The sequence below is a fragment of the Lissotriton helveticus genome, chromosome 7, assembly GCF_964261635.1.
Source record: "Lissotriton helveticus chromosome 7, aLisHel1.1, whole genome shotgun sequence".
NCBI lineage: Eukaryota > Metazoa > Chordata > Amphibia > Caudata > Salamandridae > Lissotriton > Lissotriton helveticus.
In genome coordinates, this window is record NC_136068.1 from 1,875,062,666 (window position 1) to 1,875,206,844 (window position 144,179).

The 144,179-nt window shown below is 43.2% G+C and overlaps 1 protein-coding gene across 1 annotated transcript; it reads left to right on the plus strand.

Annotated features, from left to right (window-relative positions):
* The first annotated feature begins 76,125 nt into the window (after window positions 1-76,125).
* Window positions 76,126-77,064, plus strand: LOC144769832 (olfactory receptor 5V1-like). The gene has a single exon (XM_078654017.1). The coding sequence runs from the start codon at window positions 76,126-76,128 to the stop codon at window positions 77,062-77,064; it is 939 nt and encodes a 312-aa protein (XP_078510143.1).
* The last annotated feature ends 67,115 nt before the right edge of the window (window positions 77,065-144,179 follow it).

Sequence of the window (144,179 nt, forward strand, 5' to 3'; positions counted from 1 at the left end):
GCAGTTCCTGTTCCGCCGAGGGACAGTCCAGGTCATTTTATGTATCAGAAACATGGCATAAGCGCCATATTGTATCTAGATTTATGGGTAGATTATACCAAACAGTTAGAAGAAAAGTATAGATGGCCCGTATCGGGTACATGGGATGCCGAATGTATCATGCGAGTAGAAGAAGCATTATGGAAAAAGAAAGCCAGACAGTCACAGAAGGATGCCATCGAGTTATGGCGTAAAGAAGCGCATAGAAGAACCGAAAAGGAAGTCAGAAAGTCAGAGTTAAGTAGAGAATCCCAAGAACGAGCCCAAGAAAGAGAATTAATCGAGATAGGTGAACAAGTCAAAGCCGAACAGTCAGACAGACAGAGGCATGCCCTCATTAAGGGTATGTATCCTCTTCTTGCCGAGGGCTTGCCAAAAGCGACCCCAGAGGCATCCAGTAATTTCCCGCCACCATTAGTTCCGACCAAGCTACGTCACAAACAGACCGCAGCTGATATTTTTATTTCGTCCTATTTGGACGACACAGTCCCAGAATATACAAATCCTGTTCGCGCTCCGCCAGTCCCTGTAAATCAGGCACTTCCCGCTCCTCCAGACACCGGAGTACCTGTTACGGTACCCCCGGTCCAGCCCGCCATACAAGTCCAGCCTACATTTCCATTTCCCACTCTGCCAGGACGTAGAGCCTCAGTAGAGGACTCCAGTTTAGGGGCCGCAGGAGGAGGTCCTCCTCAAACCCCGCCGCCACACAAGCGTTTAACGTTAGCCGAATTACATGCACAAGCGTCACAGCGTACGCCTAGACATCAGACTGTAGCAGAAATAAGAAAATCCCTTGCCGAATGTGTCTATGATCCAGTCCCAGGCGAGGATAATATGGTTTTATATTCGTTCCGAGTAAGAAAGGTGGCCGAGTATCTAGTCACCTTACCGAATATGAAAGAAGATCTAGACAGAATATATCGTTTCATCCGTACAGGGGATGATCCAGAAAGTATTCACGAAGCCATGTCTCAAAGGAAAGCCGAGATCCAGCTCATGATATTAAAGTTTCTGATTAATTGTCTAATAAGAGAACAAGATTACCCGTCTAAAGATTCTGCCGAAATGAGAATCCTGACAAGGTGGAGTGATAATATAGCCGAGGGTAAGCACAAGACCGTCGGTGCCATGGAAAGTATGTACAAGAAAATCCGTAAAGAAATAATAAAGATACACGAACAGCGTAAAGCAGCACAAGTAAGCGAGAAAGAAAGTATCTCCGATCCTGAAGAGGAAGACGACGAGAATACTGCCAGAATAGCGTACGTAGGAAAATCTAGATTTCCAGATCGCCATTTACGTCTAGAACCCAAGTCTATTTTCCATCATTCAGTACCAGAACAAGGTTCTCTAGAACAAGTGTTCCAAGCTACCGATCACATTCTGAAATCACGAATCGGTTACAGTGAATTAGGTACTATGCATGAACAAGAACTAGCCCGATCAGCAGTCCGATGGATTACTGATTCTACCACTTTTCCAGACGAAATAGTGGCACAAATGTTTCTGAAAATGCCCCCAGCCGAACAACGACTGGTGGGTATGTATATGATTCAGCACCTCATTACTCTGTATGAGGGTCAGCACTCTGATCCAGGCCCGTTACATGATGTCCTGAACGAGTTACTCCAGTACAAATGGAGAGGTCTAGGTACCGATTTAATTAGTGTCATTCTAGAACAGCGTCACAAATATAGAACGTTCTTGAACCCGCATTTTGTTCATGTCTCACCCCCAGAAAGAAAATCATTCTACATAGACAGACAGAATCCGTTACGAGAAGTCCACCCAGTTAAAGGAACGGGTGGCGAAATGCAACGAGTGTTTGTATACACTCCAATCACAAAGATGGAACTCCTCGAGATGAAGAAATTAATTCCCTGTCATGACAAAGATCCAGCAGGGTTCCATAGAGAATTAAAAGACATGCTCCGTATGGGAGAATACACTTACCCAGATATCATTAAAATGTTAAAGGTTCTGTTGCCCGCAGGGGTGTATGAAAAGCTAAAGGAAAAAGAATGGGAGGTGGGAGAGAAAAAGATCGATTGGACAGTTCTAGAAGCTGAAGACAAGGCACGAGTACCAGGTACCGGTCTTGGAGATAAATGTAAAGAATTACCAGAATTATTGATTCAGGTTTTACCCAGATTATTGACAACCAGAAAGGAAGACTGGGATGCAATCTCAGCCTGTAAACAGAAGCAAGATGAAGATATTAGTGATTTTTATTCTAGATTTGAAAAATGTTTCAGTATCAACAGTGGTCTCAAGACAAGTAGTGAGTCATACCCTCACCTTTTTGTTACTAAATTAGTCGAGAATTCAAGCCCACAAATTAAAAATCGAGTTTTGAAAGTCGAAAGCACCTGGCAAGCTAATACTCCGTCCCAGATGCTCCAGATGCTTCAGTATCACCAGAATAGAATCAGGGAAGAGCAAGAACACGAGAGAAAACGTATGAAAGACACGAAAATGAAAGTACTAGTTGCACAATCTGTTCCTCAAGACAGTCAGAAGAGGGGTCCGAATCAAGCCAGTCAGCCTGCAGATCCCGTTAAAGGGAACTGCAATTATTGTAAACAGCCAGGTCATTTTATAAATGAGTGTGCAGTTCTGAAACACAACATAGCTACTGGTAAGACTAAAGAAAGACCACGTCCGCCTAGACAAGAACAAGTTTCACAGATTCCTCAGCCACAGAATGCACAACAGACAGTTACAGCACCGCAGCCTATTGCTGCAACACAGCATGTCACATCACAGATGTACCAGTATGCACAGTCCGAGTATCCAGAGTACCAGCCATATTCATGAAACAGCCTAGAGAGGGAGGTAGGCTTGCCTCTCATCGAGATACCTGTAGATCAAGAAGGTCCCTATGTTCACAGTCAAGTATTAGGGAAAGACAGAAAGTTTTTGATCGATACAGGGGCAAGTAGGACCACAATTAGTCACGCCGAAGTTCCAGGGGCTCCGCTCTCAGGCTCAAGAAATGTTTCCCTTGGATTTTCAGGAAAGCCTATCGTTAACGAGATATCAAAGCCAGTTACTCTAGAAGTAGGTCCATTGTCCCGTACTACTGATCTGTTACTTACTAAGTCATGTCCAGAAAACCTATTAGGCATTAAGACACTGAAAGAATTAGGTGCAGTTATATGCTGTTCCCCAGAGGGAATACGTCTGTTCCTACGTGACTTTAAGGGTCACTATGTATTACGAGATTTTGATTCAAGACTGTCTAAAGTTCCGCAGCACTTATGGGCGCAAGGTCCAACTGATGTAGGTTACATGCAAATCACACCCTATCGTGTGACTCTCAAACCTGGTGTAGTGTTACCCCGAATCAGACAGTACAGATTGCCACCCGAGGCTGTAGCAGCCTTATCCAAAATTATTGACGAGCTCATGGCACAAGGAGTAGTTGTAGAAACTGACTCCAATGTATGTAATTCTCCGATCATTCCAGTCATGAAACGTACTGATCCAAATGCACCCCCAGTATATCGATTAGTGATTGATTTACGAGAGCTTAACAAATGTATTATTCCGCAGTACCCAGTTGTCCCAGACATCTCTTCCCTATTGACAGCCATTGATTCTGAAGCTATGTTCTTCACTGTCATAGACCTCAAGAATGCATTTTTTAGTGTTCCCATTCATCCAGACAGCCAGTTTCTTTTTGGATTTTGTTTAAATGGAAGGAGCTATATGTTCACACGCGCTCCTCAAGGTTTCACAGAAAGCCCTAGTATTTACAGTCAAGCACTTAAGAGACAACTAGATAATATTCACATGCCAACTGACACTGCCCTGCTCCAGTATGTCGATGATTTACTGATCACAGCCCGTTCTGAACGTGATTGCGAGCGAGCGTCACTGACGGTTCTGTATTTCCTAGCCGAGATGGGGCACAAGGTGTCACCTTCGAAGCTTCAATTCTGTGTCCAGCAAGTGGTCTACTTAGGACACTTACTGTCCAAGAGGGGTAGGCAGTTGACACCCGACCGTATCCAGTTGATAGTGAGTCTTCCCCAGCCCAGAACCCAGAAGGAGGTACGTGCCTTTATCGGCCTTACTTCTTATTGTAGACAATGGATTCCCCAGTATGCATTTTTAGCCAAGCCACTGATACAGTTAACGACACAGGAGGCAGCCGTATCGACTGTCCTCCCTTGGACATCCGAACATACACTTAGTTTCAACGAGTTAAAGAAAGCCCTATGCCAAGCTCCAGTTCTAGCTACACCGAACTACAGTAAGCCTTTTACACTTTTTGTCACAGAACGTGAAGGTACAGCATTATCTGTTCTCACACAAGATCAAGCAGGTCAATACAAGCCCTGTGCTTATTTTTCGAGCACATTAGATCCAGTCGCCCAGGCATTGCCTGTGTGCCTCAAGTCAGTTGCAGCCACAGCACTAGCTATCAGACAAAGTGATTCCATAGTTTTAGGACACTCCCTGACAGTACAAGTTCCACACTCCGTAGAAGTTCTTTTAAACCGAACACAAACTCAGCACTTGACAATTGCACGTTTAACAGGTTATGAATTGACACTGTTCCAGCCACACATAGAAATTAGACGCTGCAACGTCCTGAATCCTGCTACATTGTTACCATCAGTTAATTCAAATTCTGTCACACATGACTGTGTGGAAGTAGTTAACATTACGACAAAGCCAAGACAAGACCTGACAGACATTCCGTTACCAGATCCTGACCTGACACTTTATGTGGATGGTTCATGTATGAGAACTAGTACAGGAGAACTAGTCGCCGCGTATGCAGTGACTACTGACACCGAAGTTATTGAAACACACCGTATTGATACCCTGTCCGCTCAAGCAGCAGAGCTAGTTGCTCTGACACAAGCCTGCATACACGCCAAGAACCTGAAAGTTAATGTTTACACAGATTCACGTTACGCATTTGGAGTTGTACACGACTTCGGAGTGCTCTGGCAGGAGAGAGGTTTCATGACTTCTCATGGAACCAAGATTCAGCATGGTCTCCTTATTCAAGCTCTGTTAGATGCAATACATTTACCGACATCTATCGCTATTATGAAGTGCAAAGCACATACGAAAGTTACTGACATTATTTCCCAGGGTAATGATCTAGCAGACCGCACAGCCAAGCTTACAGCACAGACTCCAGACATTCCAGTTAACCTGACACATACTCCAGATCCGGCTACATGTATGACAGTTAAGGACCCTACACAAGATGTCATAGACATCCAGTTACATGCTACTCCCGATGAAATCAAGAAATGGTCCGAACAAGGAGGGGTCCAGACAGATCAAGGATGGTTAACGAAGGGTAGAGCCACATGGTTTCTCCCCGACTCTATGGTTCAAGTCATTATTAATACCGCACATAGTCCAGCACATTTAGGAGAAAAAGCTATGTTAGACAGTATCCAGAACATTTGGTTCAACAAGCATTTACGAGCTGCAGCCAAGCAGAAAGTCCGTACCTGTATGATATGTTGTCAGTTTAATCCAGGTAAAAGTGTCCCGGTGGAACAAGGTGGTTTCCAGCCTCCTGACCACCCTTTTGAAGTCCTCCAGATGGATTATATTCAGATGGAGCGATGTCGAGGTTTCAAGTATGTCCTTGTAGTTGTATGCGCTTTGTCCAGATGGACAGAAGCATATCCAGTCCCAGATTACACAGCCGCGACCACTGCCAAGCAGTTGGTTCGTGAATTCTTCCCTCGATACGGACTCCCTAGAGTCGTATATTCTGATAACGGTCAGCCATTCTCATCTGAACTCATGAAGCACGTTTCCCTTTTGTTAGGGTACCAGTGGAAGTTCCATTGTGTACGCCATCCCGAAGCAGCCGGTCTAGTCGAGAGACATAATCAGACCCTGAAAATCCGCATCGCCAAAGTTTGTAAAGATAAGGGTGTGGACTGGCTAGTAGCTCTGCCAGTCGCTTTATTTTATATGCGCATGGTCGCACATTCCAGATCAGGTCTGTCCCCGTATGAGGTCGTTTTCGGCCGCCCCCCTAACATGTGGGGTACTCCTAGACCCCGAAGTATTACCGATGTTTCATGTAATATGCTGACAGATTACCTAGCTTCCTTGATGTCTGCCCTCAACTCATGTCGTTCACAGGTTGCCGCCGCATTTCCAGACAATACCGAGGTGGCACCGCATGAAATCGTTCCAGGTTCGCTGGTGATGATCCGGAACTTTGACAGATCAAGTCCGCTGGAACCTCGTTGGAAGGAACCCCGTCAGGTCCTCCTCACCACCCGTACAGCCGTGAAGTTGGAAGGCCGGAAAGGATGGATACATCTTTCTCATGTAAAACTTTTCAATGGATTAAAACCCGTTTCTAAAAACATTTCCAAGGATTCCCAGGATTTTAAGGACTGCCGAAATATTGTTCCTAAGGACTGTCCCGCAAAAGACATTGACACAACCCCTCCCTTGGTAGAGAAAACTCCGCAGCAGGAGTATAAGCAAAAGTTAAGGTCTAGTAAAATAAGTCAGTCAGTTTGATTGTATAAGTCCTCCCCTAGGTGAAACGGTTAGACTGTTTCTGACATGTATAAAATAGACCCCCATAGTGAGAGAGTCAGTCAAAGCTCAATTCAATGTATCGTTTTTCTAAGTTTCATATTATTCATCAGCATAATGATTTCTTGCATCAGCTATGCATTTTTCCTGTATTTTTCAGTTCCTCATGTAAATAAGTCTGCTAATGTTACAGTAGAGCACACGTTTAGTGATCTGCCTCCTCACGAATATGCTTACCGCCTCGCTATGCGTAACAATTCATTTATCCGTATGTTACATTACTCACACCAGACCAGCAATGCCACTAATTGCTGGGTGTGTGGTCGACTCCCCCCTTTCCAGACGCCGAAGGGAGTTCTGCCACTCTTTCCTTATCCATTTTCACATAATGGTTCATGTGGAGCATGGTCCACGTTAACGTCCTCCTCAACAGATATGTCTTTTCTTAACAGCACATGTTTTCCAGACAAGCAAGGTCTTCCCCACAGAACAGGGTTAGATCTAGAAAATGAAGTATATAATTTAGGTAATTATTCGTCGAATTTCATGGTCCTGAATGTTCAGTCTGATACTACTCCAGACTCACCTGCTATTTCAGTACTACCAGTCAAAGGCGAATTATGTGTCCGAAATAAGGGTTCTGTACATGTAGGACATAGTGATTGTACTACTATTATCAAGTATAATGACAGTGGGAAATCTAATTTCAAAGCTTCACGTCATTCTTATTTTGTTTGTGGTCAGACCGCATATGTTCGTCTGCCCCTCGATTGGGAGGGAACCTGTTACATTGCCTTCCTACTGCCACCTGTTTTTCTAGCCCCACCTGATTACCATAGGAATTCCTTCCTAGTACACACTAGACACAAGAGATATCTCCCGATTGTCGATTATACTGAAACTGCCGCAGAGCAATTCATTGATATTGATAAAGGTGTGTTCCCTTATTTAGGTACAGTTGTAAACAGTAAGTTAATCCGTAGGTTAACAAGAACCCTTGAAGCTGTAGTAGATGAGACTGCTTCTGCTCTAGGTAACTTAACCGAAGAGCAATCCTTTATGAGAATTGTCGTTTTACAGAATTGTCTCGTCCTTGACGTCATACTGGCCGATAGGGGCGGGGCCTGTAGAGTCCTCGGATCTAGTTGCTGCATTTTCATTCCAAATAACGCGCCGTCTGTTTATTCAGCTATAACCAGACTCCATAAAATTGCCCATCTGTTACACCAAGATCCAGGCACCTGGACATGGTCCGGTTGGTTCTGGAATATAATTTCCGCATGGGGATGGAAAGTCCTGTCCTTTCTAGGTATTGCAGTAGCGATCATATTTAGCTGCTGCCTCTGTATACAATGTGGCCCTGCGATTTGCGGCATTTGTGCTACCTCTTGTATTCCTAGTCCCAAGCCCCGTTCTAAAACCCGTTCCAGGATAATTAGAGACGAGCAAATGATACTATATGAAATGATAGATGGTATCATGAATATTGATGTTTCCTGATGGAAACGTAGTGACAAGGAGGGAATGTGGAAAAGTAAATTTTGCCATGTTCTGTGTCCCTACGCCTCATCCATCATATGTTATGTGTGCATGACCAATATGCATATGTTATTCCCCACGTCCGATTAATGACGCAATTACAGTTGTGTCCACCTCTAGTATGCCAGTTTCCAGACCTCGTGAATACTACGAATATCAGGCCTATGTAAAGTAATGTTGCCACGTTTCTCAGTGTGCACGTTATTCCATTATAAAGTCCCCGTTTCCAGGCCTCAACAGGGCCCGGACACTAGATTCAGCTCCTGTCTCCTGAAGTCCTCGCTGAGGAGCGATACAGCCCCCACCTGTATCCTCGACCTTTCACTTGCTTCCTGCCTCGCAGTGCCCGGTGCAGCCTGGCTCTGCCTCTGAGTCTGCCAAGAGTATGTTATGATTCCAGCTATCAGTTTAGTCCTCCTTCTCTGCATTCCTAAGCTACTGAACTGCATCAATAGTTTCCGTCATTGTCTAGCCTTCACGTCTCCATGTTTAGAGAAATACTGTATTTAATGGTCATTTAATATTCTTCATCACGCACTACATGTAGAATAAATGCATGGTCCAGTCTTAGAATCAAGTTAGCCCTTCCCCTCCTGACTTCTAGTTTATATCAACATGTTCTCTAAACATCAGATACTAGATAGAGTTTAGGTACATGTCGCTCCGACCCTCCAGACTTTAGTCTCTGCTCCTAGCACAAAGTTCATAGCCCCCAGCTTCTCCTAGTAATACGTCATTGCCAGTTTGCGCGCACCACCAGGTTAGAGGTCCCGGCTCCTTAGGTAGCCCCCTCCTATGTTTCCGCCCCATTCATGACATATTCTGTTACGTCTGCACCACATGTCTATGTATACGCCCAGTTACACCTACTTTTACTGTTATCTTTCGCGACTGCTACGCGTCACGCCTTCTGCTCCACCCACTGCTACGCCTACTGCAATGTAATGCTATGTGTTTGCGTTATGTATATATGCTCTTGTATTGTTATTAGAAGTTAGCGCGCTCATCCCAGACCCAGCCCCGGCAGCTGTCGGGCCACTCTAGCCCTGCCGGGCCCCTGTCTATGCAGGTTGTCCTGATCCTGTCCTTATGCTGTAATAAACCTGCAAAACTCCTACTACCTCGAATCTTGACTCTTATTTATTGAGCTATCTGTTATGATATATGCCTAGTCAAAAATAGGGTATTATTTATTTATTTACCACAATTCCATCAATTTGCTTTGTGATTTTGTACGGTCATTTAATAAAAAAAGTTTGAAGCAGAAAATGATGCTGTTGCAAGAATTAGATCCTTGCAGAGTAAGAGAAGTGACAGGTTTGCATGGTCATTCACTGGCTTGTCTTTCCAGGAGAGTATGCCAGAGTGTTTTTCATCATTTCAGGATGCTAGCAGTGCATCATAACAAAGTGAGGAAATTAGTTAGAATGTTGTATTATGCTAAGAGTCCAGCAATTATGCTGAAACAATTATGCGCTGCTCTTTTGCATGGTTCTGAAATAGATGTGAAGAATATATGTGAAGAAATTGAGTTTTGTTACTTTGGAAGTTAAGAGGAGAATGTTGAAATTGAGCAAGAAGAAGAGGGTCATGTGGAAGATAGTGTACAGGTTTCCAGTACAGATAATTTCCAGAGGGAAATTGCGACGTTTGAGGTGAAATCAAGTGAGAGGCCTAATTTCACTTGTGTGTGTTGTCGACGCACTTATTATAAGAATCAGACTAAGTTAGTGGATTTATATGCAAAAAGTGAAAGGGAAAATAATAGTGAATGGAAGGATTTTGCAACATACTTGATGGTAGAAAATTGTTTTGATTTGGGATTGGATCAACGTGTGTGTACTTATTGTTGTTGCAAATTAAATCAAAACCAGATGCCTGCTGGAGCAGTTCATAATAATCTGGAATTGGTTGAGATTCCTTCTGAATTGAAGGATTTAAATACTTATGAATCTATTTTGATTCAAAGTATCCATCCCTTTCAGGCTATTGTAAGAATGGAGCCAAAGACAGGGAAATTGCCTCCATCAGATTTACAGAGAGGATTAAAGGGAAGAGTTGTTTATTTGCCTCTAGATTTGAAGAAAAACATTAACACAATTGGAGTAGAAAAAGTGGAAGAGGAACCTCTGGTTATCTTAGTTAATGGGGTTCCGACAAAGAATAAGAAAATATGGCAAGATTTAGTAGATGTTAGGAAAGTCAAAAAGGCAACATTGTATTTGAAAAAAAATAATAAATACTATAAGAAAGTATATGTTGCAGAAGAGGAAGTAAGTGAGGAAGAGGATAGCGATTTGTGTGCTGGTCAAATTGAGAAAGTAGAACCCTCTACTAGTGAAGAAATATATGAACATTATAGTGTTCATCCTTTGCATTCCAAGGAAGTCATGGGGAATGCTATTGAGTTGTTTCAAATGAAACAAGCCAAAGGGAGTCCCATTAGTGTTTGGGAGGAAAGTTTGGAAGCTCGGTGTTTCCCACAGCTTTTTCCAACAGGTCAGGGAGGAAGATATGATGAGCGACCTCATCAAATTCCTGCTTCTGAATACCGGACTTTGCGATTGTATGCAGGAGATGCTAGGTTTCGACAATGCATTCCTTATTTGTTTCATCTCCTGTTTGAAAGCGATCTGTCTGGACTGTCATATGCAGTGAACCACATCTTGAAAAGTGGTATACACATGCAAAACATCTCGGCAAGTGACTTTATGGATAAAGTCAATGTCCAAGATAGTATTTTGGATTCTCACCTGATTAATCTCATGGCGTGTCAGCGTGGTACTAATGAGTACTGGTACCGTCGTCATGGTGATTTAAAATGTATGCTGAGGAACTTAGGTACTCCCACATGGTTCCTCACTCTGAGCTGTGCCGAGTATGGCTGGGAAGACTTACTTGAATTTCTACGAGAGGCAAATGCTAACGTAGATAAGATCGAATTCAAGACACCCGGAGAACTGTGCTCTTTGGATCCAGTCAATGTATGTAGGTACTTCAATCATAGATTTGAAGCTATGATGTCTTTCATCATGAATAAGAAGAATCCACCTCTTGGAGAGGTGTTGGATTTCTTCTGGAGAAAGGAGTACCAAGCAAGAGGTGCTCCTCATATACATATGTTGCTGTGGATCAAGGATGCACCTAAATTTGGAACGGATCCAGAAGACTCAGTGATGAGTTTCATCCAACAGTATTCTATGTGTGCTGTTCCAAACGCAAAGGAGAAGAAAAGCCTAAGAGAAAAAGTTCTGCGTTTCCAAAGCCATCGATGTGGAAAGTACTGCCGTCGTAAATTCCGAAACAAAGACAAGTTCTACACTAAATGTCGTTTCGGCTTTCCACGACCGGTGATTTCTAAAGGAAGAGTAAACAGTTTGATGTCTTCGCTGCGACACAATGTCATGAAGAAATCACCTAAAAACACTTACAATTTGAAGAGGAACGAAGAGTCCAAGTACATCAACGACTACAACCCGGTGATTTTGTCCATGTGGAATGCTAACATGGATATACAGTTTGTGGCTGATAACTGTATGGCTGTGGCTCGGTATGTGACGTCTTACATCACCAAAAAAGAGAAGACAGAATTGAAGGATATGTGGGAGGACATTTCCCATGAAAAGAGCCTCAGCAAGAAGTTGTACAGTTTCAGTCTGAAGATGTTGTCGCATCGAGAAATCGGAGCGTACGAATGTTCTGACCGGTTGTCTTCAGCAAGTCTCTATGCCAAGTCCAGGAGTATCGTTTGGGCGAGCCTTGGTCTTGCTGCAACGCGTAATCGAGTTCTCAAACCTGTGCGGGAAATTGAGTATTTGGCGGAAAAGGAGCCAAACAGTACCGACATTTTGAAGACAAACATGTTGGATACATATTATCCAAATCGAAGCAGTCACCTCAAGAATGTTTGTCTGTATGAGGTTCTGCAAAATTACATATTCAAGAGGAACATCAAAGAAGATACTGAGAAAGGAGTGTATGCTGTAATAGGAAGTGAGGGATGTCTGGTCAAGCAAAGAAAATGCCACTTGGTAAACCATCGAAAATTGAGTGGCGAATCTCCTGAAAAAAAGGAGTTTTTCTATTTAGCACTTTTGCAACTTTTCAAGCCTTGGCGTGCAGAAGAGGCACTGCTTGGAGATTTCCTCTGTTACGAAGACTCTTTCAATGCCGCCAAGGAGACCATAGAATGTCCTGCTTTTCCCAAATATGTAGAAATGTTGAATGCGGAAATTGAGCAGGAAGCAACGATTGCAGCCGAGATTGCCAGAGACAGTTCTCAGGACAGTCAGAGTTCTGCTTCATTGAGTCAGGATCCACTAGGAGGACCTGTTATCGAAAATGAAGCTGCCACTGCTATGAATGAAGTGGAAAGAGCCATGGCACATGCTCAAGAGGATGCGGTTAACTTAGAAGAGTTGGAAAGACAACTCAACGTTGAGCAGAGGAAAATATATGACGAAGTTACCATGCAAATTGATCATGGATTAAGTCATGATAAGAAAGAGTGCTCATGTACGTCGTTGAAGCCTGTCCGACTGTACGTGAGTGGAGAAGCGGGAACTGGAAAAAGTTTCCTCATTAAAGCAATTTCATGCTATTTGCAGGAAAGGACAGAGTCATCGCTGTCTTGTGTTGTCACTGCTCCAACTGGACTGGCAGCACATAATATTAAAGGGATTACTTTACATCGTTTACTGATGCTGCCAGTGGAGCATGACAACAAATTACAATATCACAAGCTATCTGGAGATGCTTGTTTTGAAGTTTCAAGAATCTTGAGGAAAATGAAACTTCTTATCATTGACGAAGTAAGCATGGTTTCCAATGTCATGCTTGCCTTTGTGCATTTGAGGATGCAAGAAGTTCTCAAAACAGAGTATGATGTGTTATTTGGTGGCAAACACATCATTGTTTTCGGAGATCTTCTGCAGCTGACACCAGTGAAAGGGCAACCTGTGTTCAAAATGCTCACGCATGAAGATACCAGGAAGTGCCTAGGCAGCATTGGCAACGTCAATATATGGTTAAACTTCAATTATGCTGAACTGCATGAAAATATGCGTCAGGCGAAGGATGAAGTTTACAAGACTATTCTACAAGATGTTAGAATTGGAAAAGTGACCGAGCATGGGAAAGAAGCTTTACATGCACGATTACTGTCAAATTTATATCCAGAACAAGATGTTGTGCCTGAGAATATTTTTCAGAAAATTACTGAGAAGAAATCTGGAATATGTTTGATGCCAACTCTTGCAGAATGTGCCAAATTTAACAACAAAATGTTGCATTTAGAAAAGCAAGAGATTGTGAAACTGGAAGCTATTGATAGAGTAGAGCATATGGGATCAACAATTATTTTGTCTGAGAATCTGAAAACAAAATTGGATTCATTAGAGAAGAGTATATCTAAAACTGCAGGTTTTGAAAAGACTCTGAATGTGTGCTTGAACTGCCGTATAATTTTAAGAAGGAATTTACATGTTGAAAGAGGTCTGGTAAATGGATCAATGGGTAATGTTGTTGATTTTGTAAAATACAGAAATAGAGATGGAATTGAATTTTTAAAAATTAAATTTGATGGCATTGAGGAAGTACAGCTAATTGCTCGTTGTTCTGCTAGATTTTTGCTTGTAAAAGACTTATATGTTCGCCGTAAGCAGTTTCCTGTTTGCTTGGCATATGCGGTGACAATCCATAAATCGCAAGGTTTAAGTGTAGACAGTGCATTGGTGAATATTGGCAGTTCTGTGTTCAAGGAGGGTATGGCATATGTGGCATTGTCACGAGTTAGAACTTTATCGGGATTGTACTTGATTGAGTGTGATGTCACAAACATTTGTGCGGATCTAGATTGTGTTAAGGAATACAATAGGTTAAGAAGAGAGTATGCGCCACATTTGCCTCAGTATCCTTTGTTTGAGAAACGTGTGGTAGGCCGGAAACGAAGAAATGAGAACAATACTGGGGAGGTTGTAGCAAAAAGACAAAAAGTCAATGAACCTAAAATTACAAGCAGAAACAAAAAGGATTCTGTTGAAGATGTTGTTGGTTTTCAGTTTGAAAACAGTTCTGGTGTCAACTGCTATGCTAATGTAGTGATTAATGTTTTGTTTTCTCTAAAAAATGTAAAAGAAGAGATTGTGGTCAATTCTGATCAAAGATTTTGCAGTTTGTTAAATTCTGTGTTAGAGAAATGTACCACTGATAGAAGAAACATAGAAAGTGTGTCTGAAATTCGAAATCTGTTAGACAGATGTTCAGGCCAAACACAATTCTCTCAAAATATTCAGCAAGATTGTCAGGAGTTTTTAATGTATATGCTTGATGTATTGCATGCTGAAGGTGTAGATGTAGATCAGCTGTTTGGGCTTTCTTATCAATGGCAGCATGACTGCGAGAACTGTATGGTATCAAGTACTACTAGTGTAGACTCAGAAAGATTTATATATTTAACTTTGCCAGACAGTAAATCAGTCTCCTTTAATAAGCTAGTAAAAGCAGCTGATCACAACATGGAGTGTAGCCAATGTAAATCTGAAATGATGTCCACATTATTTATACGAACATATGGCCAGTACGTCATTTTAATGTTCCAACGATGTAGGCCTGATGGAACAAAATTGACAACTTTAATAAAAAAATTTGTAGCTTCGCAGTTGTCAATATCAGGAAGGACTTTTGTAACTGCAGCAATTATATATCATGACGGCCCTTCAATAACATCAGGACATTACACAGCTTATTTAAAGTCTAGAAATGGCTGGTCATTCTGCAATGATTCTGTTTTAATTTTCAAAAAAAAATTGCCGTATGACCTTAAAAACTCTTACCTGGTGTTTTTAAAACCAAAATTTTAGGGAAAGAATCTCGGGATGTGCTCTGTGGAATTTCAAGAAGTTCTAATGGCTCCTACACAATTTGGCCTTGAGGATAAGTGTAGTTCAGAGACATAAATTCTAACCATAGGACTGGACATTATGGAGAAATACGTGCACTGTGAATGAGTTCAGAAAAACTGTTTCTTTTTATAAACTAATTGAAGCAGCCAATCAAAACATGGAGTAGAGGGAATGTAAGTCTGCAATGCTGTCTACTGTTTTTCATTGCTTTGTGATTAAAAGTGATGTAGAGAATTAAATAATTGTAGTAGTCATAGGGGTAGTGTAAGTCTGCTTGTATCAGTGTCATAGGAAAAGTAGAACATGACTGAGCAAGAAGGGGAAGATATTACTATTCCAGGATTGTGAAAATGATCTTCAACATTTTAATTCTGAAAGTTGCGGAAATGCCAAATGACGGGATTGGCTTACAAGAAATCTAAGAGTTATAAATGGCTCTGACAAGATTTGGCCTTGTGGAAAATTGTGGTAGAGAGCAAGAAGTCATTTATTGCATGTAACGTGTTTTTAAAAACGATGGAGATTTTCTTTCAGAAAGTGGCGGGCTGAAAGTAATAACAGCACAAAAGAGTGTAAGCTGTTCATAGGACATCCTTGGACGTCATGGAAAGTAAGTTAACTTTAAGGAGTTCTGAATTTTGATTTCTGATGTTGTATGGGTTTTTTAAACACAATCATTTTGATTGTGTTTTTTTTCCCCGCTGTTACATGATGAATACCCTCAAGTCACTGTTTTTAGTGAATTTTGATACATTCTGAGAACAGCAAAAATAAACCATTTAACATGTATAATTAATTCTGTACTGTTTGCATTTATGATGTATATGTAGAACTGAGTAGGAGGCATGGAGAAGGTGAGGCTTCTGTAAGTGTCAAAGTTGTTGTATGCAGTGCTGCACTTCTGCGTATTCTTTCATATGCTAGACTACATCTGCACAATGAGATACCTAAGCAAAGGAAACGCAAGTGATGTGATTGAGAAATGAGCAAAATAAATTGCACGTATTTCAATTACATCACCTGTGTTTCCTATCATTACGAATCACATTGTGCAGATCAAGTTTAGGTCTGTCCAGGGAAACATAGGAGGTTTCTACTTTGTTGAAGAGTGCAGTGGACATGACTCACTTCATTGGTAGACTTTCACAGATATTATCTCCTCTGTACACTTCAACAAGTGCAAATCTCATCTTGAACTCTGAGTAGGCCTCACCTCAAACAAACCTCTGGATAGGAGACATGTTATTGGCATCCTGAAGCGACACTTTTCTGAAACAAGAGCAATGCAAAAGATGCACCATGTTTTAAGATAGGCCTCACTTCATCTGTATCAAGATGCTGTTAGTTTAAAATGTATATCTTTAGGACTGTGTAGGGGACCTGGAGAAGCAGAAGCTTCTGTCAGTGTCAAAGTTGTTGAAAAACTATTTGTCCTTCAATCTTTTCCCTTGTCTTTTGTAATTTTTAAATACATGTTTTAATATTTTTCAAATGTTGGTTCTCTCTTTTACAGATTGAAAGTATAAAAATAAAAAGTGAGTAATTTAACGGCAATTATAAGGTAAATAGTTGTACTCTTTTCGTTACATTTCTATCACATTCACCTACTATTAGATCCACTGCTTCACTTCTTTAACCCTCAGTTTCCTGCCTTTGCTACTTTCCTCATTCCTTTCTCTATTACCTACTTACTCAACTCCTTCCACTCTTTTTCTCAGTCCCTCTGTTCTCATAGTTCCTCAGTCTTGTTCACTCACTCCGTCTCTATTACTCTTAGTGTCTGTGAATTACTTTCCCACCTTTTTTTTTGGACCACTTCCCGGGAAGTGGCCCGGTTCGCAAACCAGCAGCGTTACGGGAGTCCACCATTTTGTGTTTCGGTTGAATCAAGATACAAGATGGAGGGCAAATAATGTTCAGAATGGGTAGAAGGGGGCACGGTAGATGTATCTTGACCCCCTTGGTTTTCTGAGGGTGGCTGAGGAGGACCATAGTTCTTCACTCTTGTTCACTCTCTCTGTTTCTATTAATGTCACTGTTTCTGACTGATCAAAATTTTTTTTTTTTTTAAAAGAACAGTAACTATAAGGGAAGGAAACAGACAGTTATGTTAAAAGAAAGACAGCTATAGGGAGTAAACTAAGGATACTGTTACCCGCAATCCACTGCTGATGATGTTACTGACCATGTCATGAATGATGTAATATATGACATCATCAGCAGTGGATTGTAGGTAACAGTATCTCTTGTTTACTCCCTAGAGCTGTCTTTCTTTTCACATAACTGTCTGTTTGCTTACCTTATACTTACTGTTCTTTTTTTAAAAAAAACAATTTTTTGGTTAGCTTCCGGTACGCGTACCGGGTAGCGCTCCGGGGAGCGAACTAAGAGAAATAGAGGTTGGCAGAGTTCCAAATATTCTACCAATTTTTTTATAATGGGGAGGTAGTTGTGAAAAGAACTTTTTTTTTATGTTTTTTTGTTGTTTTATATTTTTTTTAGTATTTTTTGAACATTTTTTTACTTTTTTTGTATTTTCTGAACGTTTTTATATTTTTTTTGGTTTTTTTTGGGGGGGGGGGAAACAAAAACGATCCATTGTAAAGGGCTCAACAGGAGCAACAAAAAAAAAAGAATTTATTTTTTGGGGCGTCGCGGACAAACATTAACATGATTCTGAATAGCTCTCATAATCAAAATGATGCTACTTTCCCTGTAGCAGATGAAATCGCCGCAGTGCACGCACACTTGCTTCACGTGCCCAAACAACATTTGAATGTTTGGGATCATCTCCCTCGCCTCTGGTCCCGACACCTCTGGAACAACTGATCTTCTTGCCATTGGGAGGGGATTTTGTTGCTCATCACGTAGCTGGGCAGCACTATAATTATTTGGGTGCCACCTACTCATATGCCGATGCATAGTGTGATTGCCGTAACTGTATTTTTTTTCAGTTCCCCTTGACAATCTATCACCGCATATACGGCAAAACACGTAGCGTGCATTCACTTTTTTTTGCCCCTCAGGAAATCTATAGAATTGCCAAATGTAATTCTCTTTCCGATTGTACCTCCTGGGCTCCTCTGGCAAAAACCTTGGCTCTTCCTCCTCTTCCTCCTCTTCCTGTTCTTCCTCTTCTTGCAAAATTACTTCAGCAGGTGGTCCTCTCTTCTTTGGATTTGGTGGAGGTGGTGGGTTAGAACCAGCTGAAGCTACTAATGAAGCCATGTCAAAGTGTAAATAAAGGGTCTTTCTCTCACCAAGATGAAAGTCAGAGTGAGGAAAGAAGGAGGGGTTTTCATCATTTGGGAAAAACAAAAGTTCTAAACCAATGAAAAGTGTTCATTTTAGATCACATGACCTAGTATTACATCATTAGGAAACCAAAAGTGAAATGAACCAATGAAAAGTGTTATTACCGAGTCACATGACCTGCTGTGTTTACGTTACGCGGTCGGCGCCGCGCCGCGGATCGCTTCCGGTTCGCGTACCGCTGCGCTTCCGGGTACGCTAACGTAGCACGTCATATGACGTATCACGCGAGAACGCGAAACGTCATGCTGACGCGACGCGTCACGATGTTGTTTTCTAACGCGAGAGGTGCGCAAACGGAACGATTACCGGTTCGCGGACCGGGTCGCGGCTCCGAATTGAGCTAACGGGAAGCTAACCGGTTCGCGTACCGGGAGCGAAATAATAAAAATAATAAAAAAAAATTGTATTAAAAACATGTAAAAAATATTTTTCGATTTAAAGAAGAATACATTGTAAAGGTTTTGATATTTGCTATTAAAAAACCATTGAAATTCACTGAAAAAACCATAGGTTATAGACCATATATAGTTAGGAATTAGCATTTACAAAACCTTGAAAATTCACTGAAAAAACCATAGGTTATAGACCATATATAGTTAGGGATTAGCATTTACAAAACCTTATTTTACTCACACAAAACCATTGAAATTCCATATATAGTTAGTTGTACTAACTATATATCGCGCACCCGCAATCCACTGCTGATCATGTCACATATTACATCATTCATGACATGGTCAGTGACATCACTGATGACATCACTGATGACATCTCAAATGACATCACTGATGACATCACTGATGACATCTCAATGACATGACTGATGACATCACTGATGACATCTCAAATGACATCACTGATGACATCTCATTTGACATTACTGATGACATCACTGATGACATAATTCATGTGATAATACGATGAACTTCTTCAGACTCTAAAATAACCTTAGATACACTCAGTGTAAACAGACACTCACAGACTGTCACTCATCCATGGAGTTACTCACACACCTACTCAGTCATGCAAAGAATCAATTACACCTCCATTTCCTCAACTATACAGTTATACATACCTTACTTATTCAAACATATACTAACACATATTTACTCTCTTTTACAATCCCTGATACAAGTTCACAATGATCAATACAGCCACTCACACATTCACGGACTCTTATGCACAGTTATTTATATATGTCAACTCTCACATGTACTGTGTTTTACATATGTTCTTACTTTGACATGTAGCACTCAGATATCCATTCACTCACCAATGCACTCAGTCAACCGCCCATACACCTGTTTCCACATGCACTTTTGAATCCATATATCTAGTGAATCAACTGCTTACACATCTATGCACAGAGTCATACACCTCCCAGCCACCCACACACACACTCAGTCTCCCATACAAATACTTGGGCAACCAATCAATAACCCATATACTTACTCATATAGCTACTGATCAACACATGCAGCAGTTTACAGAACAACAGACATAATGATGCACAAATTAAGACAGTTTACTGACTAAACCATGCACTCAGTGACACACATTTAATCACTCACTCATACAGTCAGTCACACACCTACTAAATCCTTCATCCAGACACTTATACATCCACTCATTCTTCAATATGTAAGACATTTGAGATGTCATCAGTGATGTCATTTGAGATGTCATCAGTGATGTCATCAGTCATGTCATTGAGATGTCATCAGTGATGTCATCAGTGATGTCATTTGAGATGTCATCAGTGATGTCATCAGTGATGTCACTGACCATGTCATGAATGATGTAATATGTGACATGATCAGCAGTGGATTGCGGGTGCGCGATATATAGTTAGTACAACTAACTATATATGGAATTTCAATGGTTTTGTGTGAGTAAAATAAGGTTTTGTAAATGCTAATCCCTAACTATATATGGTCTATAACCTGTGGAAAAGTAAATTTTGCCATGTTCTGTGTCCCTACGCGTCCTCCATCATATGTTATGTGTGCATGATTAATATGCATATGTATTCCCCATGTTCGATTAAAGACGCAATTATAGTTGTGTCCACCTCTAGTATGCCAGTTTCCAGTTCTCGTGAATAATACGAGTATTAGGCCTATGTAAAGCTACGTTGCCACGTTTCCCAGTGTGCACATTATTTCATTGTAAAGTCCCCGTTTCTAGGCCTCAAAAGGGCCCGGACACCAGATTCAGCTTCTGTCTCCTGAACCCTCGCTGAGGAGCGATGCGGCCCCCACCTGCATTCCTGACCCTTCACTTACTTACTGCCCCACAGTGCCCGGTTCAGCCTGGCTCTGCCTCTGAGTTTGCCAAGAGTATGTTATGATTCTAGTTATCAGTCCAGCCCTCCTTCTCTGCATTCCTAAAGCTACTGAATCGCATCAATAGTTACCGTCATAGTCTAGCCTTTACGTCTCCATGTAAGAGAAATACTGTATTAATGGTCATTTAATATTCTTCATCACGCACTACATGTAGAATAATGCATGCTCCAGTCTTAGAGTCTGTTAGCCTTTCCCCTCCTGATTCTTAGTTTATATCAACATGTTCTCTAAACATCAGATACTAGATAGGGTTTAGGTACATGTCGCTCCGACCCTCCAGACTTCAGTCTCTGCTCCTAGCACAGAGTTCATAGCCCCCAGCTTCTCCTAGTAACACGTCATTGCCAGTTTGCGTGCACCATTAGGTTAGAGGTCCCGGCTCCTTAGGTAGCCCCCTCCATTGTTTCCGCCCCATCCATGACATATTCTGTTACGTTTGCATCACATGTCTATGTATACGCCCTGTTACACCCACTTTCACCCTTATCTTTCGCGACTGCTACGCGTCACGCCTTCTGCTCCACCCACTGCTCCGCCTATCGTATGTACTGTAATGCAACTGTTTTACTATATATGCGTATGTATTGTTATTAAATGTCAGCGCGCTCATCCCAGATCCTGCCCCGGCAGCTGCCCGGCCCTGCCATTCTGTTCCCGTGCAGGTTGTCCTGTTCCTGTCCTTTTATGCTGTATTAAAACCTGCAAAACTCCTACTACCTCGAATCTTGACTCTTATTTATTGAGCTATCTGTTATTGCTATATCCAGACAAACCTAGATCAGGTATTATTTATTTATATACCACATAATGGCGCCCGAATAGGGACTTGCCCTTTCCCCACGCGCCGGTGAAGCCACGCCAGCCCCCTGACCCTCTGCAGCTGTGACGGAACCATACCGTGCACTTGCAGATATTTCTGCTTCAAGTATCCCTCAGGCCCACGGAGGAGACGGAGGAGGCGGTCCAGCATCCAGACGAGGCGGTGGAGGAACGCGGCGAGTCCCGACCAGAGCCCAAGCCGAGAGTCCAAGGTCCGAGGTATCCGGAGGCCCACCCGTAACTGAAGTCCGAAGTTCGTCGTCCGTCGTCGTAACAGTCCAGTCCAGTCAGAGGCCTTCCGTTCTTGCTGCCCGGTGAGTACCGTTGTTGGGGTAGTATCTAGACAGGGTCAATCTAAATTGTCTCTGGTCCGATGGGTCTGGGTACGCAGATCCGAAACAAAGTGTTCACCTAGGTGGATACGGGTCTTGATGCGTCCCTTTATGGGACCGGTATGTTCCGTACTGTTTCAGCAGTGCATCCAGTAACTCTAGTCTGTTCCGTTCTCGAGAAATTCATGTGTTTCTGTTCTCAGTATTCCAGGTAATATTCTGTCCGAACTGTTATGTTATAATGTTGTTCAATGTAATTTCAATGTCGTGGTATGCCTGAATTGTTCTCCCAATTGTTATTGTTCCTCGTGTATTGTATTGTGTTCCGATTCAAGTTTACAATGTCTCTCTTTTCGAGATTACGTCAGGTAAAAACTAGAAAGGGTCTGTTAGAAGAAGCAGTTCCTGTCCCGCCTAGGGACAGTCCAGGTCACTTTATGTATCAGAAGCATGGCATAAGTGCCATATTATATCTAGATTTATGGGTAGAATATACCAAACAGTTGGAAGAAAAGTATAGATGGCCCGTATCAGGTACGTGGGATGCCGAGTGCATCATGAGAGTAGAAGAGGCATTATGGAAAAAGAAAGCCAGACAGTCACAGAAAGATGCCATCGAGTTATGGCGCAAAGAATCTCATAAAAGAACCGAAAAAGAAATCAGAAAGTCAGAACTAAGTAGAGAATCCTTAGAGCGAGCCCAAGAAAAAGAATTAATCGAGATAGGTGAACGAGTTAAAACCGAACAGTCAGACAGACGGAGGAACGCCCTCATTAAGGGTATGTATCCTCTTCTTGCCGAGGGCTTGCCAAAAGCGACCCCGGAGGCATCCAGTCATTTTCCGCCACCATTAGTTCCGACCAAGATACGTCATAAACCGACCGCAGCTGATATTTTCATTTCGTCCTATTTGGACGACACAGTCCCTGAATATGCAAATCCCGCTCCGCCAGTCCCTGTAAATCAGGCAATTCCTGCTCCTCCAGACACCGGGGCACCCCTTGCAGTATCTGCTACGGTACCCCAGATCCAGCCTGCATTTCAAATTCCCACTCAGCCAGCACGAAGAGTATCAGTCGACGATTCTAGTTTAGGGGCCGCAGGAGGAGGTCCTCCTCAGACCCCGCCGCCAAATAGACGTGCAGGAGCAGTCGAGTTACATGAACGTGCGTCACAGCGTACGCCTAAATATCAGTCCATTGCAGAAATCAGGCGAGCTCTTACTGAATGCTGTTATGATCCAGTTCCAGGCGAGGATAGTATGGTTATATTTTCCGTGCGTGTTAGGCAGGTGTCCGAGTATTTGGTTACTTTACCGAATATGAAAGAAGATTTAGACAGAATATACCGTTTCATCCGTACAGGGGATGATCCAGAAAGTATTGGCGAGGCCATGTCTCAAAGGAAAGCCGAGATCCAGCTCATGATATTAAAGTTTCTGATTAATTGTCTAATAAGAGAACAAGATTATCCGACCAAAGATCAAGTCGAAATGAGGACCCTGACAAGGTGGAGTGAGAACATAGCCGAGGGTAAGCACAAGACTATCAGTAGTATAGAGAGTATGTACAAGGAAATTCGTAAAGAAATAATAAGGTTACATGATCAACGTAAGGCAGCACAAGTAAGCGAGAAAGAAAATGACTCTGCGGAAGAGGTAGAGGACGAGAATCCCGCCAGAATAGCGTATGTAGGAAAATCCAGATTTCCAGACCGCCATTTACGCCTAGAACACAAGTCCACTTTCCATCATCCAGCACTAGAACAAGGTTCTCTAGAACAAGTGTTTCAAGCTACCGATCACATTCTGAAATCACGAATCGGTTATAGTGAATTAAGTACCATGCATGAACAGGAACTAGCCCGATCAGCAATCCGATGGACTACTGATTCTACCACTTTTCCAGACGAAATAGTGGCACAAATGTTTCTGAAACTGCCCCCAGCCGAGCAGCGACTGGTGGGTATGTATATGATCCAGCACCTCATTGCTCTGTATGAGGGTCAGCACTCCGATCCAGGTCCGTTACACGATATCCTGAACGAGCTACTCCAGTTTAGATGGAAAGGTCTAGGTACCGATTTGATTAGTGTCATTCTAGAACAGCGCCACAAATATAGAACGTTTTTGAACCCGCATTTTGTTCACGTCTCACCCCCAGAAAGTAAACCATTTTACATGGAGAGACAGAATCCGTTACGAGAAGTCCACCCAGTTAGAGGAGCGGATGGCGAACTAGAACGAGTGTTTGTTTACACCCCGATTACAAAGATGGAACTCCTAGAGATGAAAAAATGAATTCCCTGTCATGATAAAGATCCAGCAGGGTTCCATAGAGAATTAAAAGACATGCTCCGTATGGGAGAATACACGTATCCAGATATAATTAAAATGTTAAAAGTTCTGTTGCCCGCAGGGGTGTATGAAAAGCTCAAGGAAAAAGAATGGGAGGTGGGAGAGAAAAAGATCGATTGGGCAGTTCTAGAAGCCGAAGATAAGGCACGAATACCAGGTACCGGTCTTGGAGCGAAATGTAAAGAATTACCTGAATTATTGATTCAAGTTTTACCCAGATTACTAACAACTAAAAAGGAAGACTGGGATGCCATCTCAGCCTGTAAACAGAAACAAGACGAAGATATTAGTGATTTTTATTCTAGATTTGAGAAATGCTTTAGCATCAACAGTGGCCTCAAGACCAGTAGTGAGTCATACCCTCATCTCTTTGTTACTAAATTAGTCGAGAATTCAAGTCCCCAAATTAAGAATCGAGTTCTGAAAGTCGAAAGTACCTGGCAAGCTAATACCCCGTCCCAGATGTTACAGATGCTCCAATATCACCAGAATAGAATCAGAGAAGAGCAAGAACATGAGAGAAAACGTATGAAAGACACGAAAATGAAAGTATTAGTTGCACAATCTGTTCCACAAGACAGTCAGAAGAGGGGTTCGAATCAAGCCAGTCATCCTGCAGCTCCCGTTAAAGGGACCTGCAACTATTGTAAACAGCAAGGTCATTATATAAACGAGTGTGCAGTTCTGAAACACAACATAGCTACCGGTAAGACTAAAGAAAGACCACGTCCATCTAGACAAGAACAAGTTTCACAGACTCCTCAGCCACAGAATGCACCACAGACAGTTACAGTACCGCAGCCTATTGCTGCAACACAGCATGTTACACAGCAGATGTACCAGTATGCACAGTCTGAGTATCCAGAGTATCAGCCATATTCATGAAACAGCCTAGAGAGGGAGGTAGGCTTGCCTCTCATCGAGATACCTGTAGATCAAGAAGGTCCCTATGTTCACAGTCAAGTATTAGGGAAAGATAGAAAGTTTTTGATTGATACAGGGGCAAGTAGGACCACAATTAGTCACGCCGAAGTTCCAGGGGCTCCGCTCTCAGGCTCTAGAAATGTTTCCCTTGGATTTTCAGGAAAGCCTATCGTAAATGAAATATCAAAGCCAGTTACCCTAGAAGTAGGTCCATTGTCCCGTACTACTGATCTGTTACTTACTAAGTCATGTCCAGAAAATCTATTAGGCATTAAAACACTGAAAGAGTTAGGTGCAGTTATATGCTGTTCCCCAGAGGGAATACGATTGTTCCTACGTGACTTTAAGGGTCACTATGTTTTACGTGATTTTGACCCAAGATTGTCCAATGTTCCACAGCATTTATGGGCGCAAGGTCCAACTGATGTAGGTTACATGCAAATCACACCCCATCGTGTGACTCTCAAGCCAGGTGTAGTGTTACCACGAATCAGACAGTACAGATTGCCACCTGAGGCTGTAGCAGCCTTATCCAAAATTATTGACGAGCTCATCGCTCAAGGAGTAGTTGTAGAAACTGACTCCAATGTATGCAATTCTCCGATCATTCCAGTCATGAAACGTACTGATCCAAATGCACCCCCAGTATATCGATTAGTGATTGATCTCCGAGAACTTAATAAATGTATTATTCCTCAGTACCCAGTTGTCCCAGATATTTCTTCCCTATTAACAGCCATTGATTCCGAAGCCACATTTTTTACGGTCATAGACCTCAAGAACGCGTTTTTCAGTGTTCCAATTCATCCAGACAGCCAGTTTCTTTTCGGATTTTGTTTAAATGGAAGGAGCTATATGTTCACACGCGCTCCTCAAGGTTTCACAGAAAGTCCTAGTATTTACAGTCAAGCACTTAAGAGACAACTTGATAATGTTCACATGCCAACTGACACTGCCCTGCTCCAGTATGTCGATGATCTACTGATCACAGCCCGTTCTGAACGTGACTGCGTGCGAGCGTCACTGACGGTTCTGTGTTTCCTAGCCGAGATGGGGCACAAGGTGTCCCCTTCGAAGCTTCAATTCTGTGTCCAGCAAGTGGTCTACTTAGGACACTTACTGTCCAAGAGGGGTAGGCAGTTGACACCAGACCGTATCCAGTTAATAGCGAGCCTTCCTCAGCCCAAGACCCAGAAGGAGGTACGTGCTTTTATCGGCCTTACTTCTTATTGCAGACAATGGATTCCTCAGTATGCATTTCTAGCCAAGCCACTGATACAGTTAACGACACAGGAGGCAGCCGCACCGACTGTTCTCCCTTGGACATCTGAACATACACTTAGTTTCAATGAGTTAAAGAAAGCTTTATGCCAAGCTCCAGTTCTAGCTACACCGAACTACAGTAAGCCTTTTACACTTTTCGTTACTGAACGTGAAGGTACAGCATTATCTGTTCTCACACAAGATCAAGCAGGACAATACAAGCCCTGTGCTTATTTTTCGAGCACATTAGATCCTGTAGCCCAGGCTCTGCCTGCGTGCCTCAAGTCAGTTGCAGCCACGGCACTAGCTATCAGACAAAGTGATTCCATAGTATTAGGACACTCCCTGACAGTACAAGTTCCACACTCCGTGGAGGTTCTTTTAAATCGAACACAAACTCAGCACTTGACAATTGCACGTTTAACAGGTTATGAATTGACACTGTTTCAGCCACACATAGAAATCAGACGCTGCAACGTTCTCAATCCTGCTACACTGTTACCATCAGCTAATCCAAATCCGGCCACACATGACTGTGTGGAAGTAGTTAACATCATGACGAAACCAAGACAAGATCTGACAGATATTCCGTTACCAGACCCTGACCTGACACTTTATGTGGATGGTTCATGCATGAGAACAAGTACAGGAGAACTAGTCGCCGCGTATGCAGTGACTACTGATACTGAAGTTATTGAGACACACCGTATTGACACCCTGTCTGCTCAAGCAGCAGAGCTAGTTGCTCTGACTCAAGCCTGCATACATGCTAAGAACCTGAAAGTTAATATTTACACAGATTCACGCTACGCATTTGGAGTCGTACACGACTTTGGAGTGCTCTGGCAGGAGAGAGGTTTCATGACTTCTCATGGAACCAAGATTCAGCATGGTCTCCTTATTCAAGCTCTGTTAGATGCAATACATTTACCGACATCCATTGCTATCATGAAATGCAAAGCACATACGAAAGTTACTGACATTATTTCCAAGGGTAACGATCTAGCAGATCGCACAGCCAAGCTCACAGCTCAGACTCCAGACATTCCAGTTAATTCGACACAGACACATACTCCAAATCCGACTACATGTATGACAGTTAAGGATCCTACTCAAGATGTCATAGATATCCAGTTACATGCTACTCCCGAGGAAATCAAGAAATGGTCCGAACAAGGAGGGGTCCAGACAGATCAAGGATGGGTGACGAAGGGAAAAACCACATGGTTTCTCCCCGACTCTATGGTTCAAGTCATTATTAATACCGCACATAGTCCAGCACATTTAGGAGAAAAAGCTATGTTAGACAGTATCCAGAATATTTGGTTCAACAAGCATTTACGAGCTGCAGCCAAGCAGAAAGTCCGTACCTGTATGATATGTTGTCAGTTTAATCCAGGTAAAAGTGTCCCGGTGGAACAAGGTGGATTCCAGCCACCTGACCACCCTTTTGAAGTCCTCCAGATGGATTATATCCAGATGGAGCGATGTCGAGGTTTCAAGTATGTTCTTGTAGTTGTATGCGCTTTGTCCAGATGGACAGAAGCATATCCAGTCCCAGATTATACAGCCGCGACCACTGCCAAGCAGCTGGTTCGTGAATTCTTCCCCCGTTACGGACTCCCTAGGGTCGTATATTCTGATAACGGCCAGCCATTCTCATCCGAGCTAATGAAACACGTTTCCCTTTTGTTAGGGTACCAGTGGAAGTTCCATTGTGTACGCCATCCTGAAGCAGCAGGTCTCGTAGAGAGACATAATCAGACCCTGAAAATTCGCATCGCCAAAGTTTGTCAAGAAAAAGGTGTGGACTGGCTAGTAGCTCTGCCAGTCGCTTTGTTCTATATGCGCATGGTCGCACATTCCAGATCAGGTCTGTCCCCGTACGAGGTCGTATTCGGCCGCCCCCCTAACATGTGGGGTACACCTAGACCCCGAAGTATTACCGATGTTTCAAGTAATATGCTGACAGATTACCTAGCTTCCTTGATGTCTGCCCTCAACTCTTGTCGTTCACAGGTTGCCGCCGCATTTCCAGACAATACCGAGGTGGCACCGCATGAAATCATTCCCGGATCCATGGTCTTAGTGAGGAATTTCGATCGATCAAGTCCGCTGGAGCCTCGCTGGAAGGAGCCACGACAGGTCCTCCTGGCCACCCGTACCGCCGTGAAGTTGGAGGGACGCAAAGGCTGGGTGCATCTTTCGCATATCAAGAAATTTTATGGATTGAAACCACTTTCAAAGAACATTTCCGAGGATTTGAAAGACTGCCAAAGTACTATTCTTAAGGACTGTCCCGCAAAAGACACTGATACTTCACCCTCCCCGTTAGAGAAAACTCCGCAGCAGGAGTATAAATTGAAACTCCGGTCTAGTAAAATAAGTCAGCCAGTTTGATTGTCTAAGTCCTCCCCTAGGTGAAACGGTTAGACTGTTTCTGACATGTATAAAATAGACCCCCATAGTGAGAGAGTTAGTCAAAACTCAATCCGATGTATCGTTTTTCTAAGTTTCGTTTTGTTTCTCAGCATTATGATTTCCTGCACCAGTTATGCATTTTACCTGTATTTTCCAGTTTCTCATGTAAATAAGTCTACTAATGTTACGGTAGAGCACACGTTTAGTGATCTGCCCCCTCATGAACTCTCTTATCGCCTCGCTATGCGTAACAATTCTTTTATCCGTATGTTACATTATTCACACCAGACCAGCAATGCCACTAATTGTTGGGTATGTGGTCGACTCCCCCCTTTTCAGACACCGAAGGGAGTTCTGCCACTCTTTCCTTATCCTTTTTCACATAATGGTTCGTGTGGAGCATGGTCCACGTTAACGTCATCCTCAACAGATATGTCTTTTCTTAACAGTTCATGTTTTCCAGACAAGCAAGGTCTTCCCCACAGAACTGGGTTAGATCTAGAAAATGAAGTTTACAATTTAGGTAATTATTCTCCGAATTTTATGGTCCTGAATGTTCAGTCTGATACTACTCCAGACTTACCTGCTATTTCAGTACTACCAGTCAAAGGAGAATTATGTGTCCGAAATAATGGTTCTGCACATGTAGGACACAGCGATTGTACTACTATTGTCAAGTATAGTGACAGTGGGAAATCTATTTTCAAAGCTTCACGTCATTCATATTTTATTTGTGGTCAGACCGCATATGTTCGCCTGCCCCTCGATTGGGAGGGAACCTGTTACATTGCCTTCCTACTGCCACCAGTTTCTCTAGCCCCATCTGATTATCACAGAAACACACATCTAGTACACATTAGACATAGAAGGGAGATCGAGTCCCCAATTGTCGATTATACTGAAACTGCTCTAGAACAGTATACAGATTTCAATAGAGGTTTCTTCTTCTTTATAGGACCTATCCAGAATAGTAAGCTAATCCGTAGGTTAACCAGAACCCTTGAAGCTGTAGTAAATGAGACTGCCTCTGCCCTAGGTAACTTAACCGAAGAGCAATCTGCTATGAGATTTGTAGTTTTGCAAAATCGTCTCGTCCTTGACGTCATACTGGCCGATAGGGGCGGGGCTTGTAGAGTCATCGGATCTAGTTGCTGCATTTTCATTCCAAATAACGCGCCGTCTGTTTATTCAGCTATAACCAGACTTCATAAAATTGCCCATCTGTTACACCAAAATCCAGGCACCTGGACATGGTCCGGTTGGCTCTGGAGTATAATTTCCGCGTGGGGATGGAAAGTCTTGTCCTTTCTAGGTATTGCAGTAGCGATCATATTCAGCTGCTGCCTCTGTATACAATGTGGCCCTGCGATTTGCGGCATTTGTGCTACATCCTGTATTCCTAGTATAATTCCTAGTCCCAAGTCCCGTTCTAAATCCCGTTCCAAAAGAATTCGAGACGAGCAAATGATACTGTATGAAATGATAGATTTTATCATGAATATTGATGTTTCCTGATGGAAACGTAGTGACCAGGAGGGAATGTGGAAAAGTAAATTTTGCCATGTTCTGTGTCCCTACGCGTCCTCCATCATATGTTATGTGTGCATGATTAATATGCATATGTATTCCCCATGTTCGATTAAAGACGCAATTATAGTTGTGTCCACCTCTAGTATGCCAGTTTCCAGTTCTCGTGAATAATACGAGTATTAGGCCTATGTAAAGCTACGTTGCCACGTTTCCCAGTGTGCACGTTATTTCATTGTAAAGTCCCCGTTTCTAGGCCTCAAAAGGGCCCGGACACCAGATTCAGCTTCTGTCTCCTGAACCCTCGCTGAGGAGCGATGCGGCCCCCACCTGCATTCCTGACCCTTCACTTACTTCCTGCCTCACAGTGCCCGGTTCAGCCTGGCTCTGCCTCTGAGTTTGCCAAGAGTATGTTATGATTCTAGTTATCAGTCCAGCCCTCCTTCTCTGCATTCCTAAAGCTACTGAATCGCATCAATAGTTACCGTCATAGTCTAGCCTTTACGTCTCCATGTAAGAGAAATACTGTATTAATGGTCATTTAATATTCTTCATCACGCACTACATGTAGAATAATGCATGCTCCAGTCTTAGAGTCTGTTAGCCTTTCCCCTCCTGATTCTTAGTTTATATCAACATGTTCTCTAAACATCAGATACTAGATAGGGTTTAGGTACATGTCGCTCCGACCCTCCAGACTTCAGTCTCTGCTCCTAGCACAGAGTTCATAGCCCCCAGCTTCTCCTAGTAACACGTCATTGCCAGTTTGCGTGCACCATTAGGTTAGAGGTCCCGGCTCCTTAGGTAGCCCCCTCCATTGTTTCCGCCCCATCCATGACATATTCTGTTACGTTTGCATCACATGTCTATGTATACGCCCTGTTACACCCACTTTCACCCTTATCTTTCGCGACTGCTACGCGTCACGCCTTCTGCTCCACCCACTGCTCCGCCTATCGTATGTACTGTAATGCAACTGTTTTACTATATATGCGTATGTATTGTTATTAAATGTCAGCGCGCTCATCCCAGATCCTGCCCCGGCAGCTGCCCGGCCCTGCCATTCTGTTCCCGTGCAGGTTGTCCTGTTCCTGTCCTTTTATGCTGTATTAAAACCTGCAAAACTCCTACTACCTCGAATCTTGACTCTTATTTATTGAGCTATCTGTTATTGCTATATCCAGACAAACCTAGATCAGGTATTATTTATTTATATACCACAAACCTATGGTTTTTTCAGTGAATTTTCAAGGTTTTGTAAATGCTAATTCCTAACTATATATGGTCTATAACCTATGGTTTTTTCAGTGAATATATATATATATACATATTACCTACTGGCGGTCGCCAGTAGGTATATATAGTTAGGATTTTTTCTCTATGGGATTTTTGAAAATTCTATGTCTAATAACTTTGGCGTTTGTGGACGGAATTGGCTGAAATTTTCAGGAAAATGGAACATTTTGATTTTGAGCAGCCCCTGAAAATTTGGGGGGGTTTCGTCAAGGGGGGGCCGAGAAAAAAAGGGGGGTCCCAAAACGTGTTTTTAACATTGAGTTTTCCATAGTGCGGTTGGCCTCACTTTTAGCCCGAACGGCTGAATGGATTTGCACTAAACTTGGCAAAATTGTAGGGACTGGTAGCCCGATGGGAATTTTGTAGGTCTCAATATATGTGCTCCAGTGGATTTTGAGAAATTAACGTTCAAAAAAAGATATATATCTGTAACAGCGGACCGGGCAGCGCTCCAGTTCGCGGAGCTTTGTGAAGCGAAGCTGATTGGTTCTCCGGCGTCTGTAAACATTCCAAACAGTCCGTAGCGGCCGCCATCTTGTCTCTCGGTAGGATCGAAAGACAAGAGGAGGCCAAAGCGAAGGGGCAAATGACCATAAGGGGGCATAGTAGATCCTCGCTGACCCCCTAGGTTTGATGTGGAGGTTTTAAAAGGGACCCGCGGGGCAAAAAAAAATAAAAAATCAATAATCGAACGGCTGAATGGATTTGCACGAAACTTGGCAAAATTGTAGGGACTGGTAGCCCGATGTGCCTTTGCTAGGTCTCAATATATGTGCTCCAGTGGATTTTGAGAAATTAACGTTCAAAAAAAGATATATATCTGTAACAGCGCTCCGCTTCGCGTACTTTTCGCGTTACGGAGCTTTGCGAAGCTGATTGGTTCTCCGGCGTCTGTAAACAGTCCGTAGCGGCCGCCATCTTGTCTCTCGGTAGGATCGAGAGACAAGAGGAGGCCAAAGCGAAGGGGCAAATGACCATAAGGGGGCATAGTAGATCCTCCCTGACCTCTTATCTATCTCCACGGGATGAAGTCCCAACCATCTCGGCGTTTAAGCCGAGGGGGACCGGTCGTGTGGGAGAGATAACGGGGCATATTATCAAGGGGGTTTATCTCCGCTTTTTTGGCTTTAAAAGCCAAGAAAGCGGAGATAAAATTATCTCCGTATTACCTAGCTGTCGCTAACACCAGTTAACGACCGCTAGTAGGAGATAGCGACCATCTTGGGCTCCACTTTGCATGTCAGTGATATTTATCACTAATGACATGCAAAGTGGGCATGCCAAGATGTTAGCGACTGGAAACAGTCGCTAACATCGCTATCTCCTATTACCAACTTTTGGAGATATTCGCGCTAAGCGCGAATATCTCCAAAAAGTAACACCTGCTCTGAGCAGTTCTTAGCCATGTTATCCAATGGGAGGTGGATAACATGGCTAAGAGCATTAGCTCGGTAATGCATGAATATCGCTGACTTTTCAGCGATATTAATGCATTGCGGCCGTTTTTTATCGCATTTGCTGTAAAAAAAGGGGTTCACGGACAACCAATAAACAAAGATCCTTAAGTATTGCCCGGCGGTGTCGCCTCTTTAACCCACAAAATATTAATCAATGAAGAGGCAGGCGCTGGAGACTGGAAGGCAGGAAACAAGGGTTTATTCTCTCCGGAGGAGAACACATCAGTTCGGACAGCAAGTATCGTCACGAGGTGCTCTAACCGCATCTCTGAGGCCTGGCCTCTTATACACAGGTTTATGATCTTTATTGCAGGTAACACATTCTTGCAATGTTTTGAAGTATGAAAGGACATCCTCGGAATCTCCCCTTCAGGCCCGTTCCCACACACATTTACAGTTGAAGCCCCCACCCCGGTCACAACAAGTGATGATTATTGCGCAGCTGGACATTCCGCCGATTCACGGAATGTGTGGGGTTGATCGGATCTCATAGGGTGGGGGCTTTGATCTTTTCGAGGGTCCTTTAATGGGGGAGGCTTCCTACTGTACGGGGGGGGCAATAAACAGTATCCGCAGGGCCAGGTGGCGGCCTGGGAACGAGGAAGACAAACGGGCACACAGGAAAAGGGGGTTTGTATCAAAGGACCCGGGACCATGAAAGGAATGAAGGGAGGTGTCGCGCTGGGAACAGGATGGGATTCCGAGGCAGAGCTGCGCTGAGGAGGGGTTTATGACCCAAGGCATGTGAGAGCGGGGGTGGCCAGCGCGGGGGGGGGGCTTGTGAGGGCGAAGAGCTGTGCTGGGGGTCAGTGGCGTGCAGAGGGTGGTTCTGATCGAGGCACCTAAGATGGCGGGTGCGCACGACAAAAAGTGTGGCATCAGGGAAAAAGGCAAGATGGCGCAGATAATGTTTACCAAACCGTACTAATTTTCCACAGTCCTCCCTTTAACATTCCCAAGACATCTTGCTGGCCTATATCCTATCCATGTCTACTGTGGTGGTCATAAGTAAAGAATTAGGAACCCAGGTGAAGGAGCTGTAAACATTACATTTTAAAATCTTTCATCTTAGGAGGCGGGCCCATCGTTAAGTTTGTTGCAGGAAAGTCATAGTAATGCAATATCGGACAAAAACGATTCTGTAGTGAGAGCGTTGGGTACATTTCATAGATGCTTATAGTCATTCGGAATATGAACTGATAGGTTATTACATATGTAAGTTAATTTCGTATTCGGTTGGAGCATAATCAATACAATGGTGGCTGGGAGAGAAATGAGACGTAGTAAAAACGATAATCAGGGGTGTCACTGTTCGAAGGGGAAGTCTTATTGTTGTGGACCATTATTAGTGAGTTCTCAGCATTCTTTGTCGTCTTCTGTTGACACCGTTGGGCACCGGCGGTGGAGCTATGTGTCCAGCTCTATTCTAGGTCCTGCGTTGCAGGGCATGACCTTTTCCTCGCTTTCCTGGTCAAAACGGTCCTTTTTCGCCCTGTGTCCTAACTATTCTTTCATGGGTACCTTAGACAGGGCACCCAAGTTTCATTTTAGTTTGCAACAAAACCCTATTCTATCTGACCGTAGTTTTTCTTTTTCGAGTCGATTGTCAAAGAGTTCAGGTGGAAGAAGGGGGGTGTGTGAGTAGTCCTTAGGGTAGGTCGGAGGAAAAGGGGATGGAGCAGGGCCAGATCGGGAACAGACCAGGGGGACGGAAAATTTCAGGTAGGCGGGCCCATGACCGAGTTCAGAGGGCGGGGACTTTTCGGCACATGTTGATCATCGAGCAGGGGCATCAGATCAGCCCTTTCCTCTCATTTTGTCGAAAACAGTACCTCGTCCTGCGACTTCTTACTGTTGCGGTCTCGCCTTGGCCAATGTCGCAGATGTTCCACGATCTGCAGTCAGGCCGCGTGCTCCCACATCCGGTCTCTCTCTCCTCCGACAGTGGTACCCTTAAATGAGTTTGAAAAGACAGTCTTTAGAGAATTGGCAGAGGAAGGTAATCACATACGTCTATTTCTCTCCCAACTCCAAGCAACTGGGAAACATCCGTTACATTGAGGTTTACAACCAACATATAAATAATTGATGATAGGTTTGCTGGATTTCCTATGACTTTCCTTCGAAACTATTTCTTTGGTGTTTGTTGGTATTACATTCATTGTCGTGGTACGAGATCTGATACCTATTCATTGCATTTGTTTATTACAGTCACGTCAGTTCTTCTGGCAGAGACCCACTTTCCTAGTACGAGCCTTACGAAGCTATACCGTTCTTCAGGGCCTTGTATTTTACGAAAAAGTGCAACGTGCTATCACCATGGTCTGATAGGCATCTTTCGGAGGAATGAACATAGGCTAAACAGTTTTCCATTATATCAATGCATCCTATCTTTCAGCTAAACATTTTACTTTCAACAGGGTTTACTGCAACAATTTCTTCATTTCGGTCTAATCTTAACTTCGCAAACATCCTTCTAATTTCTACATAGTCTCTTACAACCTGACTACTTTATTAAAAACCGGGGGGCTTGCGATAACTATTCGACTCGTCCTTGGGGTGACCGGGGTCTTATGGGAAACAACTAGGAACATAGCAAACTGGGGTGAGGGGCTATCGTCTTGCTTGGTGTCATGAGGGCGTTATCTAGCAGAAGGCCATAGTTCAGTTGGTAAGCGTTCAGTGACATTTCTCGAATTCTAAACTCTGTAGCTTGCTCATCAACAAATCATTTCTAGGAACAATCGGCTGGCCTGTGTTAGTTGTAAGTCAACCCATCTCTTACAACCGGGGGTGAGGGACATTTTTTCGAACTCTCGTCCAGGGCAGCTGATACCAAACTGGGGGCGTTCTGGGAAGACGGGGATGCTTCGATCACCTTTACTGTTTGGGTATTGAGACAATTCGGGACGGGGAAGGTCGCGTTACCTGAGGCATTTTTTTTTATCATAGAAGCCACTGACATGTAGTTCCCTTATCACGGGTCAGATTAGGGAACCTCAGTCGTCTTGCCTGTCCTTTCCTTATTGGCCAATTCTAAGTTCCATCAATATTTAGCAGAAAGGAGAGGTAGTAACATGGCATCGCGGTGATTTTATTTAAGACACATTTGTGCAAATACTTGCGGTATTCGGAGCCAATTGGGTGGTGCACCAGGGGTGGTGGTTTGCCAATTAGGTGCCCGTCGTTAGGAAGAGTGAGAGTGTGGAGGAGAGAGAGAGAGAGAGAGAGAGAGAGAGAGAGAGAGAGAGAGAGAGAGAGAGAGAGAGAGAGAGAGATGTGCTACAATAGGCTAAATAGTACACGTGCGACATGGGGAGTGGCCGTGTATCAAGATAGGCTATTCAGCGCATTACACAACATGAGACATTATGGGTCTGTGTTAGAATTTCGAAAGCATGCAGTTTGGGACGGACGAGCATTAGGCCGGGTACAAAGGGACATGCATTGAGTAAAGGCACCATTGTGTCGCACTTCTCGCACTCTCGGTCCTCTGACTAGTTAAGTCAATGCTTCAGTCGTATAAAAAACATTTTCTCATAGTTTCAGACATACGTGACATGTGCTCATTCACGCAACACGGATTTAGGGGTGATCGTGTTCCATCATATCATCCAACTTATTGGCTCTTTCGTTACAAGAGTAGTTTGTGGGTGTCCTTGGGTGCCACCTTGCAGCGTTAGTCCGCTTCATGTATAATACATGGCGAGGCTTCAGATCTTCACCATACCTCAGTCGTGATTCCAATGTAACCTGTAGAGGGAGGAAAAGAGGGGAAGGGAGGGGGACAACATTCGAGCATATCAAATGTACGGGCACGAAAGTCCTTTACTTACCACATACTCGTCTTATCTCCTCGGGATATAATCCCTGGGGTCTTGGTTTCTGAAACCAGGGGGGCGGGCAGTGTGGCAAGGATGGCGAGCGATAGGTCGTTCATGAGGGAGACGGTCCGAGTGTGGCATTATAGGCCGTGTGTGCGAGGTATCTAGTTTGTAGATGTATCTAGCTATCGGGGTCCTTAAATCTTTTCCAACGCTGTGATGTCCTAAGGCATATCAGCTCTTCGGCCAACCCTGTTCCCTAGTACCTTCGAGTACCATACCTTTATAACATTCTATCATTTACACCGCTTCACTTTACCCGTCCTCAGAAGTCGAGGTCCTTCTCCATGCGTTAGTTCCTGAGCCAGTCGCATATTTGGAGGCAGAGTATCGTGCCTTAGATTCGATCCTCAATCCGGGGCTGAGCAACCGTCTTCTAATAACCTTAAAAAGAGAACAAAGCAGAGCGCACAGAAAAACTCTCCCGCTGATCCCACATTTTACAAAAAGCATGCAATACCTGTTCATAGTTTGGAAAACCTTTATTTGCACAATCGTTCAGCATGTAGATATGAGAGTGCAATCGTATTTGGCCGGACACGGCGGTGGCTGAACCGCGTACAGTAGGGGGGGGGGCTATTTTGCAGCATTAAAAACATTTTAAAAGGGTTTATTTAGTCATTTGCAGGAAACTAAAAACGTCTATCAATAGTTGAGGGATCAAGGGACATTCATTTCATAATTGGAAGCACAGTCAGACTAGTTGCAATCAAATTTCCTAGATGCATACCGTGGGCGTGTGTCACAAGCGATGTTATGTATCAGTTACAATAATATCATAATAAATCGTACATTGAAACCAACATTTTAACGGGATCCTTTTACATGTTCGCCAAGTGAACCCTCCCTTTTTTTCGTCAAGTGTACAAAGGATCATATACATATCTCAGAACATCAAGTCTTATTAGCTAAAAACACCACGAGGTGTTCGTAAGTTCCTATTGACACCGGCGCCATTTTGGGCGAGGCCGGATTAGTCCGGAAGTAGCATCAGGAACAAAATGTTTCCCACAACCGGCGGTTGGACCAGAGTCCCTTTCGGCAGTTCAAAAAGACTTGTGCTAACAGAAGGGGCAGGTAATGCGGACCGTCAATCAAAAAAAAAGGGGGGGGGGTGAGGCAAAATCTCCCCTACCGGGTTACGTTGAGGTTCAGCCGGAACTCGCTCGAATTTGTTAGCCCACAATGTTTCCGGATGGTTCAGATTTGAAGCTGGTGCTGACATGAGAGCACCACCATCTTGTGGCTATGTCGTGGCCATTTCGTTAGCGATCAAGACAGTTGTTCCTCACTGGAAGCCTTCAGGGGCCGAGGGCTCCTGGGACTTTTGTAGAATCTTCAAGGCTGTGGGGATGCTGTCGGAGGTGGGGGCTCGTGCCCCGATGGGCAAGCGTCCGAGTTACATTACTGGTCAAAGTTACTCTAGTGGCCTAGACCCGCCTTCCAGGGGGCCCAGACGCCATTTTGAGACCCCGCAGCAGCCACCCTTCGTCGTGTCTGCAAGAGTGGAAGAGACTTCTTGGGGCGAAAAAAATGGAACACCGTGCCGTAGGAGCAGGACATTCGGCTCGGGGCGCTAGGGTGCAACTGTGGCGCCTCCACCTGGGGAGGCGAGGGAGACTCGTTCGCGCCGCCTCCCTCTCCCAGTGCACCCCACGCCGCCCCTTTTCACGGGTATACATGATGGCCACCCCACATCCCGTGCTCCACAAGTACACTTGAGGGCCATCGTATGTCTTGTGCTGCGCAAGTATGGTTGCTGGCCATTCTATGTCCTGTGCTGCGGAAGTATGGTTGCTGGCCATCCTATGTCCTGTGCTGCGAAAGTATGTCCGTCGCCCGGCTGGAGGATTTCGGCGACGGGCCGGGGCTGGGAAACCTCCTACCCGGGGAGGTGGGAGAGGCTTGTTCGCGCCGCCTCTCCCTCCCAGCCCACCCTGCACCAATTCTTCAGCGGAGGTATTTTTGATGGCCGGACCAGGAGATACGAGGGAGGGGGTCATCTGCATCCGCCCCCTTTCTACTCGTGGCCCGGAGGACGCCGCCCCAGGAAGAAGAGGATGGGAAGGCCATTACATGCCGGGCCCGTGGTGCCTCCTGGACATCCCACTGGCGACCTCTTCGATCGATGGCTGTCAGTAGGCCCCGCCCCACACGTGCTGTGTGTTTCACCTTCTGGATGGGCCTGACCGGTGAGGGTGGGGGGGGGGCAACAGAGAGTAATCAGTCCCATTGCACTCGGAGTTTGAGTTCATTAATGGAATGTATACTAATCCGTCCGAGACTACTCTGTGTGTTGTTTCTGTATGTTATCCGAAAGGGTGGCTTTTGTGTTCGGGAACAGTAGCGGTAGCACGGGGTTCATCACCGGGTAACTTAGAGCTTGACTGGGTTTCCCGTCTTAGCGTTGTTCGATCTATGAGGACTCAAACATGTCGCTGAAATCGGTCTGGCGAAATCTGTGCCATCGGGCGTAATCAAACGTGGTGGTTCTTATCCGGCCTGTCCGTGTCAGTCTGATTCATCTTTGTCTCACGCTTTTTCCCTTTCTGCCGGCCTGTTATTTCTGTCGGCCCTCTGCTCTTACCCGTGTTCAGTAGAGTCGGGCATTGGGCTTTCCAGTGCCCGGAATATTTACAAAAAGCACATTGGTTTCGCCCTAAGTCTGGTCGTCCTGCGCGTAGTGTCGGGGGATTACTTTCGGGTCGTTGTGTCTTGGGGTTGTCCTGTCGGTATATCCCTTTACACCGTTCCCTTCCTGCGTTTACTCCTTGGAACCGTGTTGCCGCTATCCCTTCCTTTTGCCTACCAGATGCTTGGAAGGTTGTCTGTCGCGTTTCTTTACCTACTTCGTCTCTTTTCTTTTGTTGCATTGCTTCTTTGCGCCACATACCGAGACCGTCGAGCATAATAGGCGTTGTCTTACTACTACAAAGGGATATTTCTAACGTTTCTATTTTATCAAGATCGAAGGATCCTATCAGTGGCCACTGTTTCTCTTGATTTTCTTTGGTATACTTGTGCCACAGCTTACTATAGGCTATGGTAACTAATCCATACTTTGTGAACATGTCTTTATTAGGGGTGCCTTCCAGCGGAGCTAGATGGTCCACCTCTAATAAACAGTCCGGGTTGAACCAACTACCAATCAGTGAGGAGAAGATAGGCATGACGGATCACAATGGGGCCAAAAGTCAGCACTACCTACCTTATCACTGCGTGCAAAGACTAGACAGGATATTTCTATTCTACGTTGTTTGCAGGCAGTGAATACCTCATAAACCAATATCGAACAGTCAATGTTCGGTCAATCAAACAATCAGTGGGGAGAATAAGTAGGCCCGCAAAGGTCTGCGTCCTCTACCCTTTCACTATCTGCAAAGAGTAACCTGTTCTTTCCTGTTTGCAGACAGAGAATCTCCAGAAAACAATCCGCGAACAGTAGTTCGGGGTTAAACAATTAATCAGTGTGGGAGAGGGAAATCTCCCTAGAACAATCCACGAACCGTAGTTCGGGTTCAAACAATCAATCAGTGGGGGAGAAAGATAGGCATGACGGCTGCGTTACCTATCCTTCACTGCTTGCAAAGAGAGAGAGCCTGTCGTTTCTCCGTTTGCAGACAGCGAATCTCCAAACAAATCAACAAAGAGCAATACTAGTATTTTCCAAACAATCAAACAATCATTTCGCAATTCGTCGTGTTTATATGACCTTACCCGGAACGTATGGACAGTTTCTTGTCTTCCAAATCCAGCGCCCGATCGTCCTCTTTTCCTCGTATTCCTCGCGGCACTCCTGATGGTTCCCAGTCAGGACCGTAGATCACTCGAGAGAGGTCTGTTCGGAACCAGTGAAGTTCGGATGATCGGCTGCCAGACGAGGGTCTATTGGGCAGGAGCTCTCCCGATCGTTGCAGTCGTTCACTCTGTCGTCAGGACCTCTCCCACTGGATCCACGTGTCGCTGATGGGCCCCACGTTTGGGACGCCAATTGTAAAAAAAGGGGTTCACGGACAACCAATAAACAAAGATCCTTAAGTATTGCCCGGCGGTGTCGCCTCTTTAACCCACAAAATATTAATCAATGAAGAGGCAGGCGCTGGAGACTGGAAGGCAGGAAACAAGGGTTTATTCTCTCCGGAGGAGAACACATCAGTTCGGACAGCAAGTATCGTCACGAGGTGCTCTAACCGCATCTCTGAGGCCTGGCCTCTTATACACAGGTTTATGATCTTTATTGCAGGTAACACATTCTTGCAATGTTTTGAAGTATGAAAGGACATCCTCGGAATCTCCCCTTCAGGCCCGTTCCCACACACATTTACAGTTGAAGCCCCCACCCCGGTCACAACAAGTGATGATTATCGCGCAGCTGGACATTCCGCCGATTCACGGAATGTGTGGGGTTGATCGGATCTCATAGGGTGGGGGCTTTGATCAATTCGAGGGTCCTTTAATGGGGGAGGCTTCCTACTGTACGGGGGGGGGCAATAAACAGTATCCGCAGGGCCAGGTGGCGGCCTGGGAACGAGGAAGACAAACGGGCACACAGGAAAAGGGGGTTTGTATCAAAGGACCCGGGACCATGAAAGGAATGAAGGGAGGTGTCGCGCTGGGAACAGGATGGGATTCCGAGGCAGAGCTGCGCTGAGGAGGGGTTTATGACCCAAGGCATGTGAGAGCGGGGGTGGCCAGTGCGGGGGGGGCTTGTGAGGGCGAAGAGCTGTGCTGGGGGTCAGTGGCGTGCAGAGGGTGGTTCTGATCGAGGCACCTAAGATGGCGGGTGCGCACGACAAAAAGTGTGGCATCAGGGAAAAAGGCAAGATGGCGCAGATAATGTTTACCAAACCGTACTAATTTTCCACATTGCGATAAACCTTGATAATAGCAAGGTTTATCTGCGATAATTTCTGACGATGCTTAGCGGTAAAAAATTCGTTGCTAAGCATCGTTAGGGATAAATATCGCTTAACTTTGGTAATATGCCCCAACGTCTGTTAACGTTCGATTCGAAGGAAATCAGGAAGTGTTGAAAAACATTGTCTGCGCCATCTTGCCTTTTTTCAAATGCCACACTTTTGTCGTGCACGGCAGCCATTTTAGATGCCTTGACCAGACCCACTCTCTGCACGCTGTTGATCCTTAGCATGGCTCCCCACCCTCGCAAGCATCTCCCCCAGGCACTGGTCACCCCCGCTCTCTGTCTTATGCATGGGCAATAAACCTCCCCCCATCTGCGCTGCTCTTCCCTGAGAATCACACCCTGTGCCCGCCCGACACCTCCCTTTCGCCCTATTCACTACCGCACCCTCTGACACTCCTCTTCCTCTGTGTCCGATTGTCCAGGCCGGTCCCAGGCTATCAGCTAGCCCTGCAGATGTAGTTTATGGCCCCAGCTGTAAAGAATCACCCCTCTTCAAAGGAGTTATAGTAGATCAAGGCCCACACCCGATGAGATCCGTCACACCACACGCGTTCCTACTATCTGAAAACCATCCTGTATTGTGATTGGGGAGGGGACCGAGCCTGAAGCGGAAGATTCCAGGGATGCCTCTTTGTACATCAAAGTTTTTACAATTATGTGTCACATTAAAAATATATAGCACTCCAACAAAGTAGTAGGATTATAAAACTTTAATAACTTATAAATATATACAACAAAACAAACAAAAACAGTAAAAACATTTAAACATTTAAAGTGAAAAAGAAGGAATAATGGTCAGTAGCGGTCGGTTGTGCGAATAGTCCCAAGGCAGCACAACGTCCTGATTTCTGGACGGCACCCAGGTGATGCTGCCTGGGTGCCGCACTGATTTCGGTATCCGGCGTGGGTCGTCGCGGGGGGTGGGTCATCAGTACCGGCCTGTTGTGCGAATAGTTCCAAGGCAGCAGAACAATGGCACCAAGGTGATGTCCAGTAAGTTGCCGCCCTCCGAATAACGGCGATGGGCGCCCCGGGGGGGGTGAGGCGGCGTGAACGGGCCTCCCCAGGTGGAGGCTCGTCTGCTGTAGTGGGGCGCCCCTTTACCGTTTCAGTTGCCATTCCGTCCGCTTTTGGTCCACTGTGTCAAAATCCGCCATTCAGCTGAGTTGCGCCCACTCTTGCGGTGCAGCGATAGGCGGCTGCCACAGGACTCTCAAAATGGCGGCAGGCTCTTCAGATTTGGGCGTGGTCCACTGAAATGGCCCTGGAACACCTTGGAAATCCGACGCTAGTCTGCTAGGTCTTAGACCCCATTCTCGAAAGCGTTCCCTCAGCCTTGAGGATTGTACAAAAGTCTTGGGGGCCCCCGACTCCTGCAGGCTTCCGGTGGGGAGCGGCTGCCATGATTGCTCGCGGAATGACCACGACGGAGCCACGAGATGGTGGTGCTTTCATGCTGACGCCAGCTTCAGTCTGAAACATCCAGAAACAAGGTGGGGCTTTCATCGTTTGGGAAAAAAAAAAAGTTTTCATCCAATGAAAAGTGTTATTTTTAGGTCATATGATCAAGCCTTCCATCATTAGGAAACCAAAAGTAAAATGAACCAACGAAAAGTTTTATAAACAAGTCACATGACCTGTTATGCGGCATAGGGTATAAAATGCGTAGAAAATCCGTTGGCACGTGAGGCGGCGTCAGTAGCGGACCGATGTGCGAATAGGCCGAAGGCAGCACAACGCGCCAAGATCCGGATGGCACCGAGGTGGTGTCATAGTTGAGAGTTCTGAGCAGCGGTTGTAACACTGTCTGAAGCTTATTTGCAGCTGCTGCAGCTTCACTACGCGCCAAGATCCGGATGGCACCGAGGTGGTGTCTAGCAAGTTGCCGCACTGGTGTGGCCATCCTATAATGCTGAAAGTCGGCGTGGGGCGCCTCGTTGGCCTGTGAGTTCGGGTCAGTAGCGGACTGATGTGCGAATAGGCCGAAGGCAGCACAACGCGCCAAGATCCGGATGGCACCGAGGTGGTGATCAGCAAGTTGCCGCACTGGTGTGGCCATCCTACAATGCTGAAAGTCGGCGTGGGGCGCCCCGTTGGCCTGTGAGATGGTGGCAGTAGCGGACCGATGTGCGAATGGGGCCAAAGGCAGCGCAACAATATTTTCTGATTAGAAGACACCACAAGGCGCTGAGATGCCAAGATCCGCATGGCACCAAGGTGGTGTCTAGCAAGTTGCCGCACTGGTGTGGTCATCCTACAATGCTGAAAGTCGGCGTGGGGCGCCCCGTTGGCCTGTGAGATGGCGTCAGTAGCGGACCGATGTGCGAATGGGGCCAAAGGCAGCGCAACAATATTTTCTGAATAGAAGACACCACAAGGCGCTGAGATGCCAAGAACCGGATGGCACCGAGGTGGTGTCTAGCAAGTTGCCGCACTGGTGTGGCCATCCTACAATGCTGAAAGTCAGCGTGGGGCGCCCCGTTGGCCTGTGAGATGGCGTCAGTAGCGGACGGATGTGCGAATGGGGCCAAAGGCAGCGCAAAAATATTTTCTGAATAGAAGACACCACAAGGCGCTGAGATGCCAAGATCCGGATGGCACCAAGGTGGTGTCTAGCAAGTTGCCGCACTGGTGTGGTCATCCTACAATGCTGAAAGTCGGCGTGGGGCGCCCCGTTGGCCTGTGAGATGGCGTCAGTAGCGGACCGATGTGCGAATGGGGCCAAAGACAGCGCAACAATATTTCCTGAATAGAGTACACCACAAGGCGCTGAGATTCGGTTAGCACCGAGGTGGTGTCTAGCAAGTTGCCGCACTGGTGTGGCCATCCTACAATCCTGCTCCGAATAACGGTGTGGGGTGCCCGAAGGGGGGGGGGGAGGCGGCGTGAACGGGCCTTCCTAGGTGGAGGCTTGTCTGCTGTAGTGGGGCGCCCCTTTACCGTTTCAGTTGCCATTTAGCTGAGTTTCGGCCGCTGTTGATGCTACAGCGACAGGCGGCTGCAACAGGACTCTCAAAATGGCGGCCTGTTCTTTGGATTTGGGCCTGGTCCACTAAAATGGCCCTGGGACACCTTAGAACTCGGATGCTCAATTTTTTTTTCCTTTCCTCTACATGCAAAAAAAGGTAAATGCCCGGTACGTTACACGCTTCATCTGCCACGATGTACTCTCCAGAGGAACCGAAAAAAAATATAGTTATGGTCACTATACCATGCATCGTCATATGGAGAGGTGGCACCGATTAATTATAGTGCTGTATAAAAGAGAGATTTGGAGGAGAACCCCCGACCTGCCAGTACATTCATCAAACAAGTGGCACTAACAGCATCAGAGGCAAGGGAAACCGGTCCCAAATATTTAGAAGAACTTTGGAAAGATTAAAATGACATGTTTAGATTGTGGCAAATTAATTTTATGTGGACAGATGAGTGTTACTCTAATAAATACAGCATATGAATATCATCATAGTCGATGGTTGGTAGAGACATTTTGACTATATCCTGGACCTGCCCGTCCTCGCCCAAAATGGCGCCGGAATACACGGGACTCGTAACTCCTTGTTGTGTACTGGTTGCACAACCTTGATATCACGAGATACGTATGCAGTTTTGAAGCACATGGCGGGCGGGGACGAGAATAGATTGAATATTTCGACATCCCTATTGATATTAAGTTGTGATGTGTTATTGATTACTGTACTATTGAAAGTTCGAATTAACGTCACCCATGGTACTTGCCAGCAAATGTATATCTAGATAATTTTATTGTAACTGGCCCTGTCGTATTTTAATTATAAAATGTACGTCCACCGATTTCGCAACTGTTAGACACCTTAGTTCTTGCAACCTAATGGCCCGCCCGTTACGTTCCTCTACAGTGTAAATGTCTACTCATCATATACGATTACAGTTTGCTCCGTGTCCGGCCTACGTGGTTATAGGGTCGTATTTGTATAATGACATTTTCACAATAAAGGTTTTTAAAAGAAAACATGGTAGTAGTATATACATTGGTAAAGTTTTTAATAATAGTCACTGTTTTAGAATCAGTAAAAGGCAAGTGAAATAAAGCAGACCAATTACATGAAGGGTAAAAGGTATAATACGCAGGAACGCAGTAAAGATAAATGGTCAAGGGCTGTTGTGTTTTCTACTCCTGCAACATAAAGTGATCGATAAGAATCTCATATTCAGGCGTATCGGCGACTAAGACAGCAGGTCGACCCTCTTTTGCTCAACGGCTCCGTCATGGGACGAAGAAACGCCCTTTTTCTCGAAAAAGGAATATATTTTACTTGCAGGACAGTTGTAAATTTTCCGGGAAAGTACATTAGCCTGGAACATTATAACATATATTTAAGAAAAAATAATGTTCGGAAGTAATAAAAAGCGTAATTTTTAGGTCATATGACCAAGCCTTTCATCATTAGAATAAGAAAAGTAAAATGAACCAATGAAAAGTTTTATTAACAAGTCACATGACCTGTTATGCTTACGTTACGCGCTGCGCGTCGTGCCCCGGATCACTTCCGGATGCGCTAACGCGGCGCGTCATATGACGCATTACGCGACAACGCAGGTCCAGAATATAGTCACAATGTCTCCACCAACCAGCGGTCGGAACACAACCCCTTTCAGCAGGCTAAATAGTTCTGTTAAATGACAACAGAAGGGACAGGCAACAAGAACCATCAGTCAAAGAGGGGAGGGCTAGTTCTTCTCTACCGGGTCACGTTGGGGCGCTACCGGAACTGATCGAATTGGTAGTCTATAGTGTTTCTGGATGTTTCAGACTGAAGCTGGCGTTAGCATGAGAGCACCACCATTTCGTAGCTCCGTCGTGGCCATTCCACGAGCAATAATGCTAGCCGCTCCCCACCAGAAGCCTGCGGGAGTCGGGGGCCCCCAAGACTTTTGTAGAATCTTCAAGGCTGAGGGGACGCTTTCGAGAATGGAGCCCAATCTCTAGCAGACAAGCGTCCGAGTTCCAAGGTGTCGCAGGGCAATTTTAGTGGACCACGCCCAAATCTGAAGAGCCGGCCGCCATTTTGAGAGTCCTGTGGCAGCCGCCTATCGCTGCACCGCAAGAGCGGGAGTAACTCAACTACATGGTGAGCGAGACGCTGTAGTCGAAAGAGCGGGCGGTAAACAGCTGAATAGCGGAAGAGGCACAGTGTAGCAAAAGCGGGCGGAATGGCAACTGAAATGGTAAAGGGGCGCCCCACTACAGGGTGTCTTTAGGTGAAACGGATTGTGGGACAAGGTCAAGAATGGAAGAGTTACCAAAAGGCAAAAAGTTCCGCTTGATCCCGGGAGCCGGCCACCTATGTCGGGGGCGATCTCAGGCCACACCAGGAGAACACGACTTGGGGAGGGGGCCGGAGCCAAGCGCCCCCTCCGAGTCCGCGCCATCACACCGTCCCTCGGGGGCCTCCGTTAAGCGATGAAGCAAGTGCAAATAGGCTTCAGACAGTGTTACAAGCACTCCTCAAAACTTTGAACCATCAGAGTGCATGAGTTTCATGCTCGATCGATTGAGCTAGCCGGATCGGGCAACAAAAAGTTTAAAATAGTTATATAAATAGTTGTTTAATAAAATGTTTTACCCTGTTACTTTGCTGGTGTGTTGTATATATTTTCATAGAGTTTATCGTTATTTTGGGCGGGGTGGGTGGCGGAGCCTAGCTGTCTTGCAGCCATCATGGTGTGGAGTTCAGTTCATCTCACTAGTTTCGTATTTGTCATGAGGGGTTGTTCCTAATGTTTCTATTTTAGCGAGGTCAAAAAGAGATCCCATTAGTGGCCTACTGATTTTGCTCGATTCCTTCTGTTTTTTTACACGATTTTTCGCTATCTGCAAAGACTAAACAGAGTATTGCGACTCTGTGCTTGTTTGTAAATACAGAATGAATCAAAGAGAACCAATTCTAAAACAGTAAATGCTTGGATAACAATCAATCAAATGGAGAGAGAAGCAGGCACGACGGATTACAACGGGGGCAAAGGCCTGCGTTAACTACCCTTTACTATCTGCAAAGAGAGAGTACTCCTAATAGAAATGAGGGGGGTGGGCAGCATTCAAAGCAGATCAGTGTGCATAAACACGAAAATGTTTTTTCTTACCGTGTACTTGACATTAGACAGCTTATGATATTTGCTATTAAAAAACCATTGAAATTCACTGACAAAACCATAGGTTATAGACCATATATAGTTAGGAATTAGCATTTACAAAACCTTGAAAATTCACTGAAAAAACCATAGGTTATAGACCATATATAGTTAGGAATTAGCATTTAAAAAAACTTTTTTACTCACACAAAACCATTGAAATTCCATATATCATTAGTAGTACTAACTATATATCGCGCACCCGCAATCCACTGCTGATCATGTCACATATTACATCATTCATGACATGGTCAGTGACATCACTGATGACATCACTGATGACATCTCAAATGACATCACTGATGACATCACTGATGACATCTCATTTGACATCACTGATGACATCATCCAGTGACTGTGTGTTTCTGTAAAGTTTAAATATGTTTGATTTATTGAAGAATGAGTGGATGTATAAGTGTCTGGATGAAGGATTTAGTAGGTGCGTGACTGACTGTATGAGTGAGTGAATAAATGTGTCGTACTAAATGCATGGGTTAGTGACTAAACTGTCTGAATATGTGCATCAGTATGTCTGTTGTGATTTAAACTGCTGCATGTGTTGATCATTAGCTATACGAAAGGTTATATGTGTTATTGATTGGTTGCCCAAGTATTTGTATGGGAGATTGAGTTTGTGTGGGGGTGGCTGGGAGGTGTGTGACTCTGTGCATAGATGTGTGAGCAGTTGATTCACTAGGTGTATGAGTTCAAGAGTGCATGTGGAAACAGCTACATGGGCGGTTGACTGTGTGCATGAGTGTATTGATGAGTGAATGGATATCTCAATGCTACATGTCATAGTAAGTACATATGTAAAACACAGAGTTGGCATATATGAATAACTGTGCATGAGAGCCACTGAATGTGTGAGTGGCTGTATGGATCATTGTGAACTTGTATCAGGGATTGTATAAGAGAGTAAATATGTGTTAGTATATGTTTGAATAAGTAATGTGTATATCTGTATAGTTGAGGGAATGGAGGTGAGATTGTTTCTTTGCATGACTGACTAGGTGTGTGAGTAACTCCATGGATGAGTGACAGTGTGTGAGTGTCTGTATACACTGAGTGTATCTAAGGTTATATTAGAGTCTGAAGAGGTTTATCGTATTAGTACAAGAATGATGTCAAATGAGATGTCATCAGTGATGTCATCAGTGATTTCATTTGAGATGTCATCAGTGATGTCATCAGTGATGTCACTGACCATGTCATGAATGATGTAATATGATCAGCAGTGGATTGCGGGTGCGCGATATATAATTAGTACTACTAACTATATATGGAATTTCAATGGTTTTGTGTGAGTAAAAAAGGTTTTTTAAATGCTAATTCCTAACTATATATGGTCTATAACCTATGGTTTTTTCAGTGAATTTTCAAGGTTTTGTAAATGCTAATTCCTAACTATATATGGTCTATAACCTATGGTTTTTTCAGTGAATATATATATATATATATATTACCTACTGGCGGTCGCTAGTAGGTAGTTATAGTTAGGATTGGCTATCATAGGAAATCCGCAACATTCTATTGGGAATAACTCTGGCGCCGGTTGAGGAATTTGCGTGTAATTTTCCAAAATTTTGGCCAGCTCTTCTCCGCTCCTTCCCTGGAAGTTTCGGGGGGATTCGTGGAGTGGGGGCTGAGAAAAAAGGGGGGTCCCAAAACATGTTTTCCCCATGTTAATTTCCATAGGACGGTCTGACAAGTCTACAGCCCGAACCGCTGTACGGAATTACGCCAAACTTGGCAAAATTGTAGGGACTGGTACGCAGATGTGCCTTTGCTATGTTTGGTGAAAATTGCTCGAGTGTTTTTTTTGAAAATGAACTTCAAAAACACATATATATCTATATGTGCTCTCCGAGCGCTCACAGGTGCGCGTACCGGGGAGCGCACCCGGCGCGCTACGGGAGTGCGCGAGCGGAAAGCTGATTGGCTGTCGGGTGTCTGTCAACATTCTAAACAGTCCGGAGAGTCCGCCATCTTGTGTATCGGTAGAATCGAGACACAAAAGGTGAAAAAGAAAGGGGGAAATAATTAAAAGGGTGCAGAGTAGACACCCCCTGACCCCCTAGGTTTTCTGAGGGGGGCCTAGAAGGACCCTGAAGGGCAAAACAACGTTTTTTTTTAAATTTTCGCTGGGTAAGCGCTGGTTGCGTTCCCAGGTGCGGGCTCCGGTACGCGCACCCTAAGCGCACCACAGGGAAAAACAGTGTAAAATATTATAGTAAAAAAATAATTTAGAGTGCTTAGAGGTAGGGTAGCTCTGAAAAGAGATGTTGTGTTATGTGGGTGTTTTTTGGACCTACAAGTAGGTACAAATGCAGAGTCTTATATTCAAGAGGAAAACTCTATTCCCCTCATCTGTAAAATGCACACCATCTCTCCTATAGATGTCTTGCATGTTGTAACGCAAGTTGTTGTGGTAAATGGAACCCATACCATAGTCTCTGAGGTAAGCAGAAACAGATTTATTTACATGTTTCCTTGCTTTTTCAATCTGTGGACAAAATTGGTTGGACCAGTTCCATTTTTGCCTTTGGCATATATTAGAAAATACCAAGGCAGTTTTTGGAAAAAGTGACATCAATTGCCCAAAGATGTCCTTTAAAAGCATTTCCAGACCTACCCCAGTCAAAGTGCCCAAGTCATTGCCACCACAGTGCACAATTATAAGGTCAGGGTGTGGTAAATGCATAAAGGATTTTACCTATGGTATCAATTGGTGACTTCTTAATCCTCTCTGTCCAATCCATACAATGTCCACATTTGGTAAATCAAGGTTGTAAATACCTCTGTTAGCTGCATATTTTTGACTCCAGTGGACATAGCTATGACCCACAAACCAGACTTTTTGCATGTTGAAGGTAGATGTGCTTCTAGTCAGATGAATTGTGGAAATGAAATGGCAGTTTGATTATGAAAAAAAGTGCTTGGGAATCAGTGCAGTTGAAAAACCAGAAATTATTGGTGCTTTCTTAAAAATCTCCACTGAAAATTCTGCTGCATGCTTTTTTTTTGTAAGAAGTCATTTAAATGGTTTAGAAAAAGTCATTTAAATAAACATTGCATTTCATTAGCAAGTAGATTGAGAGGTCAAACAACCTTGATGTATTTTTTTGCAACATAGTATGATGAACTTGTGAACTGTGTGCTGGTTTAAGAGGGAGTTACCATGGTTACTTGGTGAATGAGCACGGGGGATGGGTGAATGTTATATGAGTTTCAAAGTCTTGAAATGTACAACCAATTAAAATGTGCAGTTTGGTTTTGAATTTATGTGGGAACAATTTTAATCGGTTAGGTACAAGAATATGGGTCTGAAATGAGAAAGAATCTATGCCATTATTTTTTTTTCCTCTATTTTCCCAGCCTTTGCTCTTTCACTGTTTTCCCTTCCCTTACTGTCCTTACTCCACTTCACTAATTCCTTCTCTTACTCCCTCTGTCCTCTTACTTCTACACTCCGCTTACCTCATTCTCTCTCTGTTAGCCTCATTATCTCTGACCCCTTAGTCTGTCACTCCTCTTCTATCACACTCACTCCCTATAACACAGCCACACTCCCTCACTTATGTTTCTTTCCTCTCTCTCACTCAGGTCCTCATTTATGAGAAATTATGCATTGCTGCGTGAAAGCAGCGATGCATCACTTCCCAGTTCGCTCTCCTTGCGACATTCCTGATGAGTCATATTTAATGTATGACGTATTTTGTCGCAAGGATTTACAGATACGTCAGTATTTCTGACGTATCTGTAAGCGCAAAAGTGATGCATTGCTGAAGTGTGTCACAAAAGTGACGCAACTCCAGCAATGCATCCTTTCACATGGGGCCTGCCCCATGTGAAAGGGCCTGCTTCAGTCTTACACCTGCTGTGAGGCAGGCGCAAGATTGTGACGCAACGGTGTCCTAAAAGTGATGCAGTGAAATCTCATAGATTTCACTGCGTCACTTTTACGACCCTTTCTTGCGTCAATACGCCCCCTTTGCATACATTACACCTGGCGCAGGTATAATGTGGCGCAGGGGTTTACAAAGTGACGCACCTACCTAGATGCGTCACTTTGTAAATATGACTCAACAAGGTGCATTTTTTACAGCACTGGTGCGTCACAAAAAGTGACGCACCGGTGGCGTATAAGTGACGCATGGCTTCATAAATGAGGCCTTCAGTCTTCTACTCTTACTTTTTCTTTTCACTTTCTCTGTTTCTTCACTGCCTTACTCACCTTGTCTCACACTCACTTGTCTTTATCCAGTCTGTATCTCCACTCTTTCCTAAACATCACTGCTCTTTTCTTACCCTTCCACACACCCGTTCCTTTACTACATTTTCTTCACTTATCCAAATTCCCCATGTTCACTCTCCTTCCCCTCACTCTCCTTCCCCACACTCACCTTCTTTCAGTCCCCCTACTTCACTTCCCTTCCCCTCTCGTCCCTTTCTTTGCTTTCTCACTCATTTCCTCTCCTCTCTCACTGCACTCCACTTCAGTTACTCTTTTTCATTTTTTTAAGAATACAGCTCTTTGATGAGAATTGGAGGTAGTTCTGAAAAGAACTTTTTTTTTCTTCTTTATTCCTTTTTTTGAACAAAAACAAAAATAGGGAATGGGAAACTGCTCAACAGGAGCAAAAAAATTATCAAAATTAGGGCTGGGGACAGCAGCGGGGGTTCTCTAATGCTCGAACCATGAGCATAACACGTTGTTCCCCAAACATCTTGTTCACCAAGTTCTTTATGACCGCAGCCAAAAAGTTATAGTTTTTCTAAGAATACCTGCGGTCACTGACAGTTTGGCAGAGCAGGAGCACAATCATAAATTTGAGACGTTCACTGACAGAATATTGAGGAAAAAAATACAGAAAAAAAAACATCGAAGACAAATGTTAGAATGCGAAAATATCGACTGCCTATTCTTAAAAAAAGTAAGTACAAAAATACGAAAAAAAATAGTTTTCTTAAATATCAATTTTTAAATATATATAATTTAAAATATGAAAATAAACATATATTAAATACTAACGTTCATTTTACAAAAAATAAATGATATTTACATGTATATTTAAACAAATAAACGTACTTTTAAAAACGTAAACATACACACATATATCATTTGTATGGCCCTACATATATACATTCACTAATATTTTAAATGATAATATAATTTAATACATCATAAGAAATATAATATTATTACACTAAGTTATATAACAAACCTAATTTTAACGATTCTTCTATCATCAATTCCTTTTTTACCTTCTTGTGGATTACCCACAATTTCCTCTTTAACTAAAAAAATATTAGATCTGCCCATTACTGAAGATGAAATTTGGTTAGCTATTAAATCTCTTAAACACAAAAAGTCTTCTGGACTAGATGGCATTACAACAGAATTGTACAAGGAATTTCAAATACAACTTATTACTCATTTAGTTAAATATTTACCTTATTTAGCTCCTCAGGGACCACTACAGGTGCTTTTACTGAAGCGTTAATTGTTGTATTACCTAAACCTAATATAGACCCTGAACTGGTTTCAAATTAACGTCCTATTTCCTTACTAAATCAAGATTGTAAGCTCTATGCTAAAATACTTGGAACTAGGTTAACTTCTGTGTTAGACTCTATCATTTATCCAGACCAATCTGGATTCATGAGAAATACATATTCTGCCAATAATACAAGAATATTATTGCATGTTATAAAACAATGGTCCAAATTATCTTTACCAGTAGGAGTATTAGCATTAGATGCTAAAAAAACTTTTAATAAAGTCAATTAGCAGTTTTTATTTCGTACTCTATTTGCATTTAATTTTGGTGACATATTTATTTATATCATATCTGCTCTTTATTCTAATCCTACAGCTTGTTTATTTATTAAAGGCCAAACTTCGAACCAATTTTCTCTTTTCAGAGGTACCGGACAGGGTTGCCCCTCTTCCCGCTCCTATTCCTTCTTCTAGTTGAACCTTTGCTTGTTTCAATTAGAAAATGTAATGATCTTAATGGTATTACAATTAAAGAGGTTATTGTCAAAACGTTAACATATGCAGATGACTTACTAATATTTATTAGTAACCCTATTTCCTCATTGCCTCCTTTTTTTGAGATTATTTAAACTGTTTAAAATGTATTTTAATTTTTATTTATTTGAAAGGTTTTATATAGCGCAGGCTAGACCTGGGGGCATCTGAGCGCTTTAGACGTGCGAAAAAAAGATTGCAGGAGTTGCTCAAAAAGCACAGTATGAAACAATAAATAAAAACAAACGCTCCATTGAGGTCTAATAAACAGAGACAGCAAGAGGAGATACATCTACATACATTTTTACATAGGATGGGGGAGAGAGAAGGGGGGAAGGGAGAGATGAGGGGAGGGAGAGAGGTAGAGGAGGATAAGGTCGTCAGAGGTCAGAGGTATGATTTAAGGACCCCAGTATTTGCCAAGGAGGTGATGTTTAAGGTCTTTTTTAAGGCAATTTTGGAGGGGTTGCAGTGCAATTCCTTGGGGAGGGCATTTCAGACGATCGGCGCATGTCCAGAGAAGGAGTGAGATTGAGTGGTTTTCTTTTTGAATAAGGGGGGGGATGAAGAGGAAAGTGTTTGTGCTCCTCAGCGTTCTGGAGCTGCCTGCTTTTAAAGTTTGTTTGTGAGGTTCATCGGGGCATTCTGATGTAGGGCTTTATGTGTGATGCATGCTGTCTTGTAGGAGGATCTACCATCAATGGGAAGCCAGTTGAGAGCCTTCAGGGCAAGGAAGATTGAGATTAAAGCATTTGTATCCAGTGATTAGCCTGGCTGCAAGGTGAAGCACAGATCTGAGTGGGACTAGGTGGAATTTGGGGGTTCCTTTGAGGATAGGGTTCCAATAATCTATTTTTGAGAATACCAGGGATTTAACGACCCATTTGTAGTCTTGCGGTGGAATGAAGGGTTTGATTTTCTTCAGGTGATGGAGAGGGAAGAGAGCTCATTAGCAGAATTCTTTATGTGGTAGTTGAGGGTTCGATTTTTGTCAACGGTAAAACCAAGAGATTTCACTGAGTTGGACGAAGAGAGCGAGCAGTTGAGTGCATTGAGGTCAGAGATCCATGTTTGGATGGGGAGCCTGTTGTTTTTAGGGGAGAAGAGGAGGATTTCATTTTTCTTGGGATTGATTTTGAGTTGGTTGGAGTGGAACCAGTGTTGGATCTTGTTTAAGGTATGGTTAAAATGAAGTACATCAGTGTGGGACCTAATCTTATAGTACAGTTGTGTGTCGTCGGCATAGAGGTGGTGGTTGATTCCTGCTTGTTTCAGGATGAGGGTAAGAGGTTTCCTAAAGAGGTTAAAGATTGACGGAGAGAGAATAGAACCTTGGGGGACACCTAGGGAAACTGGAGAGGGGTTGGATAGACAAACGTTCATTTTGACTTGTTGTTTTCTGTGTTGGAGAAATGAGGTAAACAATTTAAGGACTTGACCGTTATGGCCAAAGCGGGATTTGAGCGAGTTGAGAAGGGAGTTGTGGTTGACTTTATCAAAGGCAGCCGAGAGGTCAAGGAGAATGAGAAGGCAGGATTCACGGTTGTGAAGAGAAGCGTGAGTGTCGTTGATTATATTTAGCATGGCAGTTTCAATGCTGCAGCCTTTTCTGAAGCCGGATTACAAGGGGCCAAGAAGGTTGAAGTTGTTAATGTGTTTATCTAATTGAAGCAGAACACATTTTATCCAGGCCTTTGGAAAGATGAGGTAGGCTAGAGATAGGGCTGAAGTTGTTCAGGTCATAAGGGTCTGAGGTGGGAGTTTTTAGGGCAAGGCGTGATTTGACCAAGTTGAAGAGAGTCCGGGACACAACCTGTGGAGAAGGAGGTGTTGCTGATGTTGGTCCAGTAAGGGGCAATGATGTGGTTGAGATTCTGGATAAGACTGGAGGGGATTGGTTCTTTGGTGTCTGAGGACGGTTTAAGTTTGGTTATGCTGTTAAAGACTTCGAGAAATTAAACCAAGAGGAATAATTTTTTAGTTGCTGAGGGGGAAGGCTGAGATCTGTAGGGGTAGTATGTAGCAAGAGGGGTAGTGGAAGGGTAAGGAGACAGAGTCAATACTGGAGGATCGATAAGTGTATTGTCAGTAGGGGTGGGCGGAATTTTCGAAATTCACTTTCTCAAATTATCGCGAAAATGTCAAAAATCTCCGCAAACAAGCAGAAATATTGCGAAGACACAGACATTTTTATCCCCAGCCTGTTCGCAATATTTTCTGCGAGATCACGTTGAAAAATGTCTCGCCAACTTGCCCATGCGGTCGCCATCTTATTTTAACTAGGCATTTTATTTTCCTCTTCTATAAAAAATATAATATCATTAAATTGTGAGTCTATTTTAAGTTACAATAAGGATATCATATATAAATGGTCTTCTATTCACCTTTCATGGTGGGGGAATTTGGAATCCATAAAAATAACTATAGCTCCAAAATTATTTTATTCCTTTGCTATGATCCCTATCCAATTTCCTTTGATGTTTTATAAAGATACAGATCAGTGTTTTACTTAATTTCTTTGGAGCAACAAGGCATCTCTTATTAGTTAGAAAAAATTAAAATTGTTTAAATGTAATGGTGGTTTTGGTACACCAGATTTTTTTGTTATCACAACGCTTTTATATTAAAGCAAAGTTCTCTTTGGTTTAATCATTCTCATTTGATTAATCTTCCTGCATGGATCTCAATAGAAAAGAGTTTGATAGATTCACTTTCCCTACCTTCTTTATTAACTATGTCCAATTAATCAATATTTTTTAATAAATCAATATTCTGAAATCCACTAAGTTTATATTACATGATGTTGATTACATTTTTCAATCGCCTATGTCCATTTCTGAAGGTATGTCTTTATGGTACAATTCAAATATAAAACGTACTAAAAATGTTATATATTGGCATTCATGGATTAAAGCTGATATTTTTTATTTTAAAGATATGTATTATAACAATGTTTTTTATCTATTTTGATGTTCTAAAGGAGAAATTTAATTTACCTTCATCTGATATACTCAAATATGAACTTTTATGCAATTCTATTGAAGATTCATTTCCTAACTTTATACCTTCTAGTGCTAAATCATATTTATCAATTTATATTCAAACTCTTTCTACCTTGCCTCATACTGTTTCATTATTGTATAAAAAAATTGTTACCTTTAAAGGTGACAATATTAATACGCTTATGACTTTTTGGAATAATGAACTTTCTTTATCTTTATCTTATGATATCTGGAAGACTTTTTGGCTTAATAGCATTTCAGGATGGCTACCTGTTTCACTTTTTCAAACAAACTCATATATTTTATATATTTGTTTATGGTCTCCATTCAAATTGCCTAAAGCCAAACTCCTCCCGACTTCAAACTGTTGTAATTGTAATTTAAATACTGGTTCATTAAGACATATGCTTTTTGATTGTCCTTTTATTTTAAAATATTGGACTGAAGTATGTAAAACAAATACTTAATATTCATGAAGATTTATCATTTAACTTGCTCATTTGTAAATCTGCTGTTCTACCTTATAAATTAATTGACTTAGAAGGTAAACTTTTTAATTTATTATTATCGGCATCTTTAAAATGCATTACCTCATGTTGGAAAGACGTTTCGTTATTATCTATTCATGTTTGGTGGTCATGGGTTATTTTTACTAGAAGAGGAGCTCATTTATCCTTGATTGGTGTTATTCATAATTGTAATTCTTATCCTTGCCAATGGCTTAGCCAGAGGTGCCCCCATCCCAGAATCATGGCATGGGGTGGAGATAATTCCAATATATAAAAAATGGGACCGAGCCTCCCCATCCAACTACCGGCCTATTAGTCTTATTGACACCATGCAGAAGCTGGTGGCTAGATTAGTTTTGAGTAGGGTAAACGGGTGGATTGATGATAACAAGGTATTATCCACCTATCAAGCAGGGTTCCGCTCCCATGTCAGTACTACTGACCAAGTCTTCAGGTTTATGAAGCTGTATATGCAGCATTCATAGATCTTAAGTCTATATTTGATCTAGTGTCCCGTAACAAACTTTGGGACACTCTCAATAAAGCTTGGATGAGTGCAGAGATCATTTCCTTTATCATCAAATTACATGAATCTACCGATGCCCAAGTTAGGTGGGGACAACAGGGGGAGACAACAGAACGTTTTTTGGTAAGCAAGGGAGGGCAACAGGGGTGTTGTTGCATTCTTTATTTGTAAATATTTCCCTTTTAATATTATTCTCTTTCCGTCTGCACATTTCCCTTTTAATAGAATGTATCTTTGTTGTTGCACATGCACACTGTGGAGTAATTCTATTTGGAATTGCGTTGATATGAAATGTACTGTAGTTAGAAAGCTGGATGTAACCTGGAGACTGGAGTACTGTGCTGCATCTCAATAAACCTTGGATTTACAACCTGGAATTATTTCAAGATTATTACAAATTTGGCGACAAGGGTGTCTGGTACCTACTACTATTGCAGCACAGGCGTGGTACACCCAATTGGAGAAGATTTATATTATTTTTTGATTTTTGAATTCGTTTTTGAAAGCTTTGACAAAATTCTTGAATATTTCTTATTACTACAAGAAAAGAACCTGCTCATGTACAACCTTTCGATTTAAGGAGAGGCTTGTAATATCCGGTTATTATGCAGAAGTACTAAAAGCTGAGCGTTTAGTGCATACTACCTTGGATTGTGGGCGCTTTTAGTTTTAAGAAGGCTGTGCTGTGAGGTTGCTGTGCATTTACTGAAAGAACGAGTTTTCTGACTTTTACTGAAGATTATCTACGTTTTTTTCATGTGTTTGAGTAAAGTGTTTACCTTTGATTTGGCCTAACGTCTTCACCACGCACACGTGACGGACTGGAGCGAGCAGTTTCCATCGTTTCCGCTGTCTCGGTCTAGCGTTGCTGCTCAGAGTGATGACAGTGCACACATGATGACTATGAGCGTTACGTTGCGTAACGTATTATGTCATAGGCAGCCATATTTGTTTTCACATCGCGTTGTGAAGCACTAGGTATGTCCGTCCCAAACACGTCTGGAATTTAAATGGATATTGGAAAGAAAGGTACTGTTTTTCTATGTTTACGAAGAAAGTACTGCTTGTTCATCACTTCTATAGGTTAAGATCAGATGTCATAATTTTTGGTGTTTTTTGATGATTTGAGAATCTGCTGTGCAGCTCTTTGTGCAGTGTGAACAAATTGGAATTAAATACAAGGTGCTATAAGACGATTGAATCTGCTACTTCCGGGTTGAGCGCCTGTTTGGAAACAAATACAGAGTTCTTTAAGAAAAGTGTTTAATGCGCTTTGCTGAGTTTGGATGTCATCTTTCTCTTCGCTGTACACAGCTGATGTACTCAAGCATCGTTTTCCATTGTAATTTTAAATGTGGTCACTTTTCAAGTGTTATTGATTGCATCTTGTAATATATATTACTGCATGTTTTTTTTCTTTATTATTTTGTTCTGCATTTTTATTGTTTTTCACGTTACTTCAATACATACACATTTAACATCACAACTATACACAATGCAGTTTGATCCTCCATCAAAATTTTTGCAAAGCAAAGGTGATCCTCCCATTCCCTGGAATAGGCGGAAAGAAGAGTTCTTAACATATTTAAAAGCAATTGATGGAGAACGAATGGGAAATGAAAGAAAGAAAAATATTTTTCTTCATTGTTTGGGATCAGAGGGGCAAGCTAAATTTAGAAATGTACCACCTGTGCCTGGTGACTCTGGTGTGTTTGATGAAGCTATGCTTTGTGTGGAAACGCGTTTTACACCTACAACAAGTATTGCTCTGAATCGTTATAAATTTTATACAAGGGCACAAAAGAAAAATGAATCCTTTGATGATTTTTTTTAACAGGTTTGAGAGCTTTAGTTGTGTCGTGTAATTTTGGGGCAATGACAGACGAGATGATTAGGGATCAGATCATCGTTAATGTCAAAAGCAAAAAAAAACAAGAGCAGTTGTGGATTATGGGTAATCCTACATTGTTAGAAAGCATTTCCACTGCTAAAGCTTTTGAACAATCTAACAAATGGATGAAAACTATTGAAGAAACGAGTAATAAAGGAGGTAAGAATGACAAACTGGGTGAAGAGGTGTGTGCTATGAACAATGTTACCAAAAGTTTTCAAACTTATAGGAATGTATCGTGGAATCGTATTGTATCTTTTAGATGTGGGAGTTACAATCACGTAGCTTCTTTCAAGTTTTGTCCTGCATTGGGAAAGGAGTGCAATAACTGTAGTAGAATTGGTCACTTTTCAAAAGCATGCAGAGAAGATAAGAAGAAAATTGGGGACAAGAGTAGTCATTTTAAAAAGGGGGAAGTTTCTTGTGTGAGAGAAGACACGGATTTTGGGTCTACTTTCTCCAGGTGTGAGCATGTTGTGTGTGATGAATCTCTTAAGGAAAGAGGGATGATAGTATCTTTAGTGAATATTGGGTCACTTGAGGAAGATGTTTTAGATTCTCCTAAATGTGTAGTAAGGTTTAGATATGTTGATCTAGAACTTATGGCTGATTCCGGGTCTCCCTGGACTATTATAACGGAAGAGTATTTTGATGAGAAGTATGAATCCAAAATTGCTAAGAGTGAGTTATATCCTCCTGACATAATTGCACAAGGATTTAATGGTTCACGCATAGATTTCATTGGTTACATCGCCTCCACAATTTATTTTAAGGACAAATCTGCTTACATCAAAATTATATGTTGTTGTAAAAGGTGTAAATGTTCTGAGTTGGCGAGATCAATTCAAACTTAACATCATGTTGAATCCACGTAGCAAAGATCCTGTTATGGTGTTGCAAGATGATTGCGTTTCAAGCAAGAGAGTCATGTTTGTGGAGGAGGATAATGCTTGGTAGCTGTTAGCTGGTGAGTTCCTGGTGTATTTTCTAAAAAGTTAGGTAGGCTAAGGGGGTTTACACATGTTATCAAGCTCAAACAAGGAGCTAAACCCATTGTGCAAAAGCTAAGACCAGTACCACTTAATGTTAGAGAAGAGTTAAGTGGTGCACTTGATGAGATGTTAAAAAATGATGTCATTGAGGAGATAGAGTCTTCAGAGTGTGTTTCGCCAGTAGTTTTGGCACGGAAGCCTGATACATCTCTGAGACTCTGCATAGATTTGAGAGCTTTGAATGCTAACATTGTGGTAGATTGTCATCCGCTGCCGAACATCAACCAGGTAGTGAGTATGCTTGGCGAAGCTGTAGTGTTTTCTACTTTGGATCTTAGGTCCGCGTACCATCAGGTTGTGTTGGCAGAGGAATCACATCATCTCATGGCATTTATTACTCCTCAAGGGTTGTATCAGTTCAAACGCATGCCGTTTGGATTAGCATCGGCAGCCTCAGTTTTCCAGAGATCGATGCATCACATTTTCAAGGACATGGGAAACTATGTAAAGTGTTTTCAGGACGACATTCTTATTTTTCTAAGAGTGATGAGATACATATGGAACATCTTAGAAATGTGTGTAAGACAAAGTTTGGACTTACTATTAAGAGTAAAAAGTGCAAGTTATTTCAAAAGACTGTAGAATATTTAGGACATACTGTTTCTGGGAGTGGTGTTGCTCCAAAAAAGTCGTTGGTTGATGCCATTTTGAAAGCTCCCGCACCGGATTGCAAGGATAAATTACTATCGTTCCTAGGACTCTGTGAGTATTATAGTAAACTTATCATTGGTTTTGCAACTAAAATGGAGCCGTTGAGGGAGTTAACAAGGAAGGATGTAGAATTTTTGTGGGGTACTAGGCAACAAAATGCTTTTGACAGTATTAAACTTGACATGGTGTCAGCTCCTACACTTAAGCTATTTTGTTTGAACAAACTATGTGTTTTGACAGTAGATGCCAGTCTTAATGGTCTAGGGTATGCACTTTCGCAACGTTCGGGTAAAGAAGAAGGGAATGTTGCATTCGCTTCAAGGTCTTTAAATCTTACTGAGAGACGGTACGCAGTGATTGAAAAGGAATTGTTAGGGTGTGTGTGGGCGGTTGAACACTTCCGGAATTACATTTGGGTTGCAAGTTTTTTTTTTATTTTTTTATATATTTCTTTTTATTAACAAAAAACATGAAATAAACATAACAATGCATTGGAAATAAATCGACAGTATTACAATGTGCTGGGAGCAAGGGACGTCTGGCAACAGTATATAAGCAGAGTATTAAAGGCCGGGTATCAAGGGGGATCCTGGGCATCAGAGTCAGTCCGCCTGGCCGGAGGAACACAAATATCTCCCCGATAAGCGTTCCATGGTCCCCATATCTTTGTCCATTTCTCAGGGCAGCCCCTCGCTACGTAAACCGCCCGCTCCCTGAACATACACCAATCGAGATCCTGAGACCACTTTGCACGCCGAGGCGGCTGAGCAGCCCCCCACAGCTGTGCTATGTTGCGCTTCGCGACCATACAGGCAAGCGTGACCCATTGCTTGAGGTATTGATTAAGGTCTGTAGGCTCCCAAATGTTTAAGACACATCTACGAACTTCCAAGCTCACGTCACAACTCAAAACAGACCTCATGACCTCGTGTATATCTCGCCAATAGGCCTGGATGGAATTACAATGCCACAGAATGTGGAGAAATGTAGCAACCTCCCCACATCCCCGCTTGCAGTCACCATTCGTCGTCCACCCCATTCTCACCAACCCAGGACCGGTCACATAAGACCTATGCAAGATCTTTAACTGCACCAAACGCAATCTCATTTGCACCGCTACAACCCTCGGGGAAGAAACCGCCTCAACCCAGTCTTCATTGTCAATTTCCAGCCCATCAGCCATCCAAGCCCCTCTGAGAGACTGTAGCGGGTCACCCATGTGATTAATTAGTTTACGGTAGACCAGGGAGATCGTCTTAACAGGTAGGTGTCCATCCAAGACACGATCCTCGAGGGGGGAGGCGTCTGGGAGGGAATCCCCCAACGGAACATGAGACGTGAGGGCATGTCTGACCTGCAAATAGCGAAAGTGTTCCCTAGCGTGGAGGTGGTGGCTCCCCTGCAGTGCTTCAAAAGTCAGTATCTCCCCCTTCCCCCAAACATCTTTTATTTGACTGAGCCCAATCAACTCCCACTTGTCAAAACCTTTGGTAGTCCATAAACTACCCAATTTGGCAGAGTCGAAAAGAGGAGTCGCAAGGGTCAGCCTTCCCTCCCAACCCAGGCACTTATTAGCTGCATGCCAGACTCTCACTGCATGCAAAGTAGGACCCGTGAGGGAAAAGCGCCCCGGCCGATTATATAATGTTCGGAGAAAGTTTCCCCCAGGGGACAGGCTACGATCCATAGCATATCCAGGGTCATTAGGAAGACCGTAAACTATGTGGTTGATAGCTGCAAGTTGGGAAGCCCAATAGTATTTCCGCAAATCGGGAAAACCAATACCGCCATCATACCAGGCGAGGGTAAGTTTAGTGTAGGCAATGCGGGACCTGCCACCCCAAAGGAGGGATCTCTGGAGTGTCTCAACCTCCCTAAAGTACCTGCTAGGCACCAAGTCCATAGTGTTTTGAAGAACGTACAAAAAGCGTGGAAGAGCTAACATCTTGAAGAGCACTGCCCTACCCAAAAGAGACAAAGGTAGCGCCCGCCAACGTTCCACCTCGGTGCGGGGTGCAAGGTTTTTGATACGTACAGATCACAAACCTTTGGTGGGTATTCTTTCACCAGGTGGAGGTTTGAAGGCAACTGCTCGGATTGCTAGATTGATGTCGCAATTGCAGGAATACAATTTTGACATAGAGTATGTGCCGGGTAAACTTAATGTGACTGTGGATTGTTTGTCAAGGTTACCGTGTCCCAGTGTCGATGGTGATGGAGATGAGGAGGTAGTGGTTAGTATTACTTAGATTTTGTCTGAGAAGTACAGTGTAATTTCGGAAGAATTGTGGATGAAAAGCATGAGTGAGGATGCGGTGTTATGTAAAGTGAGAGATTTTGTCAATTTGGGCTGGCCTTCTAAGGATCAGATTCCTGTTGATGTTATGCCTTTTTTCAATGTTGCTGATGAATTGGCCATAGAGGGAGATTTGTTATTCAGAGCTGGAAAATGTATTCCACCTTCCTCTGTAAGGAAAATTATTTTGCAAATGAGTCATGAATTCCACATGGGAATGTCGTCCGTGAAAAGATTAATTAGGTCAAATTTTTGGTGGGCTGGAGTTGATAAGTTTGTAGATAGGTTTGTGAGGGAATGTCTTGAGTGTATTGAAAGTGATAAAATGTGCAAGTGTGATCCAGCACCTTTGACTCCTGTGAAGTGGCCAGATCATCCGTGGCAGAAATTGGGGATTGATATTGCTGGTCCATTTAATTTTTTGCCGCAGGAGTGTAGATTTGCGATTGTTGCTGTAGATTATCACTCCAAGTGGCCCGAGGTCAAACTTGTACCTCATCCCAACACTGAAAGTGTAATTCTATTTTTGAGAGAGATATTTTCAAGAGAAGGTTTCCCTGAAAGTGTTGTATCTGATAACGGGGTTCAGTTTAAATAGTTGGAAATGTCAGAATTCCCGAGATCATATGGTATAAAACATTGTACGACTGCTTTGTATGAACCGCAAGGAAATGGACAAGTTGAGAGATACAACAGGGTTCTCAAACAAGATATCTTGTGGGCACTGAAGTTTGGGGGAAGGTGGAAAGAAAAATTGAGGGAAAAGTTATGGTTGTACGGAATAACGCCTCATGCCACGACAGAGGTTTCACCTTTCCGTTTGTTAAAGGGTAGAGATCCTGTGTCAAATTTGTGTCCTTGGTGGTTCAAGAAGAGTGTTGGTTATCGCATGGTTGATGTGAATGTCAATGATGTTGCTGAGAAGGTGGAGTTTAAACAAAGCAAATGCAAATGTAATTATGATTCTCGTATGAAAGTCAAACAACCTTCTTTTATGGTGGGTGACGTTGTAAAAATTTGTAAACCTGGTTATGTTACCAAGGGTGAGGCCGAGTTTGGCAAACCTATGAAGGTTGTGAGGGTTTATCGTAATAGCATTGTTACACAAGATGGTAAGAGGTGGAATGTGTATCTTGGTGCTCCAATAGTGGATCTAAATAATGTTGGGCAACAATATTATTGTGTCCAATTGTGTATCCTTTTGTACAGTTTATGTTTTAGATAATTTGAGTTGTTACTTATTTTCTCTTAGGGGGAAAATGTGTTGCATTCTTTATTTGTAAATATTTCCCTTTTAATATTATTCTCTTTCCTTCTGCACATTTCCCTTTTAATAGAATGTATTTTTGTTGTTGCACATGCACACTGTGGAGTAATTCTATTTGGAATTGTGTTGATATGAAATGTACAGGAGTTAGAAAGCTGATGTAACCTGGAGACTGGAGTACTGTGCTGCATCTCAATAAACCTTGGATTTACAACCTGGATTTATTTCAAGATTATTACAGGTGTGTCCTTGCTCCCACCCTTTTCTCCCTGTTTATCAATAAAGTGGTCTCTTACTACTCTGACTATCCCACAGACGCTCCTAATCTCGCTGGCTCAAGGGTGCCTTTACTAATGTTTGCAGACAGCACTTTAATATTGTCCAAAATACAAATGGGTCTGCAAAAAGCCCTCAACCGATTTACTCTTTTCTGTGATGACCATAAGCTTGTAGTCAACGTTGACAAGACCAAGTTCATGGTCTTTCACTGAAATAAATTGATCAAAGCCAGAGAAGAAATGAATAATGTGCCCCTTAAACAAACTGACTCTTCCACATATTTAGGGGTCACACTAGGCAAAATACTAAATTGGAAGCCACAGATGGATTTACTGGTGGTAAAGCATAACCAATTAGCGGGGGCCCTCCTAAAATAACATCGTCTATCACTCACTAAACCAGTCGCTCCGGTTATGGCTATTTATCAAGAGAAAGTCAAAGCCTCAATAATCTACGGAGCTGAACTTTGGGGAGTTGAAAATGTATCACATCTAGTCCAAGCACAGAATAAGTTTCTAAGGGCACTGACTGGTCTCCAGCAGTCCACCCCATTAAGGCCGTTACTGATGGATCTGGGGTGTACGTCTTTTGAAGAGGCAGCGGGTTTTAGACCTCTTGCCTATTCGTGACGGCTTTGGACTACCCCTGAGTTGGCTCCTTATGCGCAGGCACTTAAGTATATCAAAGATGTCGATAAATCCAATAACATTCCATGGTTACATAATATTAAGGTAACTCTATCTGACATGGGCCTTAACCATCCATGGCTGGCCCCTGAAGGGAATTCTTTCCCCTCAAAAACGGAGTTTAAGGCTCTATACAGGGAGTTGGTATGGCAGAAGATGTTTTCCAAGGTGAATGGATACTCCCTAACAGTTTTCTTTATGGAACATAAAACGGAATATAGATTGGAGGCTTATTGGGACACCATCACCAGTTTTGGGAACAGCACGCTTTACCACCAATTTAGAGTGGGAACCCTCCCTATACAATTGTTCACCAAAAACTGGGGGACTGATTTAGATATATATATATATATATATATTTTTTTTTTGCACAGTTTTATATAGCGCGAACTAGACCCAAATCGAATCAGGTATCAGAGCGCTTTACATATTTTCCAGTTACGTTATATGAGAACACACTTTCATTTTAGGAACGGGGAGATTAAGTGATTTGCCCAGAATCACAGGAGGTTTTGGCGTCGTTACCGAGACTCAAACCCAGATCCCCAGGTCCGAGGTCGAGCGCCCTAGCCATTAGGCCAACTCCTCTATTTATATTGCAATACTTGCCCTTGTGTGGAAGAGACCTTGCAGCACATCCTTTTTGTTTGCCCTGCTTATAAGGCACCTCGTAGGAAATGGCTAAAGCCAGCTTGTGCACAAATGGGAACAAGATCCTCCCAAATGGCTTTGCACATCTTAAAGTCTGACACCAGAGACGTCTTAGTTGTTGCTATGGCAAAATTCTGGAACTGGACTTGGGCCATTAGAAGAATTAGGATTCAGGGCATTATGTAACCATATGTGTATTTTTTTGCCATATTATAATAGTTGTCTTTGAGCTTTAGTGTTGTCTCCAACTTATTCAAGTTACTTAATGCTTATAACAATGGGCCTAATTTTATCACACCCAATTGAAGTTCCGTCTCACAGTATGATCTTATCTCTCTTTGAATACATAAATAGATTTTAATGAGTTTTATTTGATGTTTTTCTATGTTTTATTAAGACAAATTTGTTTAAATGGTGTTTTGTACATGAGTTTTTTATGATTGTTTATAATCGAATAAAGACTAGTTGAACTGCACTGAACTGAACATAACTGAAATTCTTTTCATTTATTCTCGAAACATATTGATACATATTTATCTTCTTGATATTCATGTGCAGTTTCTATTGATTAGTACTTCTATTTTATGATTATTAATAGCATATGTATAATTGTACACTTCCCTCCCTTTTAATTATTTTGTAACATTTTATTAAATTATACTCTACCTGTCAAACCTTATTGATATAGATAATCCTCATATATTTCTTGTTGGTACTTTTATTGTACTTTTTTTTGTATTATCTATTTGTTAACTAAAAATGTAATAAACTATTCTGAACATCAAATAATATATTATTATCAATAATATGTATAAATATATTTCAATATACCAAAACATAAAATATTAAAAAAGAAAACTAATAAATAAAAAAACACATATTTTTTTATTTAATTATAAATAATTTACAAACAAACAATATTGACATGTTAAAATATTATTATTATAATAATTCAAACTTAATTATCTGAGTTGCAACAACATAAAATAAAATATTAAATATTAAAATAAATGCATATAGATGTCTCATTACATAAACAAAATACACCCTCCCACCTAACACAACACAACACATTCTTTACATCACACAAAAATAAGATTTACTACTCTAACTACAATAAATTAAAAATTAATTGAAATATATCATTGGAAAATATTGCAATGTACTATTCCTAGTACAATTAACACTACAATAAATATTATAATTAACAAAAAAAATCATATAAATCATATTCCACTCCAGTCAGTGCAGCAGTAGGGAAAGTGTGTGGATAACGGAGGGGAAAAATGTAATATTACCAGTCCAGTCAGTGCAACTGTAGGTAACATGCTGGATTGCGTGGGAAAAAAATTATTTTCCCACTCCAGTCAGTGCAACTGTAGGGAAAGTGATGGAATGCGCAGGGGATAAATTGGATATTGGCAATCCAGTAGGTCAACTGTAGAGAAAGTATGAGACGTATGGAGGGGAGACATTTATTATTCCCACTTCAGTCTGTGCAACTGTAGGGAAAGTGTTGGATTGTGGAGGGGAACCATTTTCTATTCCTACTCCAGTCAGTGCAACTGTAGGGAAAGTGTTGTGTTGTGTAGGGGAAACATTTAATATACCCACTCCAGTCAGACCAACTGCAGGGAAAGTGTTGGATTGCGGAGGGGTAAAATTTACTATTCCCACACCAGTCAGTGCAACAGTAGGGAAATCGTGGATTGCGGAAGAGTACAATTTACTATTCCCACTACTGTCAGTGCAACAGTAGTGAAAGTGTTGGATTTCAGAGGGGTAAAATGTACTACTCCCACAATATCTTAAACATAATGAAAATAATATAAAAAAAAAGTAAAGAAATAAAAAAATATTTTGATTAAAAAAACAAATATATTTAAAATACAAATATTATTTATTTGTTCATTTATTTATGGAAAACTAAACATAAATTGATTAAAATTAATTAACTTCTCACCGTCGTGATATATGTCAGCAGACGGTTCAGCAAAACGGCCAACTGGTGCATGTGTAAGGCATTCTGATGTACTTTTTATTCAGCCAGCCTTACCAATGTAAATCATCCAGGCATGTCAACTTTGTCATCTGAACACATACAACCCGAAGGGTTCCATAGCCAATAGCCTTGCATATGTACTGTATCTTTGTTTCATATTAAATATGTGTAGGAAGTTTAATATGATTTACATGTTATATCTTGTAGCTGGACCCCCTCATACATGGAATTTGAGATGGCTAACTTCAACAACCCTAACTTCACTGGTGAGTACCTTCATCAGCACTGCCAGGAATGTATTCAGTTTAATACAATTTAAACTCATTTCTCAAGTAAAGTGTCCCTGTTTTATTACGGAAACCACTCCAGTTAATTTGGATAACTTGGGTTTCATTCTTAAAACATTATTAGCTACAACAACAATGAAATCTTCTCTTATATTCCAATTAAAAAGTGGTATGCATTTCGAGGTGTCAATCCCTTCTCCAGGTTCTTCTCTAAACAAAAAACAACAATAATGCAACAAGATGGAGAATTTCACTACATCATAAATTAAATATCACACGCAAAAGTATTGTTAAACCATTATCTCCCATGAGAACTAATGATAGCCACAGTGACGTACAACATGCATGATGGTATTTTTAAAGGCCTCAGTTGAGGGGATCATTGTGTAGAAATACAATATTTGAAGATTCAGAATGTGCCCTGTTTTTTAAGTATTGTGCTTCTGTTTTATTTCATGCTGATATGCAAGTGACTGGAGTCCAACAAGAATGACACATACAAACCAAAGAATGAAACTGAAAAAGTGAAAATAAAATAAAAAAGGGGTTCAAAAATTCAAATAATACTCTGCTTAAATTCGTAGCCACCGTGACTAAACATGGTTAAAAATTCAAAGTGGGGCAATCCCTACCAGACTTCTAAATACTGCCTTCTTCAAGAATCCTCCTTCAAAAAGTGTTGTAATCGAATAATAACGGCTCATGTTAAAGTCGTGATGGTTGATATTTAAGGAGATTAAGTGAATCTTTAACAAGACACAACTAACATACCTATTTCTGAGGGAAAATCATATGCCAGTATGAAAACGTGTTCTCTAGTAGTATTGCCTAACTGTCACAAAAAAAAGAAAAGCGCAAACAGTATAGGAAATTGCAAGTGTTATGTTTTTAGAAAAGTGGTTCCACTTTAAAAGTAACCCCATCATACCTGGTGTTAACTTAGAGAACCCCGATATGTCTCAAAATCACCGACCAGCAATCAAACAAAACCTTTGTAGTCCACTCTTCTCCTACAGGTAAACCCTCATAGAAACTGCATTTTCCGAAATAATCAGTCAACCACAATAAGGGTCCAAAAGCTCTGACCAGAAAACCATTGTAACCTCCTCTACTCACTTTTCTATACAAGTTTCAAGTTTATTTTATTTAGCAGAGTTACTTAAAACCATTGCTACAAAATATCTCATTGCATGTCATCAAAATATTAAAACTAATTAAAAGACATTATAACCAAATGGTGTTTACAGTACATTAAAGGAATAAGGAGTAATTTTAGCAGCGTCAGTCTTTTCTTTGTCAGCTGTATTCTGACTTGGCATTTTCTTCTCCACTTGTATTAAGAATTTTACAAAGCGGCAGTTAAGCTGCATGTCCTCGGGTGCAAAACATGCCACCACAGCCTGTCTCCATGTCTGAATACCTCTCTGGTTTAAAAGTGGTTTTAAAAGCTGTCACCTTTCCTCTGTTAGATCCTTGCATGTGCAGACGAGATGCAGCATATCTTCTTGCGATGTACCACATAAATGACAATTAGGATTACATTGGTTTTTCAGCCAATATGGAAAGTGCTTTGTTCATGGCATCAAGCCTAAGCTGTATTAAAATAATATATTTTTTGTATGTTTGTCAAAACCCGAAGCTAGATACTTTTGTGCAGCCAGGGAGGAATAGGAGCACAGGATCGTCCAGCCATGCAACCTTCTTGTTAGGGCTGCCTTATCTCCAATCCGAGATTCGTTCTTTACTATTCTCTTTGTTAATTTTTTTATGGAGGCAATGACTTGTAGGAGTTGCCCAAAGTTCGGTAAGACCCAGAGTGGACACTCTAGTTACTAAATATTTTGCCGCTGGTGATGCCTCTTTCTGATGTAACTCAGACCACAAGTGCCAATTTAGGGCTCCCGGTTTGGATTTCCTTACTTTGTCCCAGTTGCACCATTTTTTGCAGTGGTCTGTTTTTGAACACCAATTTCGAGTCTAATTTGTACTGGAGAGACTCGCGTTGGTAAACCAAAATGTATTCTGTACACTTTTGCGACCACAACATCCAAGAGCTTAGAGTCCCTTATCCTCTGTGCCTTGCTCCTGTAAGTTATTGTGGGTAGGAGTTGTGCTCGTATAACTTCAACCAGCGGGGCAAGTGAGGGGCCCGTCAGTTTGGAATTGAGGTTTCTCATTGATGCGGCTAGGGCTATGCCTTTCCTTTCAATTGTTTGGGTTACAAAGCGCCCGCCTTTGTCTATGATCACCCCCAAAATAATTATACCCTGTAACTGAGTTTATTCGAATCTTGTCCCAAAACCAGACAAGTATTTTCTTAAGGTTCTTTTTAATTGTCATGGTTTTGTTTTTAACAGGTTGATATTTAAGTCGTTAGCCTGTGAGTATTTGAACTTGAGATCAAGAAGACGCTGAACACCCACCTTTGTTTGGCTCATCAATACTAGGTCATCAGCGTAGTGCTACTACTAGATTCCTAATCTTTGGAGAATATGAATTGCTGCCATTTAATAGCGGGACCAGTTCTGCAAGATTAAATAGCGTCGGGGCCAGTACGCAGCCTTGCTTCAGGCCTTTTGTTGTTGGAATTTTCCTCTATAGGGTTGACTCGTTACCCAGCATTACTTGCACCCAGGTCGTAGTGTGCAAATTAATTAACAGGTTCAGTAAAACCTGGGGAATGGCCCAGCCTGCCAGTTTCAACCAAAGTTTGTGACGATTTACATGATTGAAAGCTGCCCGGTAATCGATGAAGCACAAGTTTAGTGGCGTTCTTGTGATCTCAGCCTTATCAATTTACAGAGCCATTGTTGTTATGTTTGTTGCGGTCCCAACAGATTTAGAGAAGCCAGTTTGATTTAGGGGTATGATTGAGTTGTCTTCCGGTGTTAACATAGAGAACCCCGATATGACTCAAAATCTCCGACCATCAATCCAACAAAACCTTTGTACTCCACTCTTCTCCTACTGGTAAAACCTCATAGAAATCTCGTTTTCCGAAATAATCCATCAACCACAATAAGGGTAAAAAATCTCTGACCGGAACACCATTGTAACCTCCTCTACTCACTTTTCTATACAATAGCGTGATTTATTCTATCAACGTGACACTCATATTAGCATATTTTTTTCCAGGCACTTTTCCATCCTAACGCCATGTAGTGCTGTAAATACGAAAATAACATGGCATTAGAAAATGTTATACAGAGGTAGTCATTTTTTGGGCGCTCCGCTTCAGCAACAGCGGAACACCATTTCTTTTTAAATATACCCCTGTGTCCTCTAGCATCTATGCTTCATTGCCCAATCGTGAACCTCAATGATGCACTCACACCCATTACACAGAGCAAAACTGAAAAAGGCCCCCTGGCGGGCATGCACACTGTGACAGGAGCCAAGTGAGAGTACTGACAAGGGATAAGAAAACTAAGCAGGGGGGCGGAAGGAATGGGATGAAAAGAAAGTAGAGAGGAAGAGATGGTGAGAAGAAGCAAGCGTGGAATCATTAGTTGGTAGTAAGGGGGGGCAGAAGGAGGTGAAAAGGGTGAAGAAGAGACCAGTAGGAGTTAAGATTGATAGTCAGTAGACATAAAAAAGTGAATCGCTGTTTAGGCTAGATGTTCATTAAGACACTAATCTGTTAGGTCCATTCTGAGGTTTCAGTAATTTAATCCTGAGCTCAAACCCTGGTATCTATGGCACACAGCAGCCAGGTTTCACTAAGAGAAAATATGTAAAGTATTTAACATATCCAAGACACAATACAAGAATAAATCACTCCAATTCATAAAAATAGGAAAAAAGACCAAGGTGCAATTTTAGGCCAACCTCATGGAGCCTGGTTCAGATACACCAAGTGGATTGGTCCCAGTGATATCTTAGAAGTCAAAAAGTCAAAAATGTTTCTAAATTCCACTTCAGAAAGCAACTTTTTTTACAAGAAATCTCCCAAAACACAAAGGGACACTTTTTAGGGAAAAATAAATGCTCCCAGAGCTGGTTGCAGCTGAAACTGTAGTCACTGCTGTGGAACCCAAGGTCTGCTACCTAAAGCAGCTTGGTCCCACTGGCATTCTATAGCTTTGTAGATTTCTTGCTGAAAATCATTCAAGTGCTAAAACAGAATGTTTTGTTCTTTTGGAGGTGAGAGGGACAAATTTGAAATGCTGTGGCACTGCTGGTCCAGTGGATCCTTCTAAAGCTCTGGAGGAAAAGTTGTCAATCATTTTCAAACTTTCTCCTTGTGCCCAAACAAGTACATCAGTACACATTTACGGCATCCAGGTACTAAGGGGAGGCATTTGGAGTTTCTGAGAGTGTCTGGGAGAGGATCAACAGCAGGGGCTAGTCCATGTCTAGTCGGTACTAGTCGGCTAGTCACTTCAGGGAAATGGCATCTTGCAGCTTGTTGTGTCTATGTAACCACACAGGAGGTCAGCCGAAAAATCCTTGGAGTCCACTTCTATGTGAAGGATACTAGTGGGATCATGTCCAGACCATTGATTCTCCTCAACGTTCTCAAACAGCAATTGATGTCCTTCTGTTCTTTCATGGGTACAGCTAGTGTTCTAGGGAGGTACTGTTTGGTGCCACATTTATGTCTGGCACCATCTAGTGGCTCCTGGGCACTCCCAAATCAATGAGGTAAACCTTCCCAGGATCAATCCTATCCACTTTTTCAGTAGTTCCTATTTGCCTTGCTACTAACAGAACCTAAATGCCATGTGCCAGATTAATAGCAAAATCTTTAGCCACACTAAGGGGCCGATTAGGATGGCGGACGGTCTTTGTCCGTCTGCCATCCCGTTGTAATAAGGGACCGTCCGCCACAGGGGCGGAGGTCCTGTGTGGCAAATTAGGATGCACCCCGCATCTTTAACATTGCGGCGCAATGCTAAAAATGCATGTTGTGCGTTTCAAAGCACAACATGACAGGCTCCGCGCGGTGCCTGCCTTGTTGTACTTTGAAATGCGTACCCCCCTATGTGGATCCCCCCCCCCTTCACCCTGGGGGCCCGCAACGGACCCCCAAAGCAAAGACCGTATGCCTTTCCACGGCATGGAAAGGCATAAGACCGCCGGCATCGTAATATGGTTCGCAGTGTCTCGCAGACACCGCCACCATATGTAATCACTTTTTTCCGCCGGTCCCTTTCGCGACCGGCAGAAAAGCGGCGGACGATGTTGCCGTCCGCCGCGGACTCCGCCGCCATCCTATTGTGGCAGGGGATCGATTATGTGAGGAAGGCGGACGGATTGCCCCCGCCAGGCCGGCGATGGCTACCGCCAGCCCGGCGGGGGCAATCCGTCCGCCATCCTAATCGGCCCCTAAGTTGGGCTCTGGGAGCTTGGGGTGTGTATCGGAGGTTACTTTGAAAACCACCCATGTTCTCCCACATATAACAGTAGAAACAGTTTAAAGCAGGCCCCAAAATCAACAAAACAACACTGAAATCTAGTAGGATGAAGCAACTAGGCCAGATCCTAGGGGCATTTTTAGAATAATGATGGGGGGGGATAATTGTAGACTTGTGGCATGAAAAAACATAGACCTTTGTTTTTGAAATAATTGGGTATTGAACGGCAATGGCTAATAATATATTGTATTCATTACCCATCAGAAGTGATACACTTGGATCTTCTGTATCATCAGTAAAAATAAACTTAGGCCAATGTGGTCTCAAAATACTGGTAGTAATTTATGAATTTTGCAACCTGTAAAGATTTGTAAGTACCAACCTATGCATTAATAGTTGTGTATTTTTAAATCTGAATCGTAGTGGATCAGAATCTGATCAACCACAGGGATATAAATGATGTAGGTTGCAAATTGTGACTCACAACCACCATGTCTCTAATTGCTTTTAAGTAAAGCAATATTTTTCTTTATTAAGTCAGCTCATTTTCCTAAAAGAAAATGGGATGCGTTTAAAGGGGTGAGCATTTTATCCATGGTCTACAACTGACTCCCCCAAAACTTGTCTATCAACATTATCAATGGGGAAGGTGTCATCTATGTACTCTCTCCTGTTTTTGAATGGGTTACCACACATAACACATGCCCTAAACATATACATACCATAGGGTATATGATAAATATACATACCAAGAAATGCATACCACAATTACACATCATAAAGATTTGTTATTTGGAAGAGATACCCTACACACAACCCTTTAAAATACTGATTAAATATGCTTTCCTAAACCCATTTAACAATTCTGAAAATCTTTTCTAAATTGGTAAATGGGCTTAGACCATTTTCAAAAAGGGTGAATATGGTTTCAAACCCTCTGATGTACTGAATCAGATGGTTTTAAAATGCTAAAATTGTTTGCACCTCTGGGCCATAGCGTTGTATAGATTTGATCCATGTCATTGACAGAAGTAGTTCAGCTCATATATCCGGTTGAGTCGAACATGTTAAGTTTAATTAATAAACATAAAATGAGGAAGATGCAGTAATCCTTACATAAGCGAGAGCTAAGACTCTCCTCTTCAACCATGAGAAACACGTCTTCCCATGTTCGTCTCTTTATAATGGGCTTTCCCAGAGTATTCCATAGAGGTTTGTGCAGCTGCCACCATACAGACCTTTAAAACTCACGCACAAACCTACCTATATTAGTAGAGTGTGAATAATAATTTTCTCTCACTGACTGTGGTCTTAAGATATATTTAACTATCAAAAGCAATATAAAAATTGGGGAACATTCTGTGCTGTGTAGGAAAAATGTTACCTGTAGGCGTGCCTGATTGGCATATTTAAAGCTGCCTGACATGCATGTGAGGGGCACTGCCAACATCCCTTTAATGCAGCTTCCTTTTGTAACTCCCATAAAGATATCCTGCTCCATCAAATATACTTACATTATATGTTTCTTTTCAGGTTTTCTTCAACTACAAGCCAACTCTTGCCCTTTCCAAATGAAAGAAGACAATTTGAGCTCAATGGAAGAGTTTTTGATTGTTGGATTTTCAGATTTTCCACAACTGAAAGTTCCACTTTTTATAGCATTTTTACTGATTTACTTGATAACTGTGATGGGAAACCTGCTCATTATGACAACAGTTTACTCTAACTCGCTTCTGCACACACCCATGTATTTCTTCATTACAAATTTGTCCTTCATTGAAATTACTTACAGCTCAATCATTTTTCTACCCATGCTAGCCCATTTCTTTCTGGATGCAACCCATGTGTCACTCATGGGGTGTCTGCTGCAGACATATCTTTTCATGGTGATGGTGGTCACAGAAGTCCTCCTCCTGACAGTCATGGCTTATGATCGATATGTTGCCATCTGCAATCCCTTGCGTTACACCGCCATAATGAATAAGGCTGCATGCATGGGCATGGCAGCTGGATGCTGGATTGTTGGTTCCACAGTCCCTGTCCCTCACATTGTACAAATGTCTTACTTATCATTCTGTGGCTCTCACAGAATCAACCACTTCTTCTGTGATGTGACAGCATTGATAAAGATTTCTTGCAGTAGTACTCACGTAATTGAAATTTTAACTTACACATTAGGTGAAATATTACCACTGTCATTTTTTCTAATAATCACATCCTATGTCAAAATCTTTTCTTCCATTCTGAAAATTAAATCAAAGGGCGGGAGACATAAAGCCCTCTCTACATGTGGCTCCCACCTAACTGTTGTTATTTTATTCTATGGATCTGTTTGTACGACGTACATGCGTCCAACCTCAACATTTTCAGTAAAAGATAACAAACTAATATCTTTGTCATACATCGCTGTTACGCCGTTGAGTAATCCTTTTATATACAGTCTAAAAAATAAAGAGTTTCTAAGGGCTCTTCGGAGACAAAGAGTGAATCATGAACAACATGTAACCTAATGCAAACATTTATTTTTAAATGTTGCAATACTTAATGCCCTTAATGAAAAAATGTTGTGCCAAATGCTAATTGCAAATCAATAAAACCTACTTTAATAGCCTTCAATACAATTATTAAGATTTCCATCTAACTGTGTCTGTTCTGTCAATCAAACCTAACATATGACCTTGCTACCTTTTACAGGGGAGGCCATTTTCCCATCATACTATAACGTCTCATGAGAAATATCCCAATCGCCTTCCTGTAATTTTCAGTGGAACTGTACCTGTCACATGCACAGGATTAGTAATGTTTTAGCAAGACAACTCATATCATGCCCCTTTCACCCCATAAATGATACCCTTGCATTTGTCACTGTTATAAGAAAAAAAAAGTAATCTGACTATAACGTGCCTTTTTGGACTAGCCCAGTTTGGCAAATTGATTGATATTCACCTGTGTCTATTGTAACCATCTTTCTACTAAGCTAACTCATCTTTTAGCCATGCTTCAAAGCCAAAATCCATTAGGCCTTGAGTTGTATAATCATTGCAAACCTTCTATCCTCTACTCTAGTCTCTAGTCCCAATGTCCTTGTCAGTTCTAGCCTTGCTTCTATTACAGCAATTTCATATAGTAGAGCCATCTTAGAAGTGGTGGCAATGCTTGCACCAAGTTGCTGTTGATTGTTACAGTTTTTCAGGTACTTTCACAATACACACATTTTAAATGTCGGTAATATTATGCAAGAGGGACAGCACTCCCACATGGTTATTTACTGGGGTGTAGTTTCAGGGTCCTGCTTCTGAAGGCCCCTATCCATCTTATTCAATAACTACATTAAAGTGCCCTCCCATCTAGATAACATTGCTACTGTAAATCAGACCCTCCGCCTTATTTGTACATTTGAAATGCATTTTATTGAAAGTCTACTTTTGAGGGTCAGACCATGGAACAAATTCATAAAGTGATGACAGATTTGGACACAGTATATATAATTTGTTGGGGTCCTACTAATTTTAGACATTGTGGTGAGTGATTTTACCTTTTTACCTTGATCTTCCACAGTTATTGGATTAACCATGTTTGAGATAAAATATTTTTTTCCATGAGTTTGTCAAAAAAGGTATGGAAATTGCTCCAGAAGTTAAAGGAGAACATATTTCATATACATATTTACCAATAAATTTATCAGCCATGTGTGGAAAAAATGCTGACATGCTGAGTAAACCATGTACTTCGAACAGCAGTAGCAAGTGATTGTCAAGAAAGCTAAAATGCAAGATTTTCTCTAATTTCTTCCTCACCAATATCAGAAAAAATGTCTGAGATGCTGTGTGAAACATATATACCAGAAGCAGTCTGTTAGAGGACTTCCCAGTGATCTACTGTAACTTCACTGCAGAGATATGAAAACACAGATATTTACATGTTATATTTATACTACTCAATATGTTAATTTGCAGCTATAAACTTGGAAATAAGCCACACTTTCAAAGTATAATCAAAATGTGCTTTAATGTTTTCCTTTTTCGTGCACATGCAAAATAGTATTGTTTGGAAGAGTAGCTCATTGTTTATTTTACAAATGTTAGATCCGATAGAACTAATTGGAAGACTGTTGTGATTTACACCATACAAAGGGGTGCGTGAGAGCACCATGTAGCATGTAGCCCAGACCGATGATACATCCAAGGCCATGCAGCTGTGTGCACCTTCATTTCTTGATGGAAACTTTGGGAATTTAGCAGTTCCAAGAAGACTGCAACCTGATTGGGCCAAGGTTAGAGGAGTTGGTGGGAAGGAGCTGAAGATGAGATGTATTTTTCTTAAGTGTCTTTGTAAGGTTTTAGCAGATTCTATCCCATTTTTATTGAGATAAAATGTATTCAATGAATCCTGGTAGAGAAGGTCCTATCCTGACTTTTCTGATGGAAGCCCTTTCCCTGACCTTACTATTTCTTATTTGGGGTTCTTGAGTTACACATTATTCAAATTGATTTCTTCACATGATACCAATTGAGGACCTCTGTCTGACAGAGTCAAGATGACCAGTTAATAAGTCATGCAATGATAGCAACACCAAAAGAACACCACTCTCACTAAAGATTCACTGCCTTTTAATTGTTTATTTAGATAATATTGGGCTGATAGACATGCATAAGTATTTTAAGATTTTTGTTGACCCTTTGCAATCATTTTATGACAGTGTGATTAATACATAGCAACTGATTGCATGGTCACAGGAGGGAATTCAGCATTTACCACAGAGTCTTTACACTGACAAGCCTGTACATGCGATGTTACCATGCAATACTTTAGCACGGAAGTCGTTACAATGACTTGCTGTGGGGGGCACATTCCTGGACTGTTGTTGGGTTTTTAAGTCCATCACCTCCCCTACTGTTGCATAGACCAGAGTTGGAATAGTAATGCATATGATTCCAAAGCCCAGCACCTTAAAGCAAGTCCTTGTATTGACTTTTGTGCTAATGTAACACATGGTAATATCGCCCCATTGAGTACTGAGTGCATCATATAGGTGTGAAAAGTAAGTGCCTGCGGGATTCCATCATACATCCTTACAGGGGACTTGTGCTTTGAATCTGGTGGTATTTGATAAATCTGTAGCAAGACTATGTCTGTAGGTGTGTTTTGCATTTGTCACCCCGAGTGGGACGGGAATGCTCAGACGTGAGTCCCGTTCTCTCCATGCCACTGGAATCAAGCTATCCTGGTTGATGAGGGCTGAAAGCCCGAAACCTGTCCTAGGATGCTTGTTTCCAGTCCAGGGAGGATCTGGCTTGGCAGTTTGGACTGGACTGTTCCCATGGGGGTCAGGGTCAAGACTGATTTGCATATGGCTGTGTTCAAACTGGAATGGCATGCTGAGCAAAAAAATGATGGATTTAGGCCCAGATCTCTGCACTGGGTGAATGTATGACATTGTTCTGCATTCTGTCCATCAACTGTAGTTTTTGCATGTGTCTGTGGTGGGTGCACAAATATGATTTTTACATCCCATCTATTCACAAAGTTCTGAAATTGTTGAGAGAGTAGGCTTTTTATTCTCCATGTAGTGCACTCAAAGAGCATTTTTAAAACTAACCCAATAAATAAGATCTATATTCTCCCAAAACAGTCACCTAACGTAGGATTTTTAAAGGGATTGTCAGTTTCAACATCTAATGTAGAATGATTTTAACGATGTACCATATTTATATTTATTGTTAACGGGGATGTTATTTCTGAGAATAGGACGCCTCTAGTGACGAAATCAGAGCTCTTGAAGTAATCAAAATTCTTCTCAGGCGTCTCACTGATACTTAGTCCTTTTAAACCAACAAAGAAGAAATTGGCACAGAAGCTAAAATATAAAAGATAATTTTTTTAAACTCAAATGAGTTGAGACTACGTCACACAGAAACCTTAGCAACTGAATGAGCCAGTCTAAGGAGTACAGAAAACTGGGGCTTTATATATATGCTTAGAGTTACATCGTAAGCATAAATACAAGGGGCAATCCTGGCTCATGTAAGCATGCAAAATTACTAAGTTGGGCATACAAGATCTACTTGCTCAACAAAGTGGGAGGAGAGTTACTTCTCCATACAGCAGCAAAAATAGCCTGACAGTTATACTAGAGAAGCAGGTGCATTCTACTAGCTAGGCCCTTATGGGCATGTGCGAAGTGGAAGATGGTGAATATAGTTTGTCTCTAGGCAGACTACAAGAGCAGTTAACAGAAAGGTAACACAGAGCACATGGCAAACAAAATGGCTGCCAGAAATACAAAATGGCTTTCACAAAGCGGATAAGATAACTTCTAAAAACAAGATGGCTTCAGCTAAATGCTAACCCATTGCTGTCAATTTACAACAGACAACCGTTTTAGCATTAGCTGAAGACATTCCCGTGATCCAGTAGGAACATAGAAAATATTTGTACATGAATTTTTCATAAATTTATCAATTTCCTAATTCATTGCCAGGTGGGCATTTTCCTGAGCTATAAGCAGGAATACAAAGAGAACAAAGCATCGGCTCATTATTAACATTCAGATAGCAGAAGACAGTAATGAACACTATTACAAATAGAATTATCATTTTTCTAGTCCTAAGCAAAAGCAAATCCTAAAGTCATCTGGAAAATATTTTCAAGTCTCCTATGTATTTTAGTGAATATTATATAATCAGGTGAGACAGAGGCGATCCTTATCAATGCTCTCAGGTGAAATGGGAATACCCTTTATCAGAGTACAGACAGAACACTATTTTAAAATGATGCCAGCAGGACCATTTTGGATGCTAGGGGCTTTATACAGTGGCACTGGAAACACTTATGCAATTATGCCAAAGTCCGTTCTAAGCCTCTTTGGTAGGCTTCTATCATCCATCAAATCTGCTTCCGTTGTCTTCTTCCGCGTTGGGCCTCTTGATACAGGTGTTTCATGAAAATAGTGCTTCTCAGTATCTGTTGGAGTGCCCTCCTGGCAAACACTCACATCTCACTCGAAAGTCTCAATGTCTCAATGCAGTGCACCAGTGTTTCTCCTTTGCGGCAGCACTACAGATATTGTGCTCTTTGTTGGTCGTGGGCACAGATCATCTCGTGCAGACCCGGGTGTTACGATGCCGACCGGCCCAACACCGCAGGAGTGAAGAACGTCCCAATCCTCTACCCTCACCGTGACCCCCAACACCCGCAATCAAAACGGATGGTGGAGAACACGACACAGGGAGAAGGTGGGTAACAAAACAAGGGAACCCAAGGTCTTGGGGAACACAACTCGTCTCCTCTGGCTTCTTGGCAGCTGACAGCTTGACACAGACGAGACCGCTAAAATGAAAGAAGGAGACAAGATTAAACACACCCCTACTACACCCCTACTACTATTGCAAGTGCCAAGTACACACACGAACCACTGACCTCCCTGCTTACCCCAGATAACAAACTCTGCATTAACTACACGTAGGTGGTCCATAGAAGTGCAGTGTGTCCTATACTTTCATAGTGTTTCCTATGCTGTCATGCATTCACACACTGAGCATAGGATATAGGTGTAGAAAACATGCCTCAGGCCCTAACAAAACAAGAAAAATAGCCTGAACCTCGTGGGGGAAGTTGGGTGCTCACACCAAGGGCCCTGGTGCCACTGCACCGACTGCACTATCGACAGCTGCATTCCTGTTTTGGAACGGATGTCGAGACCCCAAAGCTGTGCAGCACTCTGAAACAGCCTAGCTACCTGCAGCGATGCACACTCAGGGCAGACAGCACACATGCAGCTGCACACCCAGGGCAGACAGCACACCTGCGGCTGCACACCCAGGGCAGACAACACACCTGCAGCTGCACACCCAGGGCAGACAGCACACCTGCGGCTGCACACCCAGGGCAGACAACACACCTGCAGCTGCACACTCAGGGCAGACAGCACACCTGCAGCTGCACACCCAGGGCAGACAGCACACCTGCAGCTGCACACCCAGGGCAGACAGCACACCTGCAGCTGCACACCCAGGGACACCTCCAAGCTCCATATGGCAAACACTGCTACCATAAGGTATAGCTAGCATGTAGGTGTGTGGTTATAAGCGTTGGTAAGTGTCAGAAAAGCATTAAAGATCCTTTTTACATGCTCCCAAATGTTTAGATAAGATACTGTTTACCTAATGTATACAGGATTGCCCTGGCCACTACCTGGATACCCCCAAGACCATACCACTATCCGGTGTGCCACCATAACCTTACAGATGTGAAAATTAGGTAAACTCTGCAAGTATGTATTCGATATTCATGTGCGTTTCAAACTGTTTATCATGTCTGACACGTAAGGTATATATCTTCCATGCATTCGTTTCACTTCCAAATCAAAGTCTGTGTAAATTAAACCTTCAATTAACAATGAACTTGTAATGACTTATCTGTGCAGCTGTGGCCCATGCTGTACCGTCCCAGGCCCACCTTTTGGGATTCATCGGTAGGAAGGACTCAGGACAGCAGGTACGGGCAGTGAGTGAATCCACAAATAGGGCAGCAGTGAAGAGAACTGGGGCAGAGTGATTCTGAGACCCTGGGTGTGGCAGAGTGCAGAGTGCCTGCCTTACTAATTTATTAACACCACCTTTCTTGTAGTGCGGGGTCACCACCTGTAATAGTAGAAATAAAGATAATAATCCAAGGAAATCTAGTGGAAGTAGTCAGGAGTTTATTGGAGCATCCACACTGTAGAAGATCAGCAGGGCAACTGAAAACTGTCTGATCCAAGTTACATAAATAAACTATCACATTCAAAGGTACACAAATCAAGCATGGAATAGTGAATAACAACAATTCTAAATGGAATTATTTATGAAAATTCCGGATGGAATTCTAACATAGAAAACCTTCTAAAAGAAAGAAATGAAAGACATAATTAACTCAATACTACACATCCCCACCCTTCATAAAATAACAAAAATGAGATTAATTATACAGAACAAAATCATTGAACTTTTTTGGAATACGTATTTGAAGAATTCATATCTACATGTGAAGAATCATTAGAGGCATTACAATTGGATGTTTCATGATCAACAATATAAGGATGTAACTCTTCTTCAGGATTAACGGTATCACTAGAAAAATCTGGTTCAAACAAAATATTCCCTCTAACAATATAAGGATCAACTTTAGCAATTTCTGAGATATTCCACCAAGATCCATTATCCAAAAGAACAGAAGTCTTGCCAATTTTACATATAACAAAAATAGGTAATTTCATTTTAAATCTGTCCCCAACACATAACTTTGGTTTAATTGAAGGAACAATCTTATTAGAAACAACAGCATTCTTCTTTGCCAATTTATAAATAGTGTTCATATCAGATTTTGAATTAGCTTTCTCCACCCACTAAAGGGACAATTCTTGTTGAGGATCTCTACCCTTGAGTAACAGAAAAGGAGAACATTTTGTGGAAGAATGGTGTACATAAATAAGACCAGACTAAATCAGCAACATGAGTTTTGACATCAATATGAGATTTAATGGCCAACTGTATACCTTCAACCAATAACCTATTACACCTTTCCACTAGGCCATTCATATTAGGAGAATACTATGCTGTTTTGATGTGCTTAATAAGTTTCATAAGAAAGGCTTCAAACAAATGAGATGTAAATTGTGTTCCATTATCAGAAACAAGAGTCGAAGGAAAACCTTCTCTTTTAAAAATGTCCTTAAGAAATTCGATAATAGAACAAAAATCAACCAGAGACAGCCATTTGTAGTCCACCCATTTGGAGAAATAATCAATGACCATTACAATATATAATTTGTGAGACAGAATACCCTCATAAGGACCAAGAACATCAATAGCTAATTTTCTCCAAGGCTTGTCTGGAATTTCAACTCTCACCAAATCAGAATGCAAAGGTTTCAGCACTTTATCTGAACTAGCACACAGAGAACATTTTTTGACAAAATAAACAATGTGATCATCCATATAAGGCCACCAAAAAATTTCTCTTACTTTTTTAATTGTGCTAGATTGACCTAAGTGACCTAAATGAGCAATAGAAATGATTATTTGTCTGATTGAATTTGGAGGAACAAAACAATCACCTTTTAGAATCCGATTATCTTTAAATGCCAACTCATCCTTTACCTTCCAAAATACTGCAAGTTCTTTAGACATATTTCTTTCTAATGGCCAACACTCTACAATATATTTTCGTACCAAAGAAAGATCTTCATCTAACTCCATTGCTTTAAACCATTCATCTTTAGAAATGAGGTCAGACACAGAAAGAACAACATCATCTATAGACGCTACAACACACTCATCAAAGTATTCAGAATTATTAGCAACTTTAAAAACAGGGAATAATCTAGATAAACAATCTGCTCTAGTATGTTGTGATCCAGGAATATAAATTATTTCAAAATTATATTGATAAAGTTTTGCAAGAATACGCACTAGTCTTGAAGATGCTTTACCTACGCCAATTTTTAGATAATAAAGAAATCAAAGGTTTATGATCAGTCTTTATTTTAAAAGACTTTCCCCACAGTTATGCCTTAAAATGTTCAACCGCCCAAGAACAGCCTAACGCTTCCCTCTCGATAGTAGAATAATTAGATTCTGAAGTTGACAAAGGTCTAGACGCAAAAGCCACCGTAAATTCTTTACCCTTGGCCTGACTTAACACAGCGCCAAGACCAGTAGCGCTTGCATCAACAGTAATTACACTCACGTCAGTAGAAGAGAAAGGAGAGAGAGGTTTACAATCAATAAAAGCAGATTTGATGGCAGCCACATCATTAGAATGTTCACTCAACCAAATAAACCTACATCCTTTTTATAAGTAATAACCTTAATGGTAAAACAATGTCCGCAAAGTTTTTAACAAACCTCGAATAATATTCACATAAACCTAAAAATGATTTAGGTTGGTCTTTGTCTTTAGGTTCATTCATATTCCTGATAGAAGAAATATGATCTTCCTTAGGAAAAATACCCTCTGAATTAATTCTGTGTCCCAAGTATTCAACTTCAGATGCAAAAAACTTGCACTCGTCATAACGAATAGTCATTCCTCTATCATCCAAAATAGACAAGACTCTATCAAGAGTTTCATTATGCTTTTCAACAGATTCTGAGAAAATTAAAATATCATCTTGAAAAGCGATAACGTTTTCGATGTTTTTAAATAATGAATTCATCAGCTTTTGAAAAACTGAGGCTGCCGAAGGGAGACCAAAAGGCATTCTAATATATCTGAACGTACCATCAGGTGTAATAAAGGTTGTGATGTCCCTAGAATCCTCAGTTAATTCCACCTGATGATACGCAGATGTAAGGTCAATAGTACTGAAAACCTTCGCGCCCTCTAATTCAGCTAACAAATCCTGTATCTTAGGTAAAGGATGACACTCCATAACAATTTGTTTGTTTACATATCTCAAATCCGTGCACATCCTAAGCTCGTCATTTTTTTTTAACTAAAACTATGGAAGAAACCCATTCAGATGCATTGACAGGTTCAATAACTTGTTCAGAACACAGGTTTTTAATCATTTCAGATAATTCACTCCTAACTGACAAAGGAACATTTCTTAATTTATGTTTAGAGGGTACTGCATTTTTCTTCAACACAATTCTGTGTGAAAATCCTTTAACTTTTACAAGTTCTTTCTTAAACACATTTTTATGTTTACTTAGTAAATTTAACCCAAAGTAATCAGTGTCTCTATTCTCAATACTATTAATGTGCAGATCCTCTACAAAACATACTTGTGTCTTTGCATTGGGGCGTAAAGTAATGTCAAATTTACCTTGATGTTTCCAACCAAGCACTTGTAGCCCATCAACAGCTACATAAACTTTACCACGAATAGTCTTATGTTTAAAAGAAATGTCAGACACAAACTAGCCTAACATATCAATTATCTTGCCTCCAAAACCAAAAACACGAATGTCATTCGTTTTCAATTGTTTACTAACCCAAGCTTTAAAGAAGAAAGCATCAGAAATAATCATATAAGGAGAGCCAGAATCAGCCATGACTTCTATATCCTTGCCTTCTACGGAAATAGTGCACATAGGAGGAATGTATGGTTCAGAATCAATATCATCATCAGGTACAACTTGACCTAATATGTGAACGTCAGTAATAGCAAGGATTTCATTTTCAAAAGACTGTTCAATAGAAGAATCTTCTTGAGTCTCCAAATCTGAAAGAATTGCAACTCTTCCATTAGATAGACAATAATTTCCAAAATGACCTATCTTTTTGCATTTAAAACATTCTTTACCTTTGGCTGGACATTGTCTAAATTGAAAGGAATGTGAATTTGGACCACAACGATTACAAAACAATTTCCTTGTGTTACTCTGTAATTTATAATTATTCTGTACGGAAGGTCCTTTAGTTACATTTTTATTTTTGACAAAAACATGAGCTCTAGGACTAGAATCTTTAACCTTAACAGCAGCAACACCAGTGGTAATTTTATCAACGTTAATATTATTAAACAAATTAATTGAACGTTCAACACTTTTAGCAATTCGTAATGTTTCTTCTAAACTTGGATTGCGTTGTCTAAGTAAATGTTCTTGAATTTTTTTATTTGAACATCTAATAATTAACTGATCACAAATATATTTATCAATTTGATCACCAAAATCACATTCTGCAGCAAGGACCCTAAGACATTCAAAATAAGTATCCACAGGTTCATTAACTAGTTTTTGTCTTGTGTAAAAGTTATATCTTTCCATAACAATATGAGGTTGTTCAGTAAACCTTTTTATAATCTGTCAACGGCTTCTGAAAAGCAGTCATAATCACCCTTATCCATACCAGTAGGAGTAGGGGAAAGTGGCAAATGTATAAAGACATCTTCAGCATGACCACCTAGAGTATTTAAAAGAATAGCAAGTTTCCTTGAAGGACTAAATGAACCACCATCAATAGCCAACAAATAATGGGCAAATAACCTGTACCACTTCTCCCATTTCATACTAGGTTGACTTGGTCCTGAATAAAAAGGAGGTGGAGGTGTGCAGCACACAGTACTCATGGTGATACACTAACTGTAAATTAAATTATAACAATATTTTTTTTTAAAAATTGCTAGTGTCGAAATAATTAAAATGAAAACAGAAAAACAGGTTAATAAATATCTATGGTAATCCTTACTTATTTCCTCTGAAAAGAAACAAATCATTAGGCTTTTAATAAATGTATTCCTTACTTATTTCCGCTGAAAAAAAAAAAATTATTAGTTATACATATTACGATGAAAAACGCTAAACACGAGGAAAACACGCTTCTCTCGTTGCTTAGTTACTGAAATTAAACAAAATGGCCGCTAATGCGTGATGACGTCATCACGCTAGACAGTCATCCAATGAGGAACCTATTACGTGTGTTCGTTCGTTGTGTGCGCGTCACCGAGACACACAAGCTGCGTCCAAGATCGTGTGTTCGTTCGTGGTGTGCGCGTCACCGAGACACATAAGCTGCATCAGAGATCTCGAGCGGCAACCGTGACATCAAGTCTCTCACATTCTAGAGGTAAAGGTAGGCTCCTTTTTCAAAAATAAATATTGTTCCGTTTTTCAAGATAGGCTGTAGATCTTCAAAATGCAATAGTAGTAAACACCAAAAAGCCGACACAACTCAGGTGAAACGAAACCACGCTGCTTGTTGTCCAACTGCTCTCCGATCAGTGTGCACGGTAGTAATTCACCAAAGCAATTTCGGAGGGAGGAAAATAATAATACAAAGTAAAAAGCTTACGTAGTGTCATGCAGTGTTCACCTTAAGTTCCAAATGCAAAGCGGTAGCTTACGTAGTTTAATCCAATGCTCGCCTTAAGTTCCAAATGCTGCTTTAATTTTGAAAAACGATAACAATTTCTCCAAAAGTGAAATTGAAAACGCTGCAAATAACACAAACAAGAGTACACTGCAGGATAATTATTGTAGTCCAGAACATTTCAAAAAGAAATAAAAGATCTTCAACCAAATTATGAGAAAAAATCCCAAAAATAATCTGTGGATGCTCCAAAATGAATCAATAGAAATCCCAAACATCGCCAATATGTAATAGTAGAAATAAAGATAATAATCCAAGGAAATCCAGTGGAAGTAGTCAGGAGTTTATTGGAGTATCCACACTGTAGAAGATCAGCAGTGCAACTGAAAACTGTCTGATCCAAGTTACATAAATAAACTATCACATTCAAAGGTACACAAAGCAAGCATGGAATAGTGAATAACAACAATTCTAAATAAAATTATTTAGGAAAATTCCGGATGGAATTCTAACATAGAAAGCCTTCTAAAAGAAAGACATGAAAGACATACTTAACTCAATACTACACCACCACAGCTTCCAGAGGCCTCTTCAGCCGTATAAAACTCCACTTGTTGTTGACCCTGTAGAACCTGTCATTGGTTCCAGGTACAGGACAGTGGTATGTGCACACTGACTGAATAGCAAGTCATCACCATCATGGTCATGCATTGTGGCGTCACAAAGATGGCTACTTCGATGCTGACTCAAAATATCCAGCTGTATTACTTCATTGTCCTCACTACCAATGGCTTGGCAAGTCTCTGTTGGCGCGCGTTGCTGCCACAGAGAGCCGCTGCACGACAACCGGATTCTGAATCTGGTAAATTACTGCTGTGATGTAGAAACTGTGGGAAAGAAAAGGTGTTTGTTCCTTTAGCCAAGTGGTAAGAGGTAAGAGGGATGGATTGCTTCTCCTGTGTCCTCCACCTTGCAGCGTTCTCCGGGGTCCAGAACTTGGCTACCCACCTCTGTCCACCTCTCTCACATCTTCTGAGACGAGGGTGGTTGGAGACCATGACAGGTCCTTCTCTACTGCCAACCTTCAGCTGCTGATTTCAGGTGACCCCAGGTGGAAGGGACCTGCCTTCTCATAGAAGATTGCGCATTGAGCAGCGACTCTCTACTCTCTGCTCTCAGTGTGAGAGGAGGCAGACTGGCTGTGGATAGGGAGGGCGGTTTGATAGTGTGGAAGGGTGTCAGGCATCAGGTAGAATGGCATGGAAGGGTGGCAGGCACCAAGTATGGATGCATGGAAGGGTGGCAGGCACCAAGTATGGAGGCATGGAAAGGTGGCAGGCACCAAGTATGGAGGCATGGAAGGGTGGCAGGCACCAAGTGAGGAGGCATGGAAGGGTGGCAGGCACCAGGTATGGAGGTGTGGAAGGGTGGGAGGCACCAGGTATGGTGGCATGGAAGGGTGGCAGGCACCAGGTAGGGAGGCATGGAAGGGTGGCAGGCAGCAGGAAGGGCGGCAGGGAAGGGTGGCAGGCACCAAGTAGGGAGGCATGGAAGGGTGGCAGGCACCAGGTATGGTGGCATGGAAGGGTGGCATGCACCAGGTAAGGAGGCGTGGAAGGGTGGCAGGCACCAAGTAGGGAGGCGTGAAAGGGTGGCAGGCACCAGGTAGGTAGGCATGGAAGGGTGGCAGGCAACAGGTAGGGGGGCGTGGAAGGGTGGCAGGCAGCAGGAAGGGAGGCATGGAAGGGTGGCAGGCACCAGGTAGGGTAGCATGGAAGGGTGGCAGGCACCAGGTATGGAGGCGTGGAAGGATGGCAGGCACCAGACATGGAGACATGGAAGGGTGCCAGGCACCAGGCATGGTGGCATGGAAGGGTGGGAGGCACCAGGTAGGGAGGCATGGAAGAGTGGCAGGCACCAGGTAAGGTGGCATGGAAGGGTGGCAGGCAACAGGAAGGGAGGCATGGAAGGGTGGCAGGCACCACGTAGGGAGGCATGGAAGGGTGGCAGGCACCAGGTATGGAGGCATGGAAGGGTGGCAGGCACCAGGTAGAGAGGCATGGAAGGGTGGCAGGCACCAGGTAGGGAGGCATTGAAGGGTGGCAGGCACCAGGTAGGGAGGCGTGGAAGGGTGGCAGGCAACAGGAAGGGATGCATGGAAGGGTGGCAGGCCCCAGGTAGGGAGGCATAGAAGGGTGGCAGGCACCAGGTAGCGAGGCATGAAAGGGTGGCAGGCACCGGGTAAGGAGGCGTGGAAGGGTGGCAGGCAGCAGGAAGGGAGGTGTGGAAGGGTGGCAGGCACCAGGTAGGGAGGCGTGGAAGGGTGGCAGGCACCAGGTAGGTAGGCATGGAAGGGTGGCAGGCAACAGGTAGGGAGGCGTGGAAGGGTGGCATGCAGCAGGAAGGGATGCATGGAAGGGTGGCAGGCACCAGGTAGAGTGGAATGGAAGGGTGGCAGGCACCAGGTATGGAGGTGTGGAAGGATGGCAGGCACCAGACATGGAGACATGGAAGGGTGCCAGGCACCAGGCATGGTGGCATGGAAGGGTGGCAGGCACCAGGTAGGGAGGCATGGAAGAGTGGCAGGCACCAGGTAAGGTGGCATGGAAGGGTGGCAGGCAACAAGTAGGGAGGCATGGAAGGGTGGCAGGCACCAGGTAGGGAGGCATGGAAGGGTGGCAGGCACCAGGTATGGAGGCATGGAAGGGTGGCAGGCACCAGGTAGGGAGGCATGGAAGGGTGGCAGGCACCAGGTAGGGAGGCATGGAAGGGTGGCAGGCACCAGGTAGGGAGGCGTGGAAGGGTGGCAGACAACAGGAAGGGAGGCATGGAAGGGTGGCAGGCCCCAGGTAAGGAGGCATAGAAGGGTGGCAGGCACCAAGTATGGAGGCATGGAAGGGTGGCAGGCACCAGGTAGGGAGGCATGGAAGGGTGGCAGGCACCAGGTAGGGAGGTATGGAAGGGTGGCAGGCACCTGGTAGGGAGGCATGGAAGGGTGGCAGGCACCAGGTATGGAGGCATGGAAAGGTGGAAGGCACCAAGTATGGAGTCATGGAAGAGTGGCAGGCACTAGTCATGGAGACATGGAAGGGTGGCAGGCACCAGGTATGGTGGCATGGAAGGGTGGCAGGCACCAGGTAGTTGGGCATGGAAGGGTGGCAGGCACCAGGCATGGAAGGGTGGCAAGCACCAGGCAGAGCATTTGTTGCACTGAAGTGGAAACTGGTTATGTCAGTGGTTGGATGTGGAGGGCGGCGTGACACTAATTGGTAGAATATTTTTGTAAGAAGAAGGGGGAGGGAAGTGGCTGCTTAGAGGGTGGTGTTGGAGGGTGGCCATAGCGCATATAGGGATTTTTTGTGTTGGGCAAAGTTGATGGGATGGGAAGTTCATACCAAGGTTGGTTGGATTGTGCATGGCTCATTCATGGATCCCCTGTCCTTCTGCTTCTCATGCATGTAGGAAGGAGAGAGTGGAGGGCAATAACCCTGGAGATGGGGAACTCTGAATAGTAGTAATCTGAGTGATGTCACAGGGAACCTGACTATTTGATGTCACTCAGAACCCCTCAATGAAAATTATCCTGTTCTTCACAGTGTTCTTTTTGTTGTTAATAGGACACCAATAAAAAAAAATAATAACAATGTAATAAAGACCGCTCCATAGGAATTAGTTCAGTTGTATATTTATTTAAGCAGGAACAAGAGAAAGGTAATCATACCGACAGGTCCAACAGATAACTGATCTCTCTCCCACTATTCTGGAATACATGAGAAGCCAGGTGATGCATCATAGAACATAGAACACTCACCTGTGGTCTAGGAGATAGTGATACAGATATGCCACAAACAATTGTATTAATAATAATAATAGATGTTTGCTTCCAATGTTTCTATAACTCAAGTCCTGTACAACACGCTAGATGTGTTATTTTTTTTTATTTTCTATTTTTTTATTTTTATTTCCACAATTTCAGACACATGATATGACAGTTCCAATAAGATACAAAAAAATAAATAAATCAGAATTACAAGAATTAAATACCTAAGAGAGTTAATACAACCGAATATTGAGAATTCCCAAATCCTATCATCTATACAATGGCTAATAAGTGGTCGTAAATCAGAGTTAGTAGTCATGGATTAATATAGACAAATAATCATACAATCAATCCTTGAAAGTTCCCCGATGATATACAATAGCTAATGAGTACTCAAAAATCACGGTTGGAGATCATACATCCATATATGAATAAGTAATTATACACTCAGTTATTCATATGAACTAGAAAAAGATCCCAAATCATCAGCCCTAATTTTCGTTTCCTTACCCCCTTTAATGAATATAAGCTGGATTCCAAACTGGCTAATCTATACATTTTCGCCTTACAAACTTCAAACCTTGGTGGTTCTGGGCATAGCCAATCCCCCGCAATGCATAGACGTGCCACAGTCATTGCAACAAATAAAGAGACTGACTGCCCCATCCCTAGAAGCATCAAGGCGGGAGTGATACGGAGTGGATCCCCTAAAATATTGGATAAAAAACGTTCCATATCACGCAAAAACAAATTCAATTTAACACAACTGAAAAAAATGTGTCCTATATCAGCATTTTCTGTCCCACAACGGAAGCATTTACCATTGTAACGATTACCCCACTTTTTCATCCGTGCTGGTGTATAATATAATCTAAATAAAGTTTTAAAAAATTGTACTTTTAAGTTTGCTGACTTAAGAACTTCTTGTGATCTAAGGAGTGCTTCTTCCAATGATATATCAGATTCATTTTCTCCCAATATCACTGACCATTGAGAGGTATGTTTTTCCAAGTCGTCCTTTTTACCCGAACTAAAAATCTTATACAACACTCCGATTTTGCTCTGAGACTTTAAGGCCTCAATCAGAGGATTAGAAATTAATTTTAATTTCCGTTTTAACAAACAATCGCGCATTTGTAAAAACTTAAAAAACTGACTGTGATAGATTATAAGCCTTTGCAAGATCCTCAAACTGTTTAATAGTTCCCCTCTGATCATACAAGTCACCTAGTAGCCCAATTCCTTTTTCTTGCCAAGCCCTCGCCGTCCTATCGCCGAATATAGATGGGAGCAATTTTGTCGCACTCATCGGAGTATGATAAGAGAAAACTCCTAAATTAGTCAGTTTACGCACCTTCTTCCATACTTTAATTGAGGCATCTACGGTCTTAAATCTGGTTCTTTTAAAACAGCTCCATTCAATTTCCCAAAATAAATTACGATTAGCTTCAGTTCCTAAAACTAAGTAGTAAATGGAACTGCTGGGAGTTATTGTTGTTGTTGGATTGCCCTCGTCCGCACCACATAATAAAGCAAACATTTTTTGGAGAAAACAAACATAATAGTATAAAACAAAATCAGGTACTGCTAAACCGCCCCTAGTTCTTGATAATATCATAAGTCTCATGGCTCTTCGCGGCTTCTCAGGAGCCCAAAGAAATTTCGAGCATAAAGCCTGCAGCTTCTGGAGTTGGATTACCGAGATTTCTAATGGCATTGCTCTAAAAAGATATAATACCCGTGGCAATATATTCATTTTTAAGATGTTTGTTCGGCCAACCAGGGTAAAGTGCAGCCTCCCCCACCTCTCCAAATAATCTGCGATATTACTATATAGTGATCCCCAATTTGCCTCCACTACAGCAGACATTGATGCCCGCATTTTAACTCCCAGGTATGTAGCTTCCCTGACAACTCTTGAGTCATCAACTACCACAGTGTCAGTGCATACAAGCTGCGTTTTCATGGCATTTAATTTATAACCAGAGATACGGCCAAATTTCCCAGCTAACCGTTCGATCTCAGTCAATGCGGAGGCAGGATCCTCTGATGTAATCGCGATATCATCCGCATATGCAAATACTATATGGGGAATACTACGTACCACAAAGGGTTTGATAAACTGGCTTCTGGAGAGCATTACAATAAAAGCATTGATATATAACGTGAAAAGTAGGGGTGAGCAGGGGCACCCCTGCCTCATGCCTCTAGTAATCCGCACTATTTCTGAGGTTGATCCCATTGATACTATTCTAGCTATTGGTGACTCATATAAAGCTTGCAATGCGATCAAGAACTTTTGACGGAATGCCATACTCTCCATTAGTAACCATAAGTACTGCCATTCCACGCAGTGAAACGCTTTTTCTGCGTCTAGCGGAATCAACCCCAGTTTATGTCTCTCTACCTCCACAATATCAAACAAAGTAATAACTTTGTTAATATGTGTCACCGTCCTCCGGCCAGGTATAAAGCCGTGTTGGTCTTGGGATACTAAAGAGGATATGACTTTAGAAAGGCGATGGGCTAAGATCTTGGAATATATTTTTCAGTCACAATTTCAAAGTGAGATGGGCCGGTATGAGCCAGGGAGTTCTACCTCTTTACCCTTTTTGCTGAAAACTTCAATTGTAGCTTCATTCCATGTCTTTGGTGCTGCCCCAGTTTGAGCCGCCCAAAACGTGGCCACCATCATCTCGTTTAAATCATCAAAAAAAACTTTATAAATCTCCCCAGGTAAATATTCAGGGCCGGCTGCTTTCCCCATTGCAAGCGTTTTTACTGCGTTGGTTAATTCCTCCAATGTTATCAGAGCATCCAACATGTCAGCCGCTACAGTATCTAATTTGGAAAGCTCCCCAAATAAAGTGAGATTTAATTCCACAGTCGCGCTTTGCGTACTGTATAGATAAGAGTAAAATTGATGAAAAATGGCAAAAATCTCCTTTGGATCAGATCTTAAAACCCCACTGTTATCTTTTAATGCTACAATATTTAGACTTGCTTCATTCATACGCAATTTAAGGGCTAAAGATCTTCCTACTGATTCCCCATATTCATGACAAATTTTCCTCAGTGCCAAATACTTTCTTGTGTTCTCACTATCTCATACTCCCACAATTGTTGCCCTTTTTCTAGGCACCTCATCCTCTATGATGTCTATGTTACCCTGAGTAGGTATTCCCAGAGTCAAGTTCTCCTCAGCCAGTTGCAGCTCCAGATAATACATCTCCATCTCCGATTTTAATTTTTTTTGACAAGCTAGCCCAAAATTCAGAACCTCCCCCCTAAAACAAGGTTTAAAGGTGTCTCACACAATACTAATGTTAGCAGAGATCCGATTATTGTCAAAGAATTCCTTTAACCACCCTGTCATATTCTCTATAAACTTATCATTCAAACACAATTTCCGGTCAAAGAAAAATTTTCTGACAGTGCCCAATACCCCCCACCCAGGAAGTATTAAGACAATAGGCGAATGATCTGATGAAATTTTAGGGTAAATCTGCATTTTGACTTTAGCTAAGTACGTGGTACGCATAAAAATGGAATCCAAACTCACTTTCTTTTTATGGGGGTGGGAGTAAAAGGTAAATCCGGGGTCTGCAGGAGATAAAGTGCTTCAAACATCCGCCAGACCGTAATCCTTTAATATATTAAATATCGCTATACACACCTGTGGTTTCCGGCCTTTATACCTTTTTATCCCCCCGACAATGTCCTGACCGGTTAGGTTAATATTCATATCCCCACAGATGATTAAGGGGGGTGGGCCAAGTTGCAAGCTCCATATGGATTTCTTCCAAAATCGCAGGCACGTCTAAGTTGGACCCAAATATATTACATAAGGTAAAGGTCCCAAGCCGCCAAGCACTTTCAACTATAGCCCATCGGCCAATTTTGTCTGCTAGTTTCCACTGTACAGTAAACAAATTCTTTTTAGCTAAGATAGCCACCCCTCGCGTCATTCCTGCTTGTTATGAGGAGGCAAAAACAGAGAAACCCAACTCTCCTAACAAATGATGCTTATTCCATGGGAGATGGGTTTCTTGAATACAAAAAATATCCGGGGAGACATAACGTAGCTCAGCAGCTACCCTCCTCCGTTTATTAAAGTTATTTAGACCTGAAACATTTAAGGAGCATATTTGGATATCGCTAGCAGCCATGTATCCCCGGTGAAGTTCCCCAATGATGTTTGACACAGATAAGCAATACCATTGCCACAAAAAACCTTCTTTCCCCCTACATTCAAAACTTTTTGTTAACTTTCTTTTCATTTTATTGTTTTTTTATCTGAAAGTGTGGATTTTTGCTCCCCTTTTACCCCACCACCATAACGCCCCCTAGCTCCCTTACACCCCAAAACCCCTGAGCCCCCCTGTAACCCCCTCCCTTCCCAATAACGAGGCTTTAGGACTTATGGTCCTGCAGATGCCAGCTGGCAGTTTCCTCATGCCCAACCACAAGCCCTCTGTTGCACAAAAAGAAAAAAATAAGGGGGGAAATCCCCTCCCTTACTACAGGAGAGACTACATATGTGAGAGAGCATTAATTATAAACCCATCTCTCCTATCTAGATTTCACCCCTAAGGCGTGAAAAAAACAAAACACAAAAAGGACAAGGAACTGCGTTTGCAAGGAACCAACAGGAATGATTACCCGGTTAGGGACATATCATTACAGGTATTACAGATATTACAGTCCACAGTAAAGTCCAATTAATCTTTTACACATTTAGCCAAAAATTCCCTGGTTCTAAATATTATTCAAAAATTCCTTAGCCGGCCCTGCAGTAGTGAAAAATTGTATGCGTTCCTTATATATAATCTTCAATTTTGCAGGGTTCAAAAGATAAGCTTGTGCTCCTTTGGCTTGAAGCAGGGTGATTAATGGACGGAGCTGCCAGCGATTTTCCATGGTGTATTTACAGAAGTCCGGGGTAACAAAGCCAGAGCCAGGTCTCCGCTTATCTGGTCTGGCAAGTCTGAAAACATCCTCCCGGGCTAAGAAACTGTTGAAAGAGATTAACAATACCCTGGGTCTACCCAGGTTTCTCTCACCGGGTTTGCCACTAACCTGACCAGCGGGTCCCCGAGTATTGAAAGGGAAACGGTGTGCTCTTTCAATTTCCCTGTCCCAGTCCCATTTACTTAGCTCAGGGAAAGCGTTCTTAAATAAATCCACTATAGTTTTGTGTGGATCCTGACCCTCTTTTCCTTCTGGCACTTGGTGAACCCTCAGATTATTGCGACGTGCCCTATTTTCGAAATCTGCTAATTTCCACTGGGTGTCCTCCTTTATTTCCTGTAGAGCATCTATCACCTCTTTCTGCTGCTCAGCCATATCTTCTAATTTGGAAATGCGGGTCTCAGCCTCATTGAACCTGGTTGCGGAGTCCGCCTGCGATTTCGCAATCCGCCGAACCGAGCTCTGAAGCTTGCGACATAAGGTTTGAACCCTTTGACTTTCTGCCCTTGTCTCGTCACGAAGTGACAATATAGCTGGTAGATCAGAGCTAATGAAATGTCACCATTTGTTGCATTGAAAGAGTCCTTCTGGGATTTATGTAGCGTACCATCTTCACCTATATTGATTGGAGTTTTTGCTACATTTTTGCGAACAGTAGATGGACTGTCCTCCGCTATATCTACCGAGTCGTCCAAGCAAATACCACTAGTTTGCCTACCCCCTTCCATACTCATATGCTGAGCATATTGTGCAACTAAATCCTCACAGGATGAGGGTAAAGAGGGTTCTGACATTGAATAAAAATCTCCTGAGTCTGCGTTCTGTTGTATTAGTTGCTCTTCGCCCCCACCGACGGTTCCTGGTATCAGAGGTGCACTGTTTTCAGTAGGTAGACTCCCCCCAGTTTGTTGGATCTCTTCAGTATTTGAGTTAATATTAGGGGAAGGCACCTCTGTCATCCCTTTTGCGGGCCCCCCCTTAGACTTATCCTTCCCTAGTGCGAAGCTGCGAAGATTGGCGCTATCACTTTGTTCTTTTTTGCCCCCACTCCCTTTGCTTTGACTGTATCAGGGAGACCTTTAGAGTTCTTAACAGTTATTTGCACGGGGGTAGACGCGTTTCTGCTCACCTCGGTAGGGGCACCGCTCTCTCCTTGCTCCTCAAGTATCCGCGGCTTCCCCCTTGTACCTTTAGGCGGCATAGTGGCAGATCCCTCTCCTGGCCTCTATCCAGTGTTGCTGCTAGCCGGCTGCCTACAGCTTACTGCTGCTAACTTCTGCCGCACACGCTGCTCTCATGTCCAGGTTCGCCGCTCACCAGCCACTCTCCATTCGCCAGTCACTCGAGCCGATTGCCGAAAAACTCCCACCAGCCATTGAAGCCGGAGAAAAGTGTCTGCCGTGAGCTCAGCACAAAGAGCCACCACAGCTGTGGTGGCTGCTGTAAACGCTGGAAAGTTGACCCTCGGACTATCGGAAAGCGGCTGCAACCGGTAATCCACCGCTCACGGCCACAGCATTCCTCTGTACCCGGAGTACTCCTTCTCTCGCTGTGTCTCTCCCGACCGTTTTACAGGCTTGCAGGTGAGTCGAGGAGCGGTCAGCCTATGCGGCCACTCGCTTGGGCGCCATCTTGCCTCTCGCTAGATGTGTTAAATGTCATTTAAAACAACAAGTAAGTTAACTAAAGCAGATCGATTTAATAATAATGTATGGGACACCAGTGTCACAGAATTAACACTAATCTTAAACTTGTTATCCGTTTGGGTGATTCATGTAATATGGCACAGCTCCACCATCCAGTAGTTGTGCAGCACTTGAATGGAACTGGTCAGATGTGTTTTATAGACATGACCTGTGCACTATGTGCTTTGGGAAGCAGGAGAGAGCAGATAGCAAATGGAGGAAGATAGGCAGGATTGTTTCTTAATGCAACAGTAAGGCAAATTTGCTCCTGCGCTTTTCACACAGTTTCAAAGTCTGTCATCTTTGCCGAGCTTTTCTCAATTACATAATCCTCATGTCACAGGAAAGCCTGTTGTGTAATATTCGGTATCCGATACGGATCGTGTACCAGATATTAAGCACCGGCATTAGGTGCACATATTTCCAAATACTGTACGTGTTTTCTTTTTTACAAAGTTCCTCACTTACATTAAAAAAAATCTTCCCTAACTTGCACTGACATGGCATGAAAGTAAGGAAGCCTGGCAATGAGTGCACTTGAGGAGGAAAAAACAGGCAAGAGAGTGCTGTATTTTTATTTCTTAAAATAGCGTTAAATATCTTTTTAAAGCAGCTTTATAGATTTCCAAGTACAAACTAATGCGTAAAATTCAATACATGATTTATTCATAATGCTCATATTTCAGTAAAATAATTTGTGCATATAAAATACAGCAAATATTACAACATGAATGAAGGCTTCAAAAATATCGCAAGGACTAATGTACTTTATATTTCTAAATTATTGTGCGGTGCTGCTTTACAGCTAAACTTCATCAAGCTAAAAAGTTATTTTACCAGGTCACACAGCCAATATTTAATCATGTACCCATCCTGCAGCCGAGGAGCACGCACTACTGTGCCTATTCTGAAATCTCAGATTAAGTTTAATCCAGGATTCTGAACCCTGTGCCCCCCTGAATCTATCCCCATGGCATGGTTGACATGGTGGCCCCCATAGGGCACCCTTTATTCTTTCATAGCCAGCTTTTTCATGGTGGGGTTCCTCCATAGAGAGGCTAGTGGTGAAAGAACTCAAAATATGCTAAGCAGGACTTGTGCCAGTCCCTGCTTAGCATAATGCATAGATTCGCTCCTGCACCACCACCAGGAAACAACTGCTCCCTGGCACCGTAGGTGATCCACCGCCGATACAACTTTGTAAGTCGTAATCGCAACTCCTATACCAGAGTGAGTGTGGCGATGGCAAGACCTCCAGACTCGTAATCAGGCCCCGTATCTTTGGGGATATTGACAGCTATGTAAGACCAATGATTATCTACCTTACATTACATGCTGTTCTATTCTAAAAAACATTGATGAAGATTAAGTTCTGTTTAAATATTACATTGCTAGATCACAACCAGTTGCAGTGCAATAGTTTTCAGTGTCAGTGGACACAAAATGTACTTTAAGAACAATGGGGCAGATTAGGATGGTGGACGAAAAGTGTCCGGACTGCCAGTCTCGCGGGAAATGACCGTCCGACCGCACCGTGGGGAAATGGCGGTGCTATTAGGATTCCCCTCCAGGAAAACCCAGGCGCGGTGGACAGATGTCTCCAAATACCGCCGACCGCGGACGGAACCATAGAAAAAACGACCGCCGCGGACATGTAGGGCTGGGTCCATGGCGGTCGGGTCCGTGCGGTGGGTCTCGTGGCAATGCTTTCCCTCTCCATTGTGGTGCTTCCGCCGTCTATGAGATGAGTTGTTTCCGCTGTGGTGTTCTGGTTTGTTTACGACATCGTAATATTGCGGACGGTCGGGACGTCATTCTGCACGGCGGAGAGCCTGGATTTGTTATGTGGGAATCTAGGACCCTAGTGTAATTTTTCCCGATCCATGCCCATATATAGGTATAATTCACGCAGTCCTTATATAGGCATAAAGAATCATCACCTTATTTAGTCTTAGCCTGTGCAGCCCAAATACGGCATGGGCACTTCCACTAAACTCCAAGAATCCACAATGATTTCTTGGTAAAACCAGCCTTCAGCAGTCAGGAACTTCCCCCTACTTGAATACTAATTTCTCCGAGAAATCCTGGAGTTTTCAAGGAACTAAGGCTCTAGTGACGATATTATGTCCAATCTTACGTCAAACTCGGCACCTTCAGAGGTATAAATATGCCTACATTTGCCCAGTCAAACACTCGGTGGTTCATGAGCAGATCGACTAACTACTTGCCTGATACCTTGCTGCTGAAAGTACCGAAGGAAGCCGACCCTCCAACTGACGCACTGAGAAGACGCTGTCTTTTCTCCTGCCGAGAAATCCAGCTCCGATGTTTCCAAGCTACCCTTGCGGGTTGCTGTGTGGAAAAGTAAATTTTGCCATGTTCTGTGTCCCTACGCCTCATCCATCATATGTTATGTGTGCATGACCAATATGCATATGTTATTCCCCATGTCCGATTAATGACGCAATTACAGTTGTGTCCACCTCTAGTATGTTAGTTTCCAGTCCTCGTGAATACTACGAATATCAGGCCTATGTAAAGTAATGTTGCCACGTTTCTCAGTGTGCACGTTATTTCATTATAAAGTCCCCGTTTCCAGGCCTCAAAAGGGCCCGGACAACAGATTCAGCTCCTGTCTCCTGAAAGCCTCGCTGAGGAGCGATACAGCCCCCACCTGTATCCTCGACCCTTCACTTACTTCCTGCCTCGCAGTGCCCGGTGCAGCTTGGCTCTGCCTCTGAGTCTGCCAAGAGTATGTTATGATTCCAGCTATCAGTTCAGTCCTTCTTCTCTGCATTCCTAAGCTACTGAACTGCATCAATAGTTTCCGTCATTGTCTAGCCTTTTCGTCTCCATGTTAGAGAAATACTGTATTAATGGTCATTTAATATTCTTCATCACGCATTTCATGTAGAATAATGTATGGTCCAGTCTTAGAATCAAGTTAGCTTTTCCCCTCATGACTTCTAGTTTATATCAACATGTTCCCTAAACATCAGATACCAGATAGGGTTTAGGTACATGTCGCTCCGACCCTCCAGACTCAAGTCTCTGCTCCTAGCACAGAGTTCGTAGCCCCAGCTTCTCCTAGTAACACGTCATTGCCAGTTTACGCGCACCATTAGATTAGAGGTCCCGGCTCCTTAGGTAGCCCCCTCCAATGTTTCCGCCCATTCATGACATATTCTGTTACGTTTGCATCACATGTCTAAGTATACTCCCAGTTACACCTCTTTTTACTGTTATCTCTCGCGACTGCTACGCGTCACACCTTCTGCTCCACCCACTGTTACGCCTACTGCAATGTAATGCTATGTGTTTGCGCTATGTATATAAGTTGATGTATTGTTATTAAAAGTTAGCGCGCTCATCCCAGATCAAGCCCCGGCAGCTGCTGGGCCCCAGTTGTCCTGCTGGGCCCTGTCACCTCTGTTCCTATGCAGGTTGTCCTGATCCTGTCCTTATGCTGTAATAAACCTGCAGAAACTCCTACTACCTCGAATCTTGACTCTTATTTTATTGAGCTATCTGTTATTCATTCATTAATTCAAAAATAGATCCGGTATTATTTATTTATATACCACATAATGGCGCCCGAACAGGGACTTGCCCTTTCCCCACGCGTCGGTGAAGCCACGCCGACCCCCTGACCCTCTGCAGTCGTGACGGAACCATACCGTGCACTGGCAGATATTTCTGCTCCAAGTATCCCTCAGGCCCACGGAGGAGACGGAGGAGGCGGTCCAGCATCCGAACGAGACGGTGGAGGAACGCGGCGAGTCCCGACCAGAGCCCAAGCCGAGAGTCCAAGGTCCGAGGTATCCGGAGGCCCACCTGTAACTGAAGTCCGAAGTTCGTCGTCCGTCGTCCAGTCCAGTCCGAGGCCTTCCGTTCCGTGCTGCCCGGTGAGTACCATTGCTGGGGTAGTATCTAGACAGGACCAATCTAAATTGACTCCTGGTCCGTGGGTTGGTGGTGCCCAGACTCACAAACGAAGTGTTCACCTAGGTGGATACGGGTCTTGATGCGTCCCTTTATGGGACCGGTATGTTCCGTACTGTTACAGCAGTGCATCCAGTAATTCTAGTCTGTTCCGTTCTCGAGAAATTCTGTTCTATTTCTGTTTTCAGTATTCCAGGTAATATTCTGTTCGAACTGTTATTTATAATGTTCTTCATGTATTTTTAATGTTGTGGTATGAGTGTGATGTGATTTCGTGTTTTCATTGTGTATTGTATTGTGTCCAGATTACAGTTCAGTCATGCCGCTCTTTTCCAAGTTACGTCAGATAAAAACTAGAAAGGGTTTATTAGAGGAAGCAGTTCCTGTCCCGCCTAGGGACAGTCCAGGTCACTTTATGTATCAGAAACATGGCATAAGCGCCATATTGTATCTAGATTTATGGGTAGAGTATACCAAACAGTTAGAAGAAAAGTATAGATGGCCCGTATCGGGTACATGGGATGCCGAATGTATCATGAGAGTAGAAGAAGCATTATGGAAAAAGAAAGCCAGACAGTCACAGAAAGATGCCATCGAGTTATGGCGTAAAGAAGCGCATAGAAGAACCGAAAAGGAAGTCAGAAAGTCAGAGTTAAGTAGAGAATCCCAGGAACGAGCCCAAGAAAGAGAATTAATCGAGATAGGTGAACAAGTCAAAGCCGAACAGTCAGACAGACAGAGGCATGCCCTCATTAAGGGTATGTATCCTCTTCTTGCCGAGGGTGTGCCAAAAGCGACCCCAGAGGCATCCAGTAATTTCCCGCCACCATTAGTTCCGACCAAGCTACGTCACAAACCGACCGCAGCTGATATTTTTATTTCGTCCTACTTGGACGACACAGTCCCAGAATATGCAAATCCTGTTCGCGCTCCGCCAGTCCCTGTAAATCAGGCACTTCCCGCTCCTCCAGACACCGGGGTGCCCTTAACAGCTCCCCCGGCCCAGTCCGCCATACAAGTCCAGCCCACGTTACAATTACCGACCCTGCCAGGACGAAGAATGTCAGTCGACGATTCTAGTCTAGGGGCCGCGGGAGGAGGTCTTCCTCAAACCCCGCCGCCACACAAGCGTTCAACATTACTCGAATTACATGCTCAAGCGTTACAGCGTACGCCCAAACATCAGTCTGTTACAGAGATCAGGCAAACCCTTAACGAATGTGTCTATGATCCAGTTCCAGGCGAATATAATATGGTTTTATATTCCTTACGTGTAAGGAGAGTGACCGAGTATCTAGTCACCTTGCCGAATATGAAAGAAGATCTAGACAGAATATATCGTTTCATCCGTACAGGGGATGATCCAGAAAGTATTGGCGAGATTATGTCTCAAAGGAAAGCCGAGATCCAGCTCATGATATTAAAGTTCCTGATCAATTGTCTAATAAGAGAACAAGATTACCCGTCTAAAGATTCCGCCGAAATGAGAATCCTGACAAGGTGGAGTGATAATATAGCCGAGGGTAAGCACAAGACCATTAGTGCTATGGAGAGTATGTACAAGAAAATCCGTAAAGAGATAATAAGGTTACACAAACAGCGTAAAGCAGCACAAGTAAGCGAGAAAGAAAGTATCTCTGATCCTGAAGAGGAAGACGAGAATTCCGCCAGAATAGCGTATGTAGGAAAATCTAGATTTCCAGATCGCCATTTACGTCTAGAACACAAGTCTATTTTTCATCATCAAGCACCAGAACAAGGTTCCCTAGAACAAGTATTTCAAGCGACCGACCACATTCTGAAATCACGAGTCGGTTACAGTGAATTAAGTACTATGCATGAACAAGAACTAGCCCGATCAGCAGTCCGATGGATTACTGATTCTACCACTTTTCCGGACGAAATAGTGGCACAAATGTTTCTGAAACTGCCCCCAGCCGAGCAGCGACTGGTGGGTATGTATATGATCCAGCACCTCATTACTCTGTATGAGGGTCAACATTCTGATCCAGGTCCGTTGCACGATGTCCTGAACGAGTTACTCCAGTATAGATGGAGAGGTCTAGGTACCGATTTAATTAGTGTCATTCTAGAACAGCGCCACAAATATAGAACGTTTCTGGACCCGCATTTTGTTCATGTCTCACCCCCAGAAAGTAAATCATTCTACATAGACAGACAGAATCCGTTACGAGAAGTCCACCCAGTCCAAGGGGCGGGTGGCGTAATGCAACGAGTGTTTGTATACACTCCGATTTCAAAGATGGAACTTCTTGAAATGAAGAAATTAATTCCCTGTCATGACAAAGATCCAGCAGGGTTCCATAGAGAATTAAAAGACATGCTCCGTATGGGAGAATACACTTACCCAGACATCATTAAAATGTTAAAGGTCCTGTTACCCGCAGGGGTGTATGAAAAGTTAAAAGAAAAAGAATGGGAGGTGGGAGAGAAAAAGATCGATTGGGCAGCTCTAGAAGCTGAAGACAAAGCACGAGTACCAGGTACCGGTCTTGGAGATAAATGTAAAGAATTACCAGAATTATTGATTCAAGTTTTACCCAGATTATTGACAACAAGAAAAGAAGACTGGGATGCAATCTCAGCCTGTAAACAGAAACAAGATGAAGATATTAGTGATTTTTATTCTAGATTTGAAAAATGTTTTAGTATTAACAGTGGTCTCAAGACAAGTAGTGAGTCATACCCTCACCTTTTTGTTACTAAATTAGTCGAGAATTCAAGCCCACAAATTAAAAACCGAGTTTTGAAAGTCGAAAGCACCTGGCAAGCAAATACTCCGTCCCAGATGCTCCAGATGCTCCAGTATCACCAGAACAGAATCAGAGAAGAGCAAGAACACGAGAGAAAACGTATGAAAGATACGAAAATGAAAGTGCTAGTTGCACAATCTGTTCCTCAAGACAGTCAGAAGAGGGGTCCGAATCAAGCCAGTCATCCTGCAGCTCCCGTTAAAGGGAACTGCAATTATTGTAAACAGCCAGGTCATTTTATAAACGAGTGTGCAGTTCTGAAACATAATATAGCTACTGGTAAGACTAAAGAAAGACCACGTCCGCCTAGACAAGAACAAGTTTCACAGATTCCTCAGCCGCAGAATGCACAACAGACAGTTCCCGCACCGCAGCCTATTGCTGCAACACAGCACGTTACATCGCAGATGTACCAGTATGCTCAGACAGAGTATCCAGAGTACCAGCCATATTCATGAAACAGCCTAGAGAGGGAGGTAGGCTTGCCTCTCATCGAGATACCTGTAGATCAAGAAGGTCCCTATGTTCACAGTCAAGTATTAGGGAAAGACAGAAAGTTTTTGATCGATACAGGGGCAAGTAGGACCACAATTAGTCATGCCGAAGTTCCAGGGGCTCCGCTCTCAGGCTCAAGAAATGTTTCCCTTGGATTTTCAGGAAAACCCATTATAAATGAGATATCAAAGCCAGTCACTCTAGAAGTAGGTCCATTGTCCCGCACTACTGATCTGTTACTTACTAAGTCATGTCCAGAAAATCTATTAGGCATTAAGACACTGAAAGAATTAGGTGCCGTTATTTGCTGTTCCCCAGAGGGAATACGTCTGTTCCTACGTGATTTTAAGGGTCACTATGTATTACGAGATTTTGATTCAAGATTGTCTAATGTTCCACAGCATTTATGGGCGCAAGGTCCAACTGATGTAGGTTACATGCAAATCACACCCCATCGTGTGACTCTCAAGCCAGGTGTAGTGTTACCCCGAATCAGACAGTACAGATTGCCACCTGAGGCTGTAGCAGCCTTATCCAAAATTATTGACGAGCTCATGGCTCAAGGAGTAGTTGTAGAAACTGACTCCAATGTATGTAATTCTCCGATCATTCCAGTCATGAAACGTACTGATCCAAATGCACCCCCAGTATATCGATTAGTGATTGATTTACGAGAGCTTAATAAATGTATTATTCCTCAGTACCCAGTTGTTCCAGACATCTCTTCCCTGTTAACAGCCATTGATTCCGAAGCCACGTTCTTCACTGTTATTGACCTCAAGAATGCATTTTTTAGTGTTCCAATTCATCCAGACAGCCAGTTTCTTTTCGGATTTTGTTTAAATGGAAGGAGCTATATGTTCACACGCGCTCCTCAAGGTTTCACAGAAAGTCCTAGTATTTACAGTCAAGCACTCAAGAGACAACTAGACAACATTCACATGCCAACTGACACTGCCCTGCTCCAGTATGTCGATGATCTACTGATCACAGCCCGTTCTGAACGTGACTGCGAACGAGCATCCCTTACAGTTCTGTATTTCCTTGCCGAGATGGGGCACAAGGTGTCACCTTCGAAGCTTCAATTCTGTGTCCAGCAAGTGGTATACTTAGGACACTTACTGTCCAAGAGGGGTAGGCAGTTGACACCAGACCGTATCCAGTTAATAGCGAGTCTTCCCCAGCCCAGAACCCAGAAGGAGGTACGTGCCTTTATCGGCCTTACTTCTTATTGTAGACAATGGATTCCCCAGTATGCATTTCTAGCCAAGCCACTGATACAGTTAACGACACAGGAGGCAGCCGTATCGACTGTCCTCCCTTGGACATCTGAACATACACTTAGTTTCAATGAGTTAAAGAAAGCCCTATGTCAAGCTCCAGTTCTAGCCACACCGAACTACAGTAAGCCTTTTACACTTTTCGTTACTGAACGCGAAGGTACAGCATTATCTGTTCTCACACAAGATCAAGCAGGACAATACAAGCCCTGTGCTTATTTTTCGAGCACATTAGATCCAGTCTCCCAGGCGTTGCCTGCGTGCCTCAAGTCAGTTGCAGCCACAGCACTAGCTATCAGACAAAGTGATTCCATAGTTTTAGGGCATTCCCTGACAGTACAAGTCCCACATTCAGTAGAAGTTCTTTTAAACCGAACACAAACTCAGCACTTGACAATTGCACGTTTAACGGGTTATGAATTGACACTGTTCCAGCCACACATAGAAATTAGACGCTGCAACGTTCTGAATCCTGCTACACTGTTACCATCAGTTAAATCAAATCCAGACCCACATGATTGTGTGGAAGTAGTTAATATTACGACAAAGCCAAGACGAGACCTGACAGATATTCCGTTACCAGATCCCGACCTGACACTTTATGTGGATGGTTCATGTATGAGAACTAGTACAGGAGAACTAGTCGCCGCGTATGCAGTGACTACTGACACCGAAGTTATTGAAACACACCGTATTGATACCCTGTCCGCTCAAGCAGCAGAGCTAGTCGCTCTGACACAAGCCTGTATACACGCCAAGAACCTGAAAGTTAATGTTTACACAGATTCACGTTACGCATTCGGAGTTGTACACGACTTCGGAGTGCTCTGGCAGGAGAGAGGTTTCATGACTTCTCATGGAACCAAGATTCAGCATGGTCTCCTTATTCAAGCCCTGTTAGATGCCATACATTTACCGACATCTATTGCTATCATGAAATGCAAAGCACATACGAAAGTTACTGACATTATTTCCCAAGGTAATGATCTAGCAGACCGCACAGCCAAGCTTACAGCACAGACTCCAGACATTCCAGTTAACATGACACTTACTCCAGATCCGATTACATGCATGACAGTTAAGGACCCTACTCAAGACGTCATAGATATACAGTTACATGCTACTCCCGATGAAATCAAGAAATGGTATGAACAAGGAGGGGTCCAGACAGATCAAGGATGGTTAACGAAGGGTAGAGCCACATGGTTTCTCCCCGACTCTATGGTTCAAGTCATTATCAATACCGCACATAGTCCAGCACATTTAGGAGAAAAAGCTATGTTAGACAGTATCCAGAACATTTGGTTCAACAAGCATTTACGAGCTGCAGCCAAGCAGAAAGTCCGCACCTGTATGATATGTTGTCAGTTTAATCCAGGTAAAAGTGTTCCGGTGGAACAAGGTGGTTTCCAGCCCCCTGACCACCCTTTTGAGGTCCTCCAGATGGATTATATTCAGATGGAGCGATGTCGAGGTTTCAAGTATGTCCTTGTAGTAGTATGCGCTTTGTCCAGGTGGACAGAAGCATATCCAGTCCCAGATTACACAGCCGCGACCACTGCCAAGCAGTTGGTTCGTGAATTCTTCCCTAGATACGGACTCCCTAGAGTCGTATATTCTGATAATGGTCAGCCATTCTCCTCAGAGTTAATGAAGCACGTTTCCCTGTTGTTAGGGTACCAGTGGAAGTTCCATTGTGTACGCCATCCTGAAGCAGCCGGTCTGGTTGAGAGACATAACCAGACTCTGAAAATCCGAATTGCAAAAGTCTGTAAAGAAAAAGGTGTGGACTGGCTAGTAGCTCTGCCAGTCGCTTTGTTTTATATGCGCATGGTCGCACATTCCAGATCAGGTCTGTCCCCGTATGAGGTCGTATTCGGCCGCCCCCCTAACATGTGGGGTACTCCTAGACCCCGAAGTATTACCGATGTTTCATGTAATATGCTGACAGATTACCTAGCTTCCTTGATGTCTGCCCTCAACTCATGTCGTTCACAGGTTGCCGCCGCATTTCCAGACAATACCGAGGTGGCACCACATGAAATCGTTCCAGGCTCCTTGGTGATGATCAGAAATTTTGACAGATCAAGTCCGCTGGAACCACGTTGGAAAGAGCCACGTCAGGTCCTCTTGACCACCCGTACCGCCGTCAAGTTGGAAGGCAGAAAAGGATGGATCCACCTTTCTCATGTTAAACTTTTTAAAGGACTGAAATCCGTTTCTAAAAACATTTCCCAGGATTCGAAGGACTGCCAAAATATTGCTCTTAAGGACTGTCCCGCACAAGACATTATTACAACCCCTCCCTTGTTAGAGAAAACTCCGCAACAGGAGTATAAGTTAAAGCTCAGGTCTAGTAAAATAAGTCAGTCAGTTTGATTGTATAAGTCCTCCCCTAGGTGAAACGGTTAGACTGTTTCTGACATGTATAAAATAGACCCCCATAGTGAGAGAGTCAGTAATAACTCAATTCAATGTATCGTTTTTCTGAGTTTCGTATTATTCATCAGCATAATGATTTCCTGCACCAGCTATGCATTCTATCTGTATTTTCCAGTTCCTCATGTAAATATGTCTGCTAATGCTACAGTAGAGCACACGTTTAGTGATCTGCCTCCTCACGAATATTCTTACCGCCTCGCTATGCGTAACAACACATTTATCCGTATGTTACATTATTCACACCAGACCAGCAATGCCACTAATTGTTGGGTGTGTGGTCGACTCCCCCCTTTCCAGACACCGAAGGGAGTTCTGCCACTGTTTCCTTATCCATTTTCACACAATGGTTCGTGTGGAGCATGGTCCACGTTAACGTCATCCTCAACAGATATGTCTTTTCTTAACAGTACATGTTTCCCAGACAAGCAAGGTCTCCCCCACAGAACAGGTTTAGATCTAGAAAATGAAGTATATAATTTAGGTAATTATTCGTCGAATTTTATGGTCCTGAATGTTCAGTCTGATACTACTCCAGACTTACCTGCTATTTCAGTACTACCAGTCAAAGGTGAATTATGTGTCCGCAGTCATGGTTCTGTACATGTAGGACATAGTGAATGTACTACTGTTATCCAGTATAGTGACAGTGGGAAATCTGTTTTCAAAGCTTCACGTCATTCTTATTTTATTTGTGGTCAAACCGCATATGTCCGTCTGCCCCTCGATTGGGAGGGAACCTGTTACATTGCTTTCCTACTGCCACCTGTTTTCCTAGCCCCATCTGATTATCACAGAAACACACATCTAGTACACATTAGGCATAGAAGGGAGTCCCCAATTGTCGATTATACTGAAACTAATCTAGAACAGTATACAGATTTCAATAAAGGTTTCTTTTTCTTTGTAGGACCTGTCCAGAATAGTAAACTGATCCGTAGGTTAACAAGAACCCTTGAAGCTGTAGTAAATGAGACTGCCTCTGCTCTAGGTAACCTAACCGAAGAACAATCTGCTATGAGATTTGTCGTTTTGCAAAATCGTCTCGTCCTTGACGTCATACTGGCCGATAGGGGCGGGGCCTGTAGAGTCATCGGATCTAGTTGCTGCATTTTCATTCCAAATAACGCGCCGTCTGTTTATTCAGCTATAACCAGACTCCATAAAATTGCCCATCTGTTACACCAAGATCCAGGCACCTGGACATGGTCCGGTTGGTTCTGGAATATAATTTCCGCATGGGGATGGAAAGTCCTGTCCTTTCTAGGTATTGCAGTAGCGATCATATTCAGCTGCTGCCTCTGTATACAATGTGGCCCTGCGATTTGCAGCATGTGTGCTACCTCTTGTATTCCTAGTCCCAAGCCCCGTTCTAAATCCCGTTCCAAGACAATTCGAGACGAGCAAATGGTACTGTATGAAATGATAGATGGTATCATGAAAATTGATGTTTCCTGATGGAAACGTAGTGACAAGGAGGGAATGTGGAAAAGTAAATTTTGCCATGTTCTGTGTCCCTACGCCTCATCCATCATATGTTATGTGTGCATGACCAATATGCATATGTTATTCCCCATGTCCGATTAATGACGCAATTACAGTTGTGTCCACCTCTAGTATGTTAGTTTCCAGTCCTCGTGAATACTACGAATATCAGGCCTATGTAAAGTAATGTTGCCACGTTTCTCAGTGTGCACGTTATTTCATTATAAAGTCCCCGTTTCCAGGCCTCAAAAGGGCCCGGACAACAGATTCAGCTCCTGTCTCCTGAAAGCCTCGCTGAGGAGCGATACAGCCCCCACCTGTATCCTCGACCCTTCACTTACTTCCTGCCTCGCAGTGCCCGGTGCAGCTTGGCTCTGCCTCTGAGTCTGCCAAGAGTATGTTATGATTCCAGCTATCAGTTCAGTCCTTCTTCTCTGCATTCCTAAGCTACTGAACTGCATCAATAGTTTCCGTCATTGTCTAGCCTTTTCGTCTCCATGTTAGAGAAATACTGTATTAATGGTCATTTAATATTCTTCATCACGCATTTCATGTAGAATAATGTATGGTCCAGTCTTAGAATCAAGTTAGCTTTTCCCCTCATGACTTCTAGTTTATATCAACATGTTCCCTAAACATCAGATACCAGATAGGGTTTAGGTACATGTCGCTCCGACCCTCCAGACTCAAGTCTCTGCTCCTAGCACAGAGTTCGTAGCCCCAGCTTCTCCTAGTAACACGTCATTGCCAGTTTACGCGCACCATTAGATTAGAGGTCCCGGCTCCTTAGGTAGCCCCCTCCAATGTTTCCGCCCATTCATGACATATTCTGTTACGTTTGCATCACATGTCTAAGTATACTCCCAGTTACACCTCTTTTTACTGTTATCTCTCGCGACTGCTACGCGTCACACCTTCTGCTCCACCCACTGTTACGCCTACTGCAATGTAATGCTATGTGTTTGCGCTATGTATATAAGTTGATGTATTGTTATTAAAAGTTAGCGCGCTCATCCCAGATCAAGCCCCGGCAGCTGCTGGGCCCCAGTTGTCCTGCTGGGCCCTGTCACCTCTGTTCCTATGCAGGTTGTCCTGATCCTGTCCTTATGCTGTAATAAACCTGCAGAAACTCCTACTACCTCGAATCTTGACTCTTATTTTATTGAGCTATCTGTTATTCATTCATTAATTCAAAAATAGATCCGGTATTATTTATTTATATACCACAGCTGGGAGATCGAGTTCCCGAGAGAGAGATACAAGACCTCTATCATTCTAAAACCAAGGTACAGAGCTGATTAGACCCCTAGAGAATTCTTGAACAGATTCTAGGCAGAGAAATACGAAACTTAAACTACTCACAGGGTAGGCGTATGTTAGAAGCACAAGTTGAGTACTTTTAGCCAGTCTTTTTATCACTGTATGTATTTTATGCATTTTATGTATTCTATGATTATGGCTTAGAAACCATATCATGCTTTTACAGTACTATTTTATAATACTATTCGTATAATATCCATTGTACTTCTTAACCAGCATTTCAATTGTAGCAGTGCATTTCTTATGCTTAAGAAATAAGACTGTTCAATAAATACTTTTATTGAAAACGCCCATCTCTCTATTTCTAAGCAACTCTGGTGAAACGAAGCATACACATCTGACTGAGTGAAATACCCGTCTACTGTTTCCGCGACTCTAGAGATACGTTTCATTCTGAGGAAACAAAATTGTCATGTTATATGGTTGTCAGAAACGAATCCCATCTTGTTTATTCGAGAACGTTTCTAGTGACCTCTGAGCTAGCTGGCACTCACAATTAAGTCTAATATATTCGGCAGAGACCTAGTCGACCTAAGTCCTACGTCTAAGCTGCAGGGTATTTTATTCCAATGCGCAGAGCCTATTGGGAATATAGGAACTACACTACATGGCGCCCAACGTTTGGTAAGGCGATAATTTAACGCTAGATACTAGAGTAACTCAGTCGTGCTTTTCACACAGACCCCTTTTTCCCGTAAAAAACTCCAAAAGACGTCTGGAGTGGGTGAAAGGCTAATATCGGCCAAAACTGAGTAGGAAAAATAAAATCCCATGTTTTTGTTTTTGGTTTGATTCAACGTTGAAGGATACAGTGTTCCAAAATATTGTGCACCTAATCTTTGTTTCCTTGAAACTTGTTCTGCGAACAAACTTCCAGTCGACAAATGTCGAATAGTGATGAGGAAAGAGAAAGAGTTGCAGCAGCAGCTCAAGCAGTTTTAGATGACAGAAATATCCTACAACATGACCCGGATGCTATACTCATCCCGATCAATGTAAGAAAAAGTATAACTTATAAACTGATAAACAATGCAGTTTCATCTAGAGGTGGCAAAGTAATCTTTGTCAAAGAGGCACATGAATATCGTCAGACAGAGGTATTCTATTCATGGATTCAGTTCCCTGCAGCAGATGCAGGAATACACGAGTTCCACTACTACAAGGTAGCGGAACCTCCAGAGTAATACGTTCCTTTTGAGGACATAGAAATTCCATTACCTTACCAACAGCATGAGCTCTGGTTTAAAGCTGCCCTAAAACATCAAAATCACATTACCAGGCTCGGTCCACTAGGTAGACCAGGAGCAACATGGCCGGTATTACCCAGCTATACACCACATCCAGACATTGAAAGAATGTCAGATGTAGAGTTGTTAGCTCAGCTAAAACAATTAATTAAAATACATAGACAATTGGTTTAATATGTCATGTGGACACTAACAGTCCAACCAGCTGTAAGAATCCCACAGCAAACCCCTCACCAGTGGAACACGAACAAAATCACACCACAGACTATACAGTCAGTCATTGGTAAACTACCAGCAAAACGAGAACAAATTCCGTTCTGGTTAGCAAAACAAATTAATCAAATAGAGGCAGTATTCCCTGATAGTACGCCTTATGAGAAACACAGGATTCTGACAATCTGTTTACCTATGCGAATTGCACCACACGTAGAGGATTGTGACACTTGGGGAACAGTCTTTGCTTCAATCTACACTAAAACACATGGTGTTCCATCCATGGTGGTAATACCAGACGTTCTAAGACAGATTCAAAATTAATACGGTCCAGAACCAGCTTTAAATCTAGGTATGAAATTACTGAAAGATTTTAAACAGGTTCAGGCTATACTATTAGCCAACATTAAAGGTGAAGCAGCATCAGTGGCAATCCGCCAGAAACTAAAAGAAACAGACATTTCTGAGCGACCACAGGAGCTTGCCAGAATTATTGAAAAATCCTATGAAGAACTAGGCAGAGATAGTTTTGGGTGGGAAACCACTAAAACCACAACTAACAGAGAATCCTGAAAAAACTATTATAAAAAATAATCTCACTACTCCTAAAAAGAAGTGGGAAAATACTAAACAAACACCTCCTAAAGAGAAACCCTCTCAGTCCAGAGGAAGATATCCCCAACGAGGAGGTATGTCTCACCAACGGGAAGTCCTCTGCAAAAAGTTATAGCCTTAGAAGTAGGCATACTTTAAGAAAACCTGATAGCTATCAAGATATTGATACACGTTCCTCTCGTACCTTTTAGACTTCACCGCAAAAATCAGAAAGAAGAGGATGGTCAGAACAGAAAGAAGAACGCGTGAAGTCCAAGGACGAACAGCACGTTCCAAAAAATAAGAAAACTCAATTCACCAAGAAGAAGAAGAATGTAGCAAGTGTAAAGATCAGACATGCCGAGGATTCTGAGGACACAACTCAAGAACGGGAAATGGGCTCAGACAATGCTAGACAGCACAGCAGAAGTAAACATAGTTCGCAAGATCCTGATGGATTATCTGGAGACATTGGACTTGAATGAAAACATTCAGGTTGAAACTGCCGACACCAGAGTTAGTGTACCCCACAAGTTATATAAAGTAACACTCCGGATGGAGGGGGACATAACAAGAAAAATAAAAGCTCTCCCCTGGGACAAACGTTCCAAGGGTTATGACATACTTCTAGCTGAAAAAGACTGGCCACCTGCAGTTGCTAGGGAGTGCCCACATGGCGAAGAGATAATTATGCTAGCCTTCTCGAATCACATTCCAATTCATAAAAACATATACATATGCCAGGAAATGGGCAGCGGCCCAAGCCCCAGCATTATATAAAAATCATGTAGGATGGGATGAGGACTCTCCTCACCATAAAATCCAATTAAAAAATCAACCTACTGCTCAAAGGCAGAATCCAGTCAAGCAAGAAGCTAAAAAACAAGTTAGGGAGATGTTAGATCAACTTGAATATCAAGAGGTGATTGAAACATGCACCTCATCTATGAACAATCCTTTGTTTCCTGTCTCCAAGCCAGACAATTCATATTGTCTAGTTTTGGATTACAGACACTTAAACTCTTGTTGCAAAACTTTTGCAGTACAACATTCACATAGTGCAGCACTAATGAATAACATTGTGCCGAAAAAATATAAAACCACATTAGACATTTCAAATGTTTTTTTCCGTCAAAACATTGCACCAGAAAGCAGGCATGTGACCGCTTTCTCAATCTTTGGGGTCTCAGCGGCAATTTTGCTGTCTCCCCCAGGGATTTAAGAATAGTCCGGGGTTATTTTCAACCAGAGTAGCAGAAATACTAGAAATGTACGATGACGAGGCATTATCTTATGTCGATGACATTATCTTACAGACGATGATTTGGACGTGCACTTGAAAAGAGTAAACACCATAATACTTGGGTTCGCTTCTGAAGGGTACAAATTCAATTTTAAGAAATCCTGAATTGCCCACCTCAACGTCCTATTCTTAGGATATGAGTTATCAAGTTAAGGCAAAAGCCTGGCAGCAAACTTTCTTGAGAAATGTGCGCTGCTCCAACCTCCAAAAACACTGAAAAACTTACAGTCAATTCTAGGTTTCCTGAATTTCGGAAGAACTTATGTTCTAAATTACGCGGAAAGGGTTACACCTCTCTACGAGTTCATCAAACCTGATATTATACAAACAAATTGGACTCAGAAATTTTGCGTTCAGTACAAACAGACATGTTAGCAAAAACAAAATTAGATACACGCAATAATGCGCGCAATCTCATGATCCGTGTCATCCCAGGGAAATGCGGATTCACATACCTAACCTTTAATGAAGGAGAAAAGGTACCAATTGCATTTTTAATCACACTTGTATACACAAGCAGAAATGAAATTCACTTCAACAGAAACAATTCTGACAGCGGTTCAAACTGCAGTAGCAAAAGAGAGAACTCTTGCGCAGGGTAAATGCATAATGATCGTTACACCTGTCCCTGCCTTAGAGGCAGTGACAAAGGCAAGCATTCCCAATGCTAAGGCTTTACATCCAAAATGAATACAATGGGTTAATTCTCATGCTGCAACAGACGTTGAATACGTGTTTGACCCTTATTTAAAAACACAAGAATTCCTGCAATACGAGTACGAATGTCCAATGCCGACCGAAATTCTGCCTCTAGAACATTACAGATGTATAATCTATACAGTAAGCCTGGGCATAAATGCCGACCGAAATTCTGCCTCTAGAACATTACAGATGTATAAACTATACAGTAAGCCTGGGCATAGTTTGCGTAGCAGCACTACACGTAGCTTCACGTAGTATACTTTAAACTTTGCGTAGTACACGTAGTCTGCATAGCGTAGCTGAAAACACTGGGCCTTATTTATGAAGGCCTTGCGCCGCCGGTGCGTCACTTTTTCCCATTTTAAAAGTGACGCACCGGTGGCGCAAAGCCTTCATAAATAAGGCCCTGTGTACTTGTCTGTACAGTGCTAAAATTGCAAAAAGCTTCCTGTACCTGACCGAATGTGATAAAATAAGCTTTTGTATCTTTATAAGCTAAAGTGCATATAGTATTTTCACAATGATGAAACTGAAAAATTGGCACGCAGTGGGAGATGTGATGATTTTGGGATCCTCCCTAACCTAGGAAGAGTACCAAACAGATGCCTTGAAAACAAAAAAGCACATCTTATTGAACGATTTAGTTGTGGTCCCATCCACTCAGGACAAATCCAAACACAGTTATTGGCAAAAAAACATTCCCAACCAAAGGCCCTGCAAAGCATTATGGGATGAGATTAGCAGTGGGCAGTGAATATTATATAGTATACAACAGTGGTTCCCAAAGTTTTGGCTCCTGAGGACCCCCATTGAGTCAGCACTGGAAGCCGGGGACCCCCTAGCAATCTGTATAATTTAAATTTTAAACAGTAATCCAAAAAAAATAAACACAGGTGTGAGCACAAAACAAATAGTCGAATTACTAAGGATTTTAGTATTTTATATTGGAAGAATCTGCAAAAAACTAAAAACTTTATTGGGAAGGTTGGTGCTGCATCTCCATGACTAACTTTTAAATGGTTGGTTTTATTTCACACTATGAGGCTCCTGCTCCTACCAGGGCCAGTCTGGAAACCCAAAGCAGCCCTAGCAAATGTTTTCAGACCAGTCCTCACAGGGTGCATACCAAGTGCAGTGAGTGAGTCGAACCACTACAAATGGACTTTGGGAGGCTCTCCCCCATGACAATTTAGGAAGCAATAGTGCATTCTACAACCCATTTATCATTATATATTGAATTGTATTAGCTTTAAAAGAACAGTAAATGATGACTTTACTATGCACCAGGATACGATAATCTTTGTTCGGGTTCTTCAGTAAGTCCCTTTTTATCACACTCCAACAGTGCCTCTCGTCTCCGGTGGCGCATTTTAGTGCCCCATATTTATAAGAACAGGAAAAGCCACCCTGCATGACAGTTCCTGTTCTTATAAATATGCCCCCTTTGCACACATGACTTTGTGTGAAAGGTGCGTTTCATGGGTTTTGCTGTGAGTGTTCCCAAGCAACCACCATGAAACCAGACAGATTTCCAGATTTACGAGAAATCATGAATCTGGAAATGCGTCCGAATGCTACACCTCCCCAAGGGAGGCGTAGGGAGGTGCAACAAGAAGAAATGTATTCATTTCTCCTCGTTGTTTAGGAAGATGAAATCCCCTCTAGTGATTGTTTATGTGCAGAAAGGGAATCCTACCTGAACATAAACAATCTCCCCACAACCCAGGCATCCTTGCACCATGGTACAAGGGTGCCTGTGCCGGCGCATGGGAGCAGTTTGTGCACCAGCGCAGGGAGAGCACTGAGATGCAACATACTATGGTAAATATGTTGCATCCCTGTGCTTTGAATGTGACTAAGTGCAGCACAGTCAAATGGCTTGCAGCACTCACTGAGTCACTTTCCTTGTGAATCTGCCCCATAGAGACAATGAATCATACATGTGATAACATAAGGCAAAGGTGACTACTAGTTGTAGGATTCACATCATTCATACTGGTAGGCTTAACACAGTGTTTACCATGGACTTTAACAATGAAACTTTCGGGTAGATGCATCATTGTTGCCGTTTGCGATTCCTAAATTGTGAAAATTAAGGAATCGCAATTTAGAAATCGCAAATGGCAATGCATGAAAAATTTGCATTTTTTTTGCGATTCGGTATTTTTCCTTAATTGCGATTCACAATTTGCGAATAGCAATTAAGGAAACCCTTCCCATTGATTCCCATGGGCCAAAAGGCCCATAGGAATGAATGGGAAGGCATTCACATTTTGCGCATTTCATTTTGCAAATCGCAAAATGTGAATGCAATTTCAAGGGTGCAGTGGGGGGTCCAAAGAACCCCTCCCTGCACCCCTGAAATTTAACTTTAAGATCCATTTACACACACACATGCCCCAAGGACATGTGTGTGTGTAAATTAAAAGTTTCAAATATGTAACTTGTGCATGTTTGAAAGTTTTTGGTAAATTAGCATGAAGTTCAACTTCATGCTAATTTACCCCTTCCAAATTGCGAATTCGCAATTTAAGAATAATCATGCATTGCATTTAAGAAATCTCAAATTGCGATTTCCTAAATGCAATCGCAATTTTAGAAATCGCAACATGGTTGCGATTCCTAAAATTGCGAAGAGCATGATGCATCCAAAATGTGAGAATTGCATTCGCAAACGGCCGAATTTTGCGATTCGCACCGTTTGCGAATGCAGTTTACCTTGACGCATGTGGGCCTTTATTTCCATTCAAATAAACCTTTTTAGCAGCATCAGGATAATGAAAGACTGGGAAGAAACGTAAGTTACTATCTTGTACCATGCAGTTTGCAAACATCTTTTTAATGCCAGTTTATAGTCTCTGTGCTAGATCACAATTGTCACTTATAAACTGCACAGTAACTAAAGAATCTCTGTGACAAAAGCAGTAACCCATTGACCTATGCAGATCAAACACAGTTAAAAAAATAAATACAGGCACACTTTCTTTGCAAGAGGCATATTAACCCTCTGTGCTACATTAAATAAGTCAAGCTGCCACTGGACTAAACTCATCTCTCTCCAGCAGGAACATTAATCACTGGTGTTATCTTGGTCTTGACACTTATATTGGTGCTTAAAAACTTCTAATTATACTTGGAACATTTGCAGTGCTTTTAAAACTGCTGCCTGCGGACCCCCTGGGAATGTGGCACGGCCCCCTAGGGGTCCGCGGACCACAGTTTGGGAAACACTTGTATACAATATTAAAAGAATTCTGCAAAGAGCTGCAGTTCCACTGGTCTTCCCTAGATGTCCCTCACGAGTCAAATGCAAATGCTTGATGAAAGGGTTTCAATGTTTTGCATTTGACTCGTGAGGGATATCTACGGACGACCAGTGGAACTGCAGCTTGATGTAAGAATAATTTCAGTGCTTTGCATTTGACTCGTGAGGGACATCTAGGGACGACCAGTGGAACTGCAGCTCTTTGTAGAATTATTTTGATGTTGGATACTATAATATTCACTGCCACTGCTAATCTTGTCCCATAATGCTTTGCAGGACCTTTGGTTGGGATTGTTTTTTTGCCAATAACTGTGCTTGGGATGGTCCTAAATTGATGGAATCACCACTGAAGTTCAACAAAATGTGCTTTTTGTTTATGCTCTTTGTGTTCAAGGCATCTGCTTGGTGCTCCCCCTAGGTTAGGGGGGACCCCAAAATCATCAGCTCTCTCATTACCTAATGTTTTCATTGTAAAAGTTAATTTTTGTGAATCGATTATATGCTGTTAAGCATGTAAAATTGCTTTTTCAAAGCATCTGAGAATATTGTTCAGTTAAATGCTACGCTACAAACTTTGAATGCTCCGTCAGTGTAGCGAAGTTTTAAGCCCAGGGTTACTATACAGACGGATCAGCACAACTCGCAATTGGGGGTAAACAAGTTTACAGTGCTTCGTGCGCGATCGTTAAAGGTCGTTGGCGCGAAGGTAAATTCAGACCTATGGTCACTAAAATTCAGTCACTCGGGGATTGTACAGCTCAGCGAGCTGAGCTACAGGCTTTCAAGATGGCGCTTGAAATCTTATAATGAGTATCTGCAGAACTGGGTTCAAAACGGTTTCAAAGATGCAAAAGGTGGCACAATTAAGCATAAAACGCTTTGGGAAGAAGTAGTTCTTTTGCAGAAAGAATTTCAAAAGACTCACTTGATTTATACACTGAGTCATCAACGTGATGGCGTTCACGTTGCAGGGAATTCATTGGCTGATGAAGCCGCAAAGGCAGCTGTGCAAACGGCTTCCGTAGCTGCGATCACTCTGTCAAAAACAAAAATAGACAGCGAAATATTGCAAGCTGTCACTGCCTCAATTAAGGACAGTGCTAAGACACTCCCGAAGGGTTTTCCCATAAAGTACTCATATATAACTGACTAGCAGCCCATCCCGATGTTGTCTGGGGATGAAATCGAATGTCTGCAATGCTTTCAATTTGCAAGGCAATTTATTTTTAAAACTTACTCTGAATCGCCCCATCACCGGGCTCAGGCCCTGCGTTTTTTTTAAAACTTACTCTGAATCGCCCCATCACCGGGCTCAGGCCCTGCATTTTTTTTAAACTTACTCTGAATCGCCCCATCACCCGGCTCACGCCCCGCGTTTTTTTAAAAACGTACTCTGAATCACCCCATCACGCGGCTCAGGCCCCGCGACTCTGAATCGCCCCATCACCCGGCTCACGCCCCGCGTTTTTTTAAAAACGTACTCTGAATCACCCCATCACGCGGCTCAGGCCCCGCGACTCTGAATCGCCTCATCACACGACTCAGCCCCCGCAGACGAATGCATCCACTGTGAAGCTGTGTCCTCAATGCAATATGGGAACGTTTGTGTCTGCTGCAGACGAACGTGTTTGTGCGCTCCACCTGACGCTCCGCTCCAGCCGACGGCAATTAGATGCCCCACATCGCGTCACCATGCAACGCCTACAACAATGGTAAATGCAACGCCCCCTCGTGGTCCTAGCAGGCCACGCCCATTGCTCTATGCACATGCCCATGCACACGCCTAAATGGTAAATGCAACTCCCCCTTGTTTCGGGATGGCAGTCCCAGCATGCCACGCCCATCGCTCTATGCACACGCCCATGCACACGCCCATGGCTTTCCAGCAGGACGCCCACGCACAGAACGGACTACTTTTCCCCTAACGTTCTTTCTTTGGCCCACTGTTGCGGTAAATGCCACCCCCCTCTCACTTAGTGTGAGCACACGCTGAGATGGCGTAACCATGCACTTTATAAAAACAAAACAAAAAGAATGTACATGGTGGCCAGCTGTATAGCCTACGTCCATCTGCTGCAACTGTCCTTTCCAATGCTGTGTTGGGTGTTGTGATTGGTGCTGTGGTTCCTGAGATTATCTGCCTCAAAGGTTTGGGCTCTCTCTTTATTATATTAGTATAGATGCAAATAATGTTCCTTTTGCTCGAATCGCTGGAGTGGGGGATAGGGCAATTCCAAACATGGAACATAGGTTAGGACTAATCTTAGCAGCACATGAAGGACTAGCGTCTGCACACGCAGGGGTTTCCGCCACAGTATCACTATTAAAACAGAGATATGGGTGGCCTCGCATGAGGAAACAAACTAGAAACTATGTTCTAGAATGTGAAATCTGCCCAAAAATAAAAGTTTCAACAGTAAAACGACCTGCACAGACGCCCCTACCTATTTCAAATAAACCACTAGCGTGTGTTTACCTGGACCACTGTGGTCCCTTAACAAGGGATGGCAACTATAAATATATCATGGTCGCAGTGGATTCCTGCACAAGATTTATTTGGATGTGGCCCCAGCGCTCGGCTGATGCCATAACTGTTATAAAGGATTTACGAGTCTTTATTGGCACATACGCAATTGGCACGCTACATTCTGACCAGGGTCCTGCGTTTATCTCTCGAGCTTATAAGGAGGCCATGGCCAGCTTGGGCATTGCATTTTGGTACTCTAGTCCCTTCCATCCTGAGCGTAATGCGGTAGTGGAGAGAAAAAACTAACCATGGGCGTAAAATCCGTTTCGCGGGCGAATTTGCGGATTTTTTATGATTTCGCGATCCGCGAATCGTGCGAATTTACCCAATAATCCGCAAATTCGCAGCTATGAATTATTTTGCTTGGTCGCGCTTTAAAAATACAATATCGCGCACGCGGCGTTGACTCTGAGCCTGCCGAGTTGTTTTTCTCCCGGTTTTGCGTGTGCTGCGCCATTTTCGATCCTGCTGCGTGATCGCGCGAGAGTTGTTCAAACGCAATTACGTCATCGCGGCTTGCCATCTTGCACAGCGAGAGTTTCACAACGCGGGTACGTTATAAATGCCCGCGACGGCGCGCAGCTGACTTCCGGCGGGAGGTTTGAACAGCTCGAGTTCCCGAAATTGCAATTGACATTTGGCTGCACTTTTTGGTGCAGGAGTTCATTTTTTGGGGTGGGGTGGGAGGAAGGAAGTGCCTCAGAGTCTCCAACTTCCTGTTCCTGTCCAGCAGGCTCCTCCCAGTGCTTTGTCCATGAACTGGCCACTTTTCATTTGGCTGTTGAGCTGGAAGGATTACTTTTTCTTGCTGGTGGTGGATTTTTGTATTTGAGGACTTTTTGGACTTTGCAGTTTGGATCACTTTTGGACTTGAGATTTTGGTGTTGTTTGTTTGGGGCATTGCACTTGAGGCAGCTCCAGTTCTAAAACTTTTTTCACAACTTTAACAAAATATATATTGTGGTGGTAGCTAGCCTCAGTATCCAGTAGGCCCAGGGTTAGTCATGGGTGCATGATACAACTGTTTCTCTGATTTTTTTAAACTTAATTCTCATATATGTCATGGAATTTTAGCTCACTGTTATATGTTGTTTTTTTTTTATTTTGGGGTGCCTGTAAAGCCTCACTAGCCAGTAGGCCCAGGGGTAGTGAGTGGTGCATGGGCCTAGTCTTTCTGTGGGGTGTCTTGAATTTAAACATCATTGACGGCATGAATGGCATGGGATTGTGGTGATTTATATGTGTTTTTTCGATTTTTGGGGGTGTTGTTGTGGACTGTGCATGTGGGTGGGCGCCATTTTGAGTGCTGGTACAGGCAGGGACGGGCCATGTGCTGGGGTGCAAGGGGCCATTTTGAAGGCAGGCAGTGTTCTCAGGCCTGCACCCATTTTGCCTAGCTTTCATCCATTATGCCCAGGGGTAGTGAGTGGTGCATGGGCCTAGTCTTTCTGAGGGGTGTCTTGAATTTAAACATCATTGAGGGCATGGATGGCATGGGATTGTGGTGATTTTTATGTGTTTTTCGGTTTTTGGGGGTGTTGTGGACTGTGCATGTGTGTGGGGGCCATTTTGAGTGCTGGTACAGGCAGGGACGGGCCATGTGCTGGGGTGCAAGGGGCCATTTTGAAGGCAGGCAGTGTTCTCAGGCCTGCACCCATTTTGTCTAGCGTTCATCCATTATGCCCAGGGGTAGTGAGTGGTGCATGGGCCTAGTCTTTCTGTGGGGTGTCTTGAATTTAAACATCATTGAGGGCATGGATGGCATGGGATTGTGGTGATTTTAATGTGTTTTTCGATTTTTGGGGGTGTATAACTGATGTTCGTCTGTCTTGCATTGCTTTTAGGTGCACAAGAGAATTACCAGTTCCAGGAAGAAGTCATGCAGCGGTGTGTGCAGCACAACGTCACGCGACGTAACGTGTGGCCACAGACAAGACAACTCTGCAACTCGTGCAACTGCGGCCTGCTGTTCTGACATCTGAAGAAGATGGGCCCAAAGAAAGGTGGCCGTAGCGCCTCAGCAAAGAAAGTTGCCAGTGCCACTGCCAGTAAGAAGGAACAGAAGAAGCAAGTGGCACCACCTACCAAGGAGACGGGTGTGCCCACCGAGACCTTTTTTGGGAAAAAGAAAACGACGCCTGCAGCAGCAGCGGTGTCCGCCGGGGACCAAGCTGGAAGCAGCACCTCCGCCTCATTGGGGTCAGTGCCACCACGCCAAGTTAGGTCCAAGACCATGAGTGCTGCTGCGGCAGCCACTTTGGTTGTTCAATCACTATCGACCAGTGATGTTGGCTCATCACAAGAAAGTACCATCCAATCAACGCCGGGTGTAACTCAGCTGGCGAGTGTTCAACAACCACAGCCGCAATGACAACCACAGGTGCAACTAGTACAAGCGCAAGTACATGGGCAAGGAGAGGCGCAAGGAGAGGCGCAAGGAGAGGCGCATTGACAGGTGCATGGAGAGGTGCAACTAGATGTTCATGGAGTGGCACAACTGCCTACATCGCTTGTTCCTCCAGAAGTAGGGGCACATCAGGAAATTGATATTCAAGAGGAGGTATCATCCGAGGAAGCCACTCCTCCTGATGATGATCCATTGTCTTCCAGATCCCCAGCAAGAAAAAGGTCAAGGAGGGATACTACTACTACTACAAGTTCTTCATCAAGCCCTCTTCATTCTGATGACCTTGATGTTGATTGGAACCCACAAATGCAGTCTTAGAGTGAGGCATGCCATGAGCCGACAAAGGGAGCTAAGCCTAAAAGGAAGGCTCCCGCAAGTCTTCAACTTATGGGTGATGACGACGAACAAGAAGTGATGCCTTCTGCTGCTGATGAAGAGTCTGACGATGACCCAGTCATCACAGATGTCACTCCAGCAACAGCAGGCATGCAGCAGACAAAAAGTTTAAACCTAGCCCAAATGGCTGCTGAGCAGGATGAGGGCGGCGCGGCCCTGGTGGTACCACCACCAACGCAGTTAACTACAACACCAACGCGACCTACAGCTTCCATATTTTCTCGTCAGAAGGGCCGGCAGGGACCTCCATCCAGCTCGACCCCCATTACCTCAAGTAGTGGTGCTGTAAGTCAACTACAGGGAAAAATTCAGCCACTCACAACCTACACTTCATCTGGCATTGGAAGTCAAAGTAGCACCTGCACCACCACCAACAGACATCTCTAGTCCCCAGTTTGGGACTTCTTTACTGTTAGCAAAAAGGCGGAAAACATGGTTGTTTGTTCAATTTGTAAAGTATCAGTTAGTCGGGGTAAGCTTGGTACCAACTATGGTACCGGAGGCCAGAGAGGTCATCTCAGAAAACACCACCCTATCCAGTGGTATGAGCACCTAAGTAAGATCCAGGAAGCCAAAACAAATCCAAATGTATCCCTTGATATTGCATCTGATGATGATGAGAGGCTGATCGTGCAGGGGGGAAGCGAAGAAGCGACAGGCATTTTTTCTGGTGCACGCAGTACCCCTGGCAGTAGCACTGCAGTGGTAGCGCCCACACCCTCTACCCCTGCAACATGTATGAGGCACACTAAGAGTCTGGGGGACACACCAATGCAAAAAAGGAAATCAATGAGCCTAAATGGTATAAAGTCTGCATCATCATCATCATCATCATCACGTAAAATGGTCCAGCCCACCATTAGCAGCATGTTTTGGTCTGATCCGCCATTTGAACGCAACCACCAAACGGTGCGTCTCTATAACGCAAAGCTGGCTAAAATGCTAGCGCTGGACCTTCTCCCTTTCTCTTTCGTGGAAGGGGTGGGTTTTCGTGAATTTGTGGCAACAGTCTGCCCTAAATGGAAGGTTCCTAGCCGGTACTATTTTGCAAGGGTTGCTATTCCAGCACTTCATCAAGATGTGCTGGAGGTGTTTGGCGCAGCTTTTCTGAAGAGTGCTGTTCACACTATCCACATGACAACAGACATGTGGACCAGTTGCGCAGCCATTGATTACATGTGCATCACTGCTCACTGGGTCTCTTTTGCAGGGGTCGAAAGACAGTTAAAACACAAAGATGTTGACACGGAGGAAGTTTTTCAAGCTACTCGCAAACATGCAACACTGAGGCTTGGCTGTACATACCGGCTGAAAAATCGGCAAGAAGCTACCTGACCTCAACATGAGTAGGAGCCCTATTTAAATCAAGGCCTGTTTATCTATACGCCTCGGAATCGCATTAAGAAGTGAGACCCTATTGTGTCTCCATATACAGCTACCTGATATTATCAACAGGAGCCCCTCAAATAAGAATTCGATCTAACGACAATTATACCAAGATTACTCCGCCATGATGCATACATGAGGTATTGTGCCCTCTCAACATAAGTGAGGAGAGAATCCTATATTAAGGAGATTTGAAGGGAAGTTGTAACTATGGACCTCCTCCTATTGTTTTCTCATTTTTGAAGGGGTTATTATTATCACTTGGTTGCCCCCGTCTGTTTTTCCAGTCCTGATGAAGACTCGCAATCCCCAGGTCCAAATCACCGTTTGGGCATAAGACGAGTCGAAACGTCGACGCTACCTTCATATAACCTTGGACCAACTATTTAAAAACTTTGTATATAGTGCAAAAACCCTAGGACTTACATGTATGGATGCAATAATGTTTTGATTACAAAAAGTTAAAAAGGTTTGGCCAGGTACTCAATACGGCAAATTATAGGTCCGGTATTGCTTGTCAAATAATGTGAATATTTTCTGACCACTATTGTGAATTTTCCTTTCTGTTTATCTGTCTCACACTCCTGATCACGCTTTTCTTTGCACGCTCTTTTTGGGCAACCACTCTGTTTTTATCTATTCTGAAATGATATATTGTGTATAAAATGAACTGCCAAAAAATGAAAAATGAAAATTAAAAGTATTTTCTTTAACCGTGGTGTAGGTTTATCTTGTGGTACTAAGCAACTTGAGTACAATAGAGCAGACTGGCTGTGGTTGCTCTACATATATAAAAAACTGTGGGCATCATAATTGATTAAGTCAATAATCATAATTAATAGGTTTAGGACCATTGTTTTTTCTATATCAACATGCAACAGTAGGCATGTTTGCCATGGAGAAAACTCACACTGCAACTAACCTTTCGGAGGAGTTTATCAGGAAGGTCAATGAATGGCTGCATCCAAGACATTGCATAGTTCGTTATGTTTCCACGGATATGGCAGTAATATAGTTAGGGCCATGTCTGATGGTGGCTATTTCAGAGTGCCGTGTTTGGCGCACAGTATTAACATCGGGGTGCATGCCTTCTTGAAAGCAGAAGAGCCAGTCGTCAATGTACTGACCACCTGCCGAAAAATCTGTAGCCATTTCAACCATTCTTTTAAGGCCCGGAAGCAGCTGAGGAGCCTTCAATATGAACGTCAACTGCCAGTCAAAGGACTAATCCAGGAGGTGGCAACACATTGGAACTCAACCTTTTACATGCTTGAGCGTCTGTCTGAGCAGTGGGAGGTAATACATGAGTTTGTCTTTAAACTGGGTTCTGCTCACAAAGACTTGATGCTAGAGTTGGAGGAATGGAAGCTAATTGCAAGCCTGACAGACATGCTTCGTCCTTTTGAGCTCTTCAAGCGTGAAGTCAGCAGGGAGGACTGTTCTTTGACCAAAGCTATCCTATTGTTGCGCATGCTAGAGCACCAACTGAAGGAGGTGTGTTCAACATTCCGAGATGATGGTGAAAAGCAAGAAGCATATGGTTTGGCGCAGAAGTTATTATGGCGCCTACTTGACAATGAAAGGCTTAAAAAGATACATGCAAAACAACATTACATTTGTGCCACTATTCTTGATCCACGGTACAAAAAGGCACTGCCCACCAATACTTTCTTTCCTTTTTCGGAAGCAGAAGTTTCAAAGTACAAACATTGGCTAGCTGTGTCAGCCACTCGGTTCGAAAGAGAGCGGCAGAAGATTCAAGGAGGCAGCACAAGTACAACTGAATCAGCAGGCCATCCGGCATCAAGTTCCACTTCTCAATCCATGGCTGAAGGGAGTCACTTTCCCTTACAGCCGTTAACGACACCAGCAACCATATGATCACCCTCACCTGCACCAGTCCGCAAACAAATATCGTCGTTAGGGGATTGGCTAACTCAGCAAGGGTTAGCTCGGTCCACTGATGAAAAGGTCACAGATGGTACGGAAAGTGGATCAACCCTGGAGAAACTTGAGTCGGTGGTGCAGGCCTATCTGGATGACCCAACAGAGGTCTGTCATGATGAGAACCCACTGGGATATTGGTATACGAAAAGCTCAAAATGGCCACTGATCACCAACCTGGCTCTAAATTATTTGTCTTGCCCACTCGCAAGCGTGTCTTCTGAACGTGTTTTCAGTGCTGCTGGTGCCATTGTTACTTCAGAAAGGACCCGCCTTTTGCCCAAAAATGTGGAGAGGTTAACAATAATCAAGATGAATCAGCACTTCATACCACCCGATTACAAAATACGTGAATGCACGCAGGAAGAAGAGGACACCGACTTAGGTGATGACGACGTTGGAAGTTCTTCTCGGTCACCAGACCTACTCCCGTCTCAATTCATAGACTGGGAGGACGAGCTCTGCTTCCCTGACAACGAGGACTGAAAATTTCGTCCTTTTTTCCATACTTATTCACTTTTATTCCTGTGTGTCTTTCTTTGTTTTGATACTTTTACCACAACAAAACTCTAATCAACTAATCACAATAAGTCCATCATCAGCACTGTCTTCATCTTATTTTCCGTATTGATTTGAAGGTGCCCCAGTCTGCATTCAGATGTTCCCAAGTTCACAACTCAATCATGCTCCTCTATCCTCCTCCTCCAGACTCCCCCTATCCATTTTCCTCAAGGTAGATGGATGGATTATGGAGAAAAAACAAACTTTGTCTTCGTAGACGAGTCCCCTCAAGTGGGACTGAAATAACTGACTGACTGACTACATGCTGGCTGATTGTTGACAGACCTACTTCTGAAATTTACAGGAGAGGCTGCCCTGTGGGCCCTCACTTTCCGAAGAAGATGCAGACATAAAGTAGAACAGGTAATGAATAATGAGAAGATGGCATGTAGTGGACAGCAATGGCTGTCTGTCTCTGTTGAAACCAATTGCTGTTTGTTTTTTGTGAACAGCGCAATTTGCCATGTTTTCAATATACCAGTATTGCAGGTTTTTGGGGGTTTATTTGGGGTGTTCTAGATTTGCGGTGCTGGGTCGGGGGTCTGGGAGCACTGCTGGCTCAGTCTAATTTTGATTGCATTTGTTTTTCAGGAAATCCATGGTAGAAAACGGGAGTTATGGCCTAGCTGCACAGCGCAATTGGAGTGATTTTGGAATGAGGCCGAAAATATTTCTAAGTGTGAGCTTTTCCGGTTTAGCTTTTTGCCTGTTTGGGGGGGTTCTGCTTGTTTCTGCCTGGGTTGACGGGTCTGGGGCCATTGCTGGGAAGGTCTAATACCGGATAAAAGTGTATGGATAAAATACATGGTTAAAAAGTTTTTCACTTTTTAGCGTTTTCTATCACTTTCATGTTTTCGGGGGCCTGCTTGGGGGGGTTCCTGGTGTTTGTGGGTGGGTTTTTGGGTCTTGGCGCAACGCTGGGTATGGATACTTTTGATTGCAAGAGGTTTGAAGCAAATCCATGGTGGCAAAGGGGAGTTAGGGCCAAGCTGCAGAGCGCGCGCTGAGTGATTTTGGAATATTTGCTTTTTGCCTGTTTGGGGGGCTTCTACTTGTTTCCGCCTGGGTTGACGGGTCTGGGGCCACTGCTGGGAAGGTCTAATACCGGATAAAAGTGTTTTGGAGAAAATGAGAGTTGAATTTTCTTTTGCGTTTTTGCTCACTTGCTTGTCTTTGGGGTGCTGTTTGGGGGGGGTTCCGGGTGTTTTGGGGTGGGTTTTGGGGTCTGGGAGCACTGCTGGCACAGTCTAATTTAATTGCATTTGTTTTTCAGGAAATCCATGGTGGAAAACGGGAGTTATGGCCTAGCTGCACAACGCGCCTGGAGTGATTTTGGAATGAGGCCTAAATATTTCTAAGTGTGAGCTTTTCCGGTTTTGCTTTTTGCCTCTTTGGGGGTCTTCGACTTGTTTCCGCCTGAGTTGATAGGTCTGAGGCCATTGCTGGGAAGGTCTAATACCGGATAAAAGTGGTTTGGAGAAAAGACATGCTGAAAAGTGTTTTGGAACTTTTTTTTAACTTAGGGCTTGTTAGGGTTAGCACTGGCAGCATTATTGCATGTGTTTGAGATTGTTCTAGATTTTTGCAACTGGGTTCTGGGGTCTTAGAGCACTTGTGGGAATGTGTAATTTTGGTTGCAAGTGGTTTGAATAAAATCCATGGTGGGAAAGGGGGGATTTGGCCTAGTTAAAGAAAGCGTTTTCCACTATTCTTAACTTAGGGCTCGTTAGGGTTAGCAGTATTGTATTGCATGTGTTTGGGCGGGGGTTCTAGATTTTTACGTCTGGGTGGGGTCTTGGAACACTTGTTGGAATGTCTAATTGTGATTGCACGTGGTTTGAAGGTAATCCATGGTGGGAAAGAGGGGGTTTGGTCATACTTTCTGAGTGCGTTTTGGCACAATTTGAAATTAGGCCTCTGCGAGGTAGCAGCAGTATTCTGCAAGTTTTTGGGAGGGTAATGTGGGGTGTTCTAGATTTTGGGGATTGTCATCTCTGAAATTGACAGTATAATTTTTGCAGTACACAGCGTGCCTTATATATATTTTTTCTCCCAGGTGTCTTTAACACTTACTATTGTGTTTTTCTATCATCAATTACAGGCAGGCTTTTACCCTGTGCCATCGATGTACTACTCAGGCTTACAATTAAAGATCCGCAAATCCGCATCAGACAGGCAGTGGTCACCAAGATTGATCGACGGAGCATCCGATGGAATGAAGGAGTACCGCGAATAAGAGGAATGGCTGGATGCATCAACTTCACAAATTCAACGGGACAACTACAAAAAACAGTAACAGTATCCAAAATTCTCCTTATCTTTTCAATGATATTCTTGTGAACTTGAACTTACTTCTATGAGTGTGACTCTGTGCGTTTGTTTGATCTCTGCTTCAAATTCATCCCTCCAGCTATTTGATACGTCTTTGCTATGTTTAACACTCATTTAATGTTCTAAGTGTTTATTGTCTGAGGGCAGAGAGGCAAGTGAAATTGCATAATGACTGCAGCCCTGTACTGCCAAGTTTGCCAACTTGTTCCTTTGTAGTTACTAGTAAGTTGCAGTAAGTAGTAGTACTATTTTTCAGTAAGCTAACCATCCATTTACTAAACAACTTCTCGCATGCAGTAGTGCACTTTCTTTATGTCCCTTAAAAGGTTTATCGATATCTTCAAATCCAAATATTTGTTTCTCTTCATTTGTTGTTTGACTGACCATGTTGTGTTTTTTTTCCTCTCTACCAAACTTTCCCCCCAAAAAAACCCCATTCCCATCCAATTTTCAAACCCTAACCCTCTTCCCCCGGGCTGTGTGGTATTTCATTGATGTGTGACTGACAACAGCAATAAATTCCACACACTTGCTGGGGAGGATAAGGTCAAAGCAACTAGAAGTTCATGTGCGCCATCGTGGATTGATAATAAGAACATCCTCCTCCTACACGACGTGAACAATCTAATGCTTAATGCTTACCTTACGTTGGCACTGCTTAGGCTACAATTTAGGGCACTGTTCTGTACCGTACTATCTATTGTACTGTTTCTAATGCTACGCTCAGGCCACTCAATGTTTAATTTCCTCTTTTTTTCAATTGGTGATACTGCAAGTGTGTACCACTACTGCTACTAGCACAACAATGATATTGCATCCGTCGAGGATTCAAGTCAACAACCAACCTTAATCACCATTTGCAATGCAGCCAGCCCTGGGGCTACCTTGATTCTCAAACACGAATCACAGGTAAGATAAACATTTTGGAGAGGTAGAATAATGGGCTAGGACTGGGAGGAGAGCAGAGATTGCCAGTACTACTAGTAAAGTACTAGTAGGGCTACTGAATTCACTAACTAGGTTACTGGCACTTTGGTACATTTCAGGACTAGATGTTTCATTCATGCTAGTAAGTTGGAAGAAACCAAACGTCCAGTAACCACCGCCCACCCCCACACAAAATAATATGAACGCGTATACTATGTTTTGGTATGAAAAATAATTATTAAGAAATATATTAAGGTAGTCATAAAATAAAATAAATTAACCCAACTCACCCCCTTACCTAACCCCAACCAATGTCCAAAAGTCCAGAAGTCCCCTTTCCCAAACACCAAATTCCCACCCCCCCAACAGTCTTTAAAAAAGGGGCAAGGGACAGTCACTTCCTCCGGTGGCATCGTTTTGCAAGCTGTTGCTTCATGTCCCGCTGCTCTTTGCGGAGGTCCCGGAGCTGGCGCTGATGTTTCTCGGCCAACCGCTCCAGGTAGTCCACTCTTTTGCGTAGTCGGCGCACACGAACGATCCAGGATCTGGGGAGGGCCGCTGATGTTGTTGCGGCAGTGGAGGAGGATGTAGATGTTGATGTTGTCTTCTCATGCTCCCGAGCCCACAACCGCCGATACTCGACACAAATAGTCTCCATCTAACGGGCCCTGGCCCGGACAGCCATCTCCTTACGGGTGAGCTTTTTGGGAGTAGCATCTATGAAGAAAGAAAGAAAAATACTGTAGCCAATAGTCCTTAACATTAAGTCAAAATAATTCAACGGAAGGTTGACACTCAGTAACACCAGCAAGTAGCAAACACAGTATAACATTTTGGCCTGTATCTTTCCGCCGTCTTTGTAAGCCTGTGACACTGTGAGTTTCAGAAATTCCACTAGCAGCACTATAGGTGGACTCACTACTAGTACATACATAGTCAGATAGTACTAAAACATGCCTTTTTTACTTTTTTTCTCTTGTTTTGCAAAAGAAATTACTGGTACGTGAACTTGTGGTAGCCGCCATAATGGCAGCTCACTCAGCTTTAACCCAAGAAATACAGACACAGGCCATGATGATGCAGACTCGCAGTACTTTAAGCAGTACATGCAGGTGGGAATAGGAATGTCTTACTTTTCTCTAGGGGTGGCACTGCCACTGGCCATACTTCTTCCACTCAGCGTCTGCTCTACTACATCATACACCTCTGCTATCGACGAGGAGGATAAAGAAGATAACATCCAGGCTTCCAAAGTACGTCTATGATTCTTCTTAATGTCTCAATTGTACCAACATTTCTTTTTGTCAACAACCAACTACCACCCTTTTCATTATATTTTGGAAACTGCTGTCTTCTTTCTTATGTTGAATTGCATTCAACAAAACCATTTTTTACAGTCATAAATAAATATTAAGACTCGCTCGTCCTTCGTTTCACCCTCCTTTAACTTTTCATTCTTCACATCCCTAAACTACATCTCATATGATATGACTTGGCTTCAAAATAAAAATTTGCCAGCTGAGTTCAAGTGAAATAGAGGGGGCCATTGGTTACCAGAGAAGTACCGCCGCTAATGCTATTACAAGTCAAGGTTGACTGTCTTCTCCGTGATAGCCCAAAAAGTAGTTATAAATTAGTAAATGTTCTTGACAGTACAGTGTACTTATACTAGTGTACTGTGTACTACTGTACAGTACATCATACACTCGTTTATGAGCCTACTCAAAAAAATGTCAATAAGTAAGGAGTATAATAACTTACCACCATCCGCCGCCGCTGAGCCTTCCCCCCAGCTCCTCCTGTTAGCGCCGCCGCATCCAGAGTGGACCCCTCCGCACTGCTGGCCCCCGCACTTGTGGTCATCTGTGCCGCATCAGATGTTGTGACGTCTAGGAAAAACATGTCATATTTTCAGATGCCATACACAACCCCCTATTTTGTCTCGTAATGGAAGGAAATGTTACATAACACATTTTTTCAAACTAACAAACACTGTGTGGTTTTTGTTCACGAGTGAGTGAGCGGAAAGGTTTGAACTACTGCACTTGGCAGTCATGTTTCAGTGACTCAGATAGGCCGAGACTCGGAGGTAGTCTTCTTCTGTTCTTCTGGGTCGTAAAATCATTGGTAAAGTAAATCCATATTTGTAAAGCGCACAATCACCCGTAAGGGTCTCTAGGCGCTGGGGGCCGTCGGGAAGATTAAGCAAGCTATTGCCCAGAGTCACATGGTGCTGGGCTAATCTGCCGCCGGGGATCGAACCGTGAGCCCCAGATTCCGGAGTCAGTCGCCCTGGCCGCGGCGCCACACCTCTTCCGCTCTGTGAGTCAGACATTCTAGATAGTCGGTCAGGGGAATGGGGGTTCAACTTCTGTTCGGACTATGGTATGTCGAAAGTCGAACTGCACCTATCATCAACAATGTCCTATTTATCTTGTTCATACTTCTTTGTGTGCAGAATAGTCCCTGAAACACTAGCGGTATGGGATGTGCTCCTCTCAAATCAAAAAGGCAACTGCTACCTTTTACTTGGTGTAAACAATGACATTTTGTTGTTGGAAATTGTCAAAGCACTTACATTAAGAAGACTGGAATAGACAGCAAGGGCAACCCAGAGGACTGCACTCAGTGCCTAGAGCTATTGCTGTATCAGAGTTTTGTTTCACACCGTTTGCCGAATGGGCAAGCTTAGCTATCTACACAGACCGACTCATAATTGTAAATAGTAGTAGCACAGAGAGTGATGGTAGAGGCAGGATAAGAATGTAGAAAGTAGTCTACATTAGAAGAAGATCAAAGACTATTTTGTAAAACATAGAATTATTAGGAACCAGTTTGTAATGAAAAGGACCGTAAAAGTAAGGGAAGTATAAGTATTAATATAAGAATATAACAACTTACTGGGGCCAGCAGAAGAGTCTGCAAGGGACTGAGCCTCTCCACCTTCTGCCACCGGAGTCTCTGTAGCCGCCGCCACCGCCTTGCCCCTGGGAGGTCCTGGTGATCATGAAATAATGAAACACAACATGGATGATGGTTTTTTGGAAAATATTTGATTTCTTTGTACTCAATCTAAAATTATGTCAGGGAAACAAATTAACAACAATTGCATCTGATTTGGTCAACTAGGAGGATAGTAGTACAGTATTGCAGGATTCGCAGACCATCTAATAGGAAAGTTATGTAATTCACTAACTACATCAACAACAAAAAGGTTCTACTACGACTGCCATCACTCAGCAGCACGAGACGTCGCGTGACAGACACAGTCCGTCATCATGATTGCAGACCACTAACAAATGTCCTATAAAAAGTAAAAAATAATAAACTCAACGTATCAATCCACTACTATCTCATCAAAGTAGCAGCAGCAGGAATACAAAGAAAGACTAGACTTGAGTCTACTGTCTCTAGCATTACGCAGTAATGCTCTCAAATGACTAAAAAGTTGCAAACAAGTAAGCATAGTAGCAACGCCAATAACCAGGCGAGCACCTGCAATGACAGAAGCTATTTAAACATCAATTTACCTGCAATGTAAACGAATCAGCAGCATTCGTACTCTTCAGGAAAAAAAGAGATTAGCAATATAACAGAGCAGAAGGAAAAAAAGTAGTTATCAAATAGCTACTTACCAAGGCCAGGGATCTCCACACCGAGCAGGTCGAGCATGTCATGCTCCCGGTCCAAGATGTCACTCCACCGGTGCGTCACTTGCTGGTAGGTGCGCCGGACCCCAGACTCCTTATAAACGCGCCGGCACACCTTCTCCCACAGCTGGCGACGCTCCCGGAGGCCGTAACCGGAAGCAATCCGCCCACCTGCTGCCACGGTTTTAGGGAGGTGGACTTGCACAAACACCATCAAGGCGGCCACCTCCACCGCGTAGAAGATCTCCCTGGCCTGGACTTCCTCGCCCCTCAAACGCCCGCAAGGGAGCCGGGTACGGGGTGCTGGGCCCTTCCCCTTGCCCTTGTCGCCTCCCTTAGCCTTGGTTCTGGGCACAAGAAGAAGGAAAGAAGAATAGGTGTGAAAAAAATAAGAGAGAGAGAGCGAAAGAAATAAAGTAGGTAATAAAGTAACAAAAAGTTTTAAAAAAAACACAAAATATAGATGTAGTAAATTGAAGTAAGAGATAATAAGCAAAAAAAGACAAAAAAAAGTTCAGAAAAACATAGGATTACGAAGATGTGAGATGGATAGAAAGGTAGCATGCCCAAAACCATAGCAGTGAATGAAAAACAAGATGGCCGCGCCCGTAGAGGACCGCGTGGGTAAGTTCGCGCGATATTTTCCCCGCGAGCACGCAAAAACGCCCATGAACACGTAATCACGCGCCGCATACGTCGCGAGCATGCAACAAGCGCCCGGAAACTGAAACACGTCACGCAAACAAGATGGCCGCGCTCATACACGACCGCATGGGCAACCTCGGGGTCGGTGCGCTGCAAGCGGTCCGCGAATAAGCAGAAAACCGCACGAACACGCAAAATAAAAGACATCACCAAATTCGTACGAATTTTCGGATTGCAAGTTCGATTTCGCACGACTACGCGCCCCGCGAATCTCGCGAAATGGCAGAAAAACTACTTTTGGAAAACTGAAAGCACTTAGCAGGAGCAAAAGTTCAAGCTAATTGGTAACCATTCCCTGTAGTGCTTTCTGAGGGCCCCCTCCAGAGTTCAGTTGCCTACTTGCAACTATTCTCTGACCCTGCTCTGACCCTCAAAGCAGGGTCAGAGAATAGTTACAAGTATGGCACAATGCTCCTGTAAAAAAAATAACTGCAACAGGAAGCACTTACAGCTAAGGAAGCAGGTGGCAGGGGTGAACCAGAGGTGCTGTGATGAACCAGAGGGTGTGTATACAAATTGGGGGGAGAGAGTGATCCAATGGGATCAGTGAGGGCGTAATTACCACTCAAGGAGAGTGGAAGGTCCAGCCGCAGTCCGTGCCCTCGGTAAGTATAAATCAAAAGAAGATGGACAAGGCTGTTCCTGCGAAAAAGAAGAGAAAGTTGTGCGGTGTGCTGGTCACAGGGAAGTGATGGTGTGGTGGTTAACGTGTGTTAGCCTACCACTGGGTATCCATTGTGTTGGATATGGTTGCCTCACACACCCTTGCAGGTGTCATGCTTCATCATAGGCGTTGCTCCTCGTTGGGTAGGCGGTGCAATCCCCAACGGGCTCACCTCGAAGAGGGGCTCTTTGACGGAGATCTTTTGAATCCAACTGCCTATGGGTGAGGTGTGGGTATGGGGCCAGGTGGGTTGTAGACTTGATTGTGAGTTAAAATGTAGCGTAGGGTACCAGAGACTACTTTATTCGGGTGGTCCCTCGTTACAATTCAAAGGTGAAGTTAGTCTAGGCTTACTGGAAGGTAATGTTTCCTTGTTCTAGACTAGGCTAGGAAGTATAAAAAACGGTTGACATGTTTCTCGCTGTGTTACATTAACTTGCGATTCGTCAGGACCTCTGTGGTATAGTCTACAATCAATAGTTATAGTGTCTATATCAAACTTCTGTGCTCATTACCAATATAAGGGAAAGTTGTACCTCTGTAGCACTGTTCCTTGCCTAAAAGTCAGGAATTGTCAGCCCCATCAATGCCCGGCGAGTCGTACATCAGGAATGATGCCTCTGTATTTGAAGGCTCTAATCTCCCGTGTAGTAGGCAAGTGTCCTACCCCTCACTCCGGCGGGATCGGGCAGATTAACTCACAATCAAGTCTACAACCCACCTGGCAGGGATGAACCAGAGGGACCAAAGGGTGGCAGGGATGAAGCAGAGGGTGGCAGTGCTGGACCAGAGGGTGGCAGTGCTGAACCAGAGGGTGGCAGTGATGAACCAGAGGGTGGCAGGGATGAACCAGAGGGTGGCAGGGATGAAGCAGAGGGTGACAGTGCTGTACCAGAGGGTGGCAGGGGTGAACCAGAGGTGCCGTGATGAACCAGAGGGTGCTTTGATGAACCATATCCAACACAATGGATACCCAGTGGTAGGCTAACATACGTTAACCACCACACCATCACTTCCCTGTGACCAGCACACCGCACAACTTTCTCTTCTTTTCCGCAGGAACAGCCTTGTCCATCTTCTTTTGAATTATATGAACCAGAGGGTGGCAGTGCTGGACCAGAGGGTGGCAGTGCTGAACCAGAGGGTGGTAGTGATGAACCAGAGGGTGGCAGGGATGACCCAGAGGGTGGCAGGGATGAACCAGAGGGTGGCAGGGATGAAGCAGAGGGTGACAGTGCTGTACCAGAGGGTGGCAGGGGTGAACCAGAGGTGCTGTGATGAACCAGAGGGTGCTGTGATGAACCAGAGGGTGGCAGTGCTGAACCAGAGGGTGACAGTGCTGTACCAGAGGGTGGCAGGGGTGAATGAGAGGTGCTGTGATGAACCAGAGGGTGCTTTGATGAACCAGAGGGTGGTAGTGATGAACCAGAGGGTGGCAGGGATGAACCAGAGGGTGGCAGGGATGAACCAGAGGGTGGCACTGGTGAACCAGAGGGTGCTGTGATGAACCAGAGGGTGCCAGTGCTGAACCAGAGGGTGGCAGTGATGAACCAGAGAGTGGCAGGGATGAACCAGAGGGTGGCAGGGGTGAACCAGGGTGGTAGTGATGAACCAGAGGGTGGCAGGGATGAACCAGAGGGTGGCACTGGTGAACCAGAGGGAGCTGTGATGAACCAGAGGGTGGCAGTGCTGAACCAGAGGGTGGCAGTGATGAACCAGAGGGTGGCAGGGATGAACCAGAGGGTGGCATGGATGAACCAGAGGGTGGCACTGGTGAACCAGAGGGTGCTATGATGAACCAGAGGGTGGCATTGCTGAACCAGAGGGTGGCAGTGATGAACCATAGGGTGGCAGGGATGAACTAGAGGGTGGCAGGGATGAAGCAGAGGGTGACAGTGCTGTACCAGAGGGTGGCAGGGGTGAACCAGAGGTGCTGTGATGCACCAGAGGGTGCTGTGATGAACCAGAGGGTGGCAGTGCTGAACCAGAGGGTGGTAGTGATGAACCAGAGGGTGGCAGGGATGAACCAGAGGGTGTCACTGGTGAACCAGAGGGTGCTGTGATGAACCAGAGGGTGGCATTGCTGAACTAGAGGGTGGCAGTGATGAACCAGAGGGTGGCAGGGATGAACCAGAGGGTGGCAGGGATGAAGCAGAGGGTGACAGTGCTGTACCAGAGGGTGGCAGGGGTGAACCAGAGGTGCTGTGATGAACCAGAGGGTGCTGTGTTGAACCAGAGGGTGGCAGTGCTGAACCAGAGGGTGGTAGTGATGGACCAGAGGGTGGCAGGGATGAACCAGAGGGTGGCAGGGATGAACCAGAGGGTGGCACTGGTGAACCAGAGGGTGCTGTGATGAACCAGAGGGTGGCAGTGGTGAGTGCTGAACCAGAGGGTGGCAGCAGGGGTGAACCAGAGGGTGCTGTGATGAACCAGAGGGTGGCAGTAGTGAGTGCTGAACCTGAGGGTGGCAGGGGTGAACCAGAGGGTTTCAGTGATGAACCAGAGGGTGGCAGTGGTGAACCAGAGGGTGTCAGTGGTGAACCAGAGGGTGGCAGTGTAAACCAGAGGGTGCTGTGCCCACATACACAACCGCATGGGTAACTTTCCCATGCAAGCGGCCAGCGAACAGGCAAAAAGCCCCGCGAACACGCAAAAATGCCCGCGAACACGCAAAAAAACCAAAAATTCGCAATTTCGCACGAATTCGCGAATTATGCGGATCGCGAATTCACTTTCGCACGATTTCGCGGACCGCGATTTCGCTGATTTCGCCCATGGTTAGAAAAAAACGTGACATAAAGCAGCTTGAGACCCAAATAACAGCTAAGGTATTAGGTTCGGGTGATGGGTGGGTCAAACATCTAACAAGTGTCCAACGGAGTCTTAACAATCTGTCAAGAAATTCTCTGGGTGGAGTCACTCCGTATGAATTAATGTTTGGTACTAGAATGATAATCGAAGATCTCGATAGTCAGACTTCAGTGGTGGAACAAAAACCTTTTGATGTCAAAGATCGTTTGACTGTCTTACAGGACTTAAATGAAAAAAGAAGAAGTCTGAGTAATACCATACAGAAGCAAACAACCACCTGTCCCAGCAAGGCCTGTCTGGATTTTAAATATTGGGGATCTGGTCAGGGAGAAGATCACGGTAAAGTAGGAATTTGGGCCTTCTTACAGAAAAGCAGTGCCTGTCTTGGCCATCCAGGGAACAAGATCATTAGTACTACCGCCCCTTGCAGGTAAAAGGGAGAACAGAGTTGTATCAATCGACCTGTTCAAACCACAACCATGTGGCCAATAATAAGTAGTAGGCCCAGTGGACTCCCAAGAAGTAGCAGAAGACCAAATCTCGCTACTATTCAAGAGGTTCAAACTGAAAGACTTATCACCTTTGATAAACCTGCAGTGAGAAAAGAAGGACTATGTAACAAAACACTGGCACTCGTGCCTCTTGAGACCCAAATAACAGTTCGTCAAGAAACACCTGTCTACAATGATGTACCCTCTGAGTATACAAATATGACAAAGGAAGAAACAGCTCCAGTGATTTCAAGTAATCCTGATGCAATACCAACAATTGACAGAACTGCTTCTGACTACTTTATCAACTTCGATAACTTTTCTGAGGATCCCAGTGAACCTGAAGATGAGCCAGCAAACAAAACGTTCAAAGTAAAAGTAACAGAACTCATGCATTTATTGGAAAAAACATATCTGTTTTCACCATGGGTGGAATTTTGGATTGGATTGGGTGTACTTTTCCTCCTGCTCTGGTTTGTACTAGTGTTGAGCCTGGGAAGGATGATTGATGGAAAATATAGTACTATGGACACAGCAAGTAAGAAAATCAACTTGGTCCTGAAACCTTACAAATCATCGCATTGTGAAAGAAGAGGGCTGTCAGCAGTGAACATCACAGCCGTTCCTATACCTGGTGGTATAGCATGGGACAGAACTGATTATGACATTTAAGGTCCGGTTGAGCTTCTGAAGCTCTCACATCAGTTTAAGGTTTCTTTGAGTGACTTTGTCGCACCCAGTAAATTTTCTGATGATTGGGACTTTGAGACTATTAACAACATGATGGAAGATTAAGAAATATCTGCTAATTTTACAGCACATGACTACTTAGAAGGGTGATCAGATTATGGACAAATGTATTCTTTTAATCACTATGGTCACTATTATTTGCATAAATCTGAAAACCCTAGAAATAAGTTACATTACAATCAATGGGAACATTGTCCAACGCTGCCAAAAGGCAGCTCAAGAAAATTCTATGAAAAGTTTCCATACTTTACATGATTTAATGTTACAAATTCAGAAATATTTTATTTTAAAAATGAAAATAAGACAGGAATGAAATCAATGCTGACCAATACGGCGGCCTCGACAAAAGACCATCTGACTACGAAGCTCCCTCCTTGGACACGTCCTACAACCTTGCCCCAATGAACTTTGCGTTCTCAGAACAATTTGTTCATCAATGTTTCAAAGTCATAAGATAAGCAATGAGTTGGTCCAATCCACTTCTGGTATCCAAACTGCACTCCATTGCTGTAAGCCTTGCCTTTCGACTTTGAACCTGTTTCAGGCAATTAGATGTCTGCTGTTGGCACTTTGATCTTTTAGGCACTGGTTTTCACACAAAGAAAATTACATGTATAACTCTGGTTCTGCTGATTGGATATTTGTCATTTTGGTGTAACATAATGCTTTATTATGTACTCTATTTTTCTAACTTAGTTTAGGATTTTTCTTGTGTTGTGTTTTCACTTTATTAATGTTCATGTGCTCGATAAAAACTATACACATTGCCTCTAAGTTGAGCCTGAATGCTTTTTGTTGCAAGCTGCCCAGGTTTGAACACAGATTAATTTAGTGACTTTTTGTGGTTCACCCTGCAAGGGATTGCGGCTATTGCTTGACCAGGGATCACAACCCGGTCAACCACCAACCCAATTTCTCACATTAGTGTTCAGCGGTGTGGATCAGGACTTGCGTCTATGCAGTAATATTCAGTTATTTGTGTTTCACACAAATCCATTATATACAATTTGACATCCTAGTGACCCCTTTTTTAATTCTTCCTTAGTTTTTTTCATTGGCTGTGTTCTCTCTTTTCTAAATGTAAGTGCCCTACCTTCCTTTGTGCACCAAGAAGGTGGATCCATGCAACTTAGTCATCCTCAGCAGGCTGAGCTGCTAAAACTCTGCAGGCAGAGGGAGCTTAAAGCAAATAGGAGCACTACCAAACTGGATATTCAGGTAGTTCTCAGGGCCATTTAGTTGGCTCAGGCGGTGGCAGTTCATCTCTCCAGAGGATGACATGGATGATAATGAAGGAGAGGGAGCCTAAACAGATGAGGAAAGAGAGGGCCCAGCCCAGGGTCCTGAGCTGCCAGGAGTGCCCAACTTGACCCAGCAGATGCCTAGGATTACTAGGGTAGGGCAGGGCGAAGAGATTCTGCCAGGGGGCTGCCCTCAGAAGAGTTTAAAACAGGACAAAAGAGAGGAAGCTGAAACTGGAACAGGCCAAGTTAAGGATGGAAGAGAAGAGGATGACCCATTAGCTCAGTCTCAGGGAACCGGACTCAAGAGCAAAGCGCTTTGAAATCCAGCAATAATGGCAGTTTGAGGGTCTGCATACCCAAGAACCTGGTTCCCAGTTATGTGGTGGAAGATGATCTAGATAAATAGTCTTAATATATGAGGTAGTTCTTAGGGTACAGATGGTCCCAGAGGAGTACTGGGGAATAGCTTGTAGAGATACATGCCCACAGTGGAGAAGGACACAGTTCTCACATTTGAGATTGATGACCAAACCAAGTATGTCCCCACAAATTTGGACTGACCACCAAGAAGTACTGACCTAGGTTCAGGGACAGCCACAAAACTCTCAAACCAGTCCTGGGTGGATTTCTGAAATTATTCCAGCAAGACATTGAAGGGCTGGGTGAGAGGCAGCAAAGTGGATGATTTTGTTGTGCTGAAGAACCTGATTCAGAGGAAACACATGTTCAATACTTGTTTTACACCTCGTTTTTTGACCCCAAGAAGCTTGCTGAGGAGTTGGACCTCTGGGCCAGCACCAGAGTGTCCAAAAAGGTACCAGGGTTGACCCCAGGAAGGGTGATTCAGGTTCCCCCCAACAGAGTGAGGGGGAGGTCAAGAGAGAGCCAGGCAAGTCACAGGTTAAGGGGAAGGAAAGGGTTCTTATGTCACCTTCTGAGAAGAAGGAAGGAGGTTCTGGTGGACGGTGGCCCAATGACACCCATTCCCAACCCTGTTGCTTCAATGTTCACAGCTAGGATCTCATCAGATAATTATTTCCTAAAAATAACTTTCATTGTTCTGCAGTGCTATCTAGAAGCACTCTCACATAAGTCCTGCATTGCAGGAGGACTGGCAGCTGAATCAGCATGTTTTTTTCTTTTTCTTTTCTTTTCTTTTTCTTTACTGGGGTTTTACAGTTCAGTCTTTTATTTTCCTATTGTTCTGCACTTCTCTTACATGATCACAATTGCTTCCCCTTTCAGTTCTTTTACCTTCTGTAACCTGAAATGAAAGTGAAGAGTGGCAATACTGATACCATTCAGGCTTTTTATTTTTTATGTGGTCTCTTAAGGTATACCCTCTTCAACGAGATTCTCGAGAAGCGGATGTTCAAATCTAACTTTTATCTTTGTCTTTTTGTTATTTCATCCCTTCCGTTGCAAATTTTTCCTTAATGGTACCTTCTGTGTCATATAAGTTTTTAAATGTGGCCTAAAGGGTCGATGCACCTCAGGTA

What these genes read in the sequence shown, in the direction of transcription:
- LOC144769832 (XM_078654017.1), top strand. Translation starts at nt 76,126, where the DNA reads ATGAAAGAAGACAATTTGAGCTCAATGGAAGAGTTTTTGATTGTTGGA.